Source organism: Ochotona curzoniae, unplaced genomic scaffold (assembly GCF_017591425.1).
Source record: "Ochotona curzoniae isolate NIBS_2020 unplaced genomic scaffold, NIBS_Ocur_1.0 scaffold_2587, whole genome shotgun sequence".
Lineage (NCBI taxonomy): Eukaryota > Metazoa > Chordata > Mammalia > Lagomorpha > Ochotonidae > Ochotona > Ochotona curzoniae.
In genome coordinates, this window is record NW_024467096.1 from 1,569,913 (window position 1) to 1,688,481 (window position 118,569).

General features: G+C 39.4%; 3 protein-coding genes and 1 non-coding gene across 8 annotated transcripts; 3 read left to right on the forward strand and 1 right to left on the reverse strand.

Moving 5' to 3' along the window:
* Positions 1–1,025: 1,025 nt before the first annotated feature.
* On the reverse strand, positions 1,026–37,100 carry IQCB1 (IQ motif containing B1). 4 transcript variants are annotated; one of them, XM_041002918.1, is made up of 13 exons: positions 36,988–37,100; positions 36,624–36,786; positions 35,205–35,334; positions 33,555–33,648; positions 28,670–28,769; positions 21,016–21,194; positions 18,801–18,910; positions 17,564–17,673; positions 10,480–10,622; positions 8,628–8,776; positions 6,023–6,154; positions 3,529–3,676; positions 1,069–1,675 (listed from the first exon to the last, which is right to left on the reverse strand). In XM_041002918.1, the coding sequence occupies exons 1-13, from the start codon at positions 37,085–37,087 to the stop codon at positions 1,446–1,448; spliced, it is 1,788 nt and encodes a 595-aa protein (XP_040858852.1). In that variant the 5' UTR covers positions 37,088–37,100; the 3' UTR covers positions 1,069–1,445. The 4 variants fall into 4 exon arrangements, with proteins under 4 accessions (XP_040858854.1, XP_040858852.1, XP_040858853.1 ...); XM_041002917.1 differs by having other exon boundaries at positions 1,071–1,675; positions 3,529–3,685; XM_041002919.1 differs by lacking the exon at positions 6,023–6,154 and having other exon boundaries at positions 3,529–3,685.
* A 7,010-nt stretch (positions 37,101–44,110) lies between these two features.
* On the forward strand, positions 44,111–71,660 carry EAF2 (ELL associated factor 2). Its single transcript, XM_041002921.1, has 6 exons — positions 44,111–44,289; positions 51,383–51,477; positions 58,108–58,244; positions 60,006–60,187; positions 65,855–66,115; positions 71,484–71,660. Exons 1-6 carry the CDS (start codon positions 44,181–44,183, stop codon positions 71,528–71,530), a joined length of 831 nt encoding a protein of 276 aa, XP_040858855.1. The 5' UTR covers positions 44,111–44,180; the 3' UTR covers positions 71,531–71,660.
* A 5,896-nt stretch (positions 71,661–77,556) lies between these two features.
* LOC121171434 lies at positions 77,557–77,616 on the forward strand. The gene has a single exon (XR_005886139.1). It is a non-coding gene; the product is annotated as a small nucleolar RNA SNORD78 (small nucleolar RNA).
* Positions 77,617–83,444: 5,828 nt separating this feature from the next.
* On the forward strand, positions 83,445–115,866 carry SLC15A2 (solute carrier family 15 member 2). 2 transcript variants are annotated; one of them, XM_041002741.1, is made up of 22 exons: positions 83,445–83,599; positions 85,357–85,444; positions 86,043–86,184; positions 90,847–90,939; positions 91,958–92,057; positions 94,974–95,064; positions 95,317–95,394; positions 100,728–100,810; positions 101,224–101,310; positions 101,454–101,543; positions 101,621–101,665; positions 102,873–102,905; positions 104,584–104,672; positions 106,495–106,576; positions 107,105–107,239; positions 108,355–108,519; positions 108,674–108,720; positions 110,131–110,241; positions 110,860–110,956; positions 114,078–114,224; positions 114,743–114,847; positions 115,196–115,866. In XM_041002741.1, the coding sequence occupies exons 1-22, from the start codon at positions 83,495–83,497 to the stop codon at positions 115,370–115,372; spliced, it is 2,190 nt and encodes a 729-aa protein (XP_040858675.1). In that variant the 5' UTR covers positions 83,445–83,494; the 3' UTR covers positions 115,373–115,866. The 2 variants fall into 2 exon arrangements, with proteins under 2 accessions (XP_040858675.1, XP_040858676.1); XM_041002742.1 differs by lacking the exon at positions 90,847–90,939 and having other exon boundaries at positions 83,466–83,599.
* The last annotated feature ends 2,703 nt before the right edge of the window (positions 115,867–118,569 follow it).

Genomic DNA, 118,569 nt, shown 5'->3' on the forward strand with positions numbered 1-118,569 from the left:
CTCAGTTGGGCTTCCCAAGCACACTGATGTATACAGACACTGGTGCTTCCTGACTCACAGGTGAGGGCATAGAACTCCATGTTCAGGACTATTTCAGAGCTTGACACAGGCTGATCCTGATTTGCATTCTTCATAAGAAAACTATTATTACAAGTATAGTACTTTCCTAAGTTTGTGTCATTAAAACAAAATATGAAGTTTGAAGAGGTTGTGGGTGTCATGGAGTTTGATTACAAGATCCTTAAACTTACGGCTAGAATCTGAAGTGAGGGTATTTTGGAGTCTGGGATGGGGAAAAAGGGACAGTATTCTTTTTCTGTGCAATTAACTCTTGATTGTAACACAACAGTATTGGGGTTCTGCAGAGGGGTGAAGACAAACTATTCAGTTTATCTGGGTTTGGTTTTTTCTTCAGTGTACCAGACCTCAAATCATGTTATTTTAAAAGCTGCATTTATGTTGTGTGTAGGGAAAGCACAGTGTGGGATGCTGAGATTCTCTGTTCTCACCCAGTGCCCCACTTTCAGCCATTCTTGTATGCGTCGGCCCTACAGTCATCCCTCTACATGCACTCTATTCCAGCAGTAAAGGGCAATTACTTATTACTTGGTACAAGGTTAGTTGTTGGGTCAGTGTCTTGACACATCCTAAATCTTACACCAGCTCTTTTCTGCTTGTGGTCAGAGGTGGGGTTTTCTCAGGGTTCTTACTATATTCCATGGCAACTGAAATGTCTTGAATCTGTAATTAGTCCTGGATAACTGTTTTATTCCCAGAATTAGCAGGACTCTTCTAATGATATTGGCATAGGATTTGGGGGTCAAAGATGATCTCTAGTTCTCTTAGAGGTTAAGGATTTGGTCCTCACCCATCTGTAGCCTCACTGGTGCGAGGATTATATTCACAGCAGTGTTTCCTATTCCTGTGCTCTCCTCTGTTCTTGTCCTTACATGCAGTGGAATTTGGCCTGCGCCTTGGAGATTAAGAAGGCTTGCTTGTCTGGCTGCTGTATTAATAAAAGGAAAAAAACTGTAAATAACAAATACAAAACATGAAAATAATCCTGAGAAGTGCCTTAAAATAATTGTTTCAACAATTGTTGAAAATATTTATTTAGAAAAAAAACTTCAGCTGGAAAACAGCAGAAATGGGGGTGGAGGGAATCTCACATTTTATGTTAACAACAAAATAACATGTTGAGGGTTTTTTTTTTTCTACAATGAAAGCCACACAGATTTGTGCATATGGCCAAGGAAAGGGACAGGTATGTAGAAAAAACAAAGAATTGAGAGGTAGAAAATAACTTGGTTTACTGCCTGTAAGTCTTGTCTTGTTTGGAGAGGAACCTTTGGGAAAACATGAGTTGGTCTAGCCTTGACTGGTACACTAGAGGTAGAACCAATATAACTGAAACAAGAGCTATATATCAGTTTTCAAGGTAACTTCTAAGGGGGTTTGGTTCCACCAATGAATAAAGTTCCTAACTCTACACTAAACTCATCCTTTGGAATATCAGTTTCATCCCCTGGTTCTTCTCCAAGCTTCTTCCACCAGGGTGCTTGCATGTACTTTAAGGTGGCAAGATGGGCCTGCTTGGCCTTGGCTGCCACAGGTCTGGATCTACTCAGGAAGAGCTCAGGTTCTTTCTCTTCTGCTTCGTTCAGACTTGGCGCTTCTGTAATAAACACAAGATGTATAGATGAAAGACTCCTCTAGCAGACAGGACCTTGGAAACTGTACAGGTGGGACTCCATTACAGAAGAGAATTCCAACCTTGAATCTATCATGATTACCAACAGTGGATGCTGTAGGACTAGTAAAAGCTGTATCTGTGGTTGGTAGCAACATCTCTACTCCTTGCCACTTTTGATGTTGAAAGGAGGGTCTGGTGTGGTGCTGGCATCCATGGATGTCGGTTTGAGTCTCACCTACTCCACTTTCAATCCAGCTCCCTTCCTATGGCTTGGGAAAGCAGCATAGGATGACCCAAGGACTTGGGCCCTGCCCCCACATGAGACTCATACTAAGCTCCTGGCTCCCAGCTCTGGCTGTTGTGATCATTTGGGGAGTGAACTAGTAGACAGCCAATCTTTCTCTTCCTCTGTAATTTAGACTTTCAACTAAAACAAAACATTTTTTAAAAAGAAGAAACAAATAAAGAAAGCTATAATTTAAAAAAAAAAAATCTGGGCCCGGCGGCTAAACTCCTCGCCTTGAACGCACCAGGATCCCATACGGGCACAGGTTCTAGTCCCGGCAGCTCCACTTCCCATCCAGCTCCCTGCTTGTGGCCTGTGAAAGCAGTCGAGGACGGCCCAAGGCTTAGGAACCCTGCACCCATGTGGGATACCTGGAAGGAGTTCCTGGATCCTGGCTTTGGATTGGCATAGCATCGGCCGTTGTGCTCACTTGGGGAGTGAATCATTGGATGGAAGATCTTTCTCTCCTCCTCGCTGTATATCTGACTTTCCAATAAAATAAATAAATCTTTAAAAAAATCTATTTATTTTTATTGGAAAGTCAAATTTACAGAGAAAGAGAGACAGAGAGAAAGATCTTCTATCCGCTGGTTTACTCCCCAGTTGGCTACAATAGCTGGTGCTGCACCGATCCAAAGCCAGAAGCCAGGACTCTCTTCTGGGTCTCCCTGGTGGTTGCAGGATCCCAAGGCTTTCAGCTGTCCTTGACTGCTTCCCCAGGCTACAAGCAGGAACTAGATGGGAAGTCAAGCAGCTGCGACACAAACCAGAGCCCACATGGGATCCTAGTGTATGTAAGGTGAGGACCTTAGCCCCTAGGCCACTGCACCAGGCCCAAGATGTTACCTTTTTTTTTTTTTAAAGATTTATTTATTTTTATTGGAAAGGCAGATTTACAGAGAGGAAACACAGAAAGAAAGATCTTCCACCTATTGCTTTACTACCCAAGTGGCCACAACTGCCAAAGCTGAGGTGATCTGAAGCCAGGAGCCAGGAGCTTCTTTCAGGTCTGCCATGTGTGTGTACAGGGATGTAGGCTTTGGGCCATCCTCTACTGCTTTTCCAGGCCACCAGCAGGGAGCTGGATGCAAAGTGGAGCAGCCAGCCTACACAGGAGGGTGGCATGTGCAAGGTGAAGATTCAGCTACTGAGCAATTGTATAGGTCCTAAGATTACATTTTGTAATTAAAAATTATGAAATGCTCTACAAATGAATGACACTTTAGCAACTGTCATAATTGACTTTCAAAATATGGCCCAAAGCTTTTGTGACTACATACAATCTGGCCAGTAGAGCTCAATATCTTTGAAATTAATAAATCTGAGCTGGTGCGAATGAAAGCAGCAAGGCCTGGGGGAGCACACAAAATGAAGGTTATGGAATCCGCATCATTTGAAAATACTGTGTGCTATGATGGAGAAGAATACAATTCCTGAGGATAGGGGCTAGATGAGACCATTTATGGTGCTTTCCTTCAGAAGAATCTGGATGTCACAGACCTTGCACGGCTATTCCTTTTAGGATATACAAAATGGGAGGCGTACATACTCATCAGCTGTTCAATGTTGGTGTTGATCTGCGCCATCAGAGCCTCTCTGTGCCGCTGAGCTTTCTCTTCCACAGCCCTGCCCATAAAGTAGTGTCGTAGTTGTTCTTGAGCTTCTGCATGGAGCTCCCTGCTGGCCTCATCGGACATCTGAACGACCTGGGAACACAGTGCAGAAAAGCTTGTCACAAGCAGGACATGCGTGTCAAAGTCTCCTCTACTCAGCCATTTAGCAGAGGCTCTAGGGCACTTAGCTCTCATTCTGACAATTGGATTAAAATGATGTTTATGTTCTATAAATACTAAAGACTCTTAAAAGGAGATTTTGGAAAAAAATGCAGATGGAGAAATTTTTTGTTGTGTCCCTTTAACTTTCTGAGTCAGTGTGGCATTACAGTAAAATAGATAAAACAGGAAGACACCACAGGAATAATTACAAATGATTTGCTAAATGCATTTTTCCAGTGGAAGGAGTATCAAAACCACTGGATGCTCCATTTCCCATCCAGCTCCCAGCTTGTGGCTTGGGAAAGCAGTAGAGGACAGCCTAAAGCCTTGGGATCCTGCACGCACATGGAAGACTTGGAAGAAGCTCCTGGCTCCTGCCTTCATTCAGATCGGCTCAGTTTTGGCCATTGTGGCCACTTGGGGAATGAACCAGCAGATGGAAGATCTTTCTGTCTTTCCTCTCTGTATTTCTGTCTTTCCAGTAAAAATTTTAAAAATCATTAAAAAACACAGAAAAAAACCACACAAACATTGTATGTCATTTTTATAAAGGAAAATAATAAACTATTAAAACTGTTAAAGGCAATCCAGAGCTTCTGAGTGGAGTTTAGGAACTGATGATCTATATGTTGGAGAAGATATTCTCTAATTTCTATCTCTGCTCACAGAGATCTCTGCATTGCAGTCTGTCCCTTCCTCCAATCATTTCTGATTCTTGGCCAAGGAAAAAGCTGTTAATATTATTGATCAAAATGAAGACAAACCACTGGTCATGTTTCAGTAGTGGCTAGACAGTTTCTAAAGCTCTGAAGTCTTGGCTTTTTTTTTTAGTACTTAAAAATTTTTTAGATTTATTTATTTATTTTCATTGGAATGTCATATTTACAGAGAGAAGGAGAAATAGAAAGATCTTCTATCTGCTGGTTCTCTCCCCAAATGACTGAAATGGCCAGTTACGTCAATCCGAAGCCAGGAGCCAGGAACTATCTCCGGGTCTCCTGTGCGGGCACAGGGAAGCAAGGTTATGGGCCGACCTCAACTGCTTTCCCAGGCCACAGGAAGGGAGTTGGAAGGGAAGTGGAGCAGCTGGGACATGAATCAGTGCCCATATTGGATCCTGGTTCATGCAAGACGAGGACTTTAGCCGCTAGGCTACTGCACTGGGCCCCCCAATATTTTTTACATACAGCTTTGAATTTAAAAATATAAATCTTTTAAAAGATAGCAATAATAAAGAGTAAATTTTGCTAAGCTTTGACATATATACACCTGTGAAACCATCATTACAATCAGAATAATAAACTGAATGCCACGAGAATTCCTTGTGCTTTTTTAATCCTGTTCTTATCCAACCTATTCTCCCATGTTTCAGCAATTACTGATCCACTTTCTCTAAGTATAAAATTTTTCAGACTCCTCATATATTAGACTTTTTAATGTTAATGTATTTTCCAAAGTGATTAAGTGATTGACTACTTTATATTTCTATGAAGAGTAGCTTCATTTAGAGTTCCTTTACATGCTTTGCAAACCTTTGGTACGTAACAAATGTATAATATCATATATGTGTATATATATATATATATGTATATATGTGTGTGTATATATATGTGTGTACTTAACTCCTCACCTGCTTCCTCGCAGGGTTCACGTTGGCAGTGAACTAGAATGGGATCAGAGCTGGGACACGAGCCCAGGCACATCAGTGAGATACAGGCATCTCAAGTGGCACACTAACTACTGCACCAAATTTTATTCATTTTAAAATGTAGACATAGAGATACACACATTCACACAGAATGACTTCTGTGGTTTTAATTTCTATTTTGTCTAAGGACTAAGATGCATCTTTTCTATTGTTTATTTATCACCTATTTATCGCTGGGTGAAGTGTTTATTCAAATCTTTTCATATGTGTATCTAAGTGTACATAAATAAGAATGAATATCTTTTGAACGACACTCACATAGAATCTTTCTGGAAGGTTCAAACTAGCCAAAACTTTCCTGTACTGTTATAAAAGAAGCAATAATCATGTCTTATGGTTGCCTTGAAGCAAAGCCTCAAATTAGCTTCATAATGGCTGTATCATTTATGTCATGTAATGTCTATAAACACTATATGCAACTCTAGATCCGTTAAGTACATAATAAGTCCACTGCATTATCTTAAACCATCAATAAGCATGTATAGGTATGAGACATTGCTGGTGAATGCTGTGCAATGGAACAAGGTAACGTGGGTTCTCTGTTACAGATGCCTATATACCGGATGTCTTCTGACATAGTCATCCACTTGTTGTTTCAGCTCAACTCTGCGTGCATCAGTGAGTTCTTGGAGTCCTTGCCAAGGAGAAAGTAATTTCTTTTTCTTACGGCACTTTGCAAGGAATTTAAGAGCCTGGGGGAAAGGGGAGCAAAAAAGAATGTGATTTTTCCCATTTAGTAGAACTAATTATTTTCTAAAATATAAGGTAGTTCACTACACTGCAACAGTAGTTAATTCTGAAGGTGTATGAGAAGGAAGATGGGACTGTGACAGGGTGAGTGAGGCAGGATGTGACTTTTTAACCGTTCAGCTCTTCCTCAATGTACCATTCCAACAAACACATTGCTAAAAATGTCATTAAGTGAAAAATGTGTTTAATACATTTAACTTAGCTAATAACATTATACAGTTTCTTTTTTTATAAAGAGACCTGATTTCATATAATTCATAGGCAAAGTTCATTTTTTGAAATTTTATTATTTATTTTTATTGAAAAGTCAGATTTACAGACAGGAAGATCTTTCATCCAATAATTCATTCCCCAAGTAACCACAATGGCCAGGAATGAGCCAATTCGAAGCCAGGAGCCTTTTCCGGGTCTCCCACGTGGGTGCAGGGTCCCAAGGCATTGGGCCATCCTTAACTGCTTTCCCAGGCCACAAGCAGAGAGCTGGATGGGAAGTAGAGCAGCTGGGATTAGAACCTGTGCCCATATGGGATCTTAGCACGTACAAGGCAAGGATTTTAGCCACTAGGCTACCGCGCTGGGCCTCTATACAGTTCCTATAGAATGGATACTGCTTCACATAACTGTACCAGGGACCATTTATAGAGAATAGCACTTTAATTTCAAAATTTTTATCAATTTGAGAGAAAGTTGAGAGGGCACGAATGCATGTGAACTCTTAACGTGTTGGCTCACTGCTTGAGGACCTGAGTTATTTTATTTCTTATCTGGCTCAATTGCAGTGCAAATAAAAAACATAAGGCAAGTTAAAATGTTATTTAAGGGGCTAGCTCTGCTAAGCCTACACCAGTGGTACCAGCGTCCCATATGGCTACTAGTTAGACTCCCAGTGGATCCACTTCTGAGCCAGATCCCTGCTAAATGGCCTGAGATAGCAGCATAGGATGGCCCAAAAGCCTTGGAACCTGTATCCACATGGTAGACCTGGAAGAAGCTCCTCGCTTCTGATCAATGCAACTCTGGGAATTGTGACCATTTGGGGAGTGAACCAGTGGATACAAGATCTATTTCTCTTCCCCCTCACTCTGCCTTTCAAATAAAAATAAAGAAATCTTCAAAAGTGTTATTTAAAAATTTCTAGCAGCTACATTAAAAAAGTAAAACATGGGTGAATATTTTACATATATTGAGTTATGCAAAACATCATAACTGAATATAAACAATATTAGTACTTCAACATGTAATATACATAAAAGTGTTAAGATAATTTTGCCTTTATCCAAACTATTTTTTCAAATTCTGATGAGTATTTAACAACTATAGCCTCTTTCAACTTGACTAGGTACAAACCAAGTATCCCATAGCCCCAACATGTGTAAGGCTACTACCTTAGACACTGTACATCTGGAGTGCATCTTAGAAAGCGATGCCTTAAACTATTGCATAATAATAAAAATATATATTGCATAATAATGTTTTTTATTGTTATTTCCCTGTTCTAATTTCCTTACAATTTTTATTTTTCTTCTTTGTGTACTTTCCGATTTTGTAAGTCAGTGGAGACACAGGACTGTTTGCTGTAGACATAACCCAGAGAGGTATGAAGACAGAAGATAAGGCAAATATTTTCATTTTCACTAGTGGGATGGTTTTAAAAATAGCCTTGTGAAAAGTTAATCACAGAAAAAGTTCAAAATCTACCATTGTGTGAAAAACCGAAATTGGTTTTTATTCAACAACAAAGGGTTATTATGCTAAAGGCTTTAAGACCTTAAATTGTAATATGGAGCTTTAATCATATAACAGAAAAACTGGATATCAGAAAAATGAGTAATTAGATTAAAAAACCCACAAACAGCATTATACTATACTTCTCCAAGGCAATAAAATATTACTCTTCTGTGTGTAATTCCCAGGAAATTATCACCTAACACCATTCTACACAATTCAATAGCTATAATGATATAATACTATTTCATCTATATATTTAAAAAATTAAATATGATATACACTGGCACAGGACTTTGTGATTAACAAAATACATTCCCATACATTAAGTCATTCAGTCCACCTAACAAATAAGTGAAGAGATAGGATAAACATCCCATTAAATCATACACTGAATTTATACCGAATGCTTACAGTAATAAGTAAGATTTGGAGAACTTGGAGCCCAGGTAAGAAAAATCAATTAATAGCACTGCAGCATGGTAAGTGACATACAAGGTTTGATGTTGTCCTAAAGGCCCATGTCTAAACCAACCTGGCCAGAGGTAAAAAATGTTCTTGTTTTATAAAAGAAAAAAGAGCTAACACTATAAAAGCTGTCACTTGACTAAGGCAGGTTAATGTTAAAGTCAGGTTGGAACCCATGCTCTTGCCTCCTAATCCAGAGCTGTTTTTGTACATCAGACTCACTGCTCTTTGAAGTATGATGGCTGCTTTATACTCCGTGAGAAATGGCCTCTGTTGGCAAAATTTCTTCCTTTCCCTGAACCCTCTCCAATGTTTCTGGATAATCAGTGCTGCTTTTTCTTCCATTTCCCGATTGTATTTCTGCACCTCACCTAAAAAGATGACAGACACTATCACAATATATTCACTGCTATGCTTTCTCAAGTGTGGAAATCAGAACAATAATAATAACCTGACAGTCCTTTTATTTTTTCAATATTATTTATGTTCCCAATTTACTATTTTACAATGATGCCTAAGACTTTTAGAAAGAAAAGCTTTCTTGGATTATGCAACTGCCTTACAGAGGAAGGATGTATGTAGTGTTTCTATGCAAGAAACTGACAAAAGGGATGAAAATTGAACAATAAGAACAACTTGGAAAAAAAATGTAAGTACATGACAAGAAAGTCATTTAGCAAAACAGACAGAAAAAGGAAAGTGTGTGTATGTGCTAATATTCTACTCTATATGCTTCAAATTGCTCTTCAATCAGTTATACCAATGACTTTCTTTATACTTTCTGGAAGTTAATCAACATGCAGCTTGGGACTCTCAGTAGCTAAGTAACAGAGGAAGGCAGTGGAAGAGTATAGAAGTGGCACTAAAAACAAGGTATGTATTGAACAAAGTATAAACAGTGTTGGGATTTAATGATCCATTAGATATGGAGCTGAGGGAGGGTAACAACCAGAGTGTTACAAATGAAAAGCTGGGTACACTGGATTTTTTGTGCATTACCTGGAATGGGGAATAAAACAAGGAAATCTGGGTGACAAAGTAATGACTTAAGTTTGGAGGGTGCTTGTGAATATCCAAGTAAAGCTATTCAATAGCTGGTTGTGCTAATGCAGGAAATGTTAGCCAAAGTTGGTTACTCAAGTTAAAAAAAAATAATTAAACATTCAAGTCCCTGGGTGTACTTGTCATGTTTCAAATATTCAATAGCCATCTATATAGTCATTAGCTATCACACTGGATGAGGCAGACGCAGAACACTTTGTTTTTACAGTATGGTTTACTGGGAAATGTTGCTTCAGAGTACAAGAGAGAGGCTGAAGGCACCAACAAGATCTGAAAGCACCAAGAACTCAGCTTGCTACATAAATTTTTATGTGGCCACAAATATTGCATTTAACTGTCATTTTTGCTCTCAGGCTGGTCCAGCTCCAGCTACTATGGGCATGTCATTTTTGTTACCTTTTACTCATCAAAAGTTCTTCTTAGCCATTCCAACCTAGTTTTTGTTGCTTCCTACTTTGTTACATAAGGAGACCAACAAGTATTAGTCTACAATATATCATTAAAAATAAAAACACAGAAAAAAATAAACAAGAATCATGAGGTAAAATGCAACCAGGGGAAATATCTACATTTAAAGAAAAGCAGCAGGATAAAAAGGGTTGCAGAAGAATCCTGGGAATGAGTATTAAGAAGGGAAGTAAGAAATGAGGAAAAAACCTCAAAACCTGAGACTTCCAGTACCATCAGTTATTCATAATTTCAGCTTAGTTTGTCAAAGGTGGCAAAAATATGTCATAAGGTTTGTAATAAGGAATGTGTAAAGTTCTGATGGCAGAATGAAGCAATATGCGAACTCCTTGATTGAGTTCAAGGAATTTTAATGATTATGACAGTGACTTTCATGCATAATTTTGTGTTTCACTAATCTGAAAGAAAAGAAAAATCTTTTTATGTTTCAAAATAATTACTAAGATTTACTTGGGGGAAGGGGGAAAAAAGCCACGAGAAGGGGATGGAGAGAAACATGTCTAAATTTAAAAAGAGATCATCAGGTAGCGATACTGCTTCCTACCTGGATGAATTATTTCAAGCACACTCAGCCGTGATTCTCGGGAAAGTCTCATGGCTCTCTGTCGCTGGAGCTGCAGCTGTAATTTGAGAGCCTCTTCCTCCTTCTGCCTATGGAGTTGTAGCATTATCCTTGTTCTTTTAGATCTGCAATGGAAACAGCCCCTTAAATACAATATCATAATTCATATTATCATTCAAGAAATATATGAAAAGCATAATCAAATTAATGCATACAGAAAAGTATCTTAATTCCTAGTATTAGTAGGGTATTTGAAAATAAATGATCACACATGTTGCTGCAATACAATCTTTTTTGGAGAAATATTCAGATATATGCATAAAAAATCTGGAAAAATACTTAAAATACCAAAAGTCTTAACAATTTTTTTATCAATTCAGTTTTAAAAAAACTGTGATAAGTAGTGTTTTCATTTCTATCTGTGCAATAAGCCAACCACTTTTTATCTCAGCCATGAGATCTGAAGATTGTGAATGTTACCAGGAACTGGCAGGAGAGATTGAAAGATAATAAAATTTATAATAAAAAAGATTATTTATTTGAAAGAATTACAGAAAAGAGAATGACAAGAGTGAGAACAAAAAAATCATCCATCTGTTGACTTACTTCACAGATGATGGAAACAGCCAGCACTGAGCCAGGTTGATGCCAGGAGCCAAAACTTTCTTTTGGGTCTCCCATGTAGATATGGGGGCTCCAGTACCTGAGCCATCTTCCACTGCTTGTCAGGCAAATAGCAAGGAGCTAGAATGGAAGTGGACCCAAACCAATACCCATATGGGATGCCAGCATCACAGATGGTGGCTTTACATATTAATCATGATGCTAGCCCCAATGAACTATTTCTAATTAGTTTTCTTAAGGATATCATCAAATGTGCAGTTAAGGATTTAAGTTCAAGGATATCCTTTACAGTATTAATAACAATTTGAAAACAAACCATAGGACCTACAATAGGGACCTGGATAAATAAACACTAGATCATATACCTGATGGAATTTTACAAAGTACGAAAGCACAACATTTTCGAAGAATATCATAATCCAATGTCACATGAAAATCAGGATATAGAAAATCAAAATTTTCCTTAAAATTTCTACTTACATATATAGAAAAATAAAAGATTTTTAACAATAAATTTTCAGTAGATATTTTCACCATAACTGACTATGGTTTTAATTTTGTCTTATGGTTATGTATTTCAAGAATTGACCAGTAAGAATTGTTAGGACTAGTTACAGAAATTTTCATGTTGCTAAATTTTGTTTAATTTTAATGTATTTGCTTTTACTTGCTAGCATTTCTTTTTTTTATTGGAGATTCAGATATACAGAAGACAGAGAAAGGAAGATTTTTTTTTTTAATTGGCAAGTCATACATGTAGAGAGAAGGAGAGACAGAAGTTCTTCTGTCAGATGTTTCACTGACGTTTCACTTCTCAAGTAACTGCAACAGCTGGAGCTGAGTTGATCCGAAGCCAGGATCAACTTCCAGGCCTCTTCCAGGACTCCTACACGGGTGCAGGGTCTCAAGGCTTTGGAACATCCTGCACTGCTTTTCCAAGCCACAAGCAGGGAGCTGGATGCGAAGCAGGGCTGCTGGGATTAGAAACGAATCCCATATGGGATCCCGGTGCACTCCAGGTGAGGGTTTTAACTGCTAGGCTTCCTCACCGAACCCTCACTAACATTTCTTCTGAACCATTCTGACTTTTTCGGTTGCTTCCAATTTCACTATGCGGAGTGACCACAAGTAATAGTTTACAGGAAATATAGTAAAATGTCTGGATAGCTATGACTAGAAAGGAAACAAGGATAATCAGAAGAGAAATAATTTCTCTCCCAGCTACACACTTATTTGCATGCTGCCTCCCACAACTGGTACCTTGGGTACCTTTGTAGCAGAATTCATAATGGTATAATTAAAAAGTTATGACTTCCAACTCAACTTTCTTCTGAAAGAATTAAGTGTAAAATGCAAAAATAATTAAGTGAGATTGCTTCAGTAACAACTGTATCTTTGAAAAGAAGCTTCTTAAAGCAAGGAAGAAAACAAGATTTTTCTGCTTTGTGTGTTGCGGTATATGGTTGGTTGCTTCCTTAAAATTGCTTTACTGCCAATTTAAGTTTCCTCTGGCTTTATTCTTAGTCCAGAGAGTTGTTTCAAAATGTTTTTATCCCTGTTATCAAAGAGAGGGAAGACCTCAAGTGCACATTTGTGTTAAAATGAAGATTTCTGTAGAGAATGTAGGTACAGTTGTCTAGTTTCTGAAGGACTTTTGCTTTTTCTGGAGATGAAGTAGCTATAGTTCTCTCCCTAAGCAAAGAAAAGCAGGCCCCTTCTCCTTGCCCTTCCTACACAACCCCCACCCCACCGCAAAAACTGCTGCATTATATGACATGTACATAACTAGATTTAAAAAAAGATTTATTTATGTTTCTAGGAAAGGCAGATACCCAGAGAGAAAGAGAGACAGAATCATCTTCCATCTGCTGGTTCACTACCCAAGTGGCAGCAACTGCTGGAGTTGAGCCAATCCAAAGCCAGGAACCAGGAGCTTCTTCAGTCTTTCATGCAGGTGCAAGGCCCCAAGGCTTTGCGCCATCCTCTACTGCCTCCCAGGCCACAAGTAGGGAGCTGGATGGGAAGTGAAGCAGCGGGACACAAACCACCAGTGCCCATATGGGATCCTGCCACATGCAAGGCGAGGATTTAGCCACTAGGCTCTCATGTCAAGCCCATAACTAGATTTTATCCTCCACTTACAGAAGGTTAAACAGGGCAGGCTCTAAGCACAACACCTTTTCAAATTGCTTTTTTATAACAAATTTTATAAAATTCTATAAGATTTTATTTTGATCAATGAAATAAGGTATAATAAGACTAGTGTATTCATTGAATCCAAACCACCACCAAATTTTTAAAACATGGTTATATTTATATAACAATGAAATAAAAAGTACTCTGCCATACACCATATTATCAGACATACCAATGGGGATGTTAAAATATGAAAAATATGTACCTGAGAACCAAGGATATAGTTGTTGTTAATCAGGACATATCAATTTAGGGGTTTTTTTTAAATTAATTAATTTATCTAATAAAAATGAGAAATGGAAAAAAAGAGACAAGCTATTTTCTCCCCTGGTTCACTCCCTTACTGCCTTCAACTACCATATCTGGGCCAGACTAAATCCTGGAGGCCCAAACTCAAACCACCTGTGAAGACAGATGTACATTATCTCCAGGAAACCAGAACTTAAACTCAGGCTCACGAAAATGGGAATGGGAGCACCTCAAGTGGCAGCTTAATTACTCTGTCAAACAACAAGTACTTCATTTATTTTTTATGTTATGGAGTTACTTAAAAAAATTCTAAGTGCATTTTTTTTTAATTTATCGGTATTTCACTCCCATATAATCTCCATCTTGGTATCCTTTTTTTAAAAATTAATTAATTAATTAATTAATTTATTTATTTTTTCTTGAAATCCTTTTTTTCCACATTTTATTATTATTGCTATCGTTTTATGATACAGTTTCATACTCCCTTATCCCCTCCCCAATCCCCCCCCACCCCAGTTCCTTTATATCATTACTAACATATAGTTCTTCATACTCAGTCATATGTTCATCATTGTGGGCATGGACAATGGCAGAGAGTCCAGAATCCTATTGTCAAAATATAATATAAACAGTTTCACTGTAAGTCCATCTTTGTCTGGAAACAGAAATGCATACCACACTGCATCCTCACATCTGGTTGTCAGTCTCCATTACATAACGACTGTACATTCCCTTAAGTGAAAAGTCATGATACAAAATCAACAATAGAAAGAAAAATAGAAATTTACAATGCCATGAAGTTAAATGACATGTTACTAGATATGACAGTCTCCATTACACAACTACTATACCTTCCCTTAAATGAAGAGCCACAAAACAAATACAACATCCGAGAGAAAAAAGAAATTAACAACATCAAGAAGTTAAACAACATGCTATTAAATGTCTAACATGTAGCTGAAGAAGTGAAAATCAAGAACCTTCTTGAAGAAAATGATGCCACTGTGTGATCTACGAGTCATTGAATGATTTAATCAGAAGAAAGTGTTTTGAAGAGATGAAACCAACAGAAAACAACAAAACCCATGTGATAGAGTTTCCGCTGATCTTTGTTGGAGTGTGTCTCCTCCAGACAATAAACAGATGGGTTTTGTTTTTTAATCCAGTCTACTAATCTCTGACGTTTGAGCTTAAGCAATTTACATTCAGAGTTTAATATGTATGGGTGGTACTTTGGTCCTGTCATTTTAGGAATGCGTTGTTCATTGGTTTAGTCTTCTGTTGTCATTTTACTGGGATGTTCTTCCTGTTTGCCTTTGGTTTTGGTAGGTGCTATTCCTCTTCTCTGTCAAGAGAACATCTTGAATATCATTTGTAGGGCAGTTTTGGAAGAGGCAAATTCTTTTAGCTTTTCTTTACTCTGGAAGAATTTTATTTCATTTTCAAAGATGAAAGAAAGCTTTGCTGGGTATGTTATCCTAGGCCGACAATTTTTTTCTTTTAGAATCTGGAATATGTCACTCCATTCTCTCCTTGCCTGTAGAGTTTCCTGTGAGAGATCTCCTGTGAGCTTAATTGGCATTCCTTTATATGTCAATTAATGTTTTTCACGTGCACATTTAAGGATCTTTTCCTTATGTTCAATTGAAGAGAGTTTGATAATCATATGTCTTGGTGAAGATCGCTTTTGATCAAGCCTATTGGGAGTCCTGTGTCCCTCCTGGATGTTGTTTCCCAATTCTTTCTCCAGATTAGGGAAATTTTCCTTTATTATTTCATTAAATACATTTGCAAACTCAGCTTCTCTTTCTGCACCTTCCGGGACTCCCATAACTCTTATATTTGGCCTCTTAATAGTGTCTTTCAGTTCTTGAATACTTTTTTTGGCCTGATCCAGCTCTGCTTCCAGCTTTCTGTTTGCTTCCCCCTGGTGACAGGAGATATCTGCCAATTCTGAGATTTTTTCTTCTGCTTGCTTCATTCTATTTTGGAGACTCTCCATTGTACTTGTAATTTTCTCTACTGCGTTCTTAATTTCTGATATTCCAGTCTTGATTTGCTTTACTGCTTCCTTAAATTCTTTGAACTCTTGCATGAGCTTCTCATTTTTGACCAGACTCTTCAAAATGAGTCTTATGGATTCTGTGTCCCCCATTTTCTCGATGTCTTCCTCAGTTAAATCTGAGGTTGCCAAAGGGTTTTGCTCCTTTGCAGGGGAGTGCTCAGTAATATTCATTGTGCCTTTGTCTCTTCTTTTGCTCTTGATCATTGTACTTCTGGTTAGCAGAGTCTTCTTCTTGGGGCAGGTTTCTAAGCTGTGTCACCCACAGGTCTACAATGCGATTTTACTTATTGCAGTTGGCACACAACTTTTTGCTTGCAGCCACTTGTGCCACAACCTCCAGCACTTTCCAGGTCTGGGTTCCTATGTCAGATATCCACCATGATCTCCACAACCCCAGCTCTTGGCTCACCACTCTCCACCTCCTGTGATACTGTGTTAAGGCTGCACTGTTGTCTCTGCAACCTTTCTTCCTCTTCCGGTTGGAGTGGGTTCCAGGATTAGAGAGACACCAGGTGTCCTATCTAGTTAGGTTGTTGGTGGCGCTGATCTTGTCAGAACCTGTTGGACGTTAGGTCTGGGTGCCACACGGACCTATTTTGACTGGTACAATGTCACAGTCGGTATTATTTTCCTGCGGGACCTCAGCAAGCTCTCGCGAGCTCAGCACAGGCACAGTTCTCTGTTGTCCCCTCCAGTCCCAAAGCCATTGCCACAGTGCGCAAAATGGCGCCCGACGTGCTACCACAACAGTTCTTGATCTGCTGGCCGTCTGATCCGAGGGCTACCCAGACTTGCCCCAGATGGAACCCGTAGAATGCCACGTCGTTGCAGTTCACTGAGTCAGAAATGAGCTCACTCCCTGCTCAGAGCATGCTCCGTCCTTTCCCTTGCCCTTTTCTCCTTATGCAAAATGGCGCCCAATTCAGCTCTAAGGGGCTGACTAGGCTATGAAATTCACTCTGTTCTCGCACTGCCTGAGATTTGCTGCTCTGTCTCTGCTCCTGGTCAAATCAAATGGACCAGCAGGACGGACAGTATTTTGTCTGGGTTCACCTCCCAAGCTCCCAGTGAAAGTTCCTTCCCACCTGGTTGCTGGCAGAGTTCCGGCTGCTGTTGGAGTTCAGATTGCTGTGCTGGAGTATCATACACTGCAACACCACACAATTGTGTCTGCTGCTTTCCTGTGTCTGTCAGTCTCCAGGTACCCCTCTGCTGTTGTTCTGTCCTTTCCTATTCCCTGAAATATGTCCTCTCTGCTTCATCCTGATTAAATGTTTCTCCGTCTGATTAAATGTGCCCTTACCCTATCCCGCCATCTTGATTCTACCAGTATCCTTAATTTATTCACAGTCTCTTGTTTCAGACTTCTAACTGAATATAGGCAAAAATATCTAATATTGCATCATCAATATTTTAAAAATACTATAAGCATGAGAAACATGATAATAATTAAAACTACACTACTACAACATTTCATCTGTCAGAAAATTGGGTTTTAGAAATGATCTGAGCATGCAGGTTAGTACAGCAAAAAGGAAGTCCACAGAGCATGGAGGTACAAGTAAAATGCAAGCTAAGAATGCAATAGAAAGGAGTGGCTCAGTGTCGCAAACACTGAGCCCGGTCACTTGAACAAACGCCATGAGAGAAATGGATGCTTGCAATCAAGCATATATTCAAGCAAGCACACACCAAACAGGATGGGGGAAGCCACCGAGAGTGAATAAGCCTGTGATGTTTGACACATCTTATAGTATGTCTCCTTGCTCTGAAAGTCCATCTTGTTACTAAGGGGATCCACATTCAGAAACATAGAAAAATTAGAATGAAAATAAGAGAGAGAAACATATTAGAAAACAAAGTAAATCAAAATTAATTGTACTATAGCAGGGCCCTCCAATTATCCTCAGTCATTTTTGTTGTTGTTTTTACCTGAAACTCCTCTGCAAAGCAATCACAGCAGATGGAAGCTTCTTCAATCTCTTTCTAGTTTGGTAACCCTTCCAATAAGCTTGAATCAAGCACGCTGCTTGATGTAGTTTCTGAAATTAAATGTCAGAAATAATTTTTAAAAGCTGACCTCTAAAAATAAACAGGCCAGGTCAAGTATTAATCCCCGACTCTTAACAAGATGGGCAGAAGGCAGCATGAACTTAATAGGCCTTGCACAGAGAAGGACTAAGAACACTAAACTTCTCTTCCCTGAGGAGGTGTGTTAGTTTCAGGTAATGTCTGAACATAGTAAAGAAACTGTCTAGTCAACTCCAAATTTCTCCTAATTTCATTTCCCATGTCAAAGTTTTCATAGTTCATTATAACCATTCATAATTCTAGGCTATCATGTTAATGCTTTTATTTAATTATACAACCTGATTAGAGTCAGACTGCAAGCTCTGGGATTCTTTCTGGGTGGTTGTTCAAAGCTATTTAGTTCCGAAAGCACCTGGTATGCTGTCTTGCGTCTCTCCTGCACATGACAGTTTTGATACTACTATGACTTGTGACTCCTTAACTGTATTCTCTTTTCTCCAGATTCTCTCTTTCTTCCTATACGTACTTCTTTTCATGGTTCTTGCTTCTATTTCAAATTTATGATCACTTTGACTTGGAATTTTGGATATGTATTAAAAAAAAACCTTAACTATTTTACATTTAAGTATATTTTCAGTATTTAGGTTTTCACCTGGGAATCAAAAAGCTATTTGCTTGTACTGATTGAAATACATTATCTGGAGACACCATTCCGAGTATGCCAGAGAAGTTTAGTTCAATAACTTGCTTCTTCAAACTAATAAACAATTTTTATTAATAAAATTCCTTGCATGGATGGAAAGAGATTTACTGTTTTATCTTAAAATGGCAAGAGTAACCATGGGTAATCATACATACAGTTTGCTAAAATTTTACTTTTTTTTTGAAAAAAAACATAAATGTCAGAGGTGTGGAATTCATGAAAAAATTCTAGAAAAATTTGATGATATCTATTAATCAGTATAAAAAGGAGACTGAAATTAAAGGTAGGCTAAATGGTAAAAGAAAATTTGAAAGATTCCTAGATTTTAGGAAGCGTTCTTAAAGTTTAATAGAAACTATGGAATATTTAAGAAATATTGAAATTTACTGCAGTAAGTTAATGAATGTCACATAAATCATTTTTATAACTTAATACCTGTTCTTCCACATTCTTACAGATCTTCGGGCTTAAAAGATCAACAAGCTTACTAAGTTGTTGACCAAACTCTGTCCCAGTTTCCTGTTTGTGAAGTAAGCTTCTGAGTCCTGAAATACAATGAAAAAATGATACAATTATTAGTAATAGTAACTCAGACATTAATTAGGTGTTCTCCTTGAATATAAACACCTTAAATGGAATATCTTTACAAGAAAAATTATCATGGATCCATAGCCAATACATATCTTCCCATGGAAGCATTTAAGCTGGTTGTAATTATTAATTTAAAAAGTTATTACTACATAAAATATATAGTTAAAATATAACTTGGGGCAAATCAATGGGTTCTTGAGAAAATACAGAAGTTCTATAACAGTAAGATACTGCATTTGCATCCTCAAATAACACAGAATAGTAAAAAACACAGAGTAGTACACATAGAAAATGTTGGTATGACATATTATCATGAAAATATTTAATACAAATAAGGTAAAATAGCAGTGTGCAAGAGGGGAAAACACTACATGAATCTTTTTCATATTTTATATACTACTTCAAAAGTTTACAAGAAAATGAGACTAAAAGATGTTTATTATGGTACAAAACATGATTTAAGTCCATGCATTGCTTTCTTCATAAAACACATCTTTCCATGAACTTCTTAAAAAACCCATAGTCTCTTCAAGTTCACAGAAATACAGCAATATTAATAATTATAACATATCTTTAGAAACTTAAGTTGTTATTGAATAAGGAGTAAAGTAAAATTTCTTTATAATGAACTTTGAGGGACACTTACATTTCTATAGGAATCTGACTATAGATTTGAAAAATGTGTATCTGATACAAAATCACCCAGACTAATGCTTCCATCACTTTCTTTGCCTCATTTCTAACAGCAGATATTCACATCTCATATCAAAGTGTCTAGTTCTCGGCTCAGTTTTGCTTCCAGTTTCAGCATGTAGCTGACATACACCCAGGAAGTGACAGGTGATGGTTCAACAGTCGGAAGGATCCACATCAGGTCCAGGTCCAGGCTCTTGGCTTCAGCCAGGCCCATCAACTGACTGTTACAAGCCCCTCGGGAATAAAACAGTGGGTGAAAGATCTGTTTTCATCTGCTTTCCTTTTGAATGAAATGAAAATAAACATTAAAAAAATACACTGATTAATCTTGGGCAAATTGCTTCATTTCTCCATGCCTCTTTTTATTTATTTGAAAGCCACAGCTACAGAGAGAGAGGAAGAGAGAAATTTATTCCATCTCTAAGTTCCTTTCCCAAATGGCTGTAAATAAGCCAAGGCTGGACCAGGCCAAAGTCAGTAGCTTGTTACTTCATCCAAGTTTCCAGAATGGGTGGTAGGGGCCAAAGAGTCATTTTTTGCGGATTTACCAAGCACATTTTTTAGGTACCTGGACAGAAGTGGAGTGGGCAGAACTCAAACCAGTGCTCATGGAGGATGCCAGTATTTCAGATGCAGCTTAATTCACGACAACACAGTGCTGGCTCCAAGATGACATATTATTACATGTAAGATATATGTAGAACTTTGTTTGCCATGTAATAAGTAAGTAAAAACTATTCTATTGGGATATTAACAGTAAATAGTAATTCACTGAGTGCTTTTATTACCAAATTTCTGACTTTGGGGGCCAGCATTTTGACCAGGTGTTTAAGAAACTTGTTAAAATGCCTGTATCTTGCAATGCCAGCTCTACTCCCAATTCCAACTTTCCACCAGTGTAGACTCGCACAAGGAAGACTCAGCTCAAAGCCTTGGTGGATACAAGGATTTAGAGTAAACCAGGGAATAGGAGCTCTTTGTCTTTAAAATTTCTGACTTTTCCATTTACATGTTTTTAGGCAGAGAGCCTTTTTTTTTTCTTTTAGAAAGGTAGTATATTGGTTGAAGAATAATGTATTAATATAAAAACCAAAGGGGCTATCAATTGCTCTGTACAGTTCTAATTTATCTACTAAAATTAAGCCTCATAAGGTTACTGAACCCATTTTGTCAGAGAGGAGGTAAATATTTATTGTAGTCTAATCAACAAAGGACCACATGCCATTTTTTTGAGACATGAAGATAACCTGATTAAACATTTCCTGAATTGCCATTACTAATATTTCAAATAAAAAAATTTTATGTTTCATTAGTCATTAATGTCAATTTTATTTTTGAGAATCTCAGGAAAAGAATGTGTTACCTTTATAGCTGGCGCTTAGTCTCAGTAAAACCAAGATTTCCTGATGAGATTCAACCATCAACAGTAGGAGTTTTGTAGCTGTGCTTCTTATGACTGGACTAGAGGTTGATAATAGCTTGAAGACAACTTCATCCAAAATTGAATGCAGGATTTTTCCTTCTATTTTGAGTAAATCACCACTAACAGGAAAAAAAACGTACATTACTAATTGATGCACAGGTATCACAACTAATTTTAAAAAATGGACTAATCTACTGTCTGACTATGGCTTAATCCAAGAAGATAATCAAGTTTTAAACATATAGCTTGGTTCTAAAAATGTATCATATTAAGTAAGCAATATTTACTGAGTTTCTACTGTGTGCAAGATGTCATGCCAGGTAATGGAAAACTTGACAAAAGGCCATCTCTTCATAGAAACTTGCAATCATGGCCCGGCGCGGTGGCGCAAGTGGTTAAAGGTCCTCGCCTTGCACGCCCGGGATCCCATATGGGCGCCGGTTCTAATCCCGGCAGCCCCGCTTCCCTTCCAGCTCCCTGCCTGTGGCCTGGGAAAGCAGTTGAGGATGGCCCAAAGCTTTGGGACCCTGCACCAGCGTGGGAGACCCGGAAGAGGCTCCTGGCTCCTGGCTTCTGATTGGCTCAGCTCTAGCCGTTGCAGCTGCATCGGGATTGAATCAAAGGATGAAAGATCTTTCTTTCTGTTTCTCCTCCTCTCTGTTTATCTGCCTTTGCAATAAAAATAAATAAATCTTTAAAAAATTAGAAAATAGGAAAATGCTAAGACCTTTTTAATTTTAATAGCTTCATTACAATATGATTGCTATATAACATACTTAATACATATAATTTGATTGCTTTAATGTGTTAGACCATCAGAAACAAAAGAAATACATTCATCACGTTTCAAGGACATGTCTCCTCCCTAGCTCCCTCTAATTCCCTGCTGACTATGGATGTGCTTTCCAGTACTACATTTAATTATACTACTATTATATTGAATATGAAAATCCCAATCTTTACCTGTACTTTGTATATTATCTATGCCATTGTAAATTACAGCTAATTTTAAAAATTATGAGTGTTAAAGCATTGGTATAAAGATTCTATAAAGATTTATTTTTTGAAACATTTATTTATTTTTATTGGAAAAAGCAAATTTATAGCAAAAAGGAGAAACAGGAAGAAAGATCTTCCAACCCGCTGGTTCACTCTGCAAATGGCTGCAATGGCTGGAACTGAGCTAATCTGAAGCCAGGAGCTTTCTTCCATTTTTTCCTGCAGGATGCTGGGCCATCCTCTACTGCTTTCTGACGCCATAAGCAGGGAGCTGGAAGGGAAATGGAGTAACAGGGACACAAACTAGCACCCACATGGGATGCTGGTGCTCCAAGGATGAGGATTAGCCAGTTGAGCCATCACACCAACCCCCAAGATTAATTTAATTTTTACTTGGAAGGCAAAATTACTGAGAGGAGAGAGATCTTTGGGTTTACTTTCCAAATGGCTGCAAAGGTCTGAGCTGAGCTGATTTGAAGCCAGGGGCCAGGAGCTTCTTCTGTGCTTCCCAAGTGGGTGCAAGGACTCCAGGACCTGAGTCATCCTCCACTGCTTTCCCAGGCCATAAACAAGGAGCTGAACAAGAATTGAAGCAGTAGAGCAAGAACTGGCACTCCTAAGGAATGCTGGCACCCCAGGTAGAAGCTTAGCCACCACCGGCTCCTTAATACATATTTTTATACTGATTTTGTCTCTCAAAAAAAAATCTTACTAAACTTAGATTTAGAAGATCATTTGTGTAATTTGTCAGATATTCTACATGGATGATAGTATCATGACAAAATACAGAAAGCTTTACTTATTTTTTTCTGTTACTTTTTTGGGGGGGGTGGGGAGGTTAAATTTCCTCTTACTAGCTAGTAATTCTAGTAAAATGTGAAAAATAGAAGTGGCTAAGAGTGGATATCCTTGTCTTGTTTCTGATCTTATGGGGAAAGACAACAGAATTTTATCATCAAGTATAATAGTAGTCAGTTTTTATTAGATTGCCTTCATTATGCTGAATAGGTATTCTCATTATTTTGCTGAAAATCTTTAAAAATTAAAAGCAAAAGAACAGGTACTTGCTTTTGTCAAAATATTTCATCCTATTGATGCAGTTTCTTTCCAATTTAACATGAGCTACACTGATTGACTTTCATTATAAACCAGTCCTGAATCCCTGAGATAAATCTAACTCCTCATGCACTTTTTAATGAATTGCTATATTTGACTTGCTAATATTTTGCCTGTAATGTTTGCATGTATGTTAATAAATGTATTGATGATTATTTTCGCATAGTGTCTTTGGTTTTGGTACTAAAGTAAAATGCTAACTTCACAGACTGAGTTGGGAAGCATTTCTTCCTCTTCAATTTTCTATTAGTTTCTTTATGAATGTTATTGCTTCACTAAAAGATCAGTAGAATTTATCAATGAATAAGCTGTGCAGACTTGGAGTTCTCTGTGCTGGAAGAAATTATATTTTCTTTACAACCATCTAACATATAAGGAGGGTGATACTGTTCTTGAAATCTTCTGTAGTCATAATAATTCTTCATTTAATTATTCTATCAATTATTGAGACAAGCACATTTGACACCTCCCATGTTAACTGAGGATTTATTTCTCTTTGCAATTTTATTAACTTTTACCCATGTATTTGGAAACTATTAGACTAAAAAACATAAATTCAATTCTTAATGATTACAAAATAAGCATTTTTATCATTGGTAATAATCCTTGCTTTGAAATTTGATAATAACACTGGCACTCTAGCTTTCTTATCTAGTCATAACATATTTGCTATTGTTTTATTTCTCTTTATATTTAAAGTACATTCGTGGTAGGTTACAAATAGTTTTCTGCTTCTGTCTTTAATTTGGATTTTCCAAGTATTTGCATCTAATATAATTATAAATTTACCACTTGCTTCTGGCTTCATTATGTATGTTTTACTGCCTTATTTCAGATTGTTTTCTTAAATATTTTTTAAAAATTTATTTATTTTTATTGGAATGGCAGATTTACAGCAAGCAGGAGAAACAAAAAGATCTTCCATTTGCTGATTCACTCCCCAAATAGTCACAATGGTTAAAGCTAAGCTGATTTGAAGTCACGAGCCAGGAGTTTCTTCCTGGTTTCCCACATAGATGCAGGTCCCAAGGTTGTGGGCCATCTTTCCTCTCCCAGGCCATGTGCAGGGAATTGAATGGAAAGTGGACCAGTTGAGATTAGAACCATATGGATGCCAGTGCTGCTGGTGGAGGATTAGCCAATTGAGCCATTGTGCCAGTTCCACAAATTATTATTTTTATGTTCATTTCTACTTCTTTTGTCTTATTAGCAGTAATTCTTTATTATCCTCTTGACTATTTTAAGGGTTACAGTATATATTTCCCCCTATTAACCTACTTTGAGAAATATTACACTATGTCATATAGAGTGCAACAATCTTATAATAATGCATTCCCATTTCTTTCCTCCAAGTTTTATACTGCTGCTAATAATATTTTATGGGTGCATGTGTTATAAGCCCCCAAACATGTTTCTTTTGCACATATATTATCCCAGTACAATTGGTAAAATAACTATATATTTATTTATTTAACCACCATTTTTGCTATCTTTCATTACTTTGACAGTTCCATTCCCCTTCTAACTGAAATACTTCCTTACATTTTTTATAGTGTCATCTACTGTGATTTCTGTCATTGTTCATAACTGATATTTTATTAGTGTTGAGAAATAGTACACAGACATTTCAATTTACATGAAACTCTTACGCATATACCTAATCTAAACAATAAGTATTGTCATTTTTTTAAGTTGTTCCAGGGACTTTGCAGATTTAAATTTGGAGGTAACTCTTCCTTAATAGGATACCAAGTACCATTATCTTTAAATGTGGCTATTACACATAAATCCCCTCAACTCACAACTCAATATCATATACATGACACATTCAATTTGTCAATTCTTTATGGCACATTAACAAAAGTATGTGAAATGTACTGCCACAACCAAAAACACTATAGAATGCATAATTCTGACATAGCAATAAGGAGTGGTTTTCTGTAGGAATTCTACCACACAATATGGGAGAAACAAGTGTAAATATTCAAGACATAAAACGTACAACTTTGACTCTAAATCGCCACTCAGCATGCTTCTATTTTGACATATATTCCCTTGCCCCCATCTAAGGAATGTTAAGTGGAGACACAGGTCAAAGGCTTCCATAATGCAATATTCCACTAGTTTCTGGTTATACCAAAAGTAAAACAACCAACAAATGATTTACACCTAAAAAAACAGTAGGTTTCCCTCCATAAAAATGTTACCCTCTATATTGTACAAGCAGGGAGACAGGAACAACTGTAAGATGCAATGTATGATATTAAAGACTTGCCTTCTTTCTCTGCTGCTTCCTCAGAGGCTGAACTCCCCTCATTTTCAGTTTCTCCATTTTCTGAAGTTAAATGTTTTCTAGTTTCTTGGTCAGTCACCTAGACTGGTTTTCTCTTTGTTCCTCCTTTCCCTTTGCCCCTCTTCTTCCTTTTGTCTGGAATCTTACGTCCAAGAACTTACCCTTCTGGGCAGTCATTTTGTGATTCATTCCCACTTTTGCAGGAGCAGGTTTAGCCAACCATCTTAACCAATCTCCTCTTGGGCACCTGGGTGGCAGGAGGGCATGTGTCGGGTGCCTGCAGGCCACCGTGTGCTGACAGCCTCCCCACAGCGTGGCTGGCAGACTGCTGCCACTCCTCCCACCACCCAAGCTGAAGGAAGAGACACTACTGCTGATTTCTGAAAAAGTATTTTGTTTTTGAAATATATTTTCACTGTATATAAAATTTTAGCACATTTTTTTTTTCTTTCTCAATTTTAAAGGTGTTTTTCAGTTGTCTTCTGCCTGCATTTTCCTGATGAGAAAATTGTCATCTTTATTTTCACTCTGTCTCTGTACAAAGGTTTTCTTTTGGTTTCTTCTAAAATGTCCTAGTCATTATGGTTTGCATACTTTATTTTTGCCTTAAAGCAGACTTTTTTCTTTGTTTTTATTTTCCTTGGGGCCAAACAAGATTCTTCAATCTGCATGTTTGTAGTTATCATCAAATTTGGAAAAACTGTCATTACTTCAATTTTTTCCCTACTCATACTATCTCTTTAGGCACTCTATACTTACATAAGGGCTTTTGATCTTGCTCGCAGTTCAAGATTCTTCTTTCCTTTTTTAAAAAATTCACTTTTCTGTTTGATTTTGCAGTTCTACTGACATCTTAAAAGCCACTAATCTTCTGTAAAATTAATTTACTATTATTCCTATCCAGTGTATTTTCAGACACTGTAGCTCAAATTAATTATATATCATACAAGCCCCTATCCAACTTTTGGAGTATATAAAGTATATTACTGCCCTAATGTCCTTGGCTAATTCTAACATACATATCATATGATCAGCAGGCTTGTTGTCATTTTATGTCTTGTTTTCCTCTTTTTTTTTTATATGCCTGGCATTTGATTTCATGCAAGATATCATCAGTTTTATTTTGTTGGGGCTGACAGAAAAACAAATTAAGCAATATTTTATAGGACCAAGCCATTTCTTTGGGCAGTAAAGTATGATTTAATTTTTTAGTTAATGTAAGAAACAATTACCCTGTAAAAAAAAAAAAAAGGAAAAGGAAAAAAAAAACAATGATCAAAGCAAATATTCTATGAAAGCACAAGGAAATTATTTTTCTTATTAAAGGTAAATCAAAGTATGTTGAATTCCCACGATTTGCATACTCTACAAAAATGAAGATTTCAAAGTGCTGGTAGTTTGGAAACAATCTGATCCATTGGGGGGGCTTGTGTTTTTTAAACATTTATTTCGCAAGTGTATGTTTATGTACACACTCTGTTCTGCTGGCTCTCTCACCAGAGGCCCACAACAGCCCAGGTTGGGCTGAGCTGACAGGAGCTAGCTGCTCAATCAAGGGCCTTTGTAGGTGGGAGGAACCCAGTCTGGAGAGCCATTCCTGCTACCTGCCCTGGTTTATTTTGGCATGAAGCCGGAGTTAGAAGCCAGAGCCAGGAATCAGGTAATCTGATAAGGGACTCAGGTATCTTAGCTGGCATCTTACCACTGTACTAAATGTTTACTCCTCAGGCCTTTCATAATTTGGCTGGGTAGTCCAGATGTTCTCTATTACTTTAGTAAATTCTTGAACACCCTACCCGATGGCAAGTTATTTATGAGGTTTTCTTGTTTGTCAGAAACAAACACTATCCCTCAGCCTCAGTAAACTCCTTTTAATCTTTTGAGATTCTTGTTTTCCTTGGTATTGTGTAGTTTCCTCGCATTTACCTGGGTATGAATACTGCATAGCTGAAGGAACCTTGAGCAGAATCTGGAAATCTGTGTAGCTCTGTCTTCTAACACTCCTTGTGAGCAAAGTGATCTTATTTCCCCCCAAATTTTTGGCTTTATCTCTAAAACTGAGGCTGACTGATAAATCCCAACAGCACAAGGCAATTGTGAGGTTTATCTGGCTTATTTCTTTTTCTTTGTCTCTCTTTCAATGAATAATGCTTAGTTACCTGAAAACTGATGTGTTACATTTTATTTTTTTATTCCATCTCAACTAGAGGTGAAGTCTTGATAATTTTAATTCACTATTTTTCAACTCATTCCCCAAGAACCAGTGCCCAGAGCCAAGGTTTCTTTACTTCCTTTGTATTACTGTGTCTTTTTACTCTAACTGCCGCTTTTGTCTAGACTTGTTTTCCCTTAAATATTTCTTGAAGAGTCACTGAGTAACAAAATTGAAATACAATCATTGGTTCGCACTGTCAACAAGATCAAAGTTTCCTTAACACAGCATATCTAAGATTTTCATTACTTGCTAGTTTCTGATTCTGAATGTTAAATCCAACAATGAATTATTCCTAATTTTTTACCTCTGTGCTTTTGCATATTTTGTTACCTTTACCTGGAAATACTGCTTTTCCCCAGTACTCCTTGGCTAATTTATCATCCTTAAATATTTTATGGGCTGTTGCCTTCTCCAGGAAGCCATCACCCCTCAGCTTGGGGGATAATTTCAACATACCGTGCAATACGCTACAGTTACATTCATGTGTCCCCTTCCTACTTCACCATATGATCCTGGCAGATAAGGTTTACGTATTATTTAATTTTGTAAATACAATGACAGATACAACACTTGGCATGCAGTAACTGCTTAATAAATGCATATTCATTCTGAATTGAAAGAATGAATTATTTTAACTTTCTGCACAAATATTGTACTTTAAGTATTATCTTTATCACAATACTGAGCTTGATACTTATTAGTAAAATATGTGACAAAACACTTTTTATTATGATCAAAATATTCTCCTTCACATGAGATTCTACTCAAAATCTTACTAAGCTATCAAGTTGATAATAAATGTCTAGTCTTTTATAATATCTATATTAATGTTTTGTTAAAGACACTAGTGATACAGGTTTTGTGTCATGGAAAAGTTACATACAATTGATTTTTTGCAAAGTAAGAGTAAAATTGATAATGCTTTTGATCAAAATTTTAAAAATCATCAACATTTCATTAAACCAAGTCACCTGTTGATCAGTAGCATATTCTGTAGCAGAGTCATAAGTGTAGCTCCAATTTGAACATTGTCAGTTTGCAGTAAATGTAAGAAATGATCACTTTGTAGTACTAAAGGAAGAAAAAAAGGAGGGAGATTAAAGCAAAGATTCTATGATAACAGAAATGGGATTCTCGGGCCCGGCATAATAGCTCAACTGGATAATCCTCCCCTTGCAATGTTGAGATCCCAAACTGGTGCTAGTTCATGTCCTAGCCGCTTCATTTCCCCTTCAGCTTCCTGCTTATGGCCTAGGGAAGCAGCAGAGTAGAACCCACAGCCTCGGGACTCTGTGCCCATGTGGGAGACCAGGAAGAAGTTCCTGGTTCCTGGCTTCCGATAGGCTCACCTCTGCCTGTTGCAGCCATTTGAGGAGAGAATCAACAGATGGAAGATTTTTATTTCTGCCTCTAACCTGTGTAAATCAGCCTTTCCAATAAAAACAAATTTTAAAAAACAGGATTCTGTTCCTTTAAAACCAAATCAAAGTGTGACCCTTTCTCCTAAACTTCTAGGTCTCAAATAACCTATAACTTAAACGGTATTTTAAGACAAGCAATTTTAAACAGTTATAAATGTCATCCTGTTTTTGTACATAGATGGGATCAGACAACTCCCATAAATGCCAAGCTAAGAATTTATTACTTCTCTCTTTAAATTGTAAATATAATAAAAACTAAAGCTTGAATTCCTTTTTCTAGCTATGAATTTCAGTAAACAAAATCACATTTCTTGTGGCTATTACAGAAAGCACACCACATATGACTATTATCAGTTGTCAAGTTCTTGAAAAGTTAATTTTGTTATATAACATTTAAATAATCATGAAATATTAAGTAGATGTTTTTCTTTCATTAGTTGAATTTTTCAGGTTCTAAGCAGTTGTTATGACTTTGCATTGGATCTTTTCCTCAGATGTTAAACTCTCAGAAGCTGCATTTTTCATCTGTAAAATCAGCAACAATAGCTGTTACATGTGCTAATGTGGAATGTCCTAGAACAGGACATACTTTCAATCAATTGTCATTATCTATTCCCTCCTCCATTAACAAGCTGGAATTTTAATACCAGTTATGATAGCAGCTGGCTCTATGTACATTACTCTTACTCTTTTCCTATTTCCATCTCTCCCATACTCAACTCCCATTCTTCATTCCTTTTAAAGTCTAATATTTCACTTAATGACATTTTAAAAATGTGTAACAACTTAGAAAACCAAGCTCACTATCACTAAATATTTCTATTTTAATTTCTATTTCCTTAGTAGCAAAACAAATCTTCTCTGTAGCTAGAAAGAAGCATATTTTCCATTTTTATCTACTTAAAATATTAATAACTCTTGAATTAACTTTGGATTCACTGAAGTCATTTGGCAGATTATTGTGTGCTTTGTTTTATATACTGTAAAAATTTACACTAAGATAAGTTGCTAAACTCATTCTATTTTATTCCTTTGTATAGATCTGTTTTTTTTTTTTTCTTGGAAAGGCAATGCAACAGAGAATAGAGTAGACAGACACATGAACTAATGGCACACTCCCCAAACACCTGCAACAGCCGTGTCTTGGCCAGGCCAAAGCTAGGAGCCAGTGACTCCATTTGGGTCTCCCACATGGGTGGCAGGGGCCATCATCTGCTGTTTCCCAGGCACATCAGTAGGAAGCTTATTAGAAGCAGAGTTACCACTACTTCTACTAGAAATAGCACGGCAAATGGCAATGTAGCCCACTACATCAATCAGCTCCCCATTCTATTTTTCATGCTTTCTTGGAATACATAACGATAGTAAATAATTTGAAGAGTCCTGTTTTGCTTTTCAACTGTAGGCAGATAACTTGACATAGTAAGTTCTATCTTCCTGCTACCATTCTCCTAAACAAAACCCAACACTGTGCCTGTTTATTTAAACTCTTAATAACGAACAATTTAAGCATATTTTAGACACTATAACATTATATACAATCTTAACAATGATAATTCATGACCAATCTTGATGATTCCCTAGCTTACCCCTACTGTTGACCGTTTTCACTCTACTCTTATCATGTCTTAAATCTTCAAATTTCCTGTATTTGGCAAGAAGACCCTTTATTTAGGGTCCTTTCTATGAACTCCTAATAGATTTTGATTGTTTCCCTTCTAGTAGTATCTAGTAGTCTACACATTTCAAGCCCACCTCATATACTTTCTAACCCAAGCCTATAGTCAGTCATTTGTCCAAGGGATTCATTTTAAAGAGGCTGTTAGAAATGCCATCTTTCATGTAACTATTTACATTTTGCATATAAAATTGTTAATGGTTGAACTTAGTTTCATAGCTACTTCATGATTTAATTATCTGAGAGGCAGAGTGAGAGACAGAAAGCTCTCTCACCTACTGCTTTACTCCTTGGATGCCTGCAGAGCTGAGGTTTGTCCAGGCTGAAGGTAGGAGCAGAAAAGCCAATCTCGGCCTCCCAAAAGAGTAGCAAGACCTAGCTACTTGAACCTCTTGGGGTATTTATTAGCAAGAAGCTGGAATGAGGAGCTGAGTTCGGACTTGAATCCAGGCCCTCCAATGTGGGATGTTGGTACCCCAAACATAAGTTAACCCTTGGATATTTTTTTAAAAATTTAATTTCAATTGCATTTTAAGTTTATGTATTTATTTATTGCTCGTTTGGCAATTTTGCAGGTATAGGGCTTCTTCCCCTCCCATCCCAGATATTTTAAGAAAATATCTATTTATTTGAAAAACAAACAGAGCGCACGTGTGTGTGTATGTGTGTGTGTGTGTGTGTGTGTGTGTGTGTGTGTATGAGAGAGAGTGATCAAAATAAAGAAATATTGAGATCTTCTATTCACTAGTTTACTCCCCAAATGGCTGCAACAGCTAGGTCCAGGTCAAGCTGAAGCCTAGAGCCAGAAATTACATCCTGGTCTCCCACAAGGGTAGCAAGGGGCCCAGGTACCTGGGTCACCATCACCATCTGGTCAGCAGAGAGCTGGACCAGAGACAGAGTGACTAGGACTCAGACCAGCACTATGGTACCGGAAGATGTCAACATAAGCGGCCAGCAATGTAACACACTGTCACAACGCTGTTCCCATTCGTGTACATTTTAAGTGGACAGATTAACTAAAGAAGCATTGCTTTTATTATATTTCCTATATTTAAAAACATATAATATATTTTTTAAATTATCCAAGTATTCTGTCTCTTTTTACTAAGTGTTTTATATCAATAATCATAACTGCTTTACATTTCTGGTTAAATAATTCTTTAAACTGGGAACTTTGAATAACATTTGTTCCATAATTAATTATGAAACAATTATTTCAAAATTAATAGATAATGTTTTTTAAAAAGCAAGTGATTAGGCATGTTATTTAACTATTTGTGTGTAACAAACCAGGATTGTTATTCTTATTAATTTACTACATTTGGAAAACAGGAAATAAGAGTGTAAGAGTTGGGTACTATAGCTTTTTTTTTTTAAGATTTATTTTTATTTGAAAAGCAGAATTACACAGAGACAGAGAGACAGAAAGAAAGATCATCCACCTGCTGTTTCACTTCCAAACTGGCCCCACAGCCTAAGCTTAGTCAAATCTAAGCCAGGAGCTACTTCCAGGTCTCCCAGGTGGGTGCAGGGACCCAGGACTTTGGGCCATCCTTTGCTGCCTTCCATGTCATAAGCAGGGAGCTGGGTTGAAGTAGAGCAGCTGGGACTAAAACTGGCATCTATATGGATGCTGGTGCTGCAGAATGAGGGTTAGTTTCTTGAGCCACCGAGTTGGCACTGATATTATGGTATTTTAAAAATTAATTCTTGGGCCCAACAGAGTAGCCTAGTGGCTATGCATCTTGCATATGCACCAGGATCCCATACGGACACTGGCTCTAATCCCAGTAGCCCTGCTTCCTATCCAGCTCCCTGCTTGCAGCCTGGGAAAGCAGTCAAGGACGGCCCAAAGCCTTGGGACCCTGCACCCGTGTGGGAGACCCAGAAGAGGCTCCAGGCTCCTGGCTTCAGATTGGCTCAGCTTCAAACACTGTGGCCATTTGGTGAGTAAATCATCAATGGAAGATCTTTCTCTCTGTCTCTCTTCTCTATATATCTGCCTTTCCAATAAAAATAAATAAATCTTTTTATAAATTATCTATTAATTTTCCATTGAGGAAACAAATGTATTAAAGTTTCCCAGTTTAAAGGACTATTTAAGCAGAAATACATAAAACATTATCATATGGCGCTTACTCTTAACTTGATGGATAGGCTGTAAGTTAAATCATACACTGTATATAGGAATTTCTCTCAAAATAGGTCTAGAATACTATGACATTTAAAATGTAAAAATTTAGCTATTTGAAAGGCACAGTGACAAGGATAAAGAGAAAAACAGAGAAAGAGAGATCTCCTATGCATGAATTAACTCCCCAGATGGTTGTAGTCGGCAGAGAGGCCGAAGACAGGAGCCTGAAGGCTGACTGTGTCTCCCACTGGGTGACAGGAATCCAAGTATTTGGGGTTATCTTCCACTTCTTTGCCAGGCACATCATCAGGGAGCTGGACTGCATATGGAACAGTAGGTCCTGAACAGATGCCCATATGTTTGCTGGCCACACAAGCAGTGGCTTAACTTGCTATATATACTATTCATATTGTCAATGTTGGCTATTTAAGGCTCAGTTTGTGAATTAAGCTTTTACAATTACAGAGTTATTTTAACATTATTGAAATATATTTCAACCTTTTCACACTGTAGCTCTATGTACAGCTTATAAGGCATTTATTTTTAGAAAAAAAAAGTCTGAACTATTAACATTTAATTATATAATAACTATCAGTTTTATAAAAAATCTTTTATCTTACCATGCTGTATAAGTTGAACATGGCCTCCCACAAGCCAGAAAAGAGAATCAGTCAAAATCTGGAAATTGTGCAGTAATTCATCTTTTTCTTCACCCTTAACATATAAGACGAACCAATTTAATTTTTTTAATTTGCTTTTATAAGAAAAAAAAAAAAACTCGCTGGTTTCTAGAACCCAGCGATTAAACAAACGATGTAATTACATGGGTTTGGTTTCTAAATTTCTAAAACCATTGGTTAAAGTGCCTACTAAAAACTAGGATTTCTTAATAATTGCTATGCATTAAAACGAATTGTGGAACTTTGTAAATACACATGGTTTAATCCAAATGCACTGAATCTGAATCTGCAAAGATAAAGTCTGAACATCTGTGATTTCACAAAGTCAGGTGGTGATTTGGTTATGAAGCCAAAGTTGAAAACCACTATAGCAGCATATATATGTAAGGTTATTATTAATAGTGTATTTCAGTTCTGGTTTCCACTCTGACTTGTTAGGGGCAGGGATCATGTCTTTCAGCTCTCTACTATGAACTCACTATCTCACAGTTCTGACACACAGTGAACATTCATTTAACAAACAATTTTTCCAGTCTTCTTTTCTGGAAAGTAGAGTGAGAAATCAGTCTTGAGTGTCACAATGGTAAATAAGCAGCACAGACTCCACTTGCAATTATGTCATTTATGGGCATGTCAACTTGAGTAGAAAGGCATACTTTTGTTAGTTTCTGTCAGCAAACTAACAAAATAAGAAATGGTTCAGTAAACTGACTTTGCCATTTTCAACCAAGGACACATCAGAAAAGGGGTGATAATTCTTCACTGTTATTAACCTCAAAAGATAGTCTTGCACTTCTGATTTCATACTTTTACTTAAAAAGCCCATTAGATAGGAGTCACCGATGTGCTGCAGTAAGTTAAAACACCAATTGGGATGCAAACGTCCCACGTCAGAATGTTGGTTTGAATCCTGGCTGTCCAGCTTTCTATCCAACTTCTTAGTAAAGCAGTTGGAAAAGCAATCGATCACAGGCCAAACACAAAGGCCCCTGCTATCCATGTGGGAGACCTAGATAAGAGTTCTTGGTTTATGGCTTCAGCCTGGCCCAGCATTGGCTAATGTGGTTGTTTGAGGAGTGGATAGAAGAGCCAGTGGATAGAATATCTGTCTTTCTGTCTCTCCCTCTTTCTGATACTCTGCATTTCAAACAAATCAATAAATCTTTAAGACAACAACAAGAAGAAAGCTTTGATTCGATTCCTGAGGCCACTGTTTGTTCATGTTAGCTGTGTGTGTGTGTGTGTGTGTGTGTGTGTGTGTGTGTGTGTGTGTGTGTTTCTCTGTGTCTGAGTTTAGAAATTTGAAAAACCAAATAGAATATTGACATTTCCTCACATTCACCACTGGAGCCACTCAAAAAGGTTCTGGCCTCAGGGAATGTATTTTTCTTTATTACTAGTTAAAGCAGAAAACGTGTTTCAAGAAAATACTATGGACTAAGTATTCATGGTTGAAGCTGCAAACTTAGTTAACTACCATTGAAAAATTTTCAAATGCAGAGCTGATTTTTGGGTAACTGTAAGAACACTTATAACTGAAACCCTGAAAATTAAAATCATTTGTCCACAAAATACTAAATAGATACATACTTTAGCTGCATTGATAAAACATGTTTGCAATCGTCTTCCCAAAATGAGAAAAGTTTCTGTAGCTGATGGAAGTATTTCCTTATAAAATTCCTCTGCATCTTCTCCTGGTTCCAAGCCCACACAGCAATGGCTGAAATAATAGTGCAAATTTGTGTTCATTATAAATTTCAGTTGACTATTTAAACTTTTATACAAAACTGTATCTTGATGAGAACATTTAGAATGCAGCTTGTTGCCAGGCCAATCAATAACTGCTGTTGGAAAACTGGTCTAACAACTTTCTAGGGAAGTAAACTATAGTGTAGGCCTTACTAGTAAGGTCCAGTATTCACAAGACATGAAAACTTCAAAGTACTTCAGGAACACAATAAAGAAAATCGAGTCATATTTTGAATGAATTGGCTGTATTCATTCTAAAACAAATAGGATACCTTCAAACTTTAATTCATGAATATCATTTATATAAACTCATGCACTGTAGATTTCCAGTAGCAAAAATACCTCTCCCAGGGTAGGATTAGTCCACAAGGGGCAGAGAAAGAAATCAAAAGCTCTAATTTCATACCAATTTATACCAGTTTTCAATAATTACACTCTTGTTTTTTTTTATAGACACACTTGTAAGATCTACAAATCTGAATATCCTTTACCATGAAAAGAGAAAACAATAAAAACATAACTTTACTTAGGAGCACATTATTAAATACATTAAAGGGTAGCATTTCATTCAGAGAAATAAGCCCCCCCTCTTCTCTTTTTCCCTCCCTCCCCACCTCCCTAAAACTCTGAATCTAAAGTCAAAACAAATAATTCTTTTGAAATGAAATCAACAATAGAAACAAAAAAGAAAAAGCAAGCTAAAATTTGGGGATTGAATGCATTCTCTCAGGTATTAAGAAGTAGCTTAGGCATTTAAAATATCTGGTCTACCTTCTTTTAAAAACTGACTGTGATATTTTCATTCTATTAATTTTTAGCATGAAAGTGAAAAAGTAATTGCTACTCCTAAATTTTATAGATAGGATGTGTTAACAAAATGATTTTTATATCTCTTCTCTCATCATACTTTTACTGCAGCATCTATTTTACTGCCCATATGATTGCCACTCAATTTCTACTGTAAGTTTCTCAAGCACAGTGCCTTAATTTCTTCACTTCTTCAGATATTTCTCAGTGTACAAAGACTGTATTAGACATCTGGTAAGCAAAAGAAATAATCATTATCCTTAGGGAGGGAAATTTTAGACATTGCAAATAGATATGAACAATAACATTGCATGGAGGGAAAATAGAACGAAATCACCAGAGTAGGTTACCAACACCAGTTAGGCACACAAATAAAAACAGGAGCAAATGTTGAAAAACCACACTGATTACTACATTCCTCAAGAACAAGCAGATCTATTGCCTAATTTTTACCTTAATATCTGGGTAAGCTGTGAAACTGTGGTCCAACCACCCTGGATTCGAGAGCAGTCTTGACTGAGGATCAAGAGGCAATATTGAATGAGGTCGTAACAATATATGTCTTGTTTGATTTTCTTCAATTCTGAGCTTCCTAGAGGGGTGTTACTTATTATTTCTAAGGTAAAGAGAAATAAGATGTTTTTGTGAGCTATTTGTATTTTTATATGTTGAGTAATCATTAAAAATCACTAAAACATAACATACTGACATTGTTATACCATGTATAAAGATTTATCTGGATAACTAACAAATTGTACCAAAAACTGAACTATCATTACTTACACAGTGTTACCAACTCACAAAATTATTTTCTTACCTTTTAACTTCAACAATATTACAGGAACATTTTGCTCAGGACTTTTTGCAACTTCAGCAGCTAACAATAAAATCCTTGGGTCTGTACCCGTTGGCTTCATTTCTCATACAACCTACATTTTTAACAGAACCAGAAAATAAAGCATTCACTATCCAAATACTGTTTGTAATATAAATGAAGACAGATTTTCTTGCCTTAGAAGAGTAGATTTTCATCACTTTTTAGGAAATCCTGATTTTTTTTTCCCAATCTGTGTAATTCTAAAAGAATATTGGATCCTGTACCTCACATATAATAACTATAGTGGTATCAGTTACTCTGTATCAAGAGTTAGGAGTTTCATACTTATTCTCTCTAATCTGTACAACTCCAGGATAAGAACTTACTTTAATCATGTAAGGGAAACTGAGTGTGCAGAAAACAGCTGACATGGCAGGGCTAAGACTGATATTCTTTTCTTTTTTCCTTTAAGATTTCTTTATTTTTATTGGAAAGGCAGATACACACAGAGAGGAGACGAGACAGAAAGATCTCCCATCCTATAGTTCACTCCCCAACAGCTGGAGCTGAGCCAATCCAAAGCCAGGAGCCAGGAGCTTCTTATGGGTCTCCCATATGGGTGTGCAGGGGCCCAAGGCTTTGGGCCGTCCTCCACTGTTTTCCCAGGCCACAGTCAGGGAGCTGGATGGGAAGTGGGACTACTGGGAATAGTGCCAGCACCAATATGGGATCCCGGCATGTACAAAGGGAGGATTTTAGCTGCTACACTATCAAGCCAGGCCCTCAGACTGATATTCTTTAAAAGGTCTGTTTATAGGTTAACCCAAGGTTGGTATCTAGAACATGGACTTTACGAGTTTCCACACTTCTCTGATAAGACAGGCTTACTGTACCTAAAACCACTCTGAACAATGAACACTGTTCATTATAACAATGTGGCTTATGGTGAAACCTGCCTGCATACTGGAGTACCACAATTTTGGCACTAATTTCCACAAAGGGTACCCACATAACTGATTTCCACAGCTTTAACAGAAAACCTGAGGCTGATTGCTTTATAAAGAAGAGTTTAGGGCCCGGCGCGGTGGCGCAGTGGTTAAGGTCCTCGCCTTGCACGCCCAGGATCCCATATGGGCGCCGGTTCTAATCCCGGCAGCCCCGCTTCCATTCCAGCTCCCTGCCTGTGGCCCGGGAAAGCAATTGAGGACGGCCCAAAGCTTTGGGACCCTGCATCCCCGTGGGAGACCCGGAAGAGGCTCCTGGTTTCGGATCGGCATAGCATAGCATCGGCTGTTGCGCTCACTTGGGGAGTGAATCATCGGACGAAAGATCTTCCTGTCTTTCCACTCTGTATATCTGCCTTTCCAATAAAAAAAAATAATAAAAATAAATTTAAAAAAAAAAAAAAAGAGTTTAGTTTCAGCCTGTCCCTACCACAGATGTAGCAGGATTTCAGGTAGTTAATAGAAGATCTTTATCTCTCTGTCTCTTTTTTATTTTAATCAAATGAAAAGCAAATCCTGATTTAAAATTTTCAGTTTTAGATGCACAAAGATATTATCCTTTAATAAAACGGATCATTCTAATGAATGTAAGTTAACATATACTAAGCATTTACTAGGAACTAAGCACTTTCATACACATTAATCTTCACAGCAGTACTATGAAGTAGCCTATAATCATCTCCATTTTTCTTTTTTTAAAAAATGAAGATTTATTTATTTGAAAGGTAGTTTCAGAGAAGAAGAGACATAGATCACACATTTTCCATGTCACTTCCTAAGTAGCCCCAGTGGCTGGGGCTGGATTGGGAGGAAGCCAGGAGCCTGGTGCTCCTTCTAGGTCCCCGCTGGCTACAGGGGCCAAGGACTTGGGGCACCTTCCACTGTTTTTCTAGGCACATTAGTAGGGAGCTGAATTGGAAGTAGAGTAGCTGGGACTCGTAGACTCATACTGGTACCCATATGGAATGACAGCCTGGCAGACAGCAGCTTAATTTGCTGTGCCACAATGCCAGCCCCCAATCATCTGTATTTAACAGATAAACAAAATCTGGAAAATGTCATGATGCCACCAGCATGTATTAATAATAATTAAACCAGTCTAACTCCAAAGCCTATGACTTTAAATACTAGATGCCTTTTATGTAAAACAAATTGTATTCCCAAATAACCTACTTTCCATTCACTTTTTAAAACTATCCTTTGTCATAAAGAGCACTATGGTTCATCCTATGTATTAAAGAGTTGGCCATAACACAATAATTCAGGGTCCGGTGAGGAAGCCTAGCAGTTAAAATCCTCACCTTGAACTCACCATGATCTAATATGGGCACCGGTTCTAATCCCGGCAGCCCTGTTCCCCATCTACCTCCCTGCCTGTGGCCTGGGAAAGTAGTCAAGGGCAAACCAAAGCCTTGGGACCCTGCACCTCTGTGGGAGACCTGGAAGAGCTCCAGGTTTCTGGCTTTGGATTGGCATAGCTCTGGCCATTGAAGCCACTTAGGGAATGAATCAGCAAATGGAGGCTCTTCCTCTCTGTATATCTGACTTTCCAATAAAAATAAACTCATTTTTAAAAAACATAAAATAATCCAAAAATCATCCCTTATTAAGTAAAACATCAATCTTTTTTTTGTTTTGTTTTTGTTTTTAAATCGCTTTATTCAGGTTGGCTGGTAGTCACGACTGGATCATTTATACAGGGACACATACTTCCCGTAGGCAAAGCCCTCTCTCTACCCCAGGACCCAATCCATCCTTGAGAGGCTGGCCAGAGGCTTGAGCCCCAAAGAAATATTTACAACAGACAATCCCTGGCACATGGGAGGCCTGAAACTTTCCAAAGGAGTACACATAATTATCTTATTCTTTCCAGTCAATGAGCCACACTATGTTTCTTTTCTAAAGATGCATCAAAATAAATTCAAACATCCTCTTAGAAGTAATTCACATTAATGCTATCATAAGCAATGCTGCAATGTCAATGTATATATTTTTATTCAATGATATTATTTCTATAGGATGAATTCCCCCTTGATATTGGGTCATATATATAATATGATATATATATATAATATATATATATATAATGTTGATTGGAACATGACAGTTTTCCTCCAAAGTGATTGTTCCAAATCATACTTCTACCAACATCATGAGAATTCTCATTTTACCGCACTCTTAAAATATATAATGTTAACGTTCATGTTTCATCTGGTCTTCGTTTTAGTTTGTATTTTTTGAGTATCAGAGAAGTGAATCACATTCCCTACTGAGGAAGTGAGGTACTAGGCTCACCAGACATTTGTTTTTTATTTTTAAAAAAGATTATTTATTCCAAAGGCATAGGTAGACTCAGAGAGATCTTCCATGTGCTCATTCACTCCCCATATGGCGGCAATGGCCAGGACTAGACTAGGCCAGGCCAAAACTAGGAGTCAGAAGCTCCTTTCAGGTTTCCAACATGCATGCAAGGGTCCACGTATTTGGGCAATCCTCTGCTGCTTTCCCAGGTGTGCTGGTAGGTAGCTAGATCAGAACTGGAACAGCTGGGAATTGAATCAGCACTCAGATACCAGTAACAACTTAACCCACTATGGCACAATGCTGGCCCCCATTTTTTTCTTTTATGTATTTTCTGTTCATATCCATTGACCAATTTTTTATTGTCTTGTTTTATTTTCCCATAAAGCTTTTAACTTACAACAGAGCTGCTAATGGCTGGCTCACTCCGCAAAAATCCACAACGCCTGGGACCAGGCTTGAGGCCACAGCACATGCTGCCAACAGTTCAGGTCTCCCACATCCACAGGGGAACTCAGTTACTTCAGTCATCACTGCTGCCTCTCAGTGCTTCCATTATAAGGAAGCTGGAGACAGGAATTCAGCCCAGGTACCGTACTTATGATCTAGGATAAGGTAACTTAATCCTAGATTAAATTCTCATGCCTAGTTTTACATTTTTTCCTAAGTAAACAACTTATTATTTAAATTATTCAATTACTTTTTAAAAGTTTTTTTTTTTTTTTAAGCCAGAATGAGATAGTGAGATAGACAAAAAAGATCTTCCATCACTGACTCACTTCCCACATGGCTAAAACTGCCAGAGCGAGGCCTGGCCCAAGCTAGACCAGGAGCTTCTCCAGGTCTCCTTTATGTGTGCAGGGACCCAAGCTTCGGGCTGCTTTCTTAAGGCAGGGAACTGAATCAGAAGTGGGGCATGCAGGACTTGAACCAACATTCAGGAGGAATGCTAATACTACAGGCAGTGGCTTTACGATTTTCACTGCAGTGCCAGCCCCTACTTTTACAATTTTTACACTCAAGTGGAACAACTCTTTCTGGACTTCAGCCTTTTGTATCATACTTAGATCTTCTATCCCAAGAGCTACAACACATCTCAACTTTTTTTGTGTTTCTGTGTTAACTTACATTATACTCATGAATGGTTTGAAAAAGGAAATTGACTAGATCTTTTGAGTTAGATAAGGTTATAGACTGGTTACAAAAGGACAAGTGCAGACTTAAGTCATAGATTCTTGAGGTAACTAGCTATGAATAGTTGTAACACAAACTATGGAAAGTGTCATATTTTCATATGTTAAATATACATACACACACGGAAAATATTCTTGGATTCTATTTAGTGTGTATTTTTGGGCTAAAATGATATAATTCATTTTAATATATATTTGGGGGAAAAATCATAGCAAAAGGCAAATCTATACCTTCTGTGGTAGCTGTCCTATCATTTTCATCCCCTGCTAGATCCCTAGTGGCTGGGGTGGTGCCAGGCATATAGTAGGGACTTAATCAGTGCATGGTGAAAGGATGAATAAATGAATAAACCTCAAGCATTCTGAAATACAATTTCTTTAACTTTTGCTTTTCTCTACATCACCACGCAGAAACTCAGATTTCTGGTTGAAAGCATCTTAATATAGACTTAAAAACACTCTCCTTGATTCCATGGTCATCATAATAGCATATCACTAAAATATTATCATCCCTAAGTATATTTTTAGCAGTGTGGTAGATACAGGGATCTCAGATTTTACTTAGGATAGACTTCTTAATATCCTGATGGGGAAAGAAAATTATATATGTATGCATACAAACACACAAAAATACATATATAAATATTAAATGGGTTCAAATATTAAATGGGTAACTAACATGATAAGAATACAGGCCATAAAGTCAAAAAATTGGGTTTCTCTTAAGATTTTTAATTAAACAAAATGCCAACTTCTACCTCCTAGCGTAATTCAAGATTCAGAAAAGAAGGTAGTCTGGAACAAGAAAAAGAAGACAGAACAACTAGTGGTACTCTTAAATGTAGAATGGAGCAGGTACTGGGTGCCGTGAGTGGACCCGGCATTGGACACTGGCATCCCATACTGCAGTGCCTGGGTTGGAGCCCCAGTTCTGCATCCCAACCCAGCACTGTGCCAGTGCACAGCATGGACAGCAGCAGGTGATGACTTCAGGACTTGGTTCCCTCACCCACAAGGAGATCTGGGCTGAGCCTGGCCCGGGGCAGCTTTTGCAGTCATCTGAGGAATGAACCAGAAGATGAAAGATGACTCTCTCTCTCTCTCTGTTTTTCCAATTAAACAAATTATTAATTGAAAAAAAATTAAAATGTAGAATGACAGAAGGGCCCTTAATTTAGGTTCTGACTATGTGCCATGAATTAATGCGAACTGTCTTCATGCATTAACTTATTTAGTTATTTCAACAACTCCAAGGGAAAAGTACTGCCAGTTCCCCCCACCCTTAACAATAAACATATTTAATTTTTGAGAGGTTAATTGGCTTGCATGAAGGTTCAACTTTGGAAATTCTGGAGACTATCAGATGGAATAGTCTTAGTACACCTTAGCAGGGTACATTTAAGGGAAGGATTTGGCCTTGCAGTTAAGACGCTGGTTAGAACATCCATATCCTGCTGTTCATGGGTTCCAAACCCAGCTCCTGTTTCCGATTCCAGCTTCCCGTTTAAGTGGACCCTGGGCAGCAAGATGACGGGTCAAGTGGATGGGTTCCTGCCACCCATGTGGGAGACCTGGATTAATTCGCACCTGCAGATGTCTGGGGCTGTCTGCCTCTCGAATAATTAGTTTTAAAGGACACAAGTTAGACATTTACAAAATCGCCTAGTTATCCTGAACAACCACCACCTGTTGCAGCAACCATTTGTAAACTTTGAGTGCTTCTCCTCTAAAACAGCCCTGCTTCCATTTTTTTTTTTTTTTGGCATTAAATTCAGGAATTCTGACAAAGAGAGCAATTTCTATAAATTATTAATGCTATTGATTGACCTGTTGTCAGAGCACCAACTCTGACCGCAGCCAGGACTCTTGGGAATGGCGGTTCCCTCGGCCTTCTGTGCCACCACTGGTCACTGCGATACGAAGACCAGAATAAGAAATCCAACTCAATCCCAGTTACAACCGATTTAAAGGTCTTCTGTTCCTGACTCTTAGAACGGGCTCTCCCCCGTCGCGTCCCGTCCCAACGCCACAGGGAACTTCCTCGGATACCAAAAGAAAACACAGCGGCGGCGCCGAGCTGCAGAGCCGCGGCCCTTGCAGGCGACTCCTAGGACAGCGGCTCCGGGCCGCAGGCTCCTTCACTGCGAACTCCCCCGCCGCCGCGCCGGCGCCGCAGGCCTCTGCAGGACGCCCAGCCTCGCGCCCCCAGACCTCGCCCCTCCCCGGGCCTCAGTTTCCACACCGAATCCTCACAGTGATGTCCGGTCGGCCGATAATCCCATTCACAATTCTTTAACACGCCGGTTCTCGTCTAAAAGCTTCGAGAGGGGGCTCCCCCGGCACCCCGACTCCTTCTTTGCCTCAGCCGCCACCTCAGATCCGTTACCTCGGCCCCGCACCAAATGACCCGGGTCCCGCCAGACGCCCAGGCACGGCGACCTCGGCCGGGTTCTCGTCTCCTCACGCCGCCGGGCCTGGAGGCGGGACCAGGATCCGCGGGGGCCAAGAGGCGACAGCCCCGAGCTAGCCAATGAGAAGGCGCGAGCGCTCCAGATGGGGCGGCGCGCGTCGGGCGCGGGGCGGAGCCTGTGGTGGCAGCGCTGGCAGCCGCAAGTTCTTCTACCTGCTTGGGGCTGAGGTGGCAGACGGTGAGTGAGCGCGGGCTGTGGAGGCACAGTGGGAGCGGGACAGGATAATGATGAATGGAGCAGCCGGACTTGGACACTTTGACCGTCGCGAGCGGGTTCTCAAACTAGGCGAGAGTTTTGAGAAGCACCCGCGCTGCGCCTTCCACACGGTGCGCTGTAAGTGGGGACGGCCCATTGGGGTGGGGAGGACAGAGGGACGTCCTGGGATGGGCGTGTGGAGCCTCAGAGTTCCTGTTCCCACCGCCCCTTCCCCATGCTCTGAGGATGGTAGGGTGGGGGAGATCAGCGGGATCCGGCGCGAGGGACAGGCAGGGGTAGGAGCCGGCGTCCCGCAGGTGTGGGTAAATACATCCTGGGTGCTTTCAACTGGGACCAGCAAGGTGATGAGGAGAGCTATGGACATTTGCAGGGGTGACAGGAGATTGACAAGACAGAAGGATTTTGCAGAGACGTGAGGAAAGTGGTAAGCGAAGAACGGAGGAGAACAACTGAGTTGATAGAGACAGGAAAGCCTGCAGGCCGCTGGTGGAGCGATGCTTTTGCTTTTCTTTGGGGGATTGGGAAATTCGGTGTAGTGTGTTCTTGGGAGGAGCTTCCCAGCAGCTCAATCATCTGTATCTCTTTGGGAACCTGAATTTCATTAAATGAGTGCGTCACTGCCTTCTTTATTTAGAGACTATTTCTCTGTAATTTCTGCTCTTTCATTCTCTGTCCTCTGAAACTATTTTTTAATAAACTTTTTTTATGTGATTAACAAATAGGTTAAAAGGGGAGGGGAGGAAGCTGTTTTTGCTTTAACAGTCGAGTGACTCCAGAAAAATAGAGCATCTGTGATTTTTCATGTAGAACGTTTTATATTTTTTGCATAATGGCCTTCATAGCATTCTGCGTTGGGAGCGAAACTGTGACATCATTGAATCATAAACCGTCATTTTTCTGTGGCAACATTGTGCAGTAGGTATTTTTTTTCACTTTTTCCCCTGCCTAGATCTCTTGTCTCATCATTTCACCTTCTCATCATTTCACCTTCTCATTCTGTCTGTTTCTAGAGACCTGTATCATTTTTTTATTCTGGAATGTCCATGATGCAATAAAAATGCCCAGTTGGAGCTGACAGTCTCCAAAGCTTACTCAGGTTTTGGTTAATCTAGTAAATCCGAGTAAAGATAGGAAGAATGAATGGGTGGCTCTAACCCTCCAAGGATATATTTACATTGCCTAAAAGCGTTTTTTTTTTTTTTAAATTCATATGCAATTGATCAAATCAGTGGGCGAGCTGAAACAGGTGTGCCTTGTTTATTTCCATTCTTTAGCACACGCCACCACCCAGAGCCCCGTGGTGAGATAGCCCTGCTGTGCTGGCTGTGGAGTTTCTCTTTTCAGTTTCATTTTCAAAAGTGTAATGGGATTCTTATTTCTCCACACCTTTTTGTTTCAAATACTCTCTAGACTTAATTTTCCAATTTGCAAAGTTTATGATTATAAACTAGCTTTGCTGCTAGTTGTGGAGGGAACCAGCAGATGGAAATATCTTTTTGTCTCTCTCTCTCTCTTTATCTACTACTCTGCCTTTCTAATAAATAAATATTAAACACACACACACACACACACACACAAATAAGGGGTGGAAATGATAGAATAGTAAATCTGATATTATTCAGAGAAAGTGTACCTCATTTAAAAAAACAGTATAATATGAAATAAAGTGATATGTGTAAGGGGCAATTACGTGTATCTAATATACTGAATGTTAGTTTTCACCGTATATGTGTGTGAGAGACTTTGGGAACATTCTGTAAGAGCTCAGCCTCACTTTTAGGTGTAAATTGGTGATAATAATACAATAATACATTTCAGGGTTTTTGTAAGAATAAATACGTAGGAATAAACAACATTCATGTTGTTTGGCACATAGTAGAAATTAAATGTAGTCACTGTTAGCTCTGAAGAGTTACGTTCAAACGGGTCTTTGAAATTAAGACTTTGATAAAACGTTTATCAGGACTTAGCAGTAAAAACTATCAACAAGATAGTCTGGCTGGCTTCTTCTCAGAAGCACCCTAGAGTTAAATGACAACTGTATCTGCTCTTTCATCCCTGTCACTAAGGTGTTGGTGGTCAGAAAGCCATGGAGTTACTCTAGGATATCACTTCTTTTAGGAAAGTTTATTTTCTTTTTAAAAAGGTTTATTTATTTGAAAGGCAGAGTTACAGAGAGAGAGAGATCTTCCATCTGTTAGTTCACTCTCCATAAGACTGCAACAGTAACAGCTGACCTGCAGCTGTATCTGGGTCTTCCATGTGAGTGCAGGGGCCCCACGGCTTGGCCCATTCTTCTGCTGTCTTCTCAGGCACATTAGCAGGAAGCTAGATCAAAAGTGGAGCAGTCAGAATTTGAAACATTGCTCATATGGGTTGCAAGTGGTGGCTTAAGATGCTGTTGCACATCAGCAGCCCCAAGGATACTGTTTCCAATGCTTTACATATCTATCATGAAAAATTCTTTATTGTAAAATATTTTTCTAAGACTTTAAAGAAATATATGCATATATATTGTTTGCAGGCATAGTTACAAGGAGATAGGGAGAGACTGCAGTCTTCCATTTACTAATGTGTTCTCCGAATGTCTGCAACAGCCAGGACTAGTCTAGGCCAAAGTCAAGAGTCTGAAATTCCATTCATGTCTTCCACATGGGTGGCAGGTGCTGCCTTCCCAGGCACGTGAGCAGAGAGCTGGATCAGACATAGAACAGCCAGAACTGGAATCTGAGATGCTGGCATTATAAGCAGCAGCTTATCTTGCTGTGCCACATGTCAGTCCCTATTGTAAAATATTAGTAATAAGTGTGTTAGTAACAGCAGAAGTGCAGTGCTAGTGAAAAGTACAAACACAGTATACAATGCCTGTCTTGGGGTACTGACGCTCTTAAATAAATTAATCTGGGGCACAAGAAAACAAATATTTTATACTAAAATCATCCCATTTATATTTAAAATAGGTTTGGAGGAGGATTAGAGAAGCATGATCAATATGAACCAAAGTAAATTGTGGGTTCTTTATATATCTCTTATATTAAATGTTCTTGTGCTAGAAACAAAATGATGGGAAAAGTAAAGTATAAGGTACTCTCCCCAAAGGACATATCCAATAGGACCTGTCCACGAAGAGGTAAATGATATGAGGTAATGTATGTTATGTTTTTATGAGTGGTATAGCAAATGCTGTAAGTGTAGAGAAGAATTTTACTTTCTGGAGTGTAGGGAAAGGCAGCATCCAGAACAAAAGCTTCAGGGCAGAGGGTCATTGAAACAGGATTTAGAATCTGAGAGTGATAGCACAGAGAACATCAGGAATAGCCATAGGTATGCTGATGGTTTAGTCGACTAAAAAGTAGTGACGAGATGTTCTGCATAAAGGAGATAACTTAAACAAATAAGCAAAACCTTGAAGGAGAGTTAAAGTTAGAAAGTTGAGAGCCAGCAAAGTCCATCACTGAGGGCATTCACATAGAACATGATGATAACTTTAGTGGAAGGTTTTTAAGTGTCCATTACTTTGCATACATCCCTATAAAATGATCTTGGTGCTCACTTTTAGGGTCACAAATGAAATTTGCTAGCTATCATGGCTTTCTCTCTCTCTTCCTCCCTCCCTCTCTCCCTCCCTTCATCCTCTCCCCTCCCCCCACCGCCTCCCACCCTCTGTCATTCTTTCTCTGTGTCTTGCTGTAACTGAATTTTGTGCTTCCTTATCCTAGTTTTAGTTTTATGATCTGGGGCAAGGAGTTTATTTCTTACACTCTCATTTCCCTTAAGATCCTTAAGATAGGGACATTTCCTGCTTTACACAGTTGTTCGGACAGACTACAAGATGCAGTGATTAGGAAAAACTTGAGATCAATTAGTCTATGATAACTGTTATTGTTCTGTTTTCTGTTTGAGTTGATTCTCTTAGATTTTTCTGGTTTCACTTCTGTTTTTACATTGTTTTTATACTATGGTATTTAAATTCAGTTCTATTTTTTTCTTTAGTCTTTCATCAGTTAATGCTAATGAATGCTTGTTTCCCTTGTTTGAGCATCCAAAATGTAGCACCTTAATTATATCTTTCATCTTTCTTACTTAGCACTACTAACAAACTTCTTAATGTATTTTTTTTCCTAGTGTATTTTCAATCTAATCTGCATTATTTTATTCCTCCAGTGTGCCTCTTGGGATACGTGTGAATCAGCTGTATCACATTTTGTTCATTGCCTGTGTGATTTTTTACATCCGTGTGTTATAGTCTAGAAATAAGCATTAAAATGGTTTCTTTATACATTGAGTTTTAGGTTAAAGCAGCATGAAGAATAAACTATATTATAAATAATATTTATATGAATTGTTTATATTCATTAACATTTATGTTTGAGGATTAGAGGACTAGATTTCATTTATTTTTAATTTCTATTTTTTTAAGGATTAAATATGAAGTATTAACTATGATATCAGATACATGATAGGTGTTCCATAATTGTCATGAGAAAGCAGGGCCAGCCATTGTTTATTAATAGCAATAATTTGGTGAACATTGAAAGGATCTCCTTTTCCCAAATCTGCCCATTATGGTTCACTAAGTTTCACTAATAAGTAATTACTTTGGATTTAGATTTTTGCCTTTGGGAATTTTTTTTGTTGGTTTGTAAATATAAAATGAATACTCTTGGGGCAAGAGTAATGGCTGGAAGGGGTAGGGGACAAGGCTAATAATGTATTGATTGATCTACTTGCTGGTTATACACCATTTTGTGAAAGTTCTAAATGCTTATTTGTGTTCTATGTGGAATGTATACCATGTTTTAGTAAAGCATTCCTTTAAAAAAATAACTGTCTAGGGTCCGGTGGCGTGCCCTAGCAGCTAAAGTCCTCACATTGCATGCACCAGGATCCCATCTGAGTGCTGGTTCTATCCCAGCAGCCCTGCTTCCCATCCAGCTCCCTGCTTGCGGCCTGGGAAAGCAGCCAAGGATGGCCCAAGGCCTTGGGATCCTGCACCCATGGGAGACCTGGAGGAAGTTCCTGGCTTCTGGCTTCAGATCAGTGTAGCTCTTGCCATTGTGGTCACTTGGGGAGTGAATCTTCAGATAGAAGATCTTCCTCTCTGTCTCTCCTCGTTTCTGTGTATCTGACTTTGCAATAAAAATAAGTAAATCTTTTAAAAAAGTAACCGTCTAAAGAATCATATATCAAAATCCATCTTCTAGTTTACTCCCTAAATGTCCGTAATGGCCAGAACTGGGCCAGGCCAAAGCTGGGACCCCGGAACTCAATTCAGGTCTCCCACTTGGGAGGAAGAAGCTCAAATCCTTGGACCATCTTCTGCTACCTTCCTAAGCACATTAGGAGCAAAATCAGAAGTGGAACAGCCAGGATTCAAACCAGCATGCATATAGACATGACAAGCAGCCACTTAACCCACTGTGCCATGATGTTAGCCCTTGATATGTATTATTTTTGAATGGATTTCATATCTTACATTTTTGTTGTTGTTGTTAAGGACCTCTGGGGATTTAAAAAAAAATGCTTATTTATTTTTATATGCTTGAAAGGAAGCAGTAGGGGCAAGAAAGAGAAATCTTCCATTCACTGCTTTACTCCCCAAGTGGCAATGACAGAGAGTGGTAGGCCAGATTGAAGCCAGGAGCCAGAAACTCCAGCAGCATCTCCCATGCACTTGAGCCATACTGTATGGCTTTCCCAGGCACATTAACAGAAAGCTGAATGAGAAATGGAGGTGCCAAAGCTATAACCAGTATTCTGAGATATTAGCAAACTAAGCAATGACTTTACCCCCTGTACCCTAACACCCACCTCAGCTCTACGAGTGTTTAAGTTTGTTTGACAAGATGCAGTTCTCTCCAAATGATAGGTTTTAATGGCATTATTTTTACTGCACTTTAATTCAAAATTAAAATATATCTAAAGTTTTTTGGAATGGCAGATCTGGTTAAGTTTGTCCATCCTTTAGTGGTGTGTTTATCCACGAAAAGCTCCAATTGTTAGACCTAGGTCAGTGTTTAAGTTTACCCACTGATACATAAAAGAAATCTTCAAAAAGTTCATATGGGGAAAACATATTTAACAAAAACTGTGCCTGGATTTCAAACTTTATTTTTTTAAAGATTTTTTTTTTAATTTTTATTTTTTTTATTGGAAAGGCAGATATACAGAGAGGAGAGACAGAGAGGAAGATCTTCCCTCCAATGATTCACTCCCCAAGTGAGCGCGACGGCTGGAACTGAGCCAATCTGAAGCCAGGAGCCTCTTCCAGGTCTCCCACGTGGGTGCAGGGTCCCAAAGCTTTGGGCCGTCCTTGACTGCTTTCCCGGGCCACAGGCAGGGAGCTGGATGGGTAGTGGAGTTGCCAGGATAGAACCGGCGCCCATATGGGATCCCGGGGCGTGCAAGGCAAGGACCTTAACCACTGCGCCACTGCGCCGGGCCCCAAATTTTTTTACACCAAAATAAATTTATGTTTAATTCTATTTTGTCATGAACTTTTTGAAGTGCTCCAGTATTTTCTAAGCATCCATTCATTTTGTTATGCCAGACAGCAGACGAGTGGTGGTAGATAAAAAATGTGGTATACGAAACAAATTTATTGGAGAAAATAATGAATTTTCTGAAAATTGAAAATGTCTTATCTTGCTCAATTTTTCATCAAGTTATAAAAATACTGGCATTGTTTACTTTCCAATAGTAGAATATCTTGTTTACTTTTCAATAGTAGAATATCTTAGTGCCATTTCTCTTGATATAACAGGATTATGCCATAGCAAATCAAAATTATACCATAGCAAATCAAAATATATTTGAATAACTATGCATGTGCCACTATGGTAATATCAACAGGGTGTGCCCAGGGATAAAGTGAGAGACAAAAACTTTTTTAGGTGTCAAATTAATAAAGGGTCAAATATATAATGCAAATTAGTTTGAACTTCATTCTGTAACTCAGACAGGCAATTTTATCATCTGTCAAGAGCAAATTTTTCTTTCTTCTGGGCACTGCAATACTATTTTAGTTTAAAGATATTTCTTTTTTCTTGGAATTTATGCATTTAAGCTGGATTATATTTTGTTGATTAATACAGAGACTTTTCTAAACCTTTTTAATTTTTGGCTTTTGAAGACTTAAAACTGTGAAATATACTTGTATTTCTGATATCCAGGTATGATTTATAAAGTCAGTACGCATATCTAATTTTAGATGACTTCAAACCTGCTTCTATTGACACTTCCCGTGAAGGAGACCTTGAAGTCGGCCAAGGCGAACAGGTGACCATAACTCTGCCAAATATAGAGGTAAGTTTCTTATATACAAACTAGAGGAATTTTTTGGTATAATTTCCACTGAATTTAAGTGAAAGTAATTGTGCAATTCATGTATAATTGTAATGGTAAGTTATAGAAATGAGTAAGCCCCACAAAACAAAACAAAAACTTCATGTTTTAAACTATTTGTGAGTAGAACAATCTTCAACTGCTTTAATAATAATAGGTATCAAATTTAATACTGGTAAATATTTAATAAGTTTGAAGAACTGTCATAGCAAGTCACATGAAAAAAATGGAGATCTGAACAGATATTATTAAATGGCAAGTCACAACTTTGACCGTATCCCTTGCTCTCTAGTCCTAATATATTGCAGCCGACAGACATATAGACCTCTAGTTTTGTAAGTTAGAACATATACAAAATTCTGTGCAAGCAAGTTAAGTGGAAACACACTACCCAATGGAATCTTGGAACACTTCACAAAGCAAACAGAATCTGAGCCAAGCCCTTGGGACAGAGTGCTCTGGGTAAACAGAACAGCATTGGAATGGCTCTTGTGCAGAAAAAATAAGGAATTTGTGGGAAAAATAACTTTATGTAGTAAATCACTGTATGGTGAAAGTGATTTGCAGGAATGGAAACAGAAAAGGAAGGCTGAGGGCAGATTGTGTGTCATGTAGATTTTAGTCTTTACGCTATAGACATTTGAGAACCATTGGAAGTTTTTAAGGAAGCTGGCATGGTGGTACAGTAGATTAAGCCACCACTTGCGATGCTGAAGAGCCTTCAGTTAAGCAGCAGGAACCACTAACCTTGTCTCTGGCTATAATAGTACTGATCAATGATGACTGGTTTAAAGTTACCACGCGAGTAGAGATTCTCATTCTGATTAATAAACCTTTTCATTCACCTATATCCTACTTTACTATAGAGTTATCATGTGCTATATGTTTCGTTAGGGTTTCAACTGAAATTCCCTTTTTTTAAAATTTAAGATTTACTTGTTTTTATTGGAAAGTCAGATGCACAGAGAGAAGGAAAGACAGAGGAAAAGATCTTCTATCCACTGGTTCACTCCCCAAGTGACTACAACAATCAGAGCTGCACCGATCTGAAGCCAGGAGCCCTGTGCCTCTTCTGTGTCTCCCACGTGGGTGCAGGGTCCCAAGGCTAATATATATATGATAGAATGCCGAAAGAGAAGTAAACCAAGGCAATGAAAGGAGGGAAATCAGCAGGATACACTGAGTTTGAAGATGAGTTCAAAATTACATGATTGAAGGGCAGAACGAAAGCTGAGAGAAAGGAAAGACAGTGGAGCAGGCATTCAGCTCAGCAGTGGAGACATTGTCCGGGGTGCTTGCATTCCCTAACAGAATTCCTGGGTTCAAGTGCAAGGTCTATTTTCCATTCCAGGTTCCTGGTTATGCATACTCCAGGAGGTAGCAGGTGTTGACTCAAGTACTTCGGTCCCTGCGACCAACTCGGAAGACCTAGATTGAATTCCCATATTAAGAGACTTTGAGTTCTCAGGCTTTGGCCCAGCCCAATCCCACTGGTGAGGGCATCTGGAGGCTGAACTAGCAGTTGAGGAATTACTCTGTGTGTGTCTCTGAGCCTTTAAACAAACAAACAAACAAACAAGCAAAAATATGGATTTGTTGGATTTGATGTGCAGTGAATCAAAAATATTTGAAGAACTATGTATGTGCCACTATGGTCACATCAAAGGGGTGCACCTGGGGAAAAAGTGAGAAAAAATTTTAGGAGTCAAGTTAATAAAGGGCCAAATATATAATGCAGATTAGTTTGAACTTTATTCTGTAACTCATTTAGACAGGTAGTTTTATCACCTGTCAAGGGCACTTTTTTTTCCTGCTAGGTGCATAGTCCTTGAACAACCATGAATAAAAGTGGAATTTCATTCTCCAATTAATTTTGTGGAGGTTTTTCCTCTTGATTTAAATAACTTATCTAAAGGATTAGGGTAAGGCCTGGTGTGTTGGCTAAATGGGTAAATCCTTACCTTGCAAGTACCAGATCCCATATGAGTGCTAGTTCATTTCCCAGCTGCTCCACTTCCTTCCATCCTGCTCCCTACTTGTGGCCCAGGAAAGCAGCAGGACAGCCCAAAGTCTTGGGATCCCGCACCCACAGGAGACACCCAGAACAAGCTCCTGGCTTCAGATTGGCTCAGCTCTGCCCATTACAACTAGTTGCCCATTCAACCAGTAGATGGAAGATCTTTTTCTTTCTCCTTCTTTTCATAAATCTGATCTGCCTTTCCAATAAAAATAAATAAATCTTAAAAAGGAGTAGGATATTTCCTTTTCTTCAGAATCCTTAATTCTGTGAATGCTTTGTAAAGAAGGCAAGGCAAAGAAAGCTCCTGCCTGCTGATTCATTCCCCAGAAACCTGCCAGGGCCAGCAGGGCCAAAGTCAGGAGCCAGGAGCTCACTCCAGGCCCACAGGAATCCACTGACCTGAGCCCCCTGCATCCCAGGGTCTGCATTAGCAGCAAGCTGGAGTCAGGAACCAGGCACCCCCAACATGCTGGCCCATGGCTTAACAACCAGGCCTAAACACTCCGCCACAAACTCTTTGAAGTACTCTTGTAAACTCTCATTCTTAAACTTTGTGGTTTTTATCCTAAATACCATCCAATGTTAATGTTGCCACCATTGCTTTTTATTTGTATGTTCATGGAATCTTTGTCTTTTGTACTGATATTTTGTCTCAAGTATATCTTTTGTCAACAGAATATACTGTTTCACTTTTTGCCCAATTTGAAATTTTCCATTTTGATTAGGAGAATTTTATCCATTTAGTCTTTTCACATCAGTTTGATGTTTGTATGTTTGATCTTCATGACCATCATTGATTGTGTCCTCTTTGTTCGTTTTACCAAGCATCTTTTCATTCTTTTTCTTTTCTTCTTTATTTATTACTCTTGCTACTTTAGAAACATTATTGTGCCTTTCTGTTCCTCTATTGATTACTTTCTTTTCCTGGTATATATAATAATGCATACAGTTTTCTGCTATAACAAAGGTGCTGAGTTTCTCCACTGTTAGTCTACCCTGCTCCACTGTTTGTCTAACCTGCTCACACCCCCAGTGGCTTTTTTTTTTTCATTCGTTACGCTGACCATCCCTTCCTCCTCAGCCAAGCAGGTTTTGCTAAGATATCATGTTATGTTGCAGATTATCTTCATGTCATGACTCCCTATTTAGCTGTCACTTTATGTACTCTCAGTTTATACTTAACTATTTAAAATGAAGTATATATAAATAGCCAGATTCCTTTGCTCACTACTTTTTCTTGTTCATACCAATAAACAGAAGATTTTGTTCAAATTAATTTGTTATATGATTAAGAGTCCTTTCTCTGTTCTTTCCCTGGTAATGTATGCTTTCAGTTATTTTATAAAATCAGGTCATAGTATTGAACACAGAAATTATACGAGGCAAGGATAACTTATGGTCTTTGTAATTACCTTTATAACTAGTTGCCTTTCTTGGGATACAGAATAAGGGTATGGGTGGGAATGGAAATTTGAAAGTTAGGAATGGTTTTCAATTTAGGGAGGGATAATATAAAACAAATTCATGTTCAGATGTTGAAGGAAAGGATTATCTGTGACCTATGATCAGAAATTTTTCACATTTCATATTTTAAGGATCCTAGTACTTCTTGAGGCAATAAGTGCAATTCTTAAAAATTAATGATTCGGGCCCGGCGCGGTGGCGCAAGTGGTTAAAGGTCCTCGCCTTGCACGCCCGGGATCCCATATGGGCGCCGGTTCTAATCCCGGCAGCCCCGCTTCCCTTCCAGCTCCCTGCCTGTGGCCCGGGAAAGCAGTCGAGGACAGCCCAAAGCTTTGGGACCCTGCACCCGCGTGGGAGACCCAGAAGAGGCTCCTGGCTTCGGATCGGCATAGTATCGGCCCGTTGCGCTCACTTGGGGAGTGAATCATCGGACGGAAGATCTTCCTCTCTGTCTCTCCTCTCTGTATATCCGCCTTTCCAATGAAAAAATAATAAAAATAAATCTTTAAAAAAAAAAAAAAAAAATTAATGATTCAGTTCTTAAATCTTCAAACACTCAGGTACAATAATTCATTGCAGTTTCGAAATGTATTTTATTCTAAGGTAGCATACGAAGTGATTGTACCTATCTCTTAACTGTAATTTGGAATTCTTAGGTTACTATTTTGGGTTATCTCACTTGCTTGTTTTTCAGCTAAGACATCTGAAAAATGTATGTACCAGCCAAGTAGACAGTTTGTTTTGTCTTGATCATGCTCCTAGCTCACCAGCCTAGACATGTCCTCATCCATACAGTATGCGTTCCTATTTTCTGCAATCCACTGGAGTCTTAGAAATAAGCAATTAAAAGAAGAAGAAATGAGAAAGAAAAATCTGTGCTTTCGCTTTTGTCATTTTCTCTCCATGTTTCTCAGAAACTGCTAACCGTCCCCTGTTTATGACAGTCTCAGTTCCCCAGATGTAGCTCCTACTTCACCTAGTGGTCATGTGGCAAATCTCTAGTGTGAAAGAAGCTAACAGTCACTAGAGAGAAAAGAAAAGAGGAATATGTATGTAGAAATAGATTATCATTAAATATCTGGATTTTAAAAATTATTTGTTATATGAGAATAGTGTAATGAATACCCATATGCCTATCATTGATAAATCATTTCCCTACTACTTTTTTCCACCATAAGTTAAAGCAAATCCCAAATATTATTATACCATTTAATAGCTTTATTTATGCATCTGTAACTAATAAAAACATCTTGGTTTTCATTCTGAGTTCCCAGATATCATCATTCCTAATAGAATTAAAGTGATACTTAATGTTTACATCTTCACGATGGTTTCAAACAAGTGTTTTTACAGAAATTTGTCTGTAAAATATCCTAACCAGAATCCAAATAACATCCTTGCATTGTATTTGATATTGTATTTATTGCCTCATTTATTCTAAAATAAATGCCATTGATTTGTTAAGGGAACCAAGTTAGAATTATTGCCATCTGGTATTATTTAACTTGTGCATCTACTCCCCATAGTTCCCTATCAACTGATAATGATTGAACTAAAAGTTTGATAGGAGTTGGCTTCTTTTTTTTGGAATTTTTGTTTGTTGGTAAGAGTATTTTATGAATGTTGCTGTGCACTTCTTTCTATTTTTTAAAGATTATTTGACAGAAGAGAGAGACAGACCAAATGAATATTTCTTTGCTGGTTCACTCTGTGAATATCTGCAACAGCAGGGCTGGACCAGGCTGAAGGCAAGAGCCAGAAATTCTACTCTGGTTTCTCATGTAGGTAGCAGGAACTCAAGCACTTGAGCCTTTATCTGCTGGTTACCAGGTGCATTCGCAGGAAGCTGGGTCTGAAGAGAGGCCAGGACCTCAACGTTGGATGCAGGCATCTGAAGCAGCACCTTAATTTGCTGTGTCACAACACTTACCCACTATACTTCCTTTTTTAAAAAGATTTGTTTTCTTTATTTTAAAGGTAGAGTGACAGACAATGACAGAAATAGAGAGATCTTCATGTAGCCATCCACTCCCCAACTGCCTGCAGAAGTTGTGACTGGGCCTTGCTGGAGTCACGAACTCAGGTCTCCTTCCCACTTGGGTGGCAGGAAACTGAGCGCTTAAACCACTCTGGGTGAAATCAACAAGAAGTTGGATGAGTGTTAGTGAAGGGAGTCAAACCCAGACATTCCAATATGGATTTCAAGAGTCAAGCACTGTCCTAACTGCTGCGTCATATACCCGCCCTATATCAATGACATCATAAAGAATATAATGTCTTGTTGTTTTCCTGTTTTAAAAAGCTTGTTTATGTTTATTATTTCATTGTTTGAGAGGCAGGGACATAGAGATAGACAACAGAGAGAGCTCCCATCTGCTGACAGACTCATCTGGTACTCACAACAACTGGTGGGGCAGGGGCAGAGCAAAGCTGGGAGCAGAAAATCAGTCCAGGCTTTGCACGTAAGAGACAGGAATCTGACTACGGGAACTGTCGCTGCTGCCTCAAGTCAGAATCTGCATTTGCAGCAAGTCAGAATCAGGAGCTGGCTTCAAATCCAGCAATCTGAAGTGGGCTGCAGATACTATAACTTAACCACTAGGCCAAATATCTGCCCCTGCCTTACTTTTGATAATGCTAAAAATTAATCAGTGGGTTCAGTGTCACAGATATTCCTTGCTAACATTTATTTTCCTTAATCAGCATAGGGAGGTACCAATTTAAGAAAATTACAGTTTATAGAAATTAAACTTATGTAGCCAATAAGGAAGAAGAGAAATACTTGTGTTTCCTTATTTGTAAAATGTATTGATTGATATTAAATACCAATTGCCCATTATGGAGCAGTGAAACAGATCTTTACTGGCTCAGGTAAGTACTTCCGCTTTTCCCCTTGCTCAGTGACAATGGCATTGAGATCTCAGCTTTTTCCACTATCTGTGTCTTTTTTACAACACTCTTTTTGGTCTTGGAGTAGTACAGTTAGATAGCTTTAGGTAACTTGAACATAATATGAAGTAAGACATACAGTACTAGAAGAACTCAATGGTCATCCCAACTGAATTTCTATAGTAACTTAAAGTAATGTTAACTAACTTTTAAAACAGGGTTCAACTCCACCAGTAACTGTTTTCAAAGGTTCAAAGAAACCTTACTTAAAAGAATGCATTTTGATTATTAACCATGATACTGGAGAATGTCGGCTAGAAAAACTCAGCAGCAACATCACTGTAAAAAAAACAAGGTATGTGATTAAATGAAATTATTTTTTTTTTAAGCAACACATACATTTCTAAGGAAAGGTCAGGGTAAAAAATTATTGTGTTAAATCAGATTATCCAGGTTATTTCTCTGTCACAAAAATGTTTTAATTTTTTTAAGTTAAAATTTAATGAAGATCCTTATGCAAAAGATTTTACTGCTTTATTCTCTGATAGGTAAAGGTTTGTTTTGCTTCTGAATGCTTTCCATCTCTGTGGTTGTACCTTTTATTTTACTGTAGATGCTTTGATAGAACTAGACTGAAAGAAGCCATTATATACTCTCCAGAAATAATTTCATCTTCAACAGTAAACATTTATTGAGCACCTAGAATATGTAAGGCACTAGAAAAAGGAAGAATTGCTATACAGATACTAACCTCAAAGCTTCTGCCTTTTAACTGGATTGACAATAAAGCCTTCTCAAGTAGGTCATACATTACTTACCATGTAACATGAGGGCACTTGTTCCAAGAGCAAGTACAGGCAAATAGTGCTGGAACATTCAGGGAGGCTTTAAGATGCTGTGCTATGTGGAGGTAAAACTCCTAAGAATTACTCTGGGTGCTGCTTAAAAATAAGAGCTCCCAAGTATAATTGCAAATCCAAAAAAGAATCTTGCAGCTCTATCGTTTAATTCCCCTCCCCAACTTCCACTACTCCCAATGATTCTTACTTGTAGGAAAATTTAAGAAATGCCAGTTTAATAGATCAAAAATGCTTTTAGGATGTGAGGTTTGAAGGCATGCATACATTTGATTTATTCGGGACCAATGAACAAGGTTTGTTCGAACAGGGAAGAGGTTTGGTTTCTGTACCTGTGTGTAAGTATTGGAAAGTTGGAGATGCTGATAGTGGGTTAGAGTTAAGCAGGTAAAGGTAGGTTAATGCCTTCAATATTAACTAAAAAGGCAAGACATCTTGCTGGTTGTGGTTATATATTAAAATAATTCTAACCAAAGATTGGCATGTTTACAGTTTTGCTTCAAACATTAACCCAGCAAAATAAAATGAAACAATGTGGGAAACAGAAAGATATATAAAGCAGAATTTTTGAGAGTAGACATGAAAATGAGGCTCTAAACACTTTCTGAAGGAAACAATGAGAGCCTTTAGGTACTGGAAATAAAAGAGGGAGAAGTTAAGTTCAATTTTGTTAGATAGTATTTTCTAAAAAATTTATGAATATCTTTTACAAACATGTCTAATGGAAAATCTGGAATTGTTCTTAATTTAACAGAACTGATCATTTCAGAAGTTAGGGAATAAATTGCTCCTATCATGCACATAGGTTTTCTGTATTATTGTTGTCCTAGGTGATTTTATTATCAGTTCAATCTGTGCAGTCTTTTGTTCTCATTTGAATCCCTCAGCAGACTTACACCTGATGCTTCATAAAAGTTTACTTTAGAAAATGTACAGAGAAATGTAACTTAAAACTAGGTGTATTTTGATGCAAAAGTTCAATGCAAAGAATTTTTTCATAATATGTGCAATATGCATATACTGAAAACAACTATGCAAGGATTTCAAAAATTGTTTTGCACCAAAATTCATGCCTTTAGTTCCATTTTTCATAGACTTTTTGAAGTAGCATTGAATAGCAAATAATAAATGCTATTAAATGATGAAATAATGTTTTACTTTTTGAATGTCATTTCAAAGATCTCTAGGAAAAAGATAAATGGTCAATTTCAGTTGTAAGTTAAAATGGTTGTTAACTTGATCTTTAATATTGATTGCAGAGTTGAAGGAAGCAGTAAAATTCAGTATCGCATGGAGCAGCATCAGCAACAAATGCGGAATTCAACTAGGACTCCCACTCTTACAAAACATTCTCCACCTGAGGATCCGCCTGAAGATCCACCTGAGGATCCGCCTGAGGATGAGGTATCCCCAGCATCTTCAATGGACGATATTGAAAAGGGTAAAATCTGAGTGTCTATTCTGCCTGCCCCTTTACAAGAGATAATTAAGAAATTTTATGTGAGTTTCTCATTTTAATTGCCAGTAGGATTATAGATTTTAATGAGAACAAAATTTCTGTAACAATGCATTTCTCTTGGGCAAGGCAAAGTTTATGGTTTACAGTATTATATAAGTAAGATTATATCCAAGAAGATATTTTTGCATCTTTTTTTGTCGTGATTCAGGACAAAAATGTCACTGTTGAATTGTAACTGGAGTTTTATATTTTGTAGCTGTGATAATTCTTACTTACTTGTTTACTTTGTGTTTCCATAGCTAGATTGTAGATATCTAAGATGCCACCATATTAGGGAATTGAGGATATATAGTAAACAGAAGCAACAGCTAAATTCTGTTGAATATTTGTGTAATTTTAACACAAAGGCATTTCTGGGTTGGTAAAATCCTTTTGAAAAAAAAGAAAACTTAAATCTCAGTATTTGTTTCCTAACTACAGTTAAGGTACTGAAAAGGGAGCCCATAGTTTCCAAAGTATATTTACATGCATATTTTGCATTCATAATATGCACATAGTTTTCCAAATCTACTCACCCCTTCCAGGCTTAGTATGATATTCATCCTCTAATGGACTAGTAAGCCCTATACAGTAAGGAGTGCATAAGCCCAATGTCTTATTGATACAAAATATCTTAAATTTTATTTATCTAGTTATTTGAAAATATTATAGGGAATATTTAAAAATTTTTTATTAACATAAAGAGAACAGATTTTATGCATTCCAAAGACATAGTTCTTGAAAGACAGCCCCATCCCACAATCTCCCCACCAGTGCCCGTTTTCCCTTTCCCTCTCTTCATCAGGTTTTGCAAACACATAATTTTAATCCACTCTGTACTCACATGGTTAGAATCAGTTTTTGTTCTTAAATCACCTTTTCAAATTTATGTGTAACAGTTCTAGTTATTTTTGTAGTTTAATTTTTTATGTTTGCTCTTTGAGCTATTTAAGAAAAGGAGAGCCTTAGAGTCCCTTCCTTTATGCTGAGACACCACATACCTGTAGGTGCCACAAAGGAAGATAATGCCATATATTGAGTATTTGCAGTCTTGAAAGTACTGTGCCTCACTGCAGAACCCTGTGTCCCATCAGAAGTGCCTACTGGACAGCAGGCACCTACAGTTGGAATCCCACCATGACCTGTACCTAGCCTGGGAAAACTGTTCTTTTCCACTTACCTCTCAGATCCCCTCCAGCCCTGCCACCCTAGGATTCCTCTTTCCCATTAAAAGACATCTTGAAGGAGGAAACACTGCTGTAACAGCTTGTTACTAGGAGACACATTCTGACTCTCTGCTTCAGTGACCCCAAAAAAAGGCAGGAAGAGGCAATTTTTTTTTTGGTAGAGATTTATTTATTTTTATTGTGTAGTCAGATATACAGAGAGAAGGAAAGAGAGAGAAAGATCTTCCATCCGATGATTCACTCCCCAAGTGGCTGCAACAGCCGATGCTATGCCGATCCGAAGCCAGGAGCCAGGAACCTCTTCTGGGTGTCCCACACAGATGCAGCGTCCCAAGGCTTTGGGCCGTCCTCTATTGCTTTCCCAGGCCACAAGCAGGGAGCTGGATGGGAAGCGAGGCCGCCGGGATCAGAACCAGCACCCAAACGGGATCCCAGCATGGTCAAGGCGAGGACTTCAGCTGCTAGGCCACTGCACTGGGCCCATGAAGCACTCTTTGAAAAAATTATTTGAATGGGAGAGTGAGAGGAGAGAGAGGGAGATCTTCCATCCGCTGGTTCATTTTCCAGATGGCCACAGCGACTGGTCTGAGCCATTCTGAAGCCAGGAACCTGACACTCCATTTGGGTCTCCCATGAAGTACAGGGGTCTGAAAACTGGGACCATCTTCCACTGCTTTCCCAGTCACATTAACAAGAACTGAATTGGAAGTGGAGCTTGAGGTGGCACCCATTTGGGATGCTGGCAATGTAGATTGTGGTTTAATGCACTGTGCCGCAACGCCAGCCCTGGAAGCAGTCTTGATTCTCTCAGGCTAGACATTCCCTTTTCCCACATCTTGGCACTGGAGTTCTCTGCCTGGTGAAGTCCTCTCTTTCCTCTATGTTGTACCAGCAAGGAACAGCACAGACTGTTACTGTTAAAGATTTGCTAAGAAGACCAAGACAATGCTAGAACGTGGGTAGAATCAGTAAACATGCCCAATTATACAATTTGACGAATCTGAAAACTTGAGATATGTGAAAAAATGACAAAAAAAAATATTGGTGTCATTGCAATCTCAGAATAGAGTGAAGCTGGGACTAAAAGGATATTTAAACAAATAATGCCTGAAAATTAATATGGTGGCATTGTAGACATCTATGATCTAGCTATAGAAACACGGAGTAAGTTTGATGGGAGAGATTAACATATAGATTCAAGAAGCTAAACAAATCCCCGATAGGATAAACTCAAAGAAATCCGTACCAAGATACATTGTAATGAAATTTCTAAAGACTGAAGACAAAAAAAAAAAAAGGTTGACCACAATAGACAAAGGTCACAGTGTCTATCAGACAAAATCAGACTTCTGATCTGGAACCCAGATGCTTAAAAAAATGGTAAACACAAATCCTATAAATGCCAAAATAATTCTTCAGTGATGAAGGGAAAGAGCCTCTTTTATAAAGTAAAACAAAGAATTTGTTGCTAGAAGACCACCCTTAAATACTGAAAGTTATTAGAAAGTTATTCTAGCAGAAGAAAAAAAAATCCATGTTAAAAGAAGCTATCTTGGAATCTCAGGAAAGGAGAAAGGACAACGGAAAAAATATACACAAAAAATTACAACAGATTATGGTTTTCTTCATTACTTTTCTAGATTATGAGACCATTGAAACAGAATGACAGCATCTTCTGACTTATCAGATAATGGTATTCAAAAATAAATGGAGACAAAATGTCCTAAATGGAAGTGAGGTTTTTACTCCTATTCAAAATGGTAAAGCATTGGTATGGCAAATGTACCTCTGGGAAAACCAGAAGCAACTAATAGGAATATGCAAATTGATGGCTTCTAAAATACCATAAATATATTAGCATGAAATTCTAAAATGATTATGTAACCCACAGAATGAAAAAGATAAACAGAAGTGAAATACGGAAGAAGCAATCAGAAAGCAAGTATTAAAATGTCACACTTAAATCCTAACATGTCAGTAGTTATCTTACTCATAAGTGATCTACATAAACCAATTGAAAGTAGAAACTGACAGTTCCTTTAAAATACATTGACAAGTGTATAAGAAACTAATGTACAAGTTGCTTGAAAGTAGAACAGAAACTATGAGTGGGTCTTCAAGAAGTTCACACAGAGTGTATATTAAAAAAAAAAGCTATGCAGGCATTTCAAGAATTTTTATACCAAAATATGCTTATCTTCTAATTCTATCTTTTATAATTTTTGGAGCACTCATATGAAGCATTAATTTAAAAAAGCATATATGGCTGTATTGGTATCTGATAAACCAGACCTCAGAGTAAAACAGATTACAGTGGCACCTTGATAATCAAGTTAGTGTGTGAGGAAGACAAATGTACACACACCCAGCAATAGAACTGCCGTGCTTAAAGCAGAAAAAAAAAAGAAAGAAAACTATAAAAATCCAGTTATGCTTGGGTGGTCATCACCTCATCACTTAGCAACTAGTTGAACTACTGGATAAAAATCAAAGATATTAAAAACTCTGAGTAAAACAGCAGGATTTGATTTGAATGAATATATGTATCTAAAGCACTATATTCAACAGCCAGGTGCACCCTTTCTTTTTTCAGGTGTCTATTGCACATTCGCCGAGATTAACCATATCCTAGGCTATAAATCAAATCTCAATGAAGTTGTAAAAGCTGAAGTCATACAGATTGTGTTCTCTGACCATACTCAAAGTTATAGATATGTAAATTCATTTAGCTATGCGTTTTACTCCATGTAAGTAAAGTATTAAACAGAAACGATCTGACTGAAGAATATACCAAGCAACTAATACAAAGAACTTGATTTGACATATGAAGTTCATTGAGTGATTAATTTGATGTAATCTGATAGCAGAAAGAGAGCTAATATATCTGCATTAGAGAAAATGAGGGACTGGGCTAGAAATTGCAAACTAACTCAGATTGGCTGTCTACTAAGTTACTATCAAATGGAAATGTGTCGTGGCTGGCATTATAACACAGCCGGTTGAGGGGCCACTTGTGATGCTGGTATCTCAGGTTGGTACTCTGGTTGTGATCCAGCTGTTCCACCCATGATCCAGCTCCCTGTGCCTGGGAAGGCAACAGATGATGATGCAAATACTTGAGCCTCTTCAATCTATATGTGAGATCCAGATGGAGTTGCATAATTGTAACAGTCAGGCCCACTCCCAGATGTTGCCATTTGAGGAGATAAAAGATCTCTTTTTCTCTTCGTTAGCCCCATCACTCTACCTTTCAATTAAATAAATAAATGTTATTGCAATATACTAACCAAATAAACTGTTAAATGTTTTGAAATTACTTAGTTTATTTATTTATTTGGCAGGCAAAGTCAGAGAGGGAGAGACAGAGATCTTTCATTTGCTGGTTCACCCTCCAGGGTCTGGCCAGGCCAAAGCCAGGAACCCAGCACTCCTTCTGGGTCTCCCGTGCTGATGGCAGGAACCCTACACTGCACTTCAGCAGGGAACCTGATCAGAAGCAGAACTGGAACTTGAACTGAAAGTCTGATGTGGGATGCCAGCATCGCAGGAATGACTTAACTCACTGTGCCAGAATACTGGCTCCTGATTTAAAATTTTTACTCAGCTGTTCAATATTTTAAATTCCCATTCAGGAGGCAGGGGTAAACCTAAGTAAATGTGTTCCATCAAATTGTTTTGGGAGCAGGGAGGAGCAGTGCAGCGTTGGCATCCCATATGGGTACTGGCTCGTGTCCCAGCTACTCCATTTCCAATCTGGCTCCCTGCCTCTGGCCTGGGGAAAGTGGCAGAGGATGGCTCAAGTCCTTGGGTCCCTGTGCCTATGTGGAAGACTTAGAAGAAGCTCCTGACTCCTGGTCTCAGGTCGGCTGAGCTCTGGACCTTGTGGCAATTTTGGGAGTGAACCATTGCATTCAAGATCTGTGTCTCTCCTCGTCTCTGTACTTGTTTCAAATAACAATAAAATTTTTAAAGATTTTTATTCTTTATTGGAAAGTCAGAATTACAAAGAGAAGAAGAGACAGAGAAAGATCCACCATGCACTGAATTGCTCCCCCAGTGGCTACAAAGGCTGGAACTGAACCGATCCAAAGCCAGGAATCAGGAGCTTCTTCCGGGTCTCCCACACAGGTGCAGGGTCCCAACACCTTCAGCTGTTCTCTACTGCTTTCCCAGGCCACAAGCAGAACTAAATAAATAAATCAAACGAAAGTGTGGTTTAGATTTAGAAATGGCTCATCATTATTTTCATAGTTTCATCATTGAAGTATTGACTGATGGTAGAGAAGTGTTTTTTTTTTTTAATGAATTGATTCAGATGCTATATATTTGGTCTTTGTTTATTCTTGAGCAACAGTTTCTTTGAAGCTAGTATATTCAGATTGTCTTTATTCAGCGTCTCTGTGCATTTCTGTGTTCTTTACAGAGCTGAAAGCAGAAGCTAGTCTAGTAGACCAGATGAGTAGTTGTGAGAGTTCATCTGATTCCAGAAGCTCATCATCTTCCAGCAGTGAGGATAGCTCTAGTGACTCCGAAGATGAAGAGTGCAAATCCTCTTCGTCTGAACCAGGGAGTTATGTCTCCGAACATCCTGCCATGTCCACCGTACCACAGTACAGAATGCAAGAAGTGGACGCGGACCATAACAGATTACCTGACAGCAGTGGCCTTCTGATGAATACCTTACGTAAGTATACATAAGCATAGCTAGTTGGAGAAGCAAGAATTCACAGCGGAGCCATATAGATCATGTTCTAAAACTAGGTACAGGAGAAGATTCCCATTTTAGGTATTTGGCACTGTTAACCACTACCTTTTCATTGAATTAAGTGAGAATACACATCACAGCTAGAAGACACTCTTCCTTAGGGAAGGCACGAGCTCTCCAGTAAGGTGAGCAAAGCAATGAAACCGCCTTTTCTCATTGAGGAGAGACTGTTCGAGGGGTTCTCTTCCTTCCAGGTTTCTGTTGCTGATCTGAGTTCATTATTGCCTATCAAATTGTTTATTTAAGTCTTAAAAATTATATGTACCTCTCCAACTGGCTAATTATTAACATTAGTAAGCATTAAGAGAGGGTTTAGTACCTAAGAAGTGCTTACTGCTTTTACTAAGCAGCTCATATTCCAAGGCTATTCTCATATATTCAGAATTTGGCTCAAAGATGAAAAGTATCATGAGTGAAAATTCAAAAACTGGAAAGCTGGCTGGAGAAAAGTTGAAAGGTTTTTTTCTTCAAATTTATGATCTTAGCAACTTAAATAAGTATTTGTTAACATTAATTATATAGTTGAGAGAGATACATGCCCATGTGGGTCTCTAAATAGGGTGGGGAGGGTCAAGGTATGGAGGAAGCTGGTTGGAACACATGTTTTAATATTTTTTTTTCCTCCTGTGTCCCAAGGAGAGGAGAGGGAGCAACTCCTTGATATCAAACTATGTCAGTACCCGGGGATAGGGGAAAAGATCATTTGATGACATCTTAGAGAGCCTGTTGTGGGGTAGAGTATTCCAAGGGTATTACTTGAGTAAGTTACGATAGTTCTGAGAAGTTGTTGATTTCATTACGCCAAGGCTGGGAAAATCTTTCCAAGGTCTATTGGCTGACCAAATCCACCTTAGTGCATCCACAGGCACAAGGACATGCTGAAAAGTGTGGCCAAGATAGTAGTCCAAACTGTTCTGCTTTCCATCCTGTGATGAGGTACTTGACGCCCTCTGCTGGCCTAGTTGAGCTGGCTGCCGTTTCCCCCATGTGCGTCTCCGCATGCTGACCAATGCACAGACATGAGGAGGACCAGTCCTGACATAGGCATTTCAAGGTTGGACTAAATATATTGTGATTTTGCCTGGGCCCTTGGTTTAGATCTTACCAACTATTTTGAGAATCCCCCAAGAAACCTCACCTGGGGTGACCTCAGACTTGACTCATGTGTGCCAACCAGTGCACACTCAGGTTCGGGTCATCACTTGAACCAGACAACACAAATACTGGTGGATGCAGCTGCCTGATCCGTTTCACCCTCAGACCCATCTCTCATGTGAACTGATGGGGGCTGAGAGTCCAGCCCAGCTCATCACAGGCCTGATCTTCATGCACATCAGCATGAAGGGGGTGCCGTGGCCTGTTGGGGCAATCTCCAAAACTCCTACCAGACCCTCCTCCAACCCTGCTTTTTTGCAGGTACTGGCATTTGCTGCAGCCTTGTGCAGTCCATCCTGCACTGGCATGTACTGCTGCCTTTCTCAGCTCAGTCCACTGCCAGCCCCAACTCCCACGCTCACTAGATAAAGCTTAATCCTAGTGGAGGAGTGACCACAGTTTCCCTGCCAGACCCACTCCTAGCTCCAGATCCTGTGCCCACAGGTACTGTGGTCCAGCCTGACATGACTTGCACCTAGTACTGGTACTTGCCAGTGGGTGCTACCCCGGCTGGCCTGCCTCCATTCTGGCTTTTGTATGCACCAGCCTGACCCACCCCCAGACCCAGCTCTTAGGCTCACCAATAGAAGCAGTGGCCCAACAAGAGAGTCCCCAAAGTTCCCCTACCAGACCCATTTGTAGCTCCAGGTCTTGAATGTGCCAGCCGATGCTGCTGCCCAGTTTGAGACATACTCCCAGTCTCAGCATTTGCCATAGGTGCTGCAGTTCAACCCAACCCCAGTCCCAGCTATCTTTGCCAGGCACAACAGCCTAGCCCAGCCTGGCTCTGTCATGCCAATATATGCTTTAGACTGGGCCAGACCTAGCTCACACATATGCTAACAGGTGCTGTAGCCCATCCTAACCTGCCCTGCCTTGCCCTGCCCCAGCCCCAGTCTCATGCTCACCAGTAGGAGCTGCAGCCTAGGAGAAGAGTTCCCAAAGTTCCCCTATCAGGCCCACTCCCCGACTCAAATCTCACATGTGCCGGTGGGTGCTGCTACCCAGACTGACATGGCCAGATCCCAGTCCTGGCACTCACTGATGGGTACTGTGGTGAAACCTGACTGGCGCATGCTCATTCCAACTATCACTGGTGGTGCTATAGCCTAGCCTAGCCTGGTCAACCCTGACCTGGCTCTCATGTGAATTGGCAGGTGCCATGGCTTATCCCAACATGTACAACACCCAATTTTGGCTCTCATGAGTGCCACCATGTGCTGGAGCCTAGCCCAGGTTGGCTGCCCCCAGACCCAGACCACCTGCATGCCCAGGGGTGCTGCAGTCTTGCTCAGTCTGATTCACCCCATCACTGGCTCTCACACTCTACAGTGAGAGCTGCAGCCTAACAGGGGAGTCTCCAAAGTTCTCCTATCGAGCACAGTCCCAGCCCTGATTCTTGTACCTGCTGGTTTTTAACCCAGCCTGGCATGGCCCACCACAGTCTCAGTTCTCATTGATAGGTGTTGGAGCCTAGCCTAGCTGGGCATGGGTCACACCCTTTCTTGGCTCTCTCATACTTATGCAAAATGTTCACAATAAGCAAATACATAGGAGAAAGTAGTTTCATAGTTACTAGGAGCAAGAAGAATTGGAAATAAGGAGTGCTGATTTATTTACAGTATCTTCCTGGAGTGATGAAAATGTATAAAACTTAGTTATAATGGCTTTACAACTTAGAATAATGGTGAAAATCACTGAATTGTATACTTTACAAGGATTAATTTTATGATATATGAATTAAGATATATCTTATTAAAACTTCTCAAAAATATGAGAAAATTTTAACCGTGTGAATTTACTATCCAAATGCCAGAGTCCAGCTCCAGCTGAGTTCAGAACTCTAGAAGGGTGCGTGGATGAGGTGTAGAGAGGAAAGAAAGACAGACCACTAGGATTACATGATCATAATGGACAATGTGGGAAAGCTGTCTGCGTTATTTATACAAAATCAGTCAAACTCTGGCTCAGACTTTTTACGTCATGGTCAAGTTGGGAATTTCTAAGGATAATTTTGCCATTAGTTTTACCTAGAAACAATAGAAGTTCCTGCTACAATTCTTATCCTACAACTCAATCTTGCATCACAAAGAAAAGGAATGAGGAAAGAATGAAAGCCTAAATGTAGGTCCCTTGATTAACATAAGGTCAATGGGGACAGCCAAGACAGTAGGAATAATAGAAGACCCCTTTGCAAGATGCTATCACCCACACTAACCTCCAAGCTCACACTGAGCAAAGGGCCAGCCTCACAGTAGCAAACAAATGCCTGGATGGATTAGAATTCTTGCGCAGGATGGTCCCGTGGAGCTGCATTCAGGTGCTTGTAGAGACGTCCACCAGGGGGGCCCTGCCAAACAGCGGGAAGTTCCTTGCGGCCCTGCCTGCAATGGAACAACACTCTTCACCCCTTCGTGTCCCCTACATCCACTGCACAGACCCCAACATGCAAAAGATTTCATTCAATCCCATAGCTTCAAAACAAAAACAAAACAAAACAAAAACCCGAGTCTAGTCAGTGACTCCCAAATCTTTAATTAGTTCCAATCTCTGCCTTGGGCTCCAGACTTGCATATCCAATTGCCTACATGTTATATACTTGGATGTTTACTAGGTTTCTCAAATGTACTGCACTGAATATTGAATTTACAACTTTTCATCCACAATGTTGTTCCTTCTGTATCTGCACCCTCATCAAAGATGAGCACCATTTATGCATTGTGTGCACCAGAAACCTTTCTTTTGGTTTTAAATCCAGTGCTACAGATATCCTTATAAACTCTGTCTTCAGTGAACTGTACTGTTTACTACTACCACTGGACCACCTAAGTCAAAACCCATTTTTGTGTGTGAGAGAAAGAACTTGACTCAACTCCTCTCCTGCTCCTGTGTTCCTTCCATGCCAAGTAGCATGCTATTCATGATTAACATTGGGTTCAAGTGAGATATCTACTTAAAAGTTTCCCATGAATTCCCATTATGTTTCAAACAAAATTCAGAATTTTTGCCATGACCTTCTTCATACCTTTCTGATTTCATTTGCTGCCAGTCTTCTCCTCATCCTTTCAACTACAGCCACAATGACCTTCTTGCAAGTCAGAGAACACAGCTAGCCTGCTGCTACCTCAGGGCATGTGCACTTGCTATGCCCCTGGCCTAGACACTCCACTCCCTCTATTTTTTATCTCTGCTTCTCTCTCTGAGTGCCATCCTTTAACAAGGCTTACCCAACCACTCCTTCTAAAATAGCACCTCCCACGACTATCTCAGTAATCACATTAACTTTTCCAGAGTACTTATTCCTAGTTGGCATTATGTTGTATATTTGTTTTGTTAACTGTCTTTCTCTATGGAAATATAAGCTTCAGGACGAATTACAAAGCACACAGATTAATTACAAAGCAATCAATGAGTTATTAACATGTATTCATTAATGATTTTGATTGCACTTTCAGTGATTGAAAACTTAACATGACATTCTTCATGTAAAATGATAGTCTGATTTCTAAACTAGTTTCTAGGCTTGGTTTTTTTTTTTTTTTAAGATTTATTTATTTTATTAGAAAGTCAGATATACAGAGAGGAAGATCTGCCATCTGTTGATTCACTCCCCAAGCGGCCGCAGTGGCCTGAGCTGTGCCGATCTGAAGCTAGGAGCCTGGTACCTCTTCCAGGTCTCCCACACGGGTGCAAGGTCCCAAGGCTTTGGGCTGTCCTTGACTGCTTTCCTAGGCCATAAGCAGGGAGCTGGATAGGAAGTGGGGCTGCTGGGATTAGAACTGTTACCCATATGGGATCCCAGTGCATGTAAGGTAGAGACTCTAAACGCTAAGCTACCATGCCGGACATAAACTAATTTCTGTTATTCATCAATAGTAAGTCAGTTGTGTGAAGAAAAGGGTGATACTGGTATGTGAAAAACTAAGATACTAAAACTATGCTGAAGTTTGGTGTATAAATTTTCTATTTAATATTTGAGCTACTAATTGTGTGACTAGTTATGGGGTAATCAATAATCTGTTATAAAATGTTATCTAAAAAGAATCACCTTTGGTGTTATATTTTGTGTAATATTTATGGCATATCAATATGAAAAATAAATATGTAATCACAGTTTCATGATCTTTTTTAGGAAATGATTTGCAGCTAAGTGAATCAGGAAGCGACAGTGATGACTGAAGAAATATGTTACTGTAATATTTAAAGTTTATATGCATCTGGTTTATTTTATACTGAGAATAAAAATTCCTGAGACGAAGGAAAATGTTTTTGATTTTGATAAAAGAAATAAATTTGATTCTAAATTTTCCCTTGATGTTGTTTATTTAACCTTTTATTGGGTACCAACATTTCCACACGTTGTTATCTTTATTTGCTGGCTAAAGTTTAATAGATTTAAAAAAAAAAACAGGTTCAGAAGTTGGGTAACTTGTGACATATATTGTTGGCTAACAGATGGCAGAGTAGATATTATAGACTCTTCAGTTCAGTGTTGTGTTTTACCACATGGTTGTCTGCAGTTGTACAGTGTAAAAGGCTGTTGGTTTATGATAAATGTTATAAATCCATTTTCATAGAAATTAGGATTGCCCCTATTTTAAATATTTATTTTATTTGAAAAGCAGAGCTACAGAGAGAGGAGAAGAAAGATTTTCCATCTGCTGGTCACAGTGGCCGGAGCTGGGTCCATCCACAGTCAGGAGCTTCTTCCAGGTCTCCCAATGGCTGCGGGGTCCCAGGGATTTGATCCATCCTCTTCTGCTTCCCTAGGCTAGAAGCAGGGAGCTGGATCAGAAGTGGAGCAGCTGAGACTTGAACCAGTTTCCATATGGAATGCTGGTGCTGCAGACATAGACCCAGCTGCTACGCCATGCCACTGTCCTCTAAATGTCAATAGTTTTAATTGTATCTCTCAGATTTTTCTCTCTGATGGTCCTTAAACTATGATTGAAAATACTTTAATTCTTAACAAATCTATAATTTTGAGTAAATGCACAATTAAGCAGTTATTGTCATGGAACAAGTGTTATCTCAGAATATTTTATCAATTTGCTTTTGATAGAAACAGTAAAGCATTAAGTAGATATTTATACTTATAATATCTTTTTATTTAGAGGGAGGGATAATAAATACCAAATTATAGTTGGAAGCCACTAACCAGAAGTTCTTTTTAATTTTAATATAAGTATATACACATATATATTTGGAACAGAGATTGAGCAAAAAGCTGAGAGTGCCTATGTTTTTTTGTCCCCATGATCCATATTCTGTACAGGAATGGCATATTTGTTGCAATTGACAAACTTACAGTGACATTGTCACCTGAAGTCCACAGTTTATGATTAACTCTTGATGTTGTACATTCTATGAGTTTCTGAAAACTGCACATAGTAATAATATGTATCCACCCCTGTAATGTAGAATAGAATATAAGTTGGCTACAAAAGAACAAAAGGGCTTTGAACTACTACAGTGCTAAAACTCCAAACACTGCCACATATGCACAAGATTATGAGTGAATTACGTATTACGTATTCACCAAATGTCATCAATTAGATGACATTAGATAGACATGTCAGAACTCAAGCATTATTATATTCCATGCCTACAGCAATTATTTTAGTAACTTCCAATTTATTGAACTAAGTCAAAAGAATTCAAGAATGTAGAATCTTATTAATAATACAATAAAAAAAAGGTTGATAACCTCAGGGGAGGATTTCATGTGAGTCTGAAGCTGAAGGCATGGGGTGCTTGACTCTCCCAGCCGTGTGGCTGCGCTGGAAGAATCTGGGCCAAGCCAGGGTCAATTCATGGGATCCTAACTCAGGCCACCACTTCCAGGCAGTGGGCAAATCCTGAGCTTGTCCTGTGACACGAGAAATTTCTCTCCCTACAGTAATCACGATGTGAGTGCCCGGCAATGTGCTCTGGAATCATGGGGGTGTGGGCTTACAAGGAATCAGAAAGGGCATAGGTGGGAATTAGCAAGGACCTTAGGATTCAGATCTAGGTGAGGAATGATTTCTCTGAAACTTCCATGGACAAGGCGACTCTCCTTGAAGGCTACAATGTGGAAACCACCACAGTATCAGAAAATGGAACAGGTTCTGTGAGGCTGGGCCATGAGGCCGACAAATATGAGCAAGTCAGATGTGGAAGTAGAATCTGCAGGGGAATATGTGGGCTCACCCATTGGCACAGCAATCTCCATTGGCACGCGCAAGAACTGTGGCAGGAAATAGGCCTGGTTGGGGAGCACCACGGGACACCTTGCCTAGGCTGGAATTCCCATCAGTGTATGCGAGTGCCAGGTTAAGTGCGCTGTCCAGGGCTGAACATGGCTGCAGTCTTCCTCAGCACAGGTTGCCTGGGTTTGGAGAGGGTCAGACTGGGATAGACTGCAGCACACATTGGTACTTGTGAGAGGGTGGTTATAGAACAGGCAGGGCTAGGTCTCACCTTCCGCTGAACCATGTGAGCCTTGTCTGGGTATGGATCAGATGTCGTTGGGTTGCAACACCCAACAGTAAGAACCGGAAAGGATATGGGCTGATTGGGCAATGTCACCATTCCTTCCAGGACAACAGGTAAACAAAGTCAGCCTGAGCCAGTAACCTGCCAGTATGTGCAAGATCTGGGAAGAGACCAGATAAAGGAGTTTGGGGAACTCCTTTGTCAGGTTGTAGTCTGCAGGTAAGCACAAGAACCAAGGCAAGGAACAGCCCAACCCAGACCAAGTTACAGTACCGACTGGCATATATGTGAGTCAGGTCAAGGGATGAGCCAGACTGGGCCAGTTTATAACATCCACCAGCAGATCTGAGAACCAGAATGGGGGGTGTAGGAGGGTCCAAGTCGGGCCACATCCCCAGCCAGTTCACACTTGAGCTGGGTTTGGGGGCTGGCTGGAAAAAGGCTAGTCTGCAGCACCAATCAGCACAAGCTGGAACTGGGGGTAGGTTGGATCAAATTAGGCTGAAGTACCCACTGGTGGATGCTGAGGAAAGATGAGCCACGTCAGTCGGGTGGTGGTGGGTGTCAGGTCTGTGAGCTCCAGGGTCCTGGGTCTCCTGGCCCAGGTTCTAGGGCCCACTTATGTAGTGGGTGTCAGACTCGTGAGCCCAGGGGAAGGGGACCAGCGGGGCATGAGTCTCCTGGCCCAGGTACTTGGACCTGTCTGTGTAGTGGGTGCTGGATCTGTGAGCCCCAGTGGTACTGGGGCACAGAGGGATCTGGGTCTCCTGGTCCAGGTTACCAAGCCCACCAGCATGGTAGAGGCCAGGTCCATGAACCCTGAGAGTGGGGGTTCCAGTGGGTTCCACTGGGTTCCAGGTCTCATAGCCCAGGGCCATGAGCCTGCCTGCGAGGGGTCACTGAATCCATGAGCTCCAGGGGTAGGGGATCTGTCAGGGGCCCCCTGGCACAGGTCCATGAACCCACCTAGGAAAACTGTCCTCCTCAGTGTAGAGGATGGAGTACTGGACGACAGACCATGGTGCACATAGAGGACATGGTAGCTCACTGGGGCCAGCAGAGGACATCTGGTACTTATAGCAGAGAATGGAAAACAGAGCATATGGACAACTACCCCAGCCGAAGGATGACAGAAAATATCTGGGAGAGTCAAGACGGTAAGGTTGATGGTGTCAGCCAATGGACATTGAAGAGAATTCCTCATCCATAGAGTAGCAAGGTCAACAGCATTTCAAAACTATTCCATCATTGGGCCCGGCGGTGTGGCCTAGCGGCTTAAGTCCTCGCCTTGAACGCACCCGGGATCCCATATGGGCGCTGGTTCTAATTCCAGCAACTCCACTACCCATCCAGCTCCCTGCTTGTGGCCTGGGAAAGCAGTCGAGGACGGCCCAAAGCCTTGGGCCCCTGCACCCGTGTGGGAAACCCAGAAGAAGTTTCTGGATCCTGGCTTTGGATTGGCATAGCATCGGCCATTGCGCTCACTTGGGGAGTGTCTCTCCTCCTCTCTTTATATCTGACTTTCCAACAAATAAATCTTAAAAAACAAACAAACAAACAAACACTATCGCATCAACCTGGGCAGAACCTTTGGAACATGCACCATTGTAACTCTGGGTTGATACCGGGTGGGCCTTCCCCATCCTCAGGTACTGGCATGGTTGGGAGGCTCCTACAAATGGAAAGAAGAAATAGAAAATTTGGAAACAATGATCACACTCTTTTTTACAATCATTAAAAAAATCAATATTTTATGAACTGCCATTGCAGATGACTTCTGCGATTCCAAAATGTGTGTAGATCTCTCTTCACCAGTAGGCAATCAGCAGTCATGCAGCACACACCAGCCGAATGTCTTTCAGTTCAATTCAGTTCTGTCTGTGTGGAAACTGCATCAGCTTCACAGCTTGAGGACACAGTCCCCACACTCCCCCAGCTACGACCGCCACAGACACACCTCAGATGTCAATTGCAAGCCCTTGGTTCTTTTCTCTGTGCTTCTGATAAACTGGTTATGAATCAGGGTTCCCACAGTCCTCTGACTGGGTTTGACTGATTTGCACATGTAACCCACATTGATTCTAAACACATTTGCCAGCTTTGTAAAAGGTATTACAAAGAATGCAGATGAAGAAGTGCATGTTGTAAAATATGGCAGGAGGTCCTTTCAGCTCTCCAGAACCTACATGGTTAACAAGTGGGTTTTTACTGAGTCTTATTGCATAAGCAGGACTCTTAGTAAACCGGAAAGGAAAACCTCGTGAGGCCTGTCAATAGAGATTCCTTAGTATTTCTTCTGCAAGGCTATGGAGCAAGACTCTTCTGGAACGGAAAAAGTTTTATGACCTGTTATCAGACAAGACAGATCCAAGAATTCATGACTCCAGAGCAGTTAAGTGTAGAAATATTACCAGATTTCATAACCCAACTTGATAAGGACAAACTCTAAGTTCTATAGCTTGTGTTGGGGGAGAAAACAGGAACAGGTGAATGTAAAAACAAGGAGTTAGAGAAAACTTTGCTTCCTGTAACCTGCGTCTGAGGCCCAAAGTGCCCCAATATTGTTCTAGTCTTTTAGAAACTAACAAGGGTTGTGGGAGTAATGAGCCAAGAACTGTGAACAAAATGCAAAATTGTATCATCATAATCCAATAGACAAAAATTTCTGATAAGATACAAAGCCTTGTAAAACTTGACCATAGCCTAATCATTTCATGGTTTCTCATGCATACAGAACCAGCAGTGAAACACAGAACCTTCTTGGCTCAAAGCATTTGAGCACAGCCTCTGTTCAGCCTTTGACCATGGAAAAGAAAGCCTTCTGCTTCACTGCCACTGCCACTTCCCCAAACTCAAGAGCATTCCAGTTTACAAGGAAAAGAGCTCTTGGAAGCATAGTTTCCAGGTTAACCCGAGTCGCTCACAGCCAACTCAAACTGCACATAACTCAAGTGCCCATCAACAAGAGAACAGGAAAATAAATTGTGGCATATTTATGTAGGGAAATCTCTCAAACAATGGGGAAAAATCTTGCTATGGGCAACAACATGAATGAGTCTCACAGATGTATTGAGGAATAGAAATCAAACAAAAATTACAGTGTTATTCTGTTTACATGAAATTTTGAGCAGGCAGAACAAATCTGTGCTGATGGAAGTCAGAATAGAGATAATCTTGAGGGCAGAAGGGTTTGACTGGGAAGCAGAACAGAAGCAACGAATGCTAACACAATAGTCTTGGAAATTATCTTTTTTTTTTTTTACCTTGGTAGTGGTATGTGAGTTATACATATACAAAAATTAATAATGTGGGACCCGAAGCGATAGCCTAGCTGGTTCTAATCTCGGCAGCCTTGCTTCCCATCCAACTCCCTGCTTGTGGCTTGGGAAAGCAGTGGGGGACAGCCCAAAGCCTTGGGACCCTGCACCCACATGGGAGACCCAGAAGAAGTTCCTGGCTCCTGACTTTGGATTGGCACAGCTCCGGCCAGTACGATCACTTGGGGTGTGAGTCATCGGATGTAAGATCTTCCTCTCTGTCTCCCCTATTCTCTGTATATCTGATTTTGCAAATAAAAAAATAATAATAAATAAATCTTTAAAAAATAATAATGTGGTATGTTAGTGCCTTCATCAAAACTTACATTTAATTTTAAAACTCAACAAACAAAATCAATAGGAAGTATAGTCACCACAAAGAGAATGGCAGATCATTAATATCAGTAATGTTTGTAATGATGTGGCAAGTGTCTGACCTGAGTGACCATGTAAACAAATTGCACTGAGAAATCCTATTAAAAAAATCAATGACATACAAGCAGATCTTGTAATTTTACAAGAAACAGAAAGACCAGAAAGACAACTCAGTGGAAGAATGGGAAGGGCGGGTGTTCAGCCTAGTGGGGAAAAGGATTTTAGCCACTAAGGCTACTGTGTCGGATGCTAAGTCTGCTTTTCAAATAAAAATAAATGAAATATTTGAAAAAGAAAATGTCAGGGCCCAAAGCCATGGATCAACTGAGTAATCCTCCTTTGCAAAGAACCAGGATCCCATATGGCCACCAATTTATGTCCTGGCTGCTTCACTTCCCATCCAACTCCACGTTTGTGGCTTGGGAAAGCAGAGGAGGACAGCCCAAAGCCTTGGGACCCTGCACCCGCGTGGGAGACCCAGAAGAAGCTCCTGGCTCCTGGCTTCAAATAGATTCAGCTCTGGCCATTGCAGCTATTTGGACAGTGAAGCCAGCAGATGGAAGATCTTTCTTTCTGTCTCTCCTTCTCTCTGTAAATCTGCATTTCCAATAAAAATAAATCTTTTTTAAAAAGAAGTGATGAAAGCATATGTAATTGAGTCAGCATTCTTCCTTCTGGAATTTTATACTATAGACACATGTAACTCACATGCCCAATGATTGTATTATGTGTAATAGCAAGAGGTCAAAACCTGAATATACAGGAAATAAGCTGTATTAACATCCATAGAGTTGATGATTTTCACAGGTTTATTGGTTATTTGGGTATCTTTGTTCACTTCTTGAATATTTTTTCACTTCTTTGGAAATGTTTACTTATCCATTTTTTAAGTGTTTATTTTTATTTGAAAGGCAGATTTAGAGAGAGAGCAAGACAGATCTTCTGTCTTGATTCATTCTCCAAATGGCTACAATGGTCAGAACTGATCCAAAGCCAAGTGGCAAGAATTTCCTCTGCTCCCCCCATGGACTCAGTGTCCATATGGGATCCCAGTGTTTGCAAGGTAAGGATTTAGCCATTGAGCCATTACACCAGGTCTTGTGCCAAATTTTTTTCTTCTATGTTTACCCTATTTTATGCTTTATTTAAGAGATTTGAGCTAATCCAGACTCCTGAGCATGGTCTCTTTTGTTTCCTTCTTCACATCCAATCCAGCTCCCAGCTGATGTGCCTAGAAAAATAGCTACTTGTGTCATAAACATTATATGTGTGAATCTTCTTCTGACTTTCATTCTGTTCTATTTGTTGCTTTGCTGGCCATGTGTCAATTTCATTTTGTCCTAATTACTACAGGTTTATAAAAGGTGTTAAATCTTAGATAGTAAGTTCTTTATAATGCTTCAAGGTTGGCCTTTCCCCTTTTTAAAATTCCTGTATGAAATGTCTTTTAAAAAAATACTTATTTACTTCTAATTTAAAGGCAAAGTTAGAAAGAGAAGACAGACAGAACCTGCTACCATATGCGATGCCAAGATTGCAGTCTATAGCTTGGCCCACTGAGCCACAGTGCCAGACCCAACTCATCCTTCTACACTTGCAAAACCTACTGGGATTTTGTGTTGAAACTATGGATTTACTCAGCAAAACCAACATATTTCTAATATGAGCCTTTCAAGTCAGTGTAAGTCTCCTTTTACTTGGAATTTCTTTAATTTCCTTCAGGGTAATTTTATAGTTTTTAGTGTTCAGATCTTGAACCTTATATTATGCTACCAATGTCATTTCCAAATTAATACTTTATTTCTCATTTTTCCCAGGTTAATATTTTATAATTTTGAGATAATATTTTTAATTTACATTACAGTCAAAGACTTCATGGCTGCACCAAATAGTTCAACAGGTAAAGAATAAAAAGACCAGAGCCTGGTGTGATAGTCTAGTGGCTGAAGTCCTCACCTTTGCATGCACCAGAATCTCATATGAGTGCTGGTTTGTGTCCCTGCTTCCCTGGGGTCTGGGAAAAGCAGTAGAGGATAGTGCGAAGCCTTGAACCCTGCACCCATGTGGAAGACCCAGAAGAAGCTCCTGGCTCCTGGCTTCGGATCAGCTCAGTTCCTGCTGTTTTGGCACTTGGGGAGTGAATCAGTGGCCACAACATCTTTTTCTCTGTCTCTCCTCCTCTCTGTATACCTGACTTTCCAATAAAAATAAATTAAAAAGACCAGAGTCCAGCAAGAAAATGGGTATGAGTGAGAAAGTAATAAATGAAAATGTATTCACCATCTCTCACATAAATATTAGTCACAAAATCATTAAAACCATAATGTTACATAATTTCTATGATCGTTCTATTTTTTCTTACTGTTGCCATTTATATTTGCTGATTTTATGCTCAAGGTCCTTGTCAAACAGTTTCTCTTTTCATTTCATACTTGCCTCTTAACTATACTGGCATCTATCATTTTAGAGCTTTAGTCTCCTTTCTATGAATAACTATATAACTGCTTTATCTAATGCCATGCCCCAGGAGCAGCATGAATTCATTGCTCTTATCTTAGGGATAAGATAAGATTAACTGTGATATTTAGATTCCTCTGTATCTATTGTCTTTGAAGATTTATTTTGCTTTTATTAGAAAGGCAGATATACAGAAGGAAGGAGAGACCATGCACTGGTTCACTCCCCAAATGGCTGCAATTGTCGGAGCTGAGCCAGGAGTTTCTTCCTGATCTCCCACATGGGTGTAGGATCCCAAGGTTTTGGAACATCCTCTACTGCTTACCCAGGCCAAAAGTAGGGAGCTGGAAGGGAAGTGGAGTAGTCAGGACATGAAGGAGGGCCGGTATAGGATCCTGCGGCTTGCAAGGTAGGGATTTAGCCACTAAGCGGCCCCAGTTGCTTTCTTTATCTTTTCTTTTTCATCCTTCCAAGTGGGGTCTACCAGAAAAACACTGGATCTAAGAAACACTATGATGTAATACACCCAGACCTGGGCTGTGCCTAGGGCTGCAGGCCGAAAGAGGAGGGTTTAAATGAGTGTTTCTCAAATACCTGGCATAACCATCACAAAGGGTGCTTGTTTCAAAACACAGGCTCTTATATAAATGCTTTCTCAGGCATTCTGACTCTGTAGATAGCAGTAGGGACCTAAGAACTTTCTTGAATGATTATCATCAAGGAAGTTTAATTTACACAAGGTTAAGATTGTTGCCATCTGATGGTTTTTGAGTCTGCCAATACCACAATTATATTGCCACAAACAAGAGGAGAACAGGTCATTGTCATGGCACAGTAAGTTAAGCTTCCAACTGGAGCACTGGTTAGACTGTGTCCTGGCTGCTTCACTTGTGATCCAGCTCCCTGCCCATAGCCTGGCAAAGCAACAGAACATGGCCCAAACACGCCCAGGCGCGTGAGTGGGAGACCCAGAAGAAGATCCTGGCTCTTGGATTCAAATCAGTTCAGTTCTGGCCCTGTGGTCATTTGGACAGGGAACCAATCAGCAGATAAATTCTCTCCTTCTTTCTGTGGATTTGCTAATAACTAAATCTTAGAAATAGAAAAGAGAACTTCATTTAAACAAACAAATGTCAGAAAACTTATCCCAATCTCAAATTTGGCTTTAGGGGTACAGATGACAACAAATGAATTGTTAACATTGCATACAGATTCTAGTCCACCTGCTCTGCCAGCTTAAAAGTCATTGTAGGTTCCCGGCATGGTAGCCCAGCAGCTGATGTCCCTGCCTTGCATACACCAGGATCCCATATGGGTGTATGTTCTAACCTCACAGCCCCATTTCCCATCCAGTTCCCTGCTTGTGACCTGGGAAAGCAGTGGGGGATAATGACCCAAAGCCTTGGGACCCTGCATCCACATGGGAGCCCCAGAAGAGACTCCTGGCTCCTGGCTTTTGATCAGCACAGCTCAGGCCATTTTGGCCACTTAGGGAGTAAACCAATGGATGGAAGATCTTCCTCTCTGTATATCTGACTTTCCAAAAAAAAAAAAAAAAAAAAAAAAAAAAAAAAAGCCATTGTAGCTTGGAAATGAGAGAATAAGAAAATTCTGTCCTGGGCCCAACACAGTGGTGCAGTGGTTAAGGTCCTCGCCTTGCACGCCCGGGATCCCATATGGGCGCCGGTTCTAGTCCCGGCAGCCCCACTTCCTATCCAGCTCCCTGCTTGTGGCCTGAGAAAGCAGCCGAGGACAGCCCAATACTTTGGAACCCTGCACCTGTGTGGGAGACCCGGAAGAGGCTCCTGGCTTCAGATTGGCTCAGCTCCAGCCATTGCGGTTGCCTGGGGAGTGAATCATTGGACAGAAGATCTTCCTCTCTGTCTCTCCTCTCTGTATATCCGCCTTTCAAATAAAATAAATCTTTAAAAAAAAAAAAGAAAGAAAGAAAATTCTGTCCTTAGATTTGTAAAGCTTTTGTGCTTTTACTAGTTAACTAATGACTTCTGATGGCTCATTTTCTTGCATGCAGTTTGGTTAACAAAAAGAATAACTGCCGTTTAATCATTAATACTACATGCAGAAAAGAAGCTGGACCCTCCTTTGGGTACAGTTTGGTGGGAAAGAGATGAAATGCAGGTTGTGTTAGAAGCTGAGAATATGTGGTCAAAGTCTGAGTTAAAGATTAGGGAGGAAAAGGCCTTATTTGTCAATAAGTTATTCAAATAGGTAATGCAAGAATTTTACAAGTCATAGAATGATAGGTTGTCTTTTACATACTCTCAAAACCATTTATTTTGGTGTTTCGGACTTCCTTGTGTTTATGCTTTTTATAGTTTTAACCCTTGTCTCTTTTCTTTTGACTAACCAGAGGGTCACTGCGCTGTCAGTTTTACCTCTGACACAGCATCGTCTAAAGTGTCTCTTTTGTCATCATGTTTATTCTTACCTCTTTTCTGATAAGAACTAAATGTGCTGTTATAAAGTTGTTAGAGACTTCTTCCACAGAAAATTAAGGAAAATGATGTTTGCACTAATACCTAGAACATAACTGTTTGCACAAATAGAATCTAGAACATTTGCCCAAATTAGTGTTTTTTTTTAATGATTTCATTTTGAAGTGAGAAAAATGAAAGTATTAGGAATGAGTTTGGCAAAGAATAATTCCCAAATATACATCACCAATCTTTTTCTCATTTCTTTAGCCCTACTTTGTAAATTGCTTATAGGATACTTCTAGGTGACCTTAAATATCCAAAAACTACCTTTCCTCTCAGATTCAATTTTGTGATGATTGTCCCTCTTCAATGCAATTCAACTGCTTTATATTCCTAGTCCCATTTACATAGCTTCCATACCTGAATAATGGCCATAGTTACTGCAGATATTAATCTCTACCCTTCCTGTCATGGCTTAGTAATAATTCCAGATCTACCACCTACCGAACATGTGATGTTGCACAAATTTCTTAACTTCCTAGAGCATTCAGTTCTACAAAATGGGAACAGTAGTAAAAAATAGAATGAGCAAATATTTACGTCATATATGCCTGTTATATGTAACCATACATATTCATGTAAATCTTGCATATAATACATGTTCAGTAAGTTGCAGCTACTGCCACTAGCACAGCATTATTTTAAAATCTGTGTGCAAGTATTCTTTACCTAAATATCTTGTAGTCATTTGCAAAAATAATCTTTCTGGAATCTGTTTCCTTATCAATTCTCTAGCATTGGTTCATCATTCCCATGACTTGTGAGGTGCTTTCCCTGCCCCATGTTTACCTTTTCATACAATCGTCCTTTTGAGCTATAACACCGACCCTTTCTTTTCCTATAGCTTCCTGCTTTGCTCTGAACCAAGCAGTTACTGAAACTGACACCCACAGGGTTAAAGCTAGCTGCTGAAACCACCCCTTCCCCCGCCTCCCCTGTCCCCTTTTTCACTGTGGTCTGGCAGCTGTCCTAACTGCCTACCAGAGCCAAATGCTTGAGGAGTGAGAAAGGAGCCAGCCATGAACCCTTTCCAGCAAAATGAGTCCAAGGAAACTCTGTTTTCACCTGTGTCCACTGAAGAGACACCACCTCAACTCTCCAACCCTCTAAAGAAGACACCTCCGGTGAGTCTCCAGTTTCAGTTCTGCCCCTGGTACCAGGAGCTGTCTTCCTTTGGCTGTTGTCCATAGCCTCTGAAGCTTCGGACTGAACTGTATTACAGTATTCAAAACTATTCTTTCTTGGAGTCAGAATGCACCTGAAAAACGCATTTAAATCGAACTTTCCCTTACTTAGCAAAGGGAATGGCAAGAAGAAGGAGTTTCCCACTTCGGCTGGGATCTGGATTTCTGCTGTATTTCATTGCCTATTTGAAGTTTCTCAAGGGGGGAATAAAGCAGTCTGAATGTCCAGGGAAACTTGGCAAGCACTCCTGTCTGGAGAACTGTGTGTGATTGTTCTTCTTCTTTTTCTTTTACCAATATAAAAACTCAGCCCTTAGTGCCCCCCCTGTGTACAGAGCCTTCTGTTGAACACCAACAAAAGTTTTAGAATAGAGTCCATTTCTGCTACTGTGTGTTCCCAATTTAGAGTGAGAGGTAGGACAAAGTAGTAATCATGTTTTTCGCTGTATACTTGTTAAAACACTTCTGAGTGTATTATTGTCTTTATGTTTGTATCCTGTAGTTGGAGAGCATATAGTAATAATTCCCAGAGTTTACTGAATTCTCACGTTGGGCCAAGAGGTGGTGTTATTTGTGTTTCTTTGGAATAACAAAAGTAAGGCACAGGGACAGGTATAGTGGTATGGCTAGCTAGTGCTAGTAATGTTAACACAGCCAGCAACCATATTACATAGAAGGCAAAACACATTAAGCAAACTCAAAGTTGCATGGCTTTCCAGCTCTGAGCTGAAAGGAAAGAGGTGTAATACATTAACACTTATTTATGATTAGGAGAATTGTTTGTACATGTCTATATCAGTAAAAGAATCAAAGCACTGATTTATTATGATTATTTTATTCAATCAACTATACTTCTCTAATTCCAAACAATTTAAGTATGTTTGCAAAGATATGTGCACTTCTTGCAAAATAAGTGTCAGTATAAATCTCATAGTAAGATTTTGACTGTCTGAATTCAGGTACTATCACTCATCCTCTCACCATGTTGGTTGAGTTATTATAATGGATAGAGGTTGAAATAAAACATCTCATTTTTTATGTTTTGACTGGTATGGTGCATGACAGATCATAATCCTTTGTCTACTGTGATTATCATGAAAATTTTTGGAATCTGTTTAAGTAAGAGCAATGGGTATTTTCTTTTAGACAACTTGAGAATTCTGCTCAAAGTCTAGGCAATCAATCAGCTTACCTTTAGGAATCTCTGCTTCCCATACTGAGCTCTGTCTTTAGTCCAGCAGTCCCCAAAGGGAAAGCCAACGTATGTCCAGGGTTCTTCCAAGCAGGGCAAATGGGCCAGTCTCAAGAGTGGAGCTAAGCAGAAAGCTGACACCTGACCCTTCCTGGAATTCAGGTACTCAACTTCAACCGCCTTTTCCTTCTGTTGCTAGAAATAAATGTGATTATTCTCTTGTTCAGAGAATACGTGTGGGAATATGAGCAAGTCCTGGATCAGGAAGTGTATGAGTGTGTGAAGAAAATAAGGAACAAAATTACAAAGTTAATTCAATTAGCTTCTGTTATTCTTAAATTAGCAATATGTTTTTAATGTGGTAAGAGACATTTCATGAAGAGTCAGGCCATTGTTTCATATCACCTATTATAATTGCTGAAATTGCTTTCAATTGTGGGACAACCTATTAATTGAAATAGACAAAAATAGCTCATGCTTGAACTATTGCCTTTCTGTTGCACAGAAAATCTGTGGCTCCAACTATCCATTGAGCATTGCCTTCATTGTGGTGAATGAATTCTGCGAACGTTTTTCCTATTATGGCATGAAAGGTAATTTGATGTTCAGAGTCCTGCTCACCCTGTGTTCTCAACTGTCTGGTCTCCTCTGTGCACCCATTTCCCTGAGTCACATTTTCTGTTCTGGTCCAAATTGGTTCTTTCTTCAGCCAAGATCTCTAGCAAATGCTTCCTAGGATTTGGTCTGATTGCTCACGTAGGCTAAGGCAGAAATGAATGGACAGGAACCAGAACAGAGCCTGTGGGAATCCTGATGAGAATGTTCTCGTCACGGTTCCATCCTTGACACTTGTTTGTCAGGTCTATCCATCACAGTGTTGCTGGGAAAAGAGACAAAGGGCAGTGAGAATTACCATGTTGTCTCTGTGATTTAGCTTAGTGATATATGAGCACCCACAGAGTACGTGATGGGGTAGAGTGTATGAATACTCAGTACAACCCTGGGGATTCCCACAGCCCTGCCGGCCCTGCTACAGCTGCGTGGCGGCAATAGAACCATGTAATTTCACTGACAAGTGTGCTGAAAGCCAGGAGCTGCTTGGAAGACTGCAGAGCAAGTGTACTTCTCCAGAATCTTTTAATGGATCTATTTTGTTTTGTCTTCCTTCCCTTCCCCCTCCCCCCACTGTAGCTGTGCTGACCCTGTATTTCCTGTATTACCTGCACTGGAATGAAGACACCTCCACATCTGTATATCATGCGTTCAGCAGCCTATGCTATTTCACTCCCATCCTGGGAGCAGCCATTGCTGACTCATGGCTGGGAAAATTCAAGTAAGAAAGATGGCATATCAGATTCTCAGAAATTTCACAGATTGATGGTCCAAGAGGTTATCACTTCTAGCTCCTTACCACCAAGCAAGAATATACTTACCCCATTCATGGTAAATAAGGAGGTTTATGACTGACAACATAGAAAGGCTATTTCTTTCCATTATCAGTTGTTCCAGTGTTTTCACATCTTTTTCAGAAAAGGTGCATTTTTAAAATCTAGTTTTTATCTTCAGTTCTATAGTTTAAGGCTAAATACATTCTGATATTGGTGGGGAAAGAGATTGCTATCCACTAGCCAGTGCATAACTTCATAACTTAGAGACCTTTGTGTAGTTATTTGACACTTACTCCATCTGTTCTCCAAACTGAGTCATCCTGAATTCTTTATTGTTTCTTTTTCTTTAAAAATATTTTGTTGAATTTGAAAAACAGATTTTACATGAATAGAACGAGAGACAGAAAGTGAGGTCTTCCACCTGCTGGTTCACTCTCCAAATGGCTGCAACTGCCAGAGATGAGCTAATCTGAAACCAGTCTTCTTTCCAGACTCCCAAGTGGATGTTGGGGGCCTGAGAATTTGAGTCATCCTCTGCTGATTTCTGAGGTGATGAGCGGAGAGCTGGGTAGGATGTGGAGCAGCTGGGATTCAATCTGACATCCATATAGGATGAGAGAGAGAGAGAGAGAGAATGGATAATTCTATTGATGTAGCAAAGTACTAAACACAGTTGTTAGCCTGAGGGAATGGCGGGTGGGTGAGTTCTACATTGGCTTCATGTATAGTAGCAGTCACCGAGTTCATGCAGAAAGAGGATGGTCACTAGCAGCAGAACAAAAACTGTGAGCCAGCTTCCATTTATTCAGTTCTAGGATAAAGACTCACATACATGACATGGCACTTTTATTTCTAAAAACAGCTCTCTCTAAGATTGAAGAAGTATAGTTTCTACATTTGGTGAATTATAGATTCCTTCCTGTTTCAGGGGAAATTTAGCAACCTCTCCTTGGTCCCTCTATCTAGTCCTCCTTGAGGCATTTTTAAAACTGTTATTACTGAACTAGTATTAACATAAAGTACATAAACCCCAAAGTCTGGCACGCACAGTTTGTTGAAGTTTTATAACATGTACAGCTTGTAGTCACTACTTGCTGTGGTCTGTCTTCACATTCTCTCTCCAGCTAGTCTTTTTCTGTACCCAGAAGTGGTTACAAATCTCCAATAGCTTTCAACTAACAAAACGCTTCCTGAACTTTCTTTCTTTCCCTTTCTCATCTCTTATTACCATTATCCTCAAGTTAAAAAAAAAAAAAGATGTTGCCAGGCCTGGTGCAGTAGCCTAGCAGCTAAAGTACTTGCCCTGCATGTGTTGGGATCCCATATGGGCACTGATTCCAATCCTGGCAGCCCCACTTCCCATCCAGCTCCCTGCTTGTGGCCTGGGAAGGCTTATGGAATAATTTGTATTACTAAAGAAAGTATGCATACCTGCTTCACATTGTTCATGTTCCAATAGCTTTAATAAGAAGAAAATTGTGGTAAATACAGTAAAATATAGCAGAAAACATTCTTTTTTTCTGACTGAAATCACTCTTAGGCCACTGATAATGATCTCTGACAAATTCTGGTGGTCTTGTGTAGATTTGCCTTGATTTTGAACTTGTTTTAACCTCCCAGTCATTTTAATAACTCCTCTGTGTTTAGACTTTTCTGGTTTTCCCCGACACTGTTTTCTCATTCTCTTCCTTTTGCCTTTTGAAATTGTTCCTTATGTAGTGCCTCCTCCTTTGCTTTTTATTTGCATAACTCTTTCCTGAATAGGAGCGTCTCCCCAGGTTACAACTTTCCTTTTTTTCCCTTTCTCTTGATTCCCTCTTTGCAAGACCTGTGGGTATCAATATTAATTATGTGCAGATGGCTCCTCAAACTCTTAAACTTTCATCAAGCCTCCATTAAAAATATTTATGTATTTTTATTGGAAAGGCAGATTTATACAGAGAAGGAGAAACAAAGAGAAAGATCTTCCGTCTGCTGGTTCGCTCCCCAAGTGATCGCAATAACTGGAACCGAGCTGGTCCAAAGCCAGGAGCTTCTTCTGGGTCTCCTATGTGAGTGCAGGGTCCCAGGGCCTTGGGCCATCCTCTACTGCTTTATCATCTGATAAGCACACAGGAGACAATAAATACGCACAGTGGCTTCTCATGATTTTTATAAACATTTGCTGGGAGAGTAAATGCATGCTAGGATGCTATTTTAGTATTATCTTAAGAGAAAAAAAATTAGTTATGGTTCCTAGTTTTTAATTCCTGTAACCCATGCCTAAGAAGTTAGGTACTCGACCGTGACAATTGCTTATAACCACTGTCCTCAGTGTATGAGTTATGCCTTGGTCTGTCCTCTCCGTACTTCCTTCCTTGTCTCTGTGTGTGTCTGCAGTTTATCCTTTCGCACCCCCACTGTTCCTGCTGATCAGAGGTGACCTGCTTGCCTGGATGGAAACTCTGTGCTCTACCTTCACTGCACATACTCTTCCTCAGTCCCTATGTAAACTCCTCAGTTCCTACCCTCTTATTACAAATGCTTTTGATATTCTAAAGTAAATTTTGTACCTTTTTCCTCTTCCATTTTTCTACCTATCCTTGCATTGATAAAACTGAAGCAGTGCTGGGTTATGTTAGTTCCAGACCTAACCCCATTACTAATTAAAATTTCACTTTACTAATGTCACTGGATCTCCCTGAGTCCAGTTTCCTGGTTTCTACAATTAAGGGATTGGTCAAGTCTACCAAAAATAGTTCCAAGTCGCGTGGTTAACATTACAATAATCCTCGTGACCCTATTTCAAATGCAGGATTTCCAAGAATCTCTGAACTTCTTTTTTTCGTTCTATAAACCTTTTCCTGCCAAGAGTGGGCATTTACAGCACAGTCATTAAAAAACTGCTCGAGACACCTGCACTCTATATCAAAACATCTGAGCTGCCATCCAGGATCTGCTCCTTGCTCTGTTCTCCATTCCAGCTTTCTGTAGTGTATGACCTGGCAGGCAGCAGGTGGTAGCTCAAGTGGTTGGGTCCCTGCCACCCACATGGGAGACCTGGAGCAGGTGCCTGACTTTATGCTGTGGCTTGGCCCAGCCCTGGCTATTGCAGGCATTTGGGTACTGAACCAGTAGGTAGGGGCTCTCTGTCTCTTTGCCTTTCAAAGAAACAAATAATATTTTTAAAAACATATAGTAAGTAAAGAATTTTTGACTGTTAGCTTTCTTTCTTACATGCTTCCTACTTAAACTATTTCCTAAGTCTTTGATACAAAAGACTGCTTGTTTTCCTCCTTGAAACATTTATATGTCTCCCGTGCATTCAGTCTAACAATTGGATACTGATCTGATTTTCCTATTCCAAATTAGATTCTCTGTTTTGTTTTCCAGTGGTCTAGTATCTTTTGGTTTCTTGATAACTAGTCTTTTGTTTCCCTGTTTCTTTTTGTTTTTCCATTTTTCTCTCTAGATATTTTTAATTTCAGCATCGACAACTTTTCTCCAGAAGATGCTACAAGGCCTCTATAATAAAGCCTGTCCCTTACCCTGATGTTAAATTAGTCCTGAATTAGTTATCCAAAGCACTATCCTTACCTGTGTTGTATGCCCCTTCAAGGCATTTAATGAGGTCAATGTTGGCAGATTTAACACTCAGAATGAGAAATGCACATCCTGACATTTCTGCTATCTCCAGCCCTTCTCTGGTAACTTCATTCCATTCTTTATATCCCACATTTGCATTAAGTGCCTCAAAATCACACAGATAAAATGTATAATTTTCAAGATTCATTGCAATATTAGCATTCTACTGATATGTCAAGAGGCTGGTGTGGCAATGCACATAACATTAATGTAATGTGCCATATTTCGATGTGTTTATCTCCAGGTCCTTATTCGAATTCTTTACTCTTCTGTTTGCCAATCAAGTTTCTCAGAAAAACAAAACAAAACAAAATAAACAAACAGCAAATTCTACCAGCTGTGTCGCTTTTATCACTGGACTTCCTAAGTCCTTGGCTTCTCTTTTCTTATACTTGGTAACTTGTCCATGAGAAAGCTACAGTCAGGTTACAATTAACCCTTGTGTCCAGATAACCCACACAGCACTGGAGAGCTCTTTACCTGCCAGTGTTTGAGCTTAGAGAAGTTCTTTGTGTGCCATTTCCATTTGGAATTTGTCCTTGACTTCCCTTGTTTTCCAGAGCAAAAGGCATTCCTTAGAATAAACAGCTCAGGTCAAAGCATGCAGTTCTACTGGTTCTCCTAATTTAAAACATCGTTACTCTTGCTATAAACCCACCCTGTCCTTGCCATATATATATAAAAAAAAATAGGGGTGCGGTGTGTGTATGAGGAGTGAGGAGGAGGAAGGACAAGTGGCTATATGAGAAGGGATTTGAAGGGAATGTCTGTTAGCATGAAGTAAACATGATGAGTGAAGATTGTAATCCCTTGACCAGTCTGTTTGCTTCCTTTATTATTATTGGTTTTGTTTACACTTCTCAGGGAACTCTCGTCCTGTACATTTTCTTCCTCCTCCTCTGTTTACTCAGAGATTTATGTGCCTTGAGTCTATATTACTCAAAATCTATTACACAGACTGATTGATTGAACTCTCTCCCCAGGACAATCGTCTATCTCTCCTTGGTGTATGTGCTTGGCCATGTGATCAAGTCCTTAAGTGCTTTTCCAATACTGGGGGGGAAAGTGGTGCACACGTGAGTAAAATCATGGGATGCTTTGAATACCCTTCTACTATTATGCAGGTATATGCCTTGGACATTAATAACAGACAAGTTTCTCTTTTCTTAGCTGAGACATCCCCTTACTTAATGATCTATTGTAAATTTAATTACAAGATTGGTTAAGGAGGATAAATATTTGAACAGTGGAACAGTTTCTTACTTTGTGTGAGCATATTTGTTTTACTTAATTAGACATGTGAAGACTTGTAGAACGCCTAGTTGTCATCTTCTTAGAAAGCTTCTGCTTCTTTAAGAAGAGCTAAAGCTTTCACGCCTTCCATATTCCCTCATCTATGATTTAATTCATACATTTCTATTTCTTCAACATTTAAAAAAATTCTGTAATATTTCCTTGTAGCTATTACAGAATTCATATTCCAAGCCAGGAATGTTTCCATTTATGTGTAGTTCCATGCAGTCTGGTTGCTGACGCTGTTGATGTTGAATCCTAATGTTTTAGAGTTCAGCCAGTAGAGAAAAATCAGTTGTTCCAGGGGACATTCATATGTATCCTTATTTCTATAACCATGGTTATCATACCAGCTAGAAATTTTCTTTGAAATTGAATAGATATTAATAACCTACTTAATTGGTGTCCCATCTGTACTCACTGACACCATTTCTGTTTATTACAATGAATTTGAGCATTTTGTTTTCTGCTTATAAGAACATGTGGAATTAAGATCCACAAGATCTCTCTATTGATGCGACATTTTTGAGTAAAATGAGATAGAGCTCCTCCAGTATCTACTTCTACCCTGTGTACACAGGAGTAAATTGAGCTCAGCAGAAACAAAAATCTTCCCAAGCAACAGGGGCCCAGCATCTCTTCTTGAATGCCTCCTGGAGAGAAGAAAAATGCCAAATGCACACAGGGTAGAAACAAGAAGCAGATCTTCGCCCTTGTGTATTCTCTTTTCCCTCAGAGCCCTGCATCTCTACAGCTGTGTTTAGTACCAACATGGTGAGCATCCTTGTCTCTCCATTTCAGAGTCCTGTCTCTGATCGGCCTTAGTCTAATCGCGTTGGGGACCGGAGGTATCAAACCCTGTGTGGCAGCTTTTGGTGGAGACCAGTTTGAAGAAAAACATGTAAGAGTCCTGTTTTTCTGTGTTTCCAAGAATGTAGAGTTGGTCTTGAAAGGGGTTACCTGGCCGACAGCCATCTGCTGGGATTAATCTGCTAATTAGATCCTGAGGAGATTTGTTAGCAGGATTCTGGTCATGAACACGAGAGAAACTGGACCTGGCGTGGTGGCCTAGCGGCTGAAGTCCTCGCCTTGAATGCATCAGGATCCCATACGGGCACCGGTTCATATCCTGGCAGCCCTGCTCCCCATCCAGCTCCCTGCTTGTGGCCTGGGAAAGCAGTGGAGGACAGCCCAAAGCCTTGGGACCCTGCATCTGTGTGAGAGACCTGGAAGAGCTCCTGGCTCCTGGGTTGAGATCAGTGCAGCTCTGACTGTTGTGGTCACTTGGGGAGTGAATCATCGGATGGAAGATCTTCCTCTCTGTCTCTCCTCCTCTCTCTATATACCTGACTTTGCAATAAAAATAAAATTTAAAAAAAAAAAAACAGTGAGAGAAACTGAAACATATTGAATGCAAAGTATCCAGGGATGTAGATGGCCTAAAAGGCAAATTTTAAAATGACAAACTGAGGAAAATAGGCATGGTTAGCCTGAAGAAGAAAAAATCCAGGACAGTATTATCCAGTCACTGTAGACATTAGAAATATGTCAGTAATTAAACATGAGCTAAATGAGTGAAAGTCACAGGAAATTGGCTGTTTTCTTGATGGAAGGAAGAACTCCAGATCAAGTTGGAAGCCCTGAGTAGTTCCGTCTCACTGGAGATACTGAACAAGAATTCTGGGGAACACTTAGGAATGGGAGGTGATGATGGTAGGATGGTAGCAATGATTCAAGCATCTCCAGCTCTCAAATTCTATGGAAGGGAGAAATAACCACTTGAAACAAAATAATAGTTTCTATGGAATAAATTGCCAGATTGATCCTTTCCTTTTTTTTTCCCCTAAATGCTTTTCATTTTCAATGTCCAAGGTTGGGGGTAGATGGGAAGGTGGTGAAGTAATATGGATATGGTAAAAATGGGCCTTGATGAGAAGCAATGGCAAACAGGAGAAAGAATAGTCTATTCTTAGATCAGCCAACATTCCTAGCATCTTCTGTCACTCTCAATTTTCTTTAATGTCTGTCATAATGCATCTAGCCCCTCTTTTACAGCAATTTATACTGTTGCGGTATCTTTCCATGTCTCTCCCTTTCCCATTCTCTCTCTGACATAGTACCTGCTCTCTGTCTTTCTTACTGTCCTTTCCCATTTTCCTCTCTTTCTCTTATCCCTTGAACCATTTTATTATTTTACACTTTTGATTGTCTAACGGTTCATAGATCAGACTTATATATGCTGACTCTGATGAAACAGTAAACCTTTGCTTCAGTGCAATTCAATGCCCAACAGACTAAATGAATCAGATGAAGAGGTATTATCTAAATGGGAATCAGAAAAAGCAGCAAAACATCCTATAAATAAAAAACAGGCAAGTACTGATTATCCTAATGTGCCTCAAAAAGATCTGAGGTCCCAGAATTGAACACAATAGTACATAATAAGTCACCATTAGCAAATTTATTTAAAAATTGTTTCATGTTCCAATTGTTGATATTTCAATTAACAGGACAATTCCACCTCTACGCTTCTGCCAGTTTTAAAAACAGATTTATTTTATTTATTTGAAAGCCAGAGTTGCAGTGACTAGGGGTAGGAGGAGAGGGATTTTCCATCCATTGATTCACTCTCCAAATAGCTGCAATGACTGAGGAATGGAACAGCAGGGCCAGGGTGAAGCTAGGAGTCTGTAGCTTTTTCTGGGTCTCCCTTGTGCGTAGCAGAGGCCCAAGGACTTGGGTCATCATCCATTGCTTTCCCAGGAACATTAGCAGAAACTGGCTTAGAAGTAGAGCAACCAGGACATGTTACTTAATTGGCATCCTTACGGAATGCCAGTGCTGCAAGAGGTGGCTTAACCCATTATGCCAAATAGGTTCCTCTGCCAACCACTGTTTCTTTAAAGATTTATTTTATTTATTTGAAAGGTAAAGACAGAGGGAGAGATAAAGAGAAATCTTACACCTGTGGGTCCACTCCCCAAATGTCTGCAATAGCCCTGCTGGGTCAGGCCAAACCCAGAAGCTTCTTCTGGGTCTTCCACGTGGGTACAGAAATCCAAGAACTTGGGTCATCCTCCACTACTTTCTCAGGGAGCTGGATCAAGAGTGGAGCAACCAGGAATCTAACAGGCACCTGTTTGAGATGCCAGCATTGCAGTCAGTGGGTTTACCCACTACACCACAGTGCTGGCCCTTACGCACCAGTTCTGTACCTACTTATTTTCTTTTATTTCTTTCTAGTAATTTCCCTTAAGTGTTAATTGAACTGTCCTGATTGGTCAACATTTTATTGTACTGTCCTATGTCCTGGTCCTTTACCTGCCGTATACTCCTGCAAAGGCTACCATTTAACTCAAGCAATTCACTTAACTCATATATTCAATAATATGTCAGATGCTGTTTGATGAGCTAGAAATTACAGAACAAATAAAATATAATTTTTGCCCCAAAGTAACTCACAACTAACTAAAAGAAACAGTCGTTTTAATGCAAAGTCATTACAATTGAGATGAGAACCAATATATGTGGTAGACAGTAGTGGCCTTGAGAACAGGCTGACCATCTTTACTGAAGTAAAGGGTTAGAGGAACGTTGAAGCAGCTTACACTGAGTGTCAAAAATGGGTAACAGTTTGGAGTCATCCAGCCATGATTTTGCACAGGTGTTAAACCATCATATCTAATACAATGTTCAGATACCACAGAGGTGATATCTGAATCTGCCCTTTGGTATATATCTCAGCTGTGTGTGTGATCATGGGTTGTGATTGAGTCAAGAGGTCCATTGCACTGATGCTTTATCTTGTGTGTTTCAGGCAGAGGAACGGACTAGATATTTCTCTGGCTTCTACCTTGCCATCAATGCGGGGAGCTTGATTTCCACATTTATCACACCCATGCTAAGAGGTCAGAATTATTTCCCAAGTATCCCTGTATGAGGCCATGGACAGTCAACAGCCAAAGAGCTGTTCAAGTCTTTTTGGGCTTGGAAGCCTGTGAGAACTTCTTTTAGTCTTAATTTATCTGACCCAAATGAGGGTTTATGGGCTGGGGGAGGGAAGGGAAAAGGATGGCTATGTCTGTGACCTCAAGAACCCAACATTGTTGGATAAGAACCACAAGGAAGCAAGGTGACGCTTTCATCTCCATTTTCTTCAGGAGATGTGCAGTGTTTTGGGGAAGACTGTTATGCACTGGCTTTTGGAGTTCCAGGATTGCTCATGGTGATAGCACTGGGTAAGTTTAAATTGTTCAAAGGAAATAAATAATCCCTGAGGCTTGCCACATGAATAACACCATGTAGGAACTTTAACAAGCTGTATTCAGTCTTCACCCTAACTATATTAGGTTGTTTGTTGTAGGAATTTTCCCTTGATTTTGGAGGTAAGTTCTGAATGAAATCAGAAACCATCAAAAGAGGAAAAGTTCACAAAGTTACACAACTAATATGTTTTTTGGCTAGCCTAAAAAAAAAATACTATCTTGGAACCACAGGTAGGAATAATCAAGGGTGTGAACTTCTAGAGTTTCTAAAGTATCTTAGATCATTCTAATGCGTGTAAAGGTTGAGATCCACGGTGCTTCCCTACAACATGTAGGGAAAGAGTAAGATAATTACTTCCGTGTCTCTCTAACTAGCTTATATCATCTGATACCTGTTTATCTGGTAATTTGAACATAGTCTCAATTCTCTGAGTTTTTAAAAGAGATTTATTAATTATTATTTTTTGAAGTCAAAGGTACAGAGAGAGGGGGTGAGATCTTCCATCTGCTGATTCACTCTGCAGTTGGCCGTAATAGCCAGTGCTGGGCCAGGTTGAAGCCAGGAGCAAGGATCTTCATCCCAGTCTCCTTGCGTGGGTGGTTGGGGTGCAAACACCCAGGCCTTCTTCAGCTGCTCTCTCAGACACATTAAGCAGGGAGCTGGAGCAAAAGTGGAGCAGCTGAGCCAGGAATCAGCATCCCTAAGGGATGTGTCACAGGCAGGCTTTCCTAGTCCCTTGCAAGCAGCTTTTACGTTTAACTACCTAGTAGTTCTACCCTGTCCTGCAATGTTCTCAAGGAGTTTGTCCTTGAACAGAGTCAGAGGACTGGATAAATAGAAACTAATGTAACTTTGATTAAGTGGCATTCTATTCACCACTGAGAACACAATCTTGCAGAGAAGGGAGATGTGTGGGCTACTTGGTTTAACTGGCCCGGAGGAAACTTGGGTTTGATTGTTTCTAACTATTGACCTGGAAACATGTTCTCACCCTTAACTTCAGGACGACACCCCCTCTTGGAAGCTATCCAGTCCCAAACACTGAAAAAAGCTTGAGAGAGAGAAAAAACAGTCCACAAACCCAGTGTTCAGTCTGATTATTTTCTACCATCAGGGCTGGCAATCATAGGTAGAGTTCCCAAATTCAAAGAACCATACTACAGGGGACCTTTCCTAATGTGTTCCCTGGCTCCTTCTCCCTTCAAAGCCAGGTATTTCCCCAATCTTTTCTTGATTCTCCCAACAATTTGCCGTATGTCTCTTGATCTAGATCATTACACACTCATAATGTTAGCATATCAAAGTAATAATAAAAATTCAAAGAGATGTTGTAGGTGGAAGGTTTTGTAAATTATGAAATGGAAGTAAGTGCTCGTTGTCATTATTAGTCAGCTGCCTTGGTTTCCTAGTTGTTAATATATAACTCAAGTCTCTGGACATGCACTGTAATTCAATTCGTTAATTTATTTTTTATTCACTTATTTATGAAGCAAATATTTATTTAAGAAGCCTATTGTGTGTCAGGTTCTTTGCCAGGTACTGGACTCTCACCAGTATTATACAGCAACAATTTGTATTCTCATTGATCTTTTGCAGTTCAGTAGAAAGAGGATGACAGGCGACTTTGCTTGAATGTGCAACATACTATGGCCCATGTTGCAACTGGAGAAATTGAGAGTTATGAAGACATGTAACAGGGATGTCCGATTCATACTTTGAGGGTCATAGAAGATTTCCTGAAGGAATAATTTCTAAGAAAAAACAAAAGTAAGAATAGCAATTCATCAAAGAAAGTATTCTAAGTGACGCAGAACGAGGATGTGGCTTCTGGGAGAAATTGAGATTGAATGACCTATTCAAAGATCTTGAAGGAATTCTGATTACTTGAAATGGAAACAAACTTAAAGAGGAAAGACTGGCAGAAGCCAGATAACAAAGGGCCTCTTAAGATGCTAAGGAATTAGAATTTTATTATAAAGACAGAGATTGCCAGAGTTTTATTATTTCAATAATGTTTCTACAGTGTAGAGAGGATCGAGTTGAGGGTGAAGCAAGGGTGATATTGTGCATTGATTATGAAATATTTTGGCCCTCCCTTGAACTATGGACTCAAGTTGAGCACCTCACTGAATTAGCAAATCTTGTTATGATTGAATGTATAAGATAAGGGAGAGGGTCAACGAAGATTAGAAATGGGATTCTGTCAGTAAAATTGGCAACATTTCAGAATTATCCAAACCACTTGGACAGAACCCTCAGAATATGTACACACTGAGACTCTGGGTTGATATGAAATGGTGGTTCTTCATCCCTGGGTACTGAGACATGTGGAAAGCCATGAGTGGTTTCCCACTTTGTCTCTCCCCTCCCCCCAGGAACAACAAGAAGAAATAGATAATTTGGAAGCAATGTCTATTTTCACCCAATTTTCCCTATACCTCGATCCTCCCCACCCTGATCAACCATGTAATCATTATAAAAAAAGAAAGTGGGATCCTGAGTTGAGCAGCTGAGTAGATGGATCATCATCTGGGATAGTGGGGGAGTACAGGCTTTAGGTCATGGTGATGAACTTTGTTTTGAACATGTTGCATTTTACCTGTCTTCTGAGCATCTAATTGTAGTTACCAAATGTGTGTGTTTGGAAGCATTGGTTTAAAATCCAGAAGACACTTGGGGGCTCTAAATATAATATGGAGCTATTAATCTACATAATAAGCAATTAAATATTGACACTAGACAAAACTAAGGGGTAATAAGAACGAGGTAATGAGAGGGTCCAGAACAAAGTCCCAAAGCACACTAGCAAAAAAAGAAAACCCACAAATAAAATTATGAAGGAATTACAAAAGTGCTTTTAGTGCCATGTTAGATAAGAGAGTTGAAGGAGGGGATTGTTCAGTGTGACAAACTGAGTGAGCAATTGAGAGAAAAATGAAAAATGTCCATAAAATATAGCCACCAAAATGTCTTGACATAGTTATATCAGAGGCTGAAGATTGAAGTAGCTTGGGAAGTAGAAAGATGTTTGAAAATGAAACAGAATGTACGTATGTGTATCTGAAAGTGGTACAGCTTCAGGAGAGAATCCTGAGCATGCTTTTACCTTATCGGGAACAATCCAGTAGAAAAAGAGTCTAAAGATGCAAAATGAATGTATGAAAGTACACATGAAACATTAGGCCTGAAGAGGACGGAACACCTCATCTATAAGGATAAGGTCTGGGTGACTACAGGAATTAATGCATTTGATAGCAAGAAGTTGAGGGAGTTTTCATCAGAATGGTTTCCTATTTCCTTTGTGTAAAGGTGACATCATCAATTAGAGGACAGAGAGCATTAAGACACTAAATTTTTCTACTTGTCTCCCTTAGTTAAGTGTGACTTAAGTGTCAAGTTACTCATATACATTTTCCCTTATCACTCCTTGTCACACTGCTACAGCCAGCATTCTTGATGCATCCAGCATCTTTCTAGGGTCACTGTTAGGTTCAGGAGCAGCTTATTTTTCATCCCAAGTCTTCTTGTCTGGATTGATTTTCACATGGTTGCCAAGGTATTGTTTCTATAAACAGTAAGAAGGGTTTGTGGGTAAAGAATTTGTAGAAACTTCTGGGAAACAAAAACAAAAACAAAAGTGATAGTATGAACCTGAGGAATGGTGAAATTAGAAAGTTAAGAGAGAGAAGATTAAGGTGGTTTGTGAGTTCTGGTGTTTAAGGGCTTTGGAAGATGCTACTGGTCACTGAGAAAGTCATCTTTTGCAAAGGGTGTACTAGACGGGCCTCTTTTGGAGCTGGGAAATATGTTAAGGAAGGAAGCAAATTTGGGAGAGAACCAGGGTAGAGCCTCTCCACTGATTTTAATTAAACAGCATAAACTTAAAAAAAAAACCCCAGTGAGGCAGGTGCAAAAGTAAAACTAATTTAATACTACTAATTTGGAAGATGGAAGAAAAACTAAAAAAAAAAAAAAATTCACTTATAGGTAACTGTGGGGATGTGATTGAACAGAAATAGGAATTAAGGGAAACAATATAATATCAAGACTAGAACTAGCACAGCAGAGAAGTATAAAACCAGGAATGATGGATGGCAGTCAGAGAAGAGGGCACCATAAGAAGAAACATGACAGAAAATGGGGAATGGTAAGTTGAGGTGTTTGAAGGCAAGAGGCATGTCTTTTTCACTGTATTCCAACCAGTGTCTACTATAGTGTGTGATGCTTTGTGGACATTAAGAAATCTGACTTTTTAAATCAAGTAGGGCTTAGGTGAGAAGTGTAGCTTCTGGAACTTTCTAGTTGAAAAGTCTTCAGTTTCTAATTGGGTGAAACAGAGATGGCACATACATTTTGCTAGGCTAAATTAGTTAAGCATATGACATTCTTAATAATTAAATATGATGCTAGATCTTCATTAGATGACAGTGATAATAAGAATCAGTGAGATAATAGTGAATTTGGGAAAAGCTTTCCTGGTACTTTGAATTCATTAGTTAGACCTGGAAAAGAAGAAAGCCAGGGACTAGGAAAAGAGAAGCTGGTTAGTTACCAGGATTTTCATAAACCAGGATAGAAATTGTAAAGTCTTGGGGCCAGTGCAGTGGTGTATGGACTGATCCTCTGCCTAAGGTGCCAGCATTCCATATGTGTACCAGTTCAAGTCCTGGCTACTACACTTCCACCTCAGCTCCCTGCTGATGTGCCTGGGAAAGCAGTGGAGGATAGTCTAGGTGCTTGGGCTCCTCACCCATGTGAGAGACCTGGAGGAGACTCCTGGCTGGGTTCTGGCTACTGGGACCATTTGGGGAGTGAACCAGTGGATGGAGCATGTCTTTCATTCTTCTTCCTCTCTTTCTCCTTCCTGTAACTCAAACTTTCACATAGAATAAACAAATATTCAAAAAGATTTATTTTTTTAAAAATGGAAATTGTAAAGTCCTGAACAAGAATGATAGCATTGGAAAGGGTTAAAAAGGAAGAAGAAGAGTAAGTGGGAAAAACACCAAAGGAAGATCATTGAAATTTGGTAACATATCAGCTACAGAGATGGAGGTAGAAGAATGAGAAGCCAAAGATGATTTCTATGTCTGTGATTACGGGAAACTCTCAATAGATCTCTCTCTTAACATTGGAGTATTTCATCTTCTCTTGGCCTCTGTAATTTTTATCATTCTAAAGTCAGATAGTCTCAATTCCTTGTTGGTAAGATTTGCCGGTCAGTCCTATAGTCCAGCTGTCTGTCCTTAGCACTGACACTGAACTTGCTGAATGAGAAGCTAAGCACTTTGTGTATCAACTGCAGTTGTCTTTGTGATGGGAAGCAAAATGTACAGAAAACCACCTCCTGAAGGAAACATAGTGGCTGGAGTTGCCAAATGTATCTGGGTAAGTCTTTGAGTTGTCTACCTGCCCTTTTCCATCAGTAGGGGAGAGGTGCTCTCCAGAGTGTATGGGAGCAAACATGGCTGTATATCTTTTCTCAAAAACCTCTTATCCATTACTAGGCATTTGACAGGTTGAGGGTAATTGCTCTTCCTTTCTGCTTTTATTTAACCATTAAGTCTAAAAAGTAATCGTTTCCTTTAAATTGACAAAAGTTTTCAGAAATAAAGAAGATGCCTGCAGGATATAAGAACAAATAAAAATTCTGTCTTAAATGTTCTGAAATTCTGTGTTTGATGAGATCAGAGATGGAGGAAGTTACTAGAAGTATATGTGTTTAAGGAAAAGAATGATGAATTGCATAAAGCAGGAGACATTCTGTTTGTCTCTCCCTTGATGTCTTTGCTCTGCCATAGTTTGCCATTTCCAACCGCTTCAAGAATCGTTCTGAGGACATTCCAAAGCGACAGCACTGGCTGGACTGGGCAGCTGAGAAATACCCAGTGAGTTGAAACTTCAGAAACACCTCCCATGGAGTCTTTGAAATGGATTCTGGCACACTTGACCCACTCTTTGTCTGCTCTCAGCAAGAAAACCATGTGTGACACTTCTGGCAATTCTGCTGTTCTTTCCTTCTGGCTTACAGGAGCAGCTCATTACGGATGTGAAGAGACTGACCAGGGTCCTGTTCCTTTATATCCCATTGCCCATGTTCTGGGCTCTTTTGGATCAACAGGTAAGAAGCTACCCCTGATTTTACCCACTTCCCTCTCACAGGAAAGGGATTTCTCATAGTAGTATTTTCTGTACTAGGGTTCCAGATGGACTTTGCAAGCCACTAAGATGAATAGGAACTTGGTGAGTAGAAGAGGCTTTTCATCCACATTGTGGCAACAATCGTTTATTTGTATTTTTGCCTGAAATCTAACTTCAGAGCTAGAGATGTGCATTTAACCTAAAGGCCCTAAGTACACAAAGAATAAGGAAAGTTAGTCTACAAATTAAATCCAAAATGTTGTCTTTAGAAGTTAGAATAAGAATGGGAATTTTTTCTAAGAGGATAGCAAATGAAGTGACACAGGCCTGGGATGGTGATTTTCTTCTGTGTGACCCATTCCAAGGCCCCGCAGGGACAGATTCTATTGGGTTACTATACATTTGGTCCCATCTCTCAGGCAGATTTCAGCAGGGGACCTGTGAGAAGTGGAATGTTTTGTATATGGATTCAGAAGAAGTGGAAGAGTTATTTTCTCTTCTTCCAATTTCTATTCTTTGATCCACACAAATAAAGATGACTATATTGCAGTTCTGCAGATAATGTGGGGTGATAACAGGACCATGTTTGCCCTCCATTTGGAGTCTGTCAGGCATGATGTTACCTGTTCCTTCCCCTTACTGTGTAGGATTTCCCCAGGGTGGTCTACTATGGAAACACCATGCACAAGAAGGAAGCAGTCTCCATCCTAATCATGACATTTTATCCTTTTCACCATTACCACCTATAACCACAGTTGCAGAGATGAATGAAAACACCCCACCTCTGTTGTGTCTCACATGAAGCAAAGCATAGTACAAATTGAACATCCTTACTCTGAAAATCAAAAATCCAAATCGCTCCAAAATATCAAACTGTTTGAGCATTCATGTGAAAATAGAAAATTCAGTTCAATGAGACATTATTTCACTCACAAAATGGTTGAAAGTATCATTTGAATTACCTGTCTTTAGCGTATGTAAAACAAATGAGTTCAAAGAGAAGATATCTCATTCTGTATGTGTAGATATTTTAAAACCCCCAACATTTCTGGTCCCAAGTATTTTGAAGGGATACTCAATCTGTACACAGAAAATAATATTCTTTCTTATGTCATTTACATCTAGCAAACAACCAGAGCCATCCTAAATCTATTTCTAGTCCCCAAATACCCTTACCAGCAAGATAGTGGGCCAAAGATCCAATGACTGTTCTTTCGTATAGCTCTTACCTGCTAATCAGCAAGGTTGGTGATCTATGATTTTTCTTGTCTCTGCTGCCATCTTAATATAATTCATTACAATGTTTCAGGGATTTTTTGTGCTTCAACCGGACCAAATGCAGGTAGGTGTTTTTCCTATAGCCATGGGACATATTTCTTCCTCATCTCTACCTCTGCCTGTAGAATTAGGACTAGCAAGCTCTTACATTTTTAAATTTTAAAAAATTCTAAACATCTTAAAAATTTTTAAATTAAAATGTCAAAATTTCAAAAGAGGGAGATCCTGCCTGCTGGTTCAGAGCATCTGGGTTGAGCCAAGCAAAAACTAGCAGTAACTCAATCCAGCTCTCGTGTGTGATTTACAGGAACCCAGTTGCTTGAGTCGCCACCACTGCCTCCCAGGGTCCGCAGGTGCAAGAAACTAGAGTCAGGGAGAGGCAGGCATTTGAACCCAGGCACTATGCTGTGAGACACAAGCACCTGAACGGGCATCTTAACTGCTGGGACAAATATTTGCTCCAACAGCCACATTTTGATATTTTTCTCCTATGTGGAGGAAAGTCAAGCATGAAAGTGAAAACATCCTCTTTAAGTCCCACAGTTCTCCTTCACATTCCTTGCTGAAAATTAGCTCCTGCCCAACGCCAGGGAGAGTGAGATTTGGGCTCACAGGTAAAGTGTAAGCATTAGATTTCTTTCCATGCTGAGGTAGCATAATGGGAATATTGTCTAAGATATAAGGCTGTGTTGTGTGTACAATGGAGTAAGAATTGCTTTTTATTGGTAACTCCTGGTTCCTTTAAAAAAATTTTTTTTGAAAGACACAGTAATGGGGAGAGATAGCAAAACGGACGGATAGACTCACACACACATACATATCTTCCATTCATTAGTTCATTTTCTAAATGTCCGCCACAGCCGGGGCTGGACCGGCCAAAGTCAAGAATCTAGAAGTCCACCAAGATCTCCCTGTGAATGACAAGGATCCAAATCACCTGCTGCCTCTCAGAGGTACACAGCAGGAAGCTGGTGCAGAAGCAGAGTCAGGACTTGAACCCAGGGGCCTCAGTATAGGAAGCAGGAGTCCCAAACAATGGCTTAAAGCTTAACTGCTATGCAACAATGCCCTGCCCCTCATTCATTTTATAGCCCCTTATTCAACTATTCTTTCTCTTGGATGTGACACTTTTACCTGAGTCTGTGAAACTACAAAAGACAAGTTAAAACAGTTTGAAAGAATTCCCAATTTGATGGGCAGGAAAAATGGACTCAGAATGAAACTTGTCCCTTGGAATGTGTGGAAACTCATGTGGTAGGTAAGGTATGTGTAAGTGAGTGGTTGGTGTAAATGAACTTGGAAATGCAGAATTGTTCTTATTTACTAAGATGAAAGACTATGTGAAAATGAGAAAGAGCCACATACTAAATGGCAGCACCTGCTCACACTTCTAATACAAGAATACTTGTAATGGATGCCTTTTTTTTTTTTTTGCATTTCATTTTATGACATCATTTCACAGACTCTGAGGTTCCCCAACCCCTCCCCGTACCTTCCCCCCATGGTGGATTACTCCACCTTATTGCAGTATTACAGTTCAAATCCAGTCATGCTTCTTTCATTGCAAGCATGTACCATGCATAGAGTCCAGCATCTTATTGTCCAGATCAATTCAACAGTTTCTTGGGAAGACCATCTCCGGTTTAAAAGCAGAGCTGGCAGAATATCGTTCTGACTAATTAAAAGCCATAACATAACATCAGCAACAGTTGTAATGAATGCCTTTCACCATGATTTTACAGGTACTAAATCCTCTTCTGGTTCTTATCTTCATCCCCCTGTTTGACCTTGTCATTTATCGTCTGATCTCCAAGTGTGGCATTAACTTCTCGTAAGTGCTCACCATGCCTCTTATTACTTCAAGCAAATTCAGTCTTTGCCCAGTTTGATAAAGATTTTATACTTGGATGTTTCTACTTAATAACAATTCATTTGGTTTATCATTTATCTGCTTCTGTTTTTTCATGTTCAACTAAATGCTTATTAATACTGAAAAGTGTGATGATAGATCTAATAAATGAATGTCAAAACCAGTCCTGTGAACTTAAGTTTGTGATACTAAAGGGATAGGCCTAGAATTCATGGAAAGTCAGTGGTTTGTGAGGTTAGATTCCTAAAACAACTTGCTGCATGGTCCATGAGTATTACCTTTTCAAAGATGTCCAAAAAGCCCTTGATGACACTAAGTCCTTTAAGTCTCCTTTGTCCCCTTGAAATAAATGCAAGATTAATAAAGAGTGGGAACAGAGTTGTTCCTATTTATTGCTATTTTCCTGTCCTGTATAGAAATGTACAAGTTATTTTATTATAAATAAAAATATTAAGTATATTCTTTGTAAAGTTCGATAGAGGTGGATTTTAAGCCTCCTTTCATGTCTTACTTCATAGTAATTTAATCTTGGCAGTAAGGAGATGACCATGTTGCTACTTTCCGCTGGCCTTTTGTCATTTATTCACTCTCTGAGCAGGTGTTAAGGAGTTCAGGACCAAGCCTTCTTTCCCTCAGGAGTTAAACTATTCAATAAGGGAGTTGTAGCATTTGCAAGACTAAGTGTAACACGAAGCATGTTAAGTGTTAGGGAAGCAGAGAAGGAAAGTAGTCTTTCCTGCTGCCAAGGTCAACAAAGACTACTTAGGAGGAACATGATGGTGTTGATGCTATGACTCAAGAGACTAACTCTCCACCTTTAAGTGTTGGCATTCCATATGGGTGTCCGTTCATGTCCCAGCTGCTTCAGTTCCCATAGAGCTCCCTGCTTATAACATGGAAAAGCAGTGGAGGATGGTCCAAAGCCTTGGGACCCTGGCTCACAAAGGAGACCCAGAAGAAGCTCCTGACTTCCAGCTTCTGCTCAGCTCAGCTCCATCTGGGGAGTAAAACAGTAGATAGAAGATTTTTCCCTCTCTTTTCCTCCTCATTTCTGTGAAATATGCCTTTCAAATAAAAATAAATAAATCTTTAAGAACAGGAAAATGAAGGAAAGAATATACAGCATATACCATGTGGCAAATGTTCAGTACATCTGTTTGTGTTGCTATTACTTTTGGTATGGTGATATAATCAATGGAGAAACAATCATAAACAAAAATAGAAGTGAGAAAATGTGGTGCATTACCAAGAGAGCAATTCAGTATGAGTTAAGTAGAAGGAGAAAGTGGAGCTGGCATGATGCCTCAAGTGACTAATCCTCCACCTACAAGGACCAGCATCCCATATGGGCACCAATTCATGTCCAGTCTTCTCCACTTCCCATACAGCTCCCTGGTTATGGCCTGAGAGGGCAGTAAAGAACTGCCCAAGTACTTGGACCCTGTACCTCCGTGGGAGACCCAGAGAAAGCTCCTGGCTCCTGGCTTCAGATCAGCTCACCTCTAGCTGTTGTTGCAGTCATTTGGGGTATAAATCAGTGGGTGGAAAATCTTTCCTTCCGTCTCTCTGTAAATCTACTTCACCCCCCTCCCCAAAATAAATGAATCTCCTTTAAGAAAAAAAAAAGAGGAAGAAGGATATATTAAATAGAGTGCTAGGAATACTTTGAAAAGTAATTAGGACCAAATCAGGGGAAAAATCTTTAATAGGAGTTTCAGGAGCTTAGACTTTATTCTCTAGAATGTGGAGTTTAGGTATAATGACCACTTCCTTTTCTCTGCAGATCACTCAGGAAAATGGCTGTTGGTATGATCTTAGCATGCCTGGCATTTGCAGCTGCAGCAGCTGTAGAAATAAAAATAAACGTGAGTTCAACACACCTTAAAGCCTGTGAGGGTAGCACTGTATCTTTCTTATTCACTCTTCTGACTGGTTTCATCTTGAATCCCTGGTTCTGGCATAGTGCCTGGTTTATAGAAAGCGGATGTGTAGTCAGCATTTGCAATAAACAAGTGTATACAGGAAAAGAGCAGCAATGCAAAATGAGGCCCACTTCCCATCTAAGGGATTCAAAATATTTTAGGGAAATTGAAGAACATGAATATCCAAGATATCTAGCCAGCTCTTTAAGGAACACCAAGCAAATTCCTTTTAGCAGATTGAATAGCCACGTGTAGGGAATGAAGTATGAGGCTACAACTGAGTCCAAAATGCATAGAGTTTGTTACCTGGCATTGGTGTTGGTGCTTCCCCCTCCAAACTGTCTTCCAGATTTTGAAGCCAGAGTCTCTTCAGAGGGGCAACTGCGGCCTCTGGTTAGAGGGACTGTCAGGGGCTGTATGCATTCTTCTTATAGCTCGGTGATTCTGATATTGCTCTCTGTCCTACCTAAGGAAATGGCCCCATCCCAGCCAGGTCCTCAGGAGATTTTCCTACAAGTCTTGAACCTGGCAGATGATGAGGTGAAGGTGACAGTGCTGGGAAATGAGAATAATTCTCTGTGGGTAGAGTCCATCAAATCCTTTCAGGTAAGGTATGGATCTGAGTGAATGATTAATTCTGTTTGCTATATTGACCTTGATTTTTTTCACAATATTAGTGGTACCATAAGTTTTTTCTCATGTCCTTAGATAATCTTTAAGAACATAATCTATTGAGTAGGTAATGAACTATCCTATATGTGATTTACTTATGATTTGTTTACAAGTTTATTTAATGATTTTCTGTTTTCATGTTATTGTTATATATAATACTATAATGAACATTCTTAAGTCTTTATGCATGCCTTTAATGACTTCCTATAAAAGATCCCTAGAAATTAAATAACTATGGGTCCGGCGCGGTGGCGCAGTGGTTAAGGTCCTCTCCTTGCACGCCCAGGATCCCATATGGGTGCCGGTTCTAATCCCAGCGGCCCCGCTTCCCATCCAGCTCCCTGCCTGTGGCCCGGGAAAGCAGTCGAGGATGGCCCAAAGCCTTGGGCCCCTGCACCTGCGTAGGAGACCTGAAAGAGGCTCCTGGCTTTGGACCGGCATAGCATCAGCTGTTGTGCTCACTTGGGGAGTGAATCATTGGACGGAAGATCTTCCTCTCTGTCTCTCCTCTCTGTTTATCCACCTTTCCAATAAAAATAAAATAAATCTTTTAGAAAAAGAAAGAAATTAAATAACTAGATTAAAGAAAGAAATTATTTGGGATCAGTGCTGTGGAACAACAGGTTAAGCCACCATTTGCAGTGCTAGCATCCAATATGGGACCCAATCAAGTCTCAGCTGCTTCACTTACTTTCAGTTCCCTGCTGTTGTACCTGGAAAAGCAATACAAGATAGGTCAAAATTCTGGGCCCCCTCCACCCACATGAAAAATTCAAGTGGAGTTTCAGGCTCCTGACTTTGGCCTAGCCCAGCCCTGGTCATTATGGCCATTTAGGGAGTGAACCAGAAGATGGAAGAGATCTCTCACTCTGTGTGTGCGTGTGTGTGTGTCCTTTTAATGTAAACAAAACAATCAGTTAAAATCTTTAAAAAAATCTTTAAAAAGAAAAGAATTACTAACATCTGATGAAGTACCTTCTCTGGAATGCTGTGAACTTGTGATATTGAAGCTGGGGCACAAAATGAGTGACAGATATTTTCTTCTACAGAAAACACCCAACTATTCCAAAATGCACCTGAAAACAAAAAGCCAAAATTTCAGCTTCCGCCTAAATTACCACAACTTGTCTGTCTACACTGAGCATTTTGTAGAGGAGAGAAACTGGTACAGTCTGATCATCCATGAAGATGGGAAAAATATCTCCAGCATGATGGTAAGATGAAGAATTGTCTTCATATCAAGTTGTTATCTCAATATAAGAGGACTGGTTCATCAATGTCTCACCAAAGAGCTGACTGATGACCAAATTTCCTGATTATAGTCTCCTTTTGTCAACTAAGTACTCTTGTTTCTTTCTTCTATTGTAGGTAAAGGTTATGGAAAATGAAATAGCCAATGGGATGTCAGCAGTGAGGTTTGAACGACACTCTCTTCTATTGAATCTTGAGTCTCTTGTGATATTGGGAGCTTCAGATGAACACACCTCTAATTCTACTTGTTCCGAACAGGACTAATATCTGCTGGGTGTCTGAGTGCTGATTTCTGAAGGCATTTCCCAGCACAGTGAGAGGCAGACAGGCTTGCTGTCTCATGTGGATTTATGGCTGCCCTCAAGGCTTTGCAGCATACATTATTTCTGAACTTTACCTACTTGGCTTGTTCTCAGGGAAATAACTGAATAGTTTCTTCTCTTTCATCACAAAGAGAAATTGTAGAAATGAGAAAATAACTCTTAATTTTTGAAAATTGAATTTTTCTAGTTCTAATTTTAAAGTATTATTTTTATTATTAGCCTACTGGTGAATGATAGAATAGTTCTTATTTGGGATAAAAAATGTTAGTTCTGACCTTAGATAATATTGATCAGCTTGCCAGAGAACAAGGGGCAGTTAGAAAAATAGATACTCATGACCACCAAGATCAAAGTTGTTGCTGAGATAGCATTTTAGAGGAAAATTCCATGAAAAGTCTAAATTTTATGCAATTATGGAATTCTTTCAAAGATCTGCTTTTGAACATGCTTTAGAAAAATAAAATCGCTTGTAATAAGTAAAACCAAATTCCAGAGTCACAGAGCCAGACAGCCAGAGAGCCAGAGGCCTGGAAAGGGGTATTTCCTAGTTCAATACAGGCTGACATAAGACCCAGAAATCAATATTATAACTCTGAAGGGAATTGTCCTCATTTCTTGGGCCAAAGACCACGACTGAATCTATCAAATCCTAAATGTACAAAAAAACCATCCTGAGGAGGACGCATGTAGGAGTTCCATTTCAGAAGACTAGAAAGAAAAATAGTTCTAGTTGAATCCAAGGTTTCCGCAGATCCCCAGGCAATAATAGCCTGCTATGAGCAAGGAGCTTGAATTTTACATACATCAAATTGGACTTCACATGTAAGAGGGCAAGACATGTAAATGCTACTATAATTCATATATGTATGTATATATAAAAAAACTGTATCTTTATATACATAGATAATTACCATATTTTTCTTAGTGAAGTTACAATCAATGAGTTCCACCATTCTGAGGAAGAGGAATCTTATGCAGCTAAGACGGACTAGTAAGAAAACTCAGATTTCCATGGATGATCATGATGGTGTCCAACCAAGTAGACTCTAAGTGAGGATGTGATAGATTATAAGTTATTACTTCAGAAAGATCAAAGTTAGGAGCACTAAGACTACTAATTACTTCTAATATGTGAGTTCATTCATTAATTTAGCTTACAGTTTATACCATGTGCCACTCTTCTGGGCACTGGGGAGATAGTGATTAAAAGTGTGTGTTTGTCTGATATATAAATGTTCTCTTTGCCTTCAGGTTTATTAATACTTTGCATGAAAATGTCAACATCTCCTTGGGTACAGATTCCTCTCTCAATGTTGGCGAAAACTATGGTGTGTCTGCTTACAGAACTGTTCAAAGAGGAGAGTAAGAGCATGACCTTGGGGACCTTTTATTTTGTCAACATTGGCTTTAAAATGCTCTTAGTAGGGGACTTAGATACCTCAGGATTAATTTTGGGTATAGATGCCTATTCTTTTGCAATTCTTGCCTGCTTCCCTTAGTCTCACCATTTTCTGCACAAATATATTGCGGTCTTGATTGGAGCAAAGGCCATATCGGGCAATTTGCAGGGCCCTTCTCTGTGAGGTGTACAGTTTCTCCCTGGTCTGGCTTCCAAGCTTTGGCATCTCCCATTAGCACCTCGCTCTTTGGAGTTCATTCTCTCAGATTCACTGTTTGATGCTGTTCCACTAAGGTATCACACTGGCCCAAGAAAAGTTCACCAGAGCATGAGAAGATGATTTGTGCCTCCTTTATTCACACTTAAGATTTTTTTTTTGTTTTAAAAATCTGAGCTCATAGTTGACAGACAACTACGAGCCCAGATCTGGGCAGGAACTTTGTAGAATGTCTGTCTTCAGAGAGAAAAGGGGGTCTCACTGCAAGCTTACCTGCAGGGGAGAGAGACCACTCTTGCCTGTGAAGAAGAGAATGCCGTCTAAGCTGTGATGTTTATTCTAAGTTCAACTCATCTTGTTCCAGATACCCTGCAGTGCACTGTAAAACAGAGCATAAGGACTTTTCTTTGAATTTGGGTCTACTAGACATCGGCACCTCATATCTATTTGTTATTACTAATGTAAGTCGATTACAGCCTCTCTTACCTTGCCTTCCTTTTGTCTGTCCTTCTGAGAAACCATTTATCTTGAGCCATCACTACGAGATAAACAGTCTTTTTCACCCTCAATATGGCTTCAAGAAAAATAATTACTATTTACTGTTCCTTGGCTGATGCCATATGTAGCTCTCCTAGCTCCTGGAGATCTGATCTGACCTCATTCTGAAATATCACATTCTGAAATGCCAAGCTTGGTTGTCAATATCAGTCTCTACACAAAATGTGAAAAGTCAGTTAGCAGGTTAGCCAACTACAGGGCTGGTTCATCCTGTGGGTTCCACAGATGACACTGTTCAATGACTCTCCCATGGCTTCTGGTGATTGGCTGGAAATGAGATGTTCCTTGGTGTATAGAAGAAACCTCCTCAAATGTCTGCTTTATCTTCTCACAGCGTTTTTCCTATGTGCCTGTGTCCATATCTCTCTCCACTCCCTGCCTTACTTTTTTTTTTTTTAAGAATTCTGTACACAGCACTTAGTTACCTCACTTAACTTGAATACCTTTGCCTTAACAACCTGATTTCCAAATAAATCCACATTCTGGGATAGTGGGTATTGGAACTTAAACATAGGTGCTGGGGGCATTTCTGGTATTATTTTACCAATTGATTAGTCTGTCTCTCATACGTTACTGAAGATAGAGGCCACATATGCCGTTTCTGAATATCATGATTTAACAGACAGCAACAGTAAGAGTCACAAATTGGGAGTTTGGGTGCCAGGCTCTTTCCATGGTCCTGTCTTGGTTGGCTTGTACAGTGTTGACAAAAACAATTAAAGAATTCATTGCTAATATTTAAAATTGGAGAGACTTCCCTTAAGAAGATAGATGGAAAAAATCTGAAGAATCCGTAGCTGGTATAACTATGTTGGTTGGCTTTAGAGGAAACCTGGGCTCATCATTGCTATTCAGCCAGCTTCAGCTGCTTAGTTACCTGCCTGGGCGTTTGACTAACTGAACTTGATTCAGAATTCCTGGCTCTTGTCTTCTCTTATGACGAGAAAACACAAAGAGATGCCTAGCTCTTGTCTACCTTCTCAACTAAAGCAAAACAGGATTCCTTTACCTTACTGTTTTGAACCCCATGACCCGTGGAATAAGAGAATCAATAACATTTGGGTGTCAAAGACTTTTTTGATCTCATAGCTTTTTACCTTGATGTTTTAATTCTGCTTTTTGTCCCACTGTATGTATATACAGATATTACACTTACTTCCTCACAATGGATTTACCTCATGAATTACATACATAATTTTGAGACTGTCTTTCCATCTATAATAGAAGATAACCGAGATAAACCATGGCTTAAACTATGCATACAGAAAAAGAACTTTTAGACAAAACCAAAATAAAAAAACAAGCAAACCCTGGTGGTGAAATCTGATATGTTTGGCAATATTAATTTTTTAAACATTTATTTATCTTCATTGGAAAGGCAGATTTATAGTGAGAAGGAAAGACAGAAAGATCTTTTGTTCACTGATTCACTCCACAAGTGGCCACCATGGCCCTAAGCCGATCCAAAACCAGAAGGCAGGAGCTTCTTCTGCTTCTGCTATGTGGGTGCAGAGACCCAAGGCTTTGTGCCATCCTCCACTGCCCTCCCAGGTCACAAGCAGGGAGCTCTATGGGAAGTGGAGCAGTGGACATGAGCCAGTGTCCATATGGGATCCTGGCACTTGCAAGGCGAGGATTTAGTTACTGAGTCCAGCAATACTAATTAAAAAAAAACCCTAATAAAAGTTCTTTTTGACCAAAATTTTATCAAAAAAATCATATATTTTTGGCAAAATTTGAGTTAAAAATGATGGAGTGAGTACCATGGTACAGCAGGTCACCTGCGTCCCCTGTCAGTGCTGATTGAGTCCCAGATGCTCTGCTTCCAATTAGGCTTCCTGCTAATGCACACCCTGCGAGCCAGTAGATGATGGTTCACGTGCTTAGGTTCCTGCTGCCCACATGGGAGACACAGATGTACTTCTGCCTTTTGAATCAATCAAAATAAATCTTAAAAAAATAAAAGAAAATGCATTCTGAAAGCATCCTATTTATGAATAAGAAGTATTTGATGTATAATTCAGATGCTACTTTATGTTTAAGGTGTTGTCGAGAATCTGGTGTGAATGCTTGGTGCAGTGATAAAAATGCTGTTTGGGATGCTTGCCTTTGCTCTCAGAATTCCTGGAATCAAGTCCTAGATCCACTTCCAGTTCAGGCATCCCTGCTAATGTATAATCTGGGAGACTGCAGGTGATGGTTCACTGTCTTCCATAGGGAAGTCCTGGATTGAGTCCAGTATCCTAGATTTTTATAAAAATATTTTTTATATGGGCCCAGTGCAATGGCCTAGTGACTGAAGTCCTAGCCTTACATGTGCACATTCGAGGCTAGCACTTTAGCCACTAGGCTACTGTGCCGGCCCCTATTGCTTCACTCTTTAAATGCCCACAACAGCCAAGACCAAAGCCAGGAGCTTGGAACACTTTCCTACTTTCCCATGTGAGTGACAGGAACCCAATTACTTGAGCCATTAGCTGCTACCTCCCTGGGTACCACATTAACAGGAAACGGGAATAGACAGCAGGATCAGGACTCAGACCTAAGCATTCTGATAACGGGAGGCAGGTATCCCAAGCCGCAGCTTCACTGCTGCTCCAACTGCTTCTTCCCCAGGCTTGGCCAAGCCCATTCAAGCTATGGCTGGCATTTGAGGAGTGTGTCAGTGGATGGCAGCTCTTTGTCTTTCAAATAAATGAAATGTTACTAATTAAAATGCTGGTCAGCCTCAAGATGTTCAAAGTAAGTCAAATGGTAGAAATCCAAACTACAAAATCAAAAATATTATTTCATTGAAGGTTTCTATCAACAGTGGAATCTGACTGGCTGGAACCAGACAAAGAAGTGCAGTGTTGCCAAAGGAAATCTCAAAAAGCTAGAATTGGGTGGAAGTGTTCAATATCTTGAAGGGGAAGAAGTATAAAAATAGAGAGAAGGGTTATATGTAAGGTATATGTAAGAGTATAGAATGCTGTGGCTGGGGGGTATTTACTTGAGACAAACCCACTTCCTCTTTCATTCAAGAACACCAAACACGGACCTCAGGCCTGGAAGATGGAAGACAAGCCAGCCAACAAAGTTTCCATTGCATGGCAACTGCCACAATACGCCCTGGTCACAGCTGGGGAGGTCATGTTCTCCGTCACTGGCCTCGAGTTTTCTTATTCACAGGTAAGTGTTTGCCGGTGGAAGTGGAATGGAAGATAGTGCCTTAAGAGGGTTTTGTTCATTCTGACACCGCCCCAATAAGTATATGATCCTAGCTAAAACCTCTATCTCTCCCAACTTTGCCTTCTTTATATTATATGTGATTCTGCAAAATCACATAGCACTCTATGCTTTTCAGGCTCTGGGAAGGAGTAAAGGCTTTGGAATCAGATGCCCATGTGCAAATTTTGACAGTATGATTTACTGTCAAAATTGGATTAAGTGAGCTATGTCTCTAGTGCTATTTTTTAATGCAGAAGATGCTAGCAATTTATCTTTTATGGTTATAATAAATTGGTATAATATTGCACATTAATATATATAGCCAAGAGTTCCTTGGATGCTTACTGTTAGCTATACCGCCTCCTGAATCACAGTGAGAGCTAATCTGGCCGCTCATGTGGGAGGTTTCCTAACTAGATGCATGGCACATGAGGGTGGTGTAGTTGGTTTGTTGACTTACAAACTTGTCTGCTCACCAGGCTCCCTCTAGCATGAAATCCGTCCTCCAGGCAGCATGGCTGTTGACCGTTGCTTTTGGGAACATCATCGTGCTTGTTGTGGCACAGTTCAGTGGCCTGGTCCAGGTATGGATGTGATGGAAGCAAGGACTTAGGTTTACCCTGTTTCCCTGCCAACTTCCTCTTCTCCCCTCTTCCCATCTCTATGGTTTTTTTTCCCATCCTCCACTCTGTACCATGATAATAAGCTTATGAGCTGAGTTAGACATACTGACTTTGCCAGAAGACTAGACATATGTAGATAGCAACAGTGACTGCTCTATAGCTAATTGAGGAGAGAGTGAGCCCAGTGTGCTCTCAGAAACAGCCAGCCTGAACTGGTGATCCCATGTGCTTCCAAGTCCTCACCCTCTAAAGATTTCTTTGGCTGTGGATTCCTGCATATATCCTTCTTATGTTTATTTTTTCTTGCAGTGGGCTGAGTTCATTTTGTTTTCCTGCCTCCTCCTGGTTGTCTGCTTGATCTTCTCCATTATGGGCTACTACTATATTCCCATAAATCCAGATGATATTCAGAAGCTAGAAGATAAACAGATTCCCCCTATCCAAGGAAACATGATCAGCTTAGAAACCAAGAAGACAAAACTCTGATGATTTCCTGGACTCCGCCCCAACCCAAGTTCCTGGTCTTGGTCTCAGACAGCTCCAGTCTTCAAGCATCGTGTTTTTCTCTACTGGATTAGGAGAGAGAGAGAGAGAGAGAGAGAAAACATAATTTATGAGCTGACCTTTCCATGTTCTCCTAGGTTAGAAATAATTCCTGGACTGGATTTTCCAGTATGAAGTTATACCAGGCCCCTGGGAGCTTGTCTTTTCATCTATTAGAGAATTCAATAAGCCTTGTGAAGAGTTGTTAAAGTTGGCCTGATGTCTCCAAATGGCCATTAAAATACAAGTGCATAATTGTGTTGTTGAGATCCATCTCTGAGGATATGCACAGCTATGGGGGTTTCCTTTACAGGCAGGTGCCTTTGAGAACTGATGACTCCCACTTTTTGAGGTACTGATTTAAATGCAAAATTGAAGAGTAACAGAGATCTGGTATTTCATTTTTTCCAAATTCTTTATAAGCAATGGAATTGTTTTACTTACGAAGACCTCAAAATTGTATATATGGTATGATCTGATCTAAGAGTTGATTTGGCTTGGTAAGATCTTAGTAAGAGTTAACAGAATGTCATTTGACTAATCTGAAGGAGAAGATATATACTTCTGATGATGGCAGTATGTTATCTACTTATGTAAACAATCCTTTTTTGGTACTAAACAGATCCTGAAAACCATCTTGAAGCTATAATTCTGTGGAACAGAGACAGATAAAATTGTAGAAATTCTGGTGACCCACTCATAGTTCTGTAGTGCATATTCCTGTGCGGAACTCCTGGGGTTCAGCCCTGTGTTGGGTCCTTCATGAACAGCTGCAGAGACACCAACTAGGATTTAAAAATATATATATTTTATTTTTCTTGCAAAGTCAGATAGACAGAGAGGAGGAAAGACAGAAAAGAAGACCTTCCATCCACTGATTCACTTCCTAAGTGGCTGCAATGGCCGGAACTGCACTAATCTGAAGCCAGGAGCCCGGTACCTCTTCCAGGTCTCCCACACAGGTACAGGATCCCAACTGCTTTCCCAGGCCACAAACAGGGAACAGGATGGAAAGTGGGGTTGCCGGGATTAGAATCAGTGCCCATATGGGATCCCAACGCATGCAAGGCGAGGATTTTAGCTGCTGGGCTACTGTGCTGGGACCTGGCCAACTAGAATTTTGCAATCTTGTTTTTTCATTATTACTGGTCAGCTTTTTCTTATTGTTGCAGCTTGCGATGATTATAGCATCAAATCTTCAACAACTTTGCTCAACTCTTACTTCCTTTCTTAGATGATCCCATTTAGCCTCAAAATATATTTAGATAACATTCCTTGTTTAGTTTTACCACTATGGTAAGATGTCATTTCTTCCTATAGTGTTAGAAATTCATCATCTATTTTAAAGAAGCTCTGTTGTCATTTATTTTGTGAGTTATGCTGCCTCTTGGGGTACCTGCAGCTCATATTGGAGTCCGATTTGAGACTGGCTCTTCCACTTCCAATCCAGCTTCCTGCTAACCCACCTGGTAAAACAGCAAATAAATAGTCCAATTGATTTGGTTCTCTGTCTCTCCTATGGGAGCTTTGGGTTGAATTCTTGACTCCTGATTTTGACATGGCTAAACCCTGGCTATTGCAGGAGGGTAAACCAGCGGTTAGAAGATCTTTCTCTAACTTTCCAGTTCTCTCTCTCTCATTCTTTAAAATAAATGTATCTTTTTTTTCTTTAGGGTTAATGTTCAGGTTTGAGGTTCTGAAATGGCAATACTCAGCAGAAGGGAATGATGCTGAAAAGAGAAATCCCATGAAAATTGTGTGTGGGTGGGAGGTAGAACAGAGTATGAGAGGTTTTTGTTCATTTATGTGCTCATTTTAAAAAGTTGAAAAACATCATCTTGCACAAAAAAAGTGGATCAGAGGGCAGATTTGGAACTATCGTGCTTATGCCATGTGTTTCATGGGGGGGAAATTCTATACTGCTGTAGAAAACCATATTTTTATTGATTTTATGCCTTTATTTTTATCTGGATCAGTGTTGTGAATATAACAAGTAAGAGAATTTACTGCAGCTCCCCAAACTTTGTTTTCTTTAGTTTTTATTATGAATTTGTCGTAAGTACAGAAACAACAGCAAAACTACAGTGTCCCCAGTCACCTTGCCGTGAACTGACCCTATTTTGTAAGAACACAACCTGTTCATTTTCAAGCACACTTAACCCATGCTAGTCTAGGAATATTGTTTCTAGATATGTTAATACTGCTCTGCCAGATCAACTAAGGACAAATACATTGGGAAAATGAAGCAAACTCTATCTTCTTCTTAACATTTGTCTATTAAATGTTCTGAAGTTTCCTGCACGGTATTCTGCAAAACAGATGAATAGGAAACATTGTTGAGCAATTCTTCCTTCTGCTGAACCAAGAACTTCCTCTTCTGAAAGCATCAAGAATAAGCGTAATTCCCCTTTCCATGGGTCAGACTCTAAACTCTGCCAAGAGCCTTCACACCTCTCTCCCCATCATCAAGTACTCATCCAGCTAAAAGCTGTGAGTTCCCATAACAACTCCTCAGGAAACATAGTTCTGTTCTTTCCCCAACCTGGTTTCTTGCTTGTAAAAAAAATCCTGAGCCTGAGATACACCAATTAAGATTAAGAAAACTTAATATGTGTTACCTTAAGCCAAACACAACATTCCAGAAGTAGTTTAACTGGAAGAACTAGTGTCTGCCCCTCTGCAAACAATGCACCTGTGTTAATACAGCTTAAGGGAGGCTTAGATGTTTCAGGAGACAGCATCACAGTGCAGGCTTACATTCTTAAAGCTCTGGGTGCTCCTTATCCACAGGCTGTGCTCAACCAACTGCTGATAAAACACATATATGTATTTTTTTTAAAAGAAATTGTGCCTGTGCTGAACATGTAAAATGTTTTGTTCCCATTGTTCCTTAAACAATGTAGTATAATAACTGGTTGCATGGAATTTACATTATATTAGTTTTTTAAAATTAATCTAAAGATGATGTAAAGTATAACAAAGATATGCCTAGTTAATTTATAAAATCTATGCCTTTTTATATAAAAGACTTGAGCATCTGAGGAATTGGGTGTCCAAAGGAGCAGGTCATGGATCCATCATCTACAGATACTGATAGCAGATTGTAAGTAAAACTCCAAAGTTTTTAAAGAAAGCTATTG

Coding starts and splice junctions, on each gene's coding strand:
- IQCB1 (XM_041002917.1), bottom strand. CDS start 37,087: ATGAAGCCAACGGGTACAGACCCAAGGATTTTATTGTTAGCTGCTGAA. Junction 33,649..35,204: donor GTTTTATCAATGCAGCTAAA/GTATGTATCTAT, acceptor TTATATGTTAAG/GGTGAAGAAAAAGATGAATT. Junction 17,674..18,800: donor GTAAGAATGTGGAAGAACAG/GTATTAAGTTAT, acceptor ATTTAATTTCAG/AAACTACATCAAGCAGCGTG.
- SLC15A2 (XM_041002741.1), top strand. CDS start 83,495: ATGAACCCTTTCCAGCAAAATGAGTCCAAGGAAACTCTGTTTTCACCT. Junction 95,065..95,316: donor TATCACACCCATGCTAAGAG/GTCAGAATTATT, acceptor CATTTTCTTCAG/GAGATGTGCAGTGTTTTGGG. Junction 101,666..102,872: donor CTAAGATGAATAGGAACTTG/GTGAGTAGAAGA, acceptor ACAATGTTTCAG/GGATTTTTTGTGCTTCAACC.
- EAF2 (XM_041002921.1), top strand. CDS start 44,181: ATGATGAATGGAGCAGCCGGACTTGGACACTTTGACCGTCGCGAGCGG. Junction 60,188..65,854: donor AATGGACGATATTGAAAAGG/GTAAAATCTGAG, acceptor TGTTCTTTACAG/AGCTGAAAGCAGAAGCTAGT. Junction 66,116..71,483: donor CCTTCTGATGAATACCTTAC/GTAAGTATACAT, acceptor GATCTTTTTTAG/GAAATGATTTGCAGCTAAGT.